The 140,802-nt window shown below is 51.0% G+C and overlaps 3 protein-coding genes across 12 annotated transcripts; 1 reads left to right on the top strand and 2 right to left on the bottom strand.

Moving 5' to 3' along the window:
* The first annotated feature begins 20,648 nt into the window (after window positions 1-20,648).
* Window positions 20,649-33,406, top strand: GPAT2 (glycerol-3-phosphate acyltransferase 2, mitochondrial). Of its 3 annotated transcripts, none has more exons than XM_055539318.1 (22): window positions 20,649-20,711; window positions 23,184-23,312; window positions 23,441-23,554; window positions 24,242-24,315; window positions 24,721-24,825; window positions 25,071-25,199; window positions 27,522-27,621; window positions 28,019-28,152; window positions 28,466-28,565; window positions 28,667-28,879; window positions 29,223-29,342; window positions 29,510-29,592; window positions 29,934-30,052; window positions 30,739-30,809; window positions 30,882-31,140; window positions 31,227-31,375; window positions 31,490-31,567; window positions 32,013-32,144; window positions 32,276-32,340; window positions 32,441-32,506; window positions 32,732-32,787; window positions 33,115-33,406. In XM_055539318.1, the coding sequence occupies exons 2-22, from the start codon at window positions 23,250-23,252 to the stop codon at window positions 33,183-33,185; spliced, it is 2,301 nt and encodes a 766-aa protein (XP_055395293.1). In that variant the 5' UTR covers window positions 20,649-20,711; window positions 23,184-23,249; the 3' UTR covers window positions 33,186-33,406. The 3 variants fall into 3 exon arrangements, with proteins under 3 accessions (XP_055395293.1, XP_055395291.1, XP_055395292.1); XM_055539316.1 differs by having other exon boundaries at window positions 32,220-32,340; XM_055539317.1 differs by lacking the exon at window positions 20,649-20,711 and adding an exon at window positions 20,844-21,044 and having other exon boundaries at window positions 32,220-32,340.
* Window positions 33,394-44,197, bottom strand: LOC129622739 (fumarylacetoacetate hydrolase domain-containing protein 2). Of its 7 annotated transcripts, none has more exons than XM_055539321.1 (9): window positions 44,016-44,196; window positions 43,181-43,269; window positions 40,681-40,931; window positions 39,156-39,372; window positions 35,517-35,576; window positions 35,150-35,312; window positions 34,010-34,118; window positions 33,812-33,899; window positions 33,394-33,707 (listed from the first exon to the last, which is right to left on the bottom strand). In XM_055539321.1, the coding sequence occupies exons 3-9, from the start codon at window positions 40,923-40,925 to the stop codon at window positions 33,645-33,647; spliced, it is 945 nt and encodes a 314-aa protein (XP_055395296.1). In that variant the 5' UTR covers window positions 40,926-40,931; window positions 43,181-43,269; window positions 44,016-44,196; the 3' UTR covers window positions 33,394-33,644. The 7 variants fall into 7 exon arrangements, with proteins under 7 accessions (XP_055395296.1, XP_055395298.1, XP_055395294.1 ...); XM_055539323.1 differs by having other exon boundaries at window positions 43,195-43,269; XM_055539319.1 differs by having other exon boundaries at window positions 43,181-43,224.
* Window positions 44,198-61,721: 17,524 nt separating this feature from the next.
* On the bottom strand, window positions 61,722-139,776 carry KCNIP3 (potassium voltage-gated channel interacting protein 3). 2 transcript variants are annotated; one of them, XM_055539055.1, is made up of 9 exons: window positions 139,762-139,776; window positions 138,060-138,225; window positions 72,700-72,824; window positions 72,192-72,261; window positions 71,858-71,928; window positions 63,916-64,023; window positions 63,128-63,232; window positions 62,434-62,496; window positions 61,722-61,854 (listed from the first exon to the last, which is right to left on the bottom strand). In XM_055539055.1, exons 1-9 carry the CDS (start codon window positions 139,774-139,776, stop codon window positions 61,807-61,809), a joined length of 771 nt encoding a protein of 256 aa, XP_055395030.1. In that variant the 3' UTR covers window positions 61,722-61,806. The 2 variants fall into 2 exon arrangements, with proteins under 2 accessions (XP_055395030.1, XP_055395031.1); XM_055539056.1 differs by lacking the exons at window positions 138,060-138,225; window positions 139,762-139,776 and adding an exon at window positions 88,586-88,688.
* Between the last annotated feature and the right edge of the window lie 1,026 nt (window positions 139,777-140,802).

Genomic DNA, 140,802 nt, shown 5'->3' with positions numbered 1-140,802 from the left:
CTCTGGGTCCTCAAGTTCCTGTTTGCTTGGTGCCTCCTCCTAAAATGACCACATGGAGATGATGTTTCTGAAGATGAAGCAGGGGAGGGACCATCGGAGTGAACAGCAGCTACCTTTATGTTTTGAATCCTCAGGCAAGATTTACCAAACGCTGTGCCCACTCCCTGCACCCCCCACTTTCCTCCACCTTCAGACGTGTGTCTTTCCTTCTGGAGGAGGGGAAAGATTGGATTGGGAAGAAGGCTGTCATACTGGTCAGCAGTCGGGTGTGGTCGCACAGGAGAATTGGGCCCATTCTGTTGACCAGTGTCGGCTGCAGGCACCGCAGTTTTCCAGTGCATCTCATTGATTTGCTGAGCATACTTCTCAGATGCAGCGGTTTTTCCGGGATGCAGAAAGCTGTAGTGGATCAGACCGGCAACACACTACCAAACAGTGACCACGACCTTTTTTGCTGCAAGTTTGGCTTTGGGAAGTGCTCTGGAGCTTCTTCCCGGTCCAACCACAGAGCTGGTTGTCATATAAAATCCACTTTTCATCGCACATCACAATCCAATCGAGAAATGGTTCGCTATTGTTGAGTAGACTAAGAGAAGACAACGCTAAAATGACGATTTTTTTGATATGCGGTCATCTCATGAGGTATGCACTTATTGAGCTTTCTCACTATTCCAATTTGTTTCAAATGCCGAACGACCATAGAATGGTCGATGTTGAGTTCTTCGGCAACTTCTTGTGTTGTTGTAAGAGGATCAGCTTTGATGACTGCTCACAATTAGTCGTTATCAACTTCCAGTGGCCAGCCACTGCCCTCTTCATCTTTAAGTCTCTCCTTTGCAAAACTTCTTGAACCACCACTGCACTCTATGTTCCTTAGCAGTTTATGGGCCAAATACACTGTTGATGTTGCAAGTTGTCTCTGCTGCTTTACAACCCATTTTGAACTCGAATAAGAAAATCACTCATATCTGCTTTTTGTCTAACACCATTTCCTTAGTCTAAAATCAATATAAAATAAACAGCAAGCAATGTCATTAGCAAAAAGCCCCATAAAGTGGGAAATGTGCATTAGAATGATGTATAGTATAACCACATTTGTTTAAGAATGTAGTCCAATATCAAATGGCACAGTTCAACAATGCAAAACCGCAATTACTTTTGCACCAACCTAGTATCTTTACCTGTCCCAACTGGTGTTATGCAGGGAGAGAGGTGGTGAATGAGATCAGGGGCCTTAAAGAAATCAGGTCAGAAAATCCTGGGGGTGGGGGGTGTGGGTACTCACTTCAGCAGCACATATGCTAACATTGGAACAATACGAAGATCATGGCATCTGGTCCCATGACTTCATGGTAAATAGATGGGGGGGAAATGGAAACAGTGAGAGATTTTTAATTTTGGGGGCTCCAAAATCACTGCAGATGGTGACTGTAGCCATGAAATTAAAAGACACTTGCTCCTTGTAAGAAAAGCTATGACCAACGTAAACAGCATATTAAAAGCCAAAGACATTACTTTGCCGACAAAGGTGCATCTAGTCAAAGCTATGGTTTTTCCAGTGGTCATGTATGGATGTGAAAGTTGGGCCAAAAGAAAGCTAGGAGCTAAGGAATTGATGCTTTTGAACTGTGGTGTTGGAGAAGACTCTTGAGAATACCTTGGACTGCAAGGAGATCCAACCAGTCAATCTTAAAGGAAATCAGTCCTGAATATTCATTCAGGAAGGGCTGATGCTGAAACTGCAACTGCAATACTTTGGCCACCTGATGCAAAGAACTGACTCACTGGAAAAGACCCTGATGCTGGGATAGATTGAGGGCAGGAGGAGAAGCGGATGACAGAAGATGAGATGGTTGGATGGAATCACCGACTTGATGGACTTGAGTCTGAGTAAGCTCCAGGAGTTGGCGATAGAAAGGAAGCCTGGCGTGCTGCAGTCCATGGGGTTGCAAAGAGTCGCATCTGACTGAGCGACTGAACTGAAGTGGGGGGCGTGGGGAGAGTTAGGGCAGAGCCTGATTCAGCCCCTTTCAGGACTGCTAACAGCCAGAGAAGACTCTTGAGAGTCCCTTGGACTGCAAGGAGATCCAACCAGTCCATTCTAAAGGAGATCAGTCCTGGGTGTTCATTGGAAGGACTGATGCTAAAGCTGAAACTCCAATACTTTGGCCACCTCATGCAAAGAGTTGACTCATTGGAAAAGACTCTGATGCTGGGAGGGATTGGGGACAGGAGGAGAAGGGGACAACTACCGGGAGCCGGCGTGAGGAGCTCTGCCCTTGGCAAAGGTCATGAGGATGGAGGCTGGACATATGCAAAGGCGGGATCGAGCCTCAGGAGTCCCCCTGGAAATTTTTGAACATCTACCCCCAAAACCAGAGTCTGCCTACTTTCTACTTTGTACTCTCACCTACACCTCTGACTTTACGGGGGGCTGTCCCCCACTACCTCTCTCTGAAAAAAGAGTTAACTTACAGCTCCAGTTAATAATTTCTGGGTGTGATAGTGTTTCAACCTACAAACTCCTTTGGAAGTCCTCTAGCCTGCCTGAATAGGTTTTTCTGGCCACATGTGATTGTTCAGAGCCTCCCAACTGTGAGAGGCATGAGATGTTCTAAACTGTCTAAATACAGATTCTTTTGAGCAGTTAAAAGATTGAGTAAAAATTGTGTTGGTGAAGGGTTTTTCACTTGTTGGGCCAATGTTTGCTGCTAAGTCTCCATATCCCTTATCTACTGTGTCCATGGCAGTGTATTGATTAATATAATTGGTGTAAGTAGTAGCTTTAATGTTTGTAACCTTGGACCCTTGAGTTAATTCTTTTTCTTCTTATAGCCCACCACAGATGACAGAGGATGAGATGGCTGGAAGGCATGACCGACTCGATGGACGTGAGTTTGAGTAAACTCCGGGAGTTGGTGATGGACATGGAGGCCTGGCGTGCTGCTATTCATGAGGTCGCAAAGAGTCAGATACTGAGCGACTGAACTAACTAACTAATAGCCCTCCAGGCAGCAGCTCCTCCAGGCAGCTCTGTACCAGAGGAGTCTGGCCTTTTGTTTAAGTTGAAATCTGCTCCCCTATTGAGTCCTCCCCCTCAGATCAGATCAGATCAGTCCCTTAGTCGTGTCCGACTCTTTGCAACCCCATGAATCGCAGCACGCCAGGCCTCCCTGTCCATCACCAACTCCCAGGGTTCACTCACACTCACGTCCAAAGAGTCAGTGATGCCATCCAGCCATCTCATCCTCTGTCATCCCCTTCTCCTCCTGCCCCCAATCCCTCCCAGCATCAGGGTCTTTTCCAATGAGTCAACTCTTCGAATCAGGTGGTCAAAGTACTGGAGTTTCAGCTTCAGCATCATTCCTTCCAAAGAAATCCCAGGGCTGATCTCCTTCAGAATGGACTGGTTGGATCTCCTTGCAGTCCAAGTGACTCTCAAGAGTCTTCTCCAACACCACAGTTCAAAAGCATCGATTTTTCGGCGCTCAGCCTTCTTCACAGTACAACTCTCACATCCATACATGACCACAGGAAAAACCATAGCCTTGGCCCTCCATTAATTCCTCAGGCACATTGCTTTAACCGCTCTGGCCTCCCACAAAAGACCAGGCGGGGGTGTGATGTCTCCTGCCAGCTGAGGGTGTACCTCCTGCATCCCAGACTTGAGAAGCCTTACTGACTGAGCTCTGCAGGAGGCCAGTGTTGACCAGGAAGAAATCAGGAGCCCGAAGACTGAGAAGCAAGGGCCCCAGGGGGCATGGAAATGACCCAGAAGAAACCCAGACAAAACGGAGACACAGGAGGCAGGCAAACAATTAAAGGAGGGGGCTGAGTTTTCAATTAACAGGCACCTCTGCTAGCAGTAGATAATTAACAGATTAGCAAGGCTGTTAGTGAGGCTGCTGCCAGGGAGGAGGAGTGGGCAGGTGCCTGGGCCTGGCCGGGGAGGGGGGCTGGAGGTGGGGCTGCAGGTTTCACCAGAATGAAAATGTGACTTAAGCTTCAGGAGCCCGAGGGCAGCTGGAGGGTGGGAGGGCAGAACCGGGAGGGCAGAACCGGAAGGACAGGGGAGGGGCCATCCAACTGTCCCCCAGCCTGCAAGGGCCCTAGGTTTGCAGAAATGTCTGCCTGGGGATGGGCTAAGGAGGGGGTGGATGAGAATGTCTGGGGGTCACGGTGTTAACACCCCCTTGAATTTGCACGTGGCCATGCGGCTCACAACAAGCTTGCACAGTCATCCAGGGCTTCATGATGTGGGGGTGAGAGCACAGACTAACATTAGACTCTCCTGGGTTCATCTTGCTCCCGCTTCCTAACTGGGGTGGCTCATCCGACATCCCAGCTGCTCTCCCGGACTCCTCAGCTCCTTTCTAGTTAGACAGTGTCGCACCAAAGCATCAAAGAACCCATGTGTGAGCCCTCTGGCTGTGTCTTCCCTTGCTGGAGAGTTTGAGAAGGATACTTCTCCAGAGGAGGCTTCCCCCATGGCTCAGTGGTAAAGAATCTGCCTGCCAAGCAGGAGACACAAGTTCAATCCCTGGGTTGGGAAGATCCCCTAGAGAAGGGAATGGCAACCCACTCCAGTACCCTTGCCTGGGGAACCCCCTGGACAGAGGAGCCTGGCAGGCTACAGTCCATAGGGTCCCAAAAGAGTCGGACACAATTTAGCGTCTAAGCACACATGCACGGGCTGCTCCGGAGAATAGAGCCTTTATCAGCCTGAATCCCTAAGTGGCCTGCGTGGAGCAGATCCCTTGCCAGCCTCCAGGATACATCTAGTGGGAATGAGAAGCATTCTGTTACAGTATGAGATTTTACAGTTGTTCGTTACAGCAGCATGACCAAGCCTATCTTGGCTATTACACAGGGGGACCCTTACCTCCATGAGCCTCTGGTTCCTAATCCATAAAGTGAGTAAGAATGATGCTCACCATGAATGATTGTTGGGAAGTTAAGGGAAATGATATACAAGTTGGCTGAAGGATCTTCTCCATTCCTGGGTCCCTGCTGCTGCCATTTAGTCAGTAAGTCATGTCTGACTCATCTGCAATCCTATGGACTGTAGCCTGCCAGGCTCCTCTGTCCATGGGGTTCCCCAGGCAAGAATACTGGAGCAGGTTGCCATTTCCTTTTCCAGGGGATCTTCCCGACCCAGGGATCAAACCTATGTCTCCCGCTTGGCAGGTGGATTTTTACCACTGAGCCGTGAGGGAAGGCCCTACACCTCCTCTGAAAAAGAGGAACATTGCCATGCACCAAGGTCAAAGGCCAGGGGCATTTGCTTGCTGCTGCTGCTGCTACTAAGTCGCTTCAGTCGTGTCCGACTCTGTGCGACCCCATAGACGGCGGCCCACCAGACTCCCCCGTCCCTGGGATTCTCCAGGCAAGAACACTGGAGTGGGTTGCCATTTCCTTCTCCAATGCATGAAAGGGAAAAGTGAAAGTGAAGTCGCTCAGTCGTGTCCGACTCTTCGGGACCCCATGGTCTGCAGCCTACCAGGCTCCTCCATCCATGGGATTTTCCAGGCAAGAGTACTGGAGTGGGGTGCCATTGCCTTCTCCAAGGGGCATTTGCTTGGCCCTTGCTAATGGTTGGAACTTTTCTAGTGCTGAGCAAAGAGTTTAAAGGTTGAGCCCCAGGGTGATGGGCAAGGTCCATGGGATGCAGGAGGCCTGGGGGGACCCTCCCAGCGGGGATCCAAGCCAGCTCCCTCCCTCTCCGCCTTCTCCAGCTCTCTTTTTTCGACAATGTGGGGAGAGACACTGAGGGCTGCTGCCCTTGTCCATGCCTTGGGAGGGCTGGCTGGACCAGTAAGTGCTCCTCCCTGAGAGTCTAGGACCCAGAGAGGCTTCCCTTGGTTCTTGAGGTCCTCAAGCCACACGTGACGCTAGTGGCCTGTCAGCAGCACAGGCTTGCCCTTTGACTCCTCTCCCACGACATCTGCAGCTTTGCTTCCTCTCCCAGCCACCCCCTTACTCTACCACTGCTCCAACAACCCCTTCAGCCTGTTTGTGAACCGGCCCCACTGTCCTCCATAGAAGAGGAGCAGGGTTGCAGTCATGGAAGCGGCTGACTGTTCACTCCGTTTATTGGCCTGTTCGCCACTGTTCCTTTTTGATCTACAAGATCAAACCCTTTTTTTTTTTTTTTTTTCCAGTTGATCTCATTCCTCCCGGGGTTTCTGATGCTTTGTGTCCAAAACCTGAGCAACCATTTCTTCCAAATATGAAGGCTTCTCGCCCTCTCTCTGTAGTTGGCTCCATGCTCTGAGTTCATCTGATTTTTTTAAAGGCAGCTTTCCAGGCACAGGCCCTTTTAAAGTTTCCTTCCTAACCTGTGCGTGTTCCATTGGGACTCCTCCCCCTGCCCTTAACCCAAGGAACTGTCATCCACCCCAATAAGCAGTCACAGTCCCTCTTCTCTAGGGACTTCCTGCTCACATGACTGAGCCCACAGCTCTGGACTCTGAGATGCATAAACATAATCAGGGGGACTTTATGTTCATGAAACATCCCCCATCAGGAGAGAACTCGCCTCTCAGTTGTCTTTCTCACAGCCATAGATCAGCAGGGGCTGGCAGTTTCCCTCTTGTCTCTCTAACAAATGAATCCCTGTGATTTGAGAGAATAGCACTGAAACATGTGGATTATCATATGTGAAGTGAACTGCCAGTCCAGGTTCAATGCATGAGACAGGGTGCTCAAGGCTGGTGCACTGGGATGACCCTGAGGGATGGGATGGGGAGGGAGGTGGGAGGGGGTTCAGGATGGGGACACATGTACACCCATGGCTTATTCATGTCAATGTATGGCAAATCCACTACAGTATTGTAAAGTAATTAGCCTCCAATTAAAATAAATTAATTAATTAAAAAAAATGAATCCCTGTTCTGGTTAACGCCCACCACTGCCAGCCTAACAACCAGAGGAAGAGCCACCAGGCCTGTGTTGTCCACCACAGTAGCCACTGACCACATGTGGCTTTGGGCACTTGAAATGTGGCCCCCTTCCTCTGTGTCAGGCAGGTGAGACTGCTGAGGCTAAAGTATTAACTGAGCACCAGGGCCAGAGGGTGACAAGAAGCAGTGCTGGCCTGAGTTCCAGGTCTTCTGACCCCAAACCTCGCGGCTCCGTGGCTAGCTGTCTGCCTACCAGCCACTCTCCCCTTCCTCTCCCTCAAAGCAGAGGACATCTGCACAACTCAGGAAGCCTGATGACAGGCGCTTCTTCTCAGCGGGGTTTCCAGGGTGGATGCTGCTCTCCTGTCAGACCCAGTGGCTCTTCAACTTGTCCTTCACCCACCGCTTAACCTTCTATATACACATATATATTTGCTGTTGTTCAGTTGCCGAATTGTGTCCAACTCTTTGCAACCCCATGGACTGCAACACACCAGGTTTCGCTGTCCATCACCATCTCCTGCAGTTTGCTCAAATTCATGTCCATTGAGTCAGTGATGCCACCCAACCATCTCATCCTCTGCCACCCCCTTTTCCTTTTGCTTTCAACTTATTTATTTATTTGGTCTTAGTTGTGGCAGGCGGATCATTCCTTGGGGTGTGTGGGCTTCTCTCTAGTTGAGGCAACTGAGCTCAATAGTTGAGGTGTCTGGGCTTAGTTGCCCTGAGGAATGTGGGATCTTTTAACTGGCATTCCCTGCATTGGAAAGCAGATTCTTAAACACTGGACCATCAGGGAAGTCCCGCTACTTATTCCTCTCTAAGGCATAAGCCATCTTGTGACCATGAGGACGAGGCCTGCTGCAAATGGCAGAGCCGAAAGGACCTTCATATCCACCCTTGGAGGTGACCACCTGTGGCCTCCTGGCCTCTGGATCTCTTATTACTGCAGGAGAGAGCCCCCGAGCCCTCTTTGCTTCAGACACTGCCGTCAGGTTTCTGTGTTTTTCTTATGTGCAGTTTGAACTGATCCTCACCCTTGTCCTCTGGGAATTTGGGTGATGGGTGGAGATTCCTGGTAGGAAAGGATAGGGTTCAGGGACTCTCCAATCTCATCATTTTGTCCTCTCAAGTTCACAAGAGCAGATGGAGAGTTAAGAGGAACCTGGTTTTACTCAGTGCCCTGGTAGGTGAGCTCTAAGATGATCCCCTCATCACAGAACATGAGAGCCCAAAGGAGGGTGGCCACCCTTAGAACCATCCACTTCACTTTACTGATGAAGAAACTGAGCTCTATGTCAGTTCGGATATGCCTGGCTATAAGTAAATAAAGCTCAAGTAATGTGGGCTTAACTAAACAGGAGTCTATTTTACTCACATAACAAATTGATGTGGTTGCAGGACTGTCCCACAGCCCCCAAAAGCCGAAGCATGAGGATGGCAAGTCTGAGATTTTCTTAGTATTTTCCTCATGGCTGCAAGATGGCTGCCAAAGTGCCAATCATCACATTCTCATTTAATGGCAAACAAAACTGGAAAGAAGGGAGGATAGAGGAGATAAAAATTAACAAGGCTTTTCTTACAGAAAAAAATCTCCCAGAAAGACTCTAGCAGAGTCTTCCTTCTCTCTCTTTGCCTGGGAGTTGGTCATGTGGTTACCCCTAGTTTCAATGGAGGCTGTCCAGGCAAGTAGTTAACAAAGTTCAGAAACTGTGAAAATGAGTGTTAGTCGCTCAGTTGTATTTGACTTTTTGTGACCCCATGGACTGTAGCCGACCCAGGCTCCTCTGTTTACAGAATTCTCTAGGCAAGAATACTGGAGTGAGTTGCCATTCACTTCTCCAGGAGATCTTCCTGACCCAGGGATCGAACCCAGGTCTCCTGCATTGCAAGCAGATTCTTTACCATCCGAGCCCCCAGGGAAGCCCCATAAGAGGCAGAGGTGCTCCACAACTGTTTCCACAGTCACGAGCCATCCCCTGGCTGGACACTTTGCCACCAAGTCATATCAGAGTAGTGTCGACAAGGTGTGAGGAGAGGATGCCTGTGGATGGAGGACCAATGGGGGGGCCTGATGTATCCAGGGTCACAGTGACTGGTGTAGAAAACAAGACTGGAATTCCAATCTCCTTTCTACTGCTCTCTGAGTGGGAAGAACCTCTGTGTCCTGGTGCAGCAGATGCTGCTGGTGCATTAGAATTCTGTGCTACTGGGGGGAGTCCATGTAAGCCAGTTGTGGTTTTCCTGTGCCCTCTGCTGGAGACCGACCAAGAATGGGTGTGTAATGTAATTCTGTTCACTTAAGCTATAACAGAAAAGCTGCTTAGGGGATTCTGGGGAAAGTTCCCTCACTCTTAAAAAAGACATATCCAGAAAGAGGTGATCTCCTCTCCTGAATGCCATCCCCTGCTGGATGTGATGGCTGGAACTGAGGCAGCCACCTTGGGATCATGAGGGAAGCTGGTTTGAGGAGAGAGGCAGGAAGCACGAAAGGTGGGCTTGGGTCTCTGTTGCTGCCACTGCAGCACTGAGTTAAACAGCCCCAGGCTGTCCTACCTTGGGGCTTCTTTGCACAGAAGGCCCATCTCCCTTATTGTTTAAGCCCCTTTAAGGTGGGCCTTCTGTTCCTTGCAGGTGAAATCCTTCTAAAGAACCCACATGTTTCCTTCTGCTCTGTGTCCTGCTCTGGAGGAAGGTGCAGACTGGCACCAACCAGCCCCACTGGGAAAAAGCAACGCTACCCTTTATGGGCCCACATGGCTGGAGCTTAGCCTCTTGCATTTAGTTGCTCACCACAGCCAGAAAGAGGCTGAGAACTGTATTCAAAACCCCAGGCAGTGGGAAGGAGTGGTTTTGAAAGGGATGTTGTGGGGGCTGCATAAAAGAAGGCTGTTCCTGCCCCTCAGAACCCCCATGCTGCCCCCGACCATGCCCTGCCCAACCCAGTGTGGCCCCCAGTGACCCTGGAGACAATGCCATCAGCCACCCTCCCAGCTGCTCGTAGGCTAGGTGGGGTAGAAGGGCTGTTGGTTAAGTGCTGGAGAATTCCCAGAGTTTGGGGCTGGCCCAGAATGGGCTTTTGTAGCTAGAGTGTGACCATTCTGTCCTCACAGCTTGCCTGGTGCAGAATGAATACAGGCCAGTTAAGTATTTTTTGGGTGACTGATTATAAAGATTTGCTTCCATGTGGACTCTCTTGCAATGATCCAGGACCCCATGAGGGCCACTTGTGTTGAAGCATTGAACAGGCTAGCCTCTTTGGTAGAAAGAAGGGCCTAGAGGAAGGTCTCTTTCCTTCTTCCCCTCACTGTGTTGGGTCATAGTTGCAGGACGCAGGACCTTTATCGTGTCACGTCGGACCTTCATTGCAGGATGCACGGACTCTCTAGTTGTGGCTCACCATCTTAGTTGCTCCGTAGCATATGGGATCTTATTTCCCCAGCCAAGGATTGAATCTGCATCCCCTGCACCGCAAGGCGGAGTCTTTATTTTTGGCTGCCCTGGGTCTTGGTGCGCAGGCTTTTCTCTAGTTTGGCAAGTGGGGGCTACTCTAGGTGTGGCGCACTGGCTTCTCATTGCTGCGGCTTCTCTTGTTGCAGAGCATGGGCTGTAGAGCACATGGGCTTCGGTAGTTATGGCTCCTGAGCTCTAGAGCACAGGCTCAATAGTTGCGGTGAAAGAGCTTAGCTGCTCCACGGCATGTGGGATCTTTCCAAATTAGGGATCGAACCCGTGTCTCCTGCATTGACAGGCGGATTCTTTACCACCGACCTACCATGGAAGCCTGCAAGGTGGATTCTTAACCACTAGACCACCATAAAAGTCCCTAGAGGAAGGTATTTCTTTCATTTATTTATTTTTTTTGGAAGGTTATTTCTTGAGGCACTTTCTTTCTTGGGGGAAATGCTAGAGGGCCTGAATGTCTCTGCACCTCTAGGACACCCACCACCAGCTGCAAATTGCAGATATGATCAGACCTTCCCATGCCCAGAAACTCTGATGGTGCCCGCTGCCCTGATGGTACCCACTGCCCTGGAATTGCTGAGGAGTAGGGAACTTCATGTTTTGCTGGTCCAGCTTCATGATGCTGGGCTTTTTGCTTATGCCATTCCCCATGCCAGAATCCCCTTACTGATCCTAGACAGTTGTGCCTCTCCAGTGTGGCCATCAGAATTGTATGAATTGGTTCAGGCTTGGGCATGTGATTCCTTCTGGGCCCAAGAGCATCAGCCTTGGGGATTCTGTGGGAACCTCTAGGAAAGGGACACCCACACTGCTGGGTTTGTTAGCTGGAGAATATATAGCTGGTACTGCCAGGGACCATCTTTGTCCCCCAAGGGGCTCAGCCCAAGAATGAAACCAACCCAGAGGGAAGCAGATTGGAAAGGCATTAGGGGACATCCTGATGACATGATTATGGCACCTGAATCCATCTATGCCTGAAAGCTATCTCTGAACTTCTCAGTTATTTGAGTCAAGAAATTCCCTTTGTTCAAAGAAAACAAACAAGCAAACCCTGAAAATAAAAAGACAATTCGAGCAGGACTTTCAGGCATTCACATTGACAGTCATTCACTGCAAATAGAAAGCCAGTACTCCCTATCAGGCAGGATTACTTCTCCTTTATCACTCTCCATATGCTGCTCGCACAGCACTTACCCACTTGGGTAGCATTGGCTGTTTCTTTCTCTGCCTGCCCAACAGAACCATCCCTTTTGAAGGAGTGGACGTTGCTGCTGCCTCAGCTGCCACTGGACCTCAGGGGCAGCTCATTATGCTCTCAAGTTGAGTTGAATTCCTTGGCACAACTTCATCTTTGGTCCCATAAAGCCCCTCTCTTGTTTTATTCATTCTCTTGTATCTATCGCTCTCTCATTCCCTTCCTCTGCACAGGCAGCATGCTAATGGACCTTTTTCCCCCTACTGGATCAGATCAGTCGCTCAGTCGTGTCCGACTCTTTGCGACCCCATGAATCGCAGCACGCCAGGCCTCCCTGTCCATCACCAACCCCCGGAGTTCACTCACACTCACGTCCATCGAGTCAGTGATGCCATCCAGCCATCTCATCCTCTGTCATCCCCTTCTCCTCTCACCCCCAATCCCTCCCAGCATCAGAGTCTTTTCCAATGAGTCAACTCTTAGCATGAAGTGGCCAAAGTACTGGAGTTTCAGCTTTAGCATCATTCCTTCCAAAGAAATCCCAGGGCTGATCTCCTTCAGAATGGACTGGTTGGATCTCCTTGCAGTCCAAGGGACTCTCAAGAGTCTTCTCCAACATCACAGTTCAAAAGCGTCAATTCTTCGGCGCTCAGCCTTCTTCATAGTCCAACTCTCACATCCATACATGACCACAGGAAAAACCATAGCCTTGACTAGACGAACCTTTGTTGGCAAAGTAATGTCTCTGCTTTTGAATATGCCATCTAGGTTGGTCATAACTTTCCTTCCAAGGAGTAAGTGTCTTTTAATTTCATGGCTGCAGTCATCATCTGCAGTGATTTTAGAGCCCAGAAAAATAAAAATCTGACACTGTTTCCACTGTTTCCCTATCAATTTCCCATGAAGTGATGGGACCGGATGCCATGATCTTCGTTTTCTGAATGTTGAGCTTTAAGCCAACTTTTTCACTCTCCTCTTTCACTTTCATCAAGAGGCTTTTGAGTTCCTCTTCACTTTCTGCCATAAGGGTAGTGTCATCTGCATATCTGAGGTTATTGATATTTCTCCTGGCAATCTTGATTTCAGTTTGTGTTTCTTCCAGTCCAGTGTTTCTCATGATGTACTCTGCATATAAGTTAAATAAACAGAGTGACAATATACAGCCTTGACGTACTCCTTTTCCTATTTGGAACCACTCTGTTGTTTCTTTTTTTATTTTTTTTTTAAACTTTACATAATTGTATTAGTTTTGCCAAATATCAAAATGAATCTGCCACAGGTATACATGTGTTCCCCATCCTGAACCCTCCTCCCTCCTCCCTCCCCATTCCATCCCTCTGGGTCATCCCAGTGCACCAGCCCCAAGCATCCAGTATCGTGCATCGAACCTGGACTGGCAACTCGTTTCATACATGATATTTTACATGTTTCAATGCCATTCTCCCAAATCTTCCCACCCTCTCCCTCTCTCTCAGAGTCCATAAGACTGTTCTATACATCAGTGTCTCTTTTGCTGTCTCGTACACAGGGTTATTGTTACCATCTTTCTAAATTCCATATATATGCGTTAGTATACTGTATTGGTGTTTTTCTTTCTGGCTTACTTCACTCTGTATAATAGGCTCCAGTCACTCTGTTGTTTCATGTCCAGTTCTAACTGTTGCTTCCTGACCTGCATAAAGATTTCTCAAGAGGCAGGTCAGGTGGTCTGGTATTCCCATCTCTTTCAGAATTTTCCACAGTTTATTGTGATCCACACAGTCAAAGGCTTTGGCATAGTCAATAAAGCAGAAATAGATGCATTTCTGGAACTCTCTTGCTTTTTCCATGATCCAGAGGATGTTGGCAATTTGATCTCTGGTTCCTCTGCCTTTTCTAAAACCAGCTTGAACATCTGGAAGTTCATGGTTCACGTATTGCTGAAGCCTGGCTTGGAGAATTTTGAGCATTACTTTACTAGCGTGTGAGATGAGTGCAATTGTGCGGTAGTTTGAGCATTCTTTGGCATTGCCTTTCTTTGGGATTGCAATGAAAACTAACCTTTTCCAGTCCTGTGGCCACTGCTGAGTTTTCCAAATTTGCTGGCATATTGAGTGCAGCACTTTCACAGCATCATCTTTCAGGATTTGAAAGAGCTCAACTGGAATTCCATCACCTCCACTAGCTTTGTTCGTAGTGATGCTTTCTAAGGCCCACTTGACTTCACATTCCAGGATGTCTGGCTCTAGGTCAGTGATCACATCGTCGTGATTATCTGGGTCATGAAGATCTTTTTTGTACAGTTCTTCTGTGTATTCTTGCCACCTCTTCTTAATATCTTCTGCTTCTGTTAGGTCCATACCATTTCTGTCCTTTATCGAGCCCATCTTTGCATGAAATGTTCCTTTGGTATCTCTGATTTTCTTGAAGAGATCTCTAGTCTTTCCCATTCTGTTGTTTTCCTCTATTTCTTTGCTTTGATCGCTGAAGAAGGCTTTCTTATCTCTTCTTGCTATTCTTTGGAACTCTGCATTCAGATGTTTATATCTTTCCTTTTCTCCTTTGCTTTTCGCTTCTCTTCTTTCCACAGCTATTTGTAAGGCCTCCCCAGACAGCCATTCTGCTTTTCTGCATTTCTTTTCCATGGGGATGGTCTTGATCCCTGTCTCCTGTACAATGTCACAAACCTCAGTCCATAGTTCATCAGGCACTCTATCTATCAGATCTAGGCCCTTAAATCTATTTCTCACTTCCACTGTATAATCATAAGGGATTTGATTTAGGTCATACCTGAATGGTCTAGTGGTTTTCCCTACTTTCTTCAATTTCAGTCTGAATTTGGCAATAAGGAGTTCATGGTCTGAGCCACAGTCAGCTCCTGGTCTTTTTTTTGCTGACTGTATAGAGCCTCTCCATCTTTGGCTGCAAAGAATATAATCAATCTGATTTCGGTGTTGACCATCTGGTGGTGTCCATGTGTAGAGTCTTCTCTTGTGTTGTTGGAAGAGGGTGTTTGTTATGACCAGTGCATTTTCTTGGCAAAACTCTATTAGTCTTTCCCCTGCTTCATTCCGTATTCCAAGGCCAAATTTGCCTGTTACTCCAGGTGTTTCTTGACTTCCTACTTTTGCATTCCAGTCCCCTATAATGAAAAGGACATCTTTTTTGGGTGTTAGTTCTAAAAGGTCTTGTAGGTCTTCATAGAACTGTTCAACTTCAGCTTCTTCAGCGTTACTGGTTGGGGCATAGACTTGGATTACTGTGATATTGAATGGTTTGCCTTGGAAACGAACAGAGATCATTCTGTTGTTTTTGAGAGTGCATCCAAGTACTGTATTTCAGACTCTTTTGTTGACCATGATGGCTACTCCATTTCTTCTGAGGGATTCCTGCCCGCAGTAGTAGATATAATGGTCACCTGAGTTAAATTAACCCATTCCAGTCCATTTTAGTTCGCTGATTCCTAGAATGTTGACATTCACTCTTGCCATCTCTTGTTTGACCACTTCCAATTTGCCTTGATTCATGGACCTAACATTCCAGGTTCCTATGCAATATTGCTCTTTACAGCATCGGACCTTGCTTCTATCACCAGTCACATCCACAGCTGGGTATTCTTTTTGCTTTGGCTCCATCCCTTCATTCTTTCTGGAATTATTTCTCCACTGATCTCCGGTCACATATTGGGCACCTACTGACCTGGGGAGTTCCTCTTTCAGTATCCTATCATTTTGCCTTTTCATACTGTTCATGGGGTTCTCAAGGCAAGAATACTGAAGTGGTTTGCCATTCCCTTCTCCGGTGGTATATGTTCGTGCAAAATGACTATTGTCTTTATGTGTTTTTAAATTTATGGCAATGGCAGTGTTTTGATTCTCATGTTGCTTCTTACTTTACAAACTCAGCGTTGTTTTAAGGCCCATCCATGCTGCTCTGTGTGCATCTACTCTCTTCTAGCCGCCGCAGAGTTCTCCATGCTGTGAACCACGCTCACTTTTCTTCCCATTCTCCCTGAGGTGGACACCTAGTTTGCCTCCAAAGACCCTTGCCCACCCACTCCTGATCCCTGCCAAAGAACTCTGCAGTGAACATCATGACATGCATGTGTTCTGGACCCGTGTCCATTTCTTCTGCATCTATACCTGGAAATGAAATTGCATGTTATAGGAGAGACGTACTGGGCTTCCCTGGTAGCTCAGCTTGTAAAGAATCCGCCTGCAATGCAGGAGACCCTGGTTTGGCTCCTGGGTTGGAAAGATCCCCTGGAGAAGGGATAGGCTACTTACTCCAGTATTCTTGGGCTTCCCTAGGGGCTCAGATGGTAAATAATCTGCCTGCAATGCAGGTGACCTCGGTTCGATTCCTGGGTTGGGAAGATTCCCTGTAGGAGGGCATGACAACCCTCCTACAGTACTCTTGCTGGAGAATTCCTGTGGACAGAGGAGCCAAATGGGCTACAGTCCATGGTGTCACAAAGAGTTGGACACGACAGAGCGACTAAGCACAGCACAGGGGAGATGTGCTATTAACCAAAATACTTCCACAGTAGCTTCTCTCTCCTACCCTGATGAACATCCCCACATGCCCACCCAACACCACCAGTAGACTTTATCCAGCTGTGTTTGACCTGGTGTAACAGATTGCATCAGTTCTCTGCTGCCATGTAACATGTTACCACAAACTTAGTGGTTTAAAATAACATACATTTTTAATCTTGCATTTTCTGTGGGCCAGGAGCCTGGGCATGACCTTGCTGGGTCTTCTGCTCGAGCTGCAATCAAGATAATAGCCAGGCTGCGTTCTCATCAGAGGCTTAACTAGAGAAAGACCTGCTTCCAGGCTGCCTCAGGTAGTGAGCAGAAACCATCAACTTGTGGTCACAGAAATCAAGGAAACTTGCTTCTTCAAGGTCAGCAGGAGAGAGAGTCTTTGACCTTTATTTCCCTCTTAAAAGAGCTTACCAGACTAGGTTCTATCCACCTAGGATAATCTCCCTGTTGATGAACTGAAAATCAACTTATTAGGGACTTTAATTACATCAGCAAATTCCCTTCACTTTTTTCTTCCAGAGTAACCTAATCAGGGGTTGACAGTCCATCACCTTCTTTGCTATATTCTATTAGTTAGAAGCAAGTTATGGGCCCTGACCATGCTCAAGGGAAGAGGCTCATAAAAGGGCTTGGCCACTGGGGCTCATCTTAGAATTCTGCCTGCTACACAGGTATGGTGTGAGATATATATTTTAAAAAATATTTATTTGGTTGCATCAGCTCTTAGTCAAGGCCTGCAGGATCTTTTTTTTATACAGAGATACTCTTTATTTTTAAAATTTAACTAATTAATTTATGGTTGCACTGGGTCTTTGTTGCTGCATGCAGGCTTTCCCAAGCTGTAGTGAGCAGGGGCTACTCTTTGTTGTGGTCCACGGGCTTCCCGTTTCGGTGGCCTCTCTTGTTGCGGAGCACAGGCTCTCGGGTGTGAGGGCTTCAGTAGTTGTGGTGCTTGGGCTTGTTAGTTGTGGTGCACGGGCTTAGTTGCGCCTTGGCATACGGGATCTTAGTTCCTGGATCAGGGATCAAACCCGTGCCCCCTGCATTAGTAGGCAAATTCTTAACCACTGGACCATCAAGGAAGAACCTTCTCTCATGGCTGAGATGATAAAGAATCTGCCTGCAATGCAGGAGGCCCAGGTTTGATCCCTAGGTCAGGAAGATTCCCTGGAGAAGGGTATGGCAACCCACGCCAGTATTCTTACCTGGAAAATCCCATAGACAGGGGAGCCCCGTGGGCTATACAGTCCAGGGATAGAAAAGAGTAGGACTCCACTTAGAGACTAAAACAACAACAAATCCTTTGTCCATTTATTTTTCTTGTTAATTTGCAGGAGTTCCTTGAATATTGAGCCTCCTCCAACAGGAAAAATAAATGGACAAAGGATTTGTTGTTCTTTTAGACTTAGCGCATATCTTCTCTCATTGTGTAACATATCATTTGGAACAGATATTTTTAATTGTGACACAATATATTTCTCCCTTTATTTTTCTTTACGGATTGTGCTTTGAAGTTTTGTCTAATAAATCCTTTCTTCCCTCTGGGTCTCAAAGATTTTCCATTCATGTATTTTTTATCAATGCTATAATTTGTCTGTTCACATTGATTCTTTAATCCACCATCTTGTACGAGATAACATCATTTTTCTCTATAAAGTGAGTCAGCATTTTCCCAATAAGAACAACTCTTTCTCCACTGGCTTGAGGTGCACCTCTTACCACATACAAAGCTCCCCAGTAACCAGGGATCCAACTCTGAGCTCTCCATGGTGTTCCAGTGAGTTATCCATTCTTTCACTGAAACCATATTGGTTTTTCGTTTGTTTTTAAAACGATGTCACTGTCATACGTCTGAATATCTGTGTAAGGCAGTTTCCTGCCCATCCCTGTTTCACTTAGACGTTTAATCTCTCCTCACAGATTTCAGAGCACGTTTACACAGCTGGAATTTTCATTGCGATTATAGTGGAGTTAGAAATTAATTTAGGGAGAACTGACACAGTCGTATATTGGGCCACCCCTCCCAAGAGCATGAGCTGACTACTTGAGGGGGTGTCTTCACCCTGACTTTGTGCTCACCCAGCAATGAGCAGGCACTCAGTCCTTTGATAAGTAAATGCTAGGGAGGAAATCCAAGGGGAGATGAGGAGTGGGCCTGGAATGTTCCTCAGCACCATGCCCTCCGGTGCTCGCCAAGTTTGACAACAGAGAGGACACGCCTGTTGACCCCACAGAGAGGCCGAGAGCCCTCCTGCCCAGATGAGTGCCAGCCTAAGTCCTCTTCTACAGATGACGTGCAGCAGGGAAGCCCGTCTAATTCAGGGGACACTGGCCCCCAACCACAGGGAGGCTCTTCATCCCTCTGGGTCCAGAGGCTCAGCTACATGCATCAGGATGTTCTGGGCGATGCTATCTGGCCTGAGCCTGGGGTGGGGCTCCTGAAGTCCAGTTCAGGTTGGGTGGAGCCAAGAAGACCCAAGGAGTTTCTCTGTTTCTCCCAAGGTCCCAGTCAGCCAGTCAGTCTGCACAGCAGCTGGCCCACAGGTCTCATGGCATGGGAGTTCCACGTCTTCTGTGCACTGCTTGATGAGTACACTGAATGCTCGGTATCCCAGCTAAAATCCAGGCCTGAGAAGTATGCTTCTTTTAAAATGTCCAAATTGCAGCAAACAACGTGAGCAAAAAACACTTCTTCCAAAGAAGCAAAATGACTGAGGAGAGAAACTCTGCTGGATGACAGACCTGGTCTCTACCATCATAATTCATGCAACTTTTGGGTGTGAAGTATCTGTTCTGGGCTACTTCTGAGCATTAAATCTCCCTAAGAAGGAAGGCCGGGGGCCTACTGACAACTGTGAAATTCAACTGCATAGACAGATGGTGTTCCCAGAACAAAGGGATGTTAGGGTGGAGACAGGAGCTGGATATTTACCAAACAACCACACCAATAAGCATACCAGTCACAGGGCTAGCTGACACTCAGGCACCCGGTGACTGCAGTATATTCCTAATTGTGGTCTAGCATTCTAACCAACAAAGGAAAGGACACCAAGGAGGCCTGACTTGCTTTTCATGATCCAAAACTGGCTTCTGGGGATTTCTTTTCCAAGTGTCCCTAATCTGGGATTTTGCTAGAGCCTTCACGTCGATTTGGCAGCATGTGTACCCTGGGAAGGGCTTCCCAGGTGGCCCAGTAATAACCTGCCTGTCAATGCTGGAGCAGCAGGAAACACAGGTTCGATCCCTGTGTTGGGAAGATCCCTTGGAGTAGGAAAAGGCAATCAGCTCCAGTATTCTTGCTGGGATAATCCCATGGACAGAGGACCCTCAGTCCATTGGCTCTCAAAGAGTCGCACACGACTCACCACGCACTCACAAACCCTGGGAACAGCTTTCATTAGAACTTGGCAGCCCACGCATCCCCATTCTTCAAGTACCCTGGGTCTCACGGACATCTCATGCACCCATGGAGCTCGCCTGGGAAAGTGAGCAGCACATGACCAGTACTTATTTAACTTATATGCAGAGTACATTATGAGAAATGCTGGGCTGGCAGAAGCACAAGCTGGAATCAAGATTGCTGGGAGAAATATCAATAACCTCAGATATGCAGATGACACCACCCTTATGGCAGAAAGTGAAGAGGAACTCAAAAGCCTCTTGATGAAAGTGAAAGAGGAGAGTGAAAAAGTTGGCTTAAAGCTCAACATTCAGAAAACGAAGATCATGGCATCCAGTCCCATCACTTCATGGGAAATTGATAGGGAAACAGTGGAAACAGCGTCAGACTTTATTTTTGGGGGCTCCAAAATCACTGCAGATGGTGACTGCAGCCATGAAATTAAAAGACGCTTACTCCTTGGAAGGAAAGTTATGACCAACCTAGATAGCATGTTGAAAAGCAGAGAAATTACTTTGCCAACAAAGGTTCGTTTAGTCAAGGCTATGGTTTTTTCGGTAGTCATGTATGGATGTGAGAGTTGGACTGTGAAGAAAGCTGAGCGCCAAAGAATTGATGCTTTTGAACTGTGGTGTTGAAGACTCTTGAGAGTCCCTTGGACTGCAAGGAGATCCAACCAGTCCATTCTAAAGGAGATCAGCCCTGGGATTTCTTTGGAAGGAATGATGCTAAAGCTGAAACTCCAGTACTTTGCCCACTTGATGCGAAGAGTTGACTCATTGGAAAAGACCCTGATGCTGGGAGGGATTGGGGGCAGGAGGAAAAGGGGACGACAGAGGATGAGATGGCTGGATGGCATCACCGACTCGATGGACGTGAGTCTGAGTGAACTCCGGGAGTTGGTGATGGACAGGGAGGCCTGGCGTGCTGCGATTCATGGGGTCGCAAAGAGTCGGACACGACTGAGCGACTGAACTGAACTAAACTGAACACTCCACAGCCAGACGACCCCACACGCCAACCCACACAAGCAGCCCCGCCCACCCATATTCAGGGCCGCGAGGCCACGCAGCGTGCGTCGCGGCAGGGCGCCAGGGGCGGGGCTTCGGCCCCTGCGCGCTTTCCAATTGGCTCTCAGAGATGCCTTTCAGACGGCGCGCAAAGGCTGTCGGCGTGCACTTCCGGCTGCTACTTTGGCGGGAGTTGGCGCCGGGTGTGAGGTAGGATTCGAGGGAGTTGCTCCCGGGCTGGGCTGGGTCGGGCCAGGCTCAGGACCGCTCAGGGGCCTTCCCGCTTTGGGTGCCAACCCGGAAGGCCTTTCTGGGGATTGGTGAGGGTTGGACAGGGGGCCGGCCCTGTGCGCCCACTGTGGGGTCCTTGGTCTGAAGGGCAGCCCCTCAGGGAGCCTAGCTAAGTGTGGTCCTCGGCTTCTCGTCAGCCTGGACGCAGAACCAGTGTGGCAGGACCCCTTCCTTCCGTCTAGGGGCAGCTCGGGGGACGCTCGCTGTGGGTCTGTGAGGGGCTGAGTTGAGTCCCCTCTCCCCCAACTCCAGGTGCGGGCTGCAAGGTGAAGGGGTCATGTTCAGCATGTTCTTTGTAGGGAACAGGCATACCAGGCAGGGGAGCGGGTTTGGATGCGATGTTTTGATCAGGGATGCGAACTCGGATGCACACAGGGGCCGGGCGTCAGGTGTGCCTGAGGTGGTGGTGGCCGGGAGGGCGCGTGCGGCCGGGCGAGGGGCATGGGGACAGTGGCGCTGGGCTCTGGCCAGCCGAGGCCCTGTGGGGTGCGTGCCAGAGACGCCAGGTCGCTGGTTTGTGTTTGTTTTTTAACAACAGCCGCTGGAGACGCGGGTTTTTTTTTTTTTTTTTCCTTTCTTTCTTTGTTTTGTTGTTTTTGTTTTAAAGTAACAAGCTCTCTGGCTTTTAAAAAGTGTTTGTTTATTTTTAGTTGATTTATGATTGACAAGCTCTCTAGTTTTAAATGTTGAGGTTAATCCGCCAAGTTGTAGAAGATTGCAGGGCCGAAGAAAGTACATCTGTGAACTGCATTTGGTCCTCTAGTGGCCAGTTTGCCGCCTCTGCTGTTGGGGTCCTGCGGGGAGGGGTGTCCTGGCAGGAGTTGCAGACTGACAGAGAAGTCCCCATTTGGGGGCCTGGGGTGCTAGAAAGATCTATCCCCAAACTGAGCCCTGGATTGTGTGAGCTGAGTAGCTGACTTGGTTGGTGACTGGGAGTTATCCCTTGCCTTGTCTTAACATATCCTTCCCTTCCTCTGTCCCTGTAGCATTAGCCCAGATCTAGGGGGTTTAGGTTGGAGAGTGGGGGTGTTCTGAAGCTGGGGAGCAGACACCCTCCTTGCCAAGCAGGCAGGATTCCACAGACTGGAGCCTGGTCTTGGGGACTTCCTGTGCCAAGTGTCAGTGAATTGGGCTGGGAGAACATTTTCAAAGGAGGAGGTGCGTTCCAGATAAGTCTAGCAGAGCTGTTCACTGGGGAATTGTGATCCTGGTACCGCTTGGTCTTGTGGTTCTAAACTGCTAACTGAGAAGAGGAGAGATGCAGAGGAATTCTGGGAGGCGAAGTTACAGTCAGTTAACTAGCGTCTCCTGGGTCCCTCCTCTGGGCAGGGCAGAAGGCTGGGCATACGAAGATGAGTGCATTGTAGCTCTTGCCCTCAGGATACTTTCAGATGATATGGGCTAACCCTGGAGGAGGCTTCTTTCCTGTCAGGCTTGGGCTGGGGGAACCAAGGAAGGGAGGAAAAACCTGGAAGGTGATGCAGAAGCATCATGGACTTAGAGCCGTGGACTTAGAATTTGGGGAGGTGATGGGAAGGGAGAAGGCATTCCCAGGTAGGAGTAGGAACTGTGTAGTGAGGGTAGAGATGATAGCAATAATTGGATCAGCCTATCCATCAGGGACATGGAGGGAGATCAGGGGAGAAGGGTTTTTAGGGCCCAGTTTCTGGACTAGGAGGGGTTTGGTGCTGTCTTATGGAAGATGGATGTTATAATGTGGTAGAAAGGAGGAGGCCGAGGCGATACCAAGTGGGATCTTCTGTAGAGAGTGCTGTGTGAGAGGATACCAGTTGTGGAAAAGTGTCTTATCCCCAACCAGAAGACCATTCCTTGGGGACAGGTCTGTGTGGCATTTCTTTGAGTTCTGACCCAGAGAACGGTCACCCATCCAGTACCCTCGGCCCTCATTCTTGTAATGATTGAGAGGAAAGGGGCTGTCTTCTGGTGCTGAGCAGGCCCTGGTGGCCTCGGGACAGTGGTCCTGTTCCTATTTGGCAGCCTAATGCCTCCTTCCTGCCAGTCCAGGCTTGTTCCTTCCTAGTGCACAGAAAGTGTCAGAGTCTCTAATACAGCCCCATCTGTGCTGTGAGAAGGCAGAGTGGATATCGATGATGAGACAACCCATTTTCTGAGTGCTAGCCTGAGGTAGCCCTGATCTGGACACTGTGAGATCTTTTGAGGATAGTTGGCTCCTTGGTGGGATTGGTTGGGTATTGAGGGGAAAGGCTTTGATCTGAGCCAGCCCCCAGATTCCAGCCCTGGATCAAACGACTGCTGGCTTGCATGTTATGTTGTCTGTCTGTTTTGGGGTGGGGGCGTGGGGGTCACTCCAGTAACCTCTGGTTTTGGCCCAGATTCCAGTACCTCCTCCATCCTGTTTCCTCTTCCCAGGTCAGGTTCTTCTGGAGAGAGAGGAGGGGCGCAGAGGTGGCTGGTTCCCAGATGCTGTAGACCCCCATGAACACCATGGCGGAAGCCAGACTCCAAACCCAGCAGAAAAGCAGCCAGGATGGTCAGGAGGTAGCATTCCCATTCCCAGAACACCCTTTACCCTCCTGCCTCCCGTCCTGTGCCCCTCACTCCTGGAGCCCGCCTCCCTCTGTCAAGGACTTTGAGTCCTCTCATCTCTCCCTGTGGCCCTTTTCCAGACCAGCCTGTGGTCCTCAGGCTTTGGGATGAAGCTGGAGGCTGTCACCCCATTCTTGGGGAAATACCGCCCCTTTGTGGGTCGCTGCTGCCAGACCTGTACCCCTAAGAGCTGGGTGAGTGACGGTCAAGCCAGGCCCTACCTTGGGAAGCTTGGTTCTGGGAGCCACAGCTGCCGCAGCCCTGGGAAGCAGTTTCCTTCATGTCTTCCAAGCCCAGCCCTTCCCCAGCCCGTTGTCTTTCAGGGGAATGGGTGCTCTAGTGTTTGTTGGTTGGTGGTTTGGGCCTGCTCCTGGCTTCTGGCTCCCAGGCCTGGGAGAGTTGGGTGGGGAGGTACAGAGGGATCTGAGAGGCCAGAGGGCTGGGGTCTGAGCATGCCTGCACTCAGAGTGGAGGGCCTGGAGACACTGTCCACTCAGAGTCGGCGAGCACTCGGCACATGCCTGGGGCCTCTGTAGGTCCGTGCTGTGTGCTGGTGCTGGTGGGACTCAGGGTTCTTGTGGAGATCCAGGCTACGTGTTCCCTGCTGTTGGTGAGAGAACTTCTCAGAGATGATACGCTACTCTCCAAGAGGGTGATTCTGTAGAGGTTGCAGCCCTTTCCTTTTGACCATGGAGCCCTCTCTCCTAAGTGAACTTCAGGATCTGAGGTCAGACATCTTTTGGGAACTGCAGTGCTATAATCCATCTCTCGGTAGACTGTAGAGCCCATCAGGGAAAGACTGCAGAAGACAGAGCAGGAGCTTTCCTTTGCCGGTTTGCAAAGGACCCCCCAAGGACATGCTCTCTGCCCCTTTCCGGCAGGAGTCCCTCTTCCACAGAAGCATAATGGACCTTGGCTTCTGCAATGTGATCCTGGTGAAGGAGGAGAACACCAGGTAGTCAGAGCTGGGGGTGGTGCCGGGTGGTGGGCAGGGCCTTTGGGTACAGGGCTGCTGGGGCCCTGCTTTGTGGTATCATTTTCTTCTTTTGATGGGACAAGAATGGACTGTGCCCTCTGCTCCAAACCCACGGGTGGGGACAGGCAGGCTTGGAGTTTCCCTCAGCTCCTTTTGTGAGCTTTCAAGCCCCGAACCTGTACCCTGTTCCCTGGGGAGAGGGGATAGGAATGGGCCACAGGTGGGCAGGTGCTTCCTCTTCCTGCTCCATAAGCCAAGCTCAGGTGTTCCCAGTCCACAGGACTAGGATGTGATCCCTTCCTGATGGAATACCCTCTGTGGGCCCTAGTTGAGGGGAGGGGTGGCTCTGAGACATCTACCCCCTGTTCTGGGGGCTGTGCCCAGGTTTCGGGGCTGGCTGGTTCGGAGGCTCTGCTATTTCTTGTGGTCACTGGAGCAGCACATACCACCCTGCCAGGATGCCTCACAGAAGATCATGGAAAGCACTGGGTGAGGAGGCAGGGACTGGGATCTGGTTGGTACTTCTGGGATCCTTAAAGGCATGACAAAGGCTCTAGGCGGGGCTGGTTGAAAGGACTGGTTTCAAGAGTGTTAGCTTGGTCAGGGACCATTTTTTAAAGATGGAGGGTGAAGGCTGGAGGCTGTGCCCTGGGGACTACAGGGCTGAGGGAAGTGACCTTAGGCCTGCTTCAGCCCTGTACTGCAACCACCACCTCCCCCGCCCTCCACCACAGGGTGCGGAATGTCATCTCAGGGAGGGCCCCGGGAGGGGCTGGGGAAGGCCAGGTGCCCAGCCACGTGAGGAAAGAGGTACAGCGCATCTTGGGCCACATCCAGGCCCCGCCCCGCCCCTTCCTGCTCAGGTAACTCTGCCGAAGGGCCCTGGGCTGGGGCCTCTGCCCTTAGGGAGGGAGCATTGGCTGGGCTTGGGGAAAGACTAGACTCCTCTCCTGGGGGAGCTGGGTGGTGTATTTACCAGACAGCCTGGAAGAGCCCTGATCTGGACACTGAGAATTTTGAAAACAGCTGGCTCCTTCAGGGGACCAGTTGGGGAAGGGGGAGGGGCTTTGATCTGAGCCAGCTCCCAGATTCCAGTCCGTGTTCTCACCACTGCTGGCCTGTGTGTATCTGTCCTGAGAGGGTGGGGGCTTAGGGGGATCATCTCAGGAACGCCTGGTTGTGACCTAGACTTCAGTGCCTCCTCTGCCCCTCCACCTTTCCCCAGGTCAGGCTCCGGTGGAGAGAGGAGACCGGGGTCCCCATCTGTAGGCCTGCCCACTCACTCACACATACCCGGCACTGTCACCACCTGCTTCCTCCCACATGTGTCCTGCACAGGGTGCAGCTCCTCTTAGATGCAGAGCAAGCCTCTGGGGAAGTGGAGGTGGCACATGCTTGCAAGAAGGACAGAACAAGGGCTAGGACTGAGAAAACCTGAAGGCGGGGAAGAGACCTGTAAGCCAGGGACAGAAGGGGGAACTGAGCCAGCTTCGGGGAAGTGAGGATGTCAGGGAGCAGTTCTCCCAGAGGGAACAGCATGAGCTGTGGCTGCAGGAAAAGGCCAGGTTTGCTCAAGAAGCTGATGTGGTTGGAAGCTGGCAAGTGAGGGAGTGAGTTGTTGGAAACAAAATCGAGAAGTAGAAGGGAGCAGATATGCAGAGCGGTATACAAGATGTTTGGATTTGATTTCTAAGTGCAATGAAAACCAATGGAAAGGTTTTAGACAGAGAATGACAGCAAGGTTAATTGAGGTCAAGAATAGAGAACAGGTCCTCTGGGGAGGCTGGTTTGTTAGTCTAGGTGAGATGATGGGGGGTGGGGATGGCAGTAGAACTTGGGAAAATGGATGGAGAAACCAAAGTGAAATTAACAGGACTCACTGATGTACAGGAGGGTTGGAATGGGGCCAGTGGAGGGAAAGGGGGCGCTGCAGGTGGGCTGGGCGTCTGGTTGAGCGCCTGGCGGTGTGGTCGGAAGGGAGGAGGCAGGCTTGGGGAGGAGTGAATTTGGCCCACAAAAGGTGTTTTGGACATAAAAGTTTTCTGACACCTGACATACTGGTGGAGACACTGAGGCAGCTGCTTATATATTAATATATGAATTTGGAGCACAGAAAACAGGTTGAGACCAGGAATGTGTATTTGCAGATCTTTGGCACATAGGCGATACTTAGAGCCAGGGAGGAGTGAGTCACTGAGGGAAAGGGTACAGGGCAGCACATGTGAGGCTCAGCTGTCCTGAAAGTGCTGAAGGGTCAAGTGAACAGGGACAGGAAGTAGAGGTTGTTGGTGACCTGTGACCAGCTTTCCATGTGACCATTCTTTGGCTTTGTCATGACTTCCAGTCCCTTGACCTGAGCACCTTACACCAGCCATCAGCCCACCTCCTGTCTTTCCTGCCCTCCAGGCCTAGCTTAGATTCCAGGGCCCCGGGTGACAGAAGTGTCCTTGGGAGGGAGTCACTGGGCACAACCCAGTTGTGTTTCAACCTAGCCACCTGCCTTATCTGCATCGAAGCAGCCGAATGTCACTGGAGAGACGCACAGTGGGTAGACCTGCTTCCTTTTTAAGTGTGATTCTCAGAGGAGCACAGCGCGCTCTCCAAGGCCCTGACCTGGACTGCTGCTTCTCTGACTCACGCGCTGTGTCCTGATCACGCCTCATGGAGAAACAGGAGCCATCTGATGAGGACATGCCACGTGTCCTCCGTGTCTCCATGCTGCCTGCATCTATGCCTCTCTCCCGCTGAAAGCCAGTCCTCTCATTAGGCTCTGGACATCCCCTCCCCAGACTTTGCCCCTTCATTGTCCCCTTTCCTTCTTACATCACTAACCCCTCCCTTTTAGTCCACTTGCCCCAGCAGTTTGCAAAGACAAGGCTGGTTATGCCTGGAGAGAGTCTTGGTTCTCTGATCTCCTTTGGGATGCATGGGGGCACAGACGTGCTCTGAGGCAGTGGCCCATGACGTCTTCCTAGGGGAGTATCAGCACCTTGCAGGTGTGGGCTCTGCTGTCAGGCCCACCTTCCAGTCCCAGCACCCCCACTTCTTAGCTTTCTCTCCTACCCAGCAGCTTCTACAACCACTCTGAACCTCACTTTCCTTTTCTGTAAAATGAGGACAGTAGTAGTGCCTGCTTTAGAGGAGTTCTGGGCGGCCCATACCTCAGACTGGGCACTGCTCTGCAGGCTGTTTAGCTGGGCACTGCTGCGGTTCCTGAACTGCCTCTTCCTGAACGTGCAGCTGTACAGGGGCCAGATGAAGATGGTCCAGAAGGCCGCCCAGGCAGTAAGGCCCGCCCTCACTGGGATGGGGATGGGGTGGGATGGCGGGGACAGGAGCAGAGGCTAGGCCAAGCCCTAAGTTGGGACCAGCCCCGTCAGCTGGGTGGGAAAAATGCACTGCTCTTTGACGACCTTGTCTTCGTGTCTCACGGTCCTGCTCCCTAGAGGCTTCCTCTAACGGCTTTTCATCATGTCTTAACAACCATTACGTCAATGCATTACCTTAAAAGTTGTTGACAGAGCTCCTCCGCTTTTGGGAAATGTGCTCAGAGAAAGCCTGCTGAGCCGAACCCTCCCTCCCTCTGGGACTGCCCTGGGTCTGGAGGCGCTAGGTTTCGGCTGCCTGCATCTTCAGGGCGGGGGTGTGGCTTGGCACTTCCCTCTGGCTCTCCCTGGAGCAGGGCTCGCCGCTCGTCTTCCTCTCTACCCACAAGTCAGTCCTGGATGGCATCCTGCTGCCCTTTGTGCTGCTCTCCCAGGGCGTGGGCGTGCTCCGTGTGGCTTGGGACCCCCGCACCTGTTCCCCCCTCCTCAGGTAAAAGGCTTATGCCCTTGGATGTACAGTGGCGAGGTCCCCAGACTGGGATAGAGGTGTGGGGGAGGGAAGGTGGTGTTGCTAGCATCAGCTCCCCAGAGGGTCTCTTCCTGGCCCCTCTGCTCTCAGCATACTGTGCAGCCCAGCCTGTGGGGCTCAGATGGAGGGTCAGCTGTGGGCTCTAGGGCCATGCCTGGTCTCAGGGTATTGAGGCAGGACCCAGGCTGGCCCTGAGGGGGCCACGGCTCTCACTAGCCTCCTGCTTGGTCCCATCTCCTGAGCACCTTACCTCCTCTTCCCTGTGCCCCCACAGAGCTCTGCTGAAGAAACTTGGGGGGCTTTTTCTGCCCCCAGAGGCCAACCTCTCCCCAGACAGCCCTGAGGGGGTTCTTGCAAGGGCTGTGGTCCATGCGGTGAGTGCTGTGCCCCCAGTGGTGGTTTATGGGGCCAGGCCAGGGAACAGGGGCCTTAGCTGTTCTGGTTTTGATACCTGCCTCCCTCCACCCACTTCCAGACTGTGGAGCAGCTGCTGGCCAGCAGGCAGCCCCTGCTCATCTTCCTGGAGGAGCCCCCTGGAGTTCGGGGGCCTCGGCTGTCAGCCCTGGGCCTGTCCTGGCTGGGCCTGGTGGTGCAGGGGGTCCAGGCAGCCATCGTCCCAGACACTCTGCTTGTGCCGGTGGCTGTCACCTACGACCTGGTTCCAGAGGCACCCCATGATACATGCCACGTAAGACCTTCCTGCCCTGGGTCCCCACGTGGATACCATCTCCAGAGAGGAGGCACAGTGTTGTATCCTGTGATAGAGGCCCCTCGGGGCTGGGGTTAAGGAGGGAGTGCAAAGCAATTCCACCCCTATGGTCATTATCCTGTGGCACCCACCAAGGCTGTAACAGTCATCTTCTCATTTCATTCCCAAAGACCTTGCTAGGAAAGGATTTCTCCTGTTTCACAGACAAGAAAATGAGCCTGGAGAGGTCATAGTCATGTGCCAGGTTGAGCCTAAGATGAAGTGGAGCAGAAAGCATGCCCCAGGCAAGCCGGCTCCCTCAGCGCCTTCCTCCTCCCTGCAGGCCTTGGCCCCGCTGGGGCTGTGGACAGGCGCTCTGGCTGTTCTGCGGACCCTGCGACGCTGGGGCTGTGGCCGCCGAGTCTGTGTCCGTGTGCATCTGGCCCAGCCCTTCTCCCTGCAGGTGTGGGCCCTGTTGGGCAAGGCTGGGCATACCTGTGGTCTGTCCTAGGGCTTCTGGCAGCCTGGCCCTCAGGCCACTGCAAGGACGGCCTGGCATAATTCAGATGGGCTGTATGTAGGCTTCCAGGTGGGCCAGGGCAGACCACCTGACAGCCTTGTCCTGGGCAGGAATACATCATCAATGCCAGAAGCTGCTGGGGCAGCAGGCAGACCCTGGAGCAGCTGCTGCAGCCCATCGTGCTGGGCCAGTGGTAAGGGCAGAGGAGTATGAGGGTTTTGGGCAAGGGAGGGAGCTCTCAGACCCCGGCTTGTGAGCTGGCACCCCCTCCTCTCCTGACCACAGACACATCACCAGCCCCAGCCTCCCCTCACCAGCTAATCTTTGTCATCTCAAACCATCCAGGTGCCCCCCACCCCGCCTGTAAGTTGGGTGTGGGTTATGGCACACCAGCCTGGAAAGCACTAAGGGTACACGGGCCCGCTCTTGCAGGGACAGGAAACACCCTCACCTTTGTATTTGGAAAGTTCTGGGTGCCCCGTGGTTGTCTGTACACTTGGTCCCCTCATCCTGTGGCCTGTGTCTCTATTCTAGTACGGCTGTCCCCGACACTGAGAAGGAGCAGGAGTGGACACCTGTGACCGGACCCCTTCTGTCCCTCAGGGAGAAGGACCAGCTGTTGGTCAGGAGGCTGAGCTGGCACGTCCTGAATGGTGAGGGGCCCTCAGTCTGGCCTCTGGGGGAGGCTCCTGAGCACTGTGTTCTCCGAGTTGGCCAGTGGGTCAGGGCCCTCCGTTCCAGGTGGGTTTCTGCACCTGCCCCCTCCTGCGGGCCCACTTGGGGCACATGAAGAGTGGAGCCTGTCCCTGTCTTTGCCCCTGAGGAGGGGGCAGCCAGGGGGAACATGAGCCACTAAGTCAGAGCACACAAGCAAGCAGCTGCCCGGCCCACTGCACTTTGAGGTGACATTGGCTGAACTGAATAATGTATGTCAGGGGCTTAACAGGTACCTGGAACAGAGGGGGCTCTTAACAGCATAGTTACCATCTTCTCAAGTGTCTCTGCCATGGCAGAGACTGTGGGTTGGTGGGTAGCACCATGGGGTTGCAAAGAGACAGGACTGAGCGACTAAGCACAGCACAGGCCTACAGGAGGCAGGGAGGGTCTCTGAGCTCCCAGCCTGGGTTGCAGCATATATTTGATAGATGTCAATTCTCCACCAGGGAGAGTGGCATGCAGGGACCAGGCCTGCTGTGCCCTTCCCAGGGTGGAGTTGTGTGGGAGTGTGTATGTGGCTGCTGGCAGGGAGGTGTGTTCTTGGCTGGGAAGACTTGCCCAGTGACAGGGACGGGGCTGCTGGGCCTCGGCCCTGACCAGCATCCCTGACCTCTGGCTCCAGCCAGCGTGGCGAGCTCCGCGGTGATGAGCACGGCCATCATGGCGACGCTGCTGCTGTTCAAGCACCAGAAGGTAGGGCCCGGGGTGCTAAGGGCCCAGGGGAGGAGCCACGGCCCTTGGCTCAGTCCCCCTCTGCCCACCCAGGGCGTGTTCCTGTCGCAGCTCCTGGGGGAGTTCTCCTGGCTGACAGAGGAGACGCTGCTGCGTGGCTTTGACGTGGGCTTCTCGGGGCAGCTGCGGTGCCTGGTGCAGCACACGCTGAGCCTGCTGCGGCCACATGTGGCCCTGCTGCGCATCCAGCAGGGGGACTTGCTGGTGGTTCCGCGCCCTGGCCCAGGCCTCACGTCCCTGGCACGCCTGAGTGCCGAGCTGCTGCCCACTTTCCTGAGCGAGGCTGTGGGTGGTGAGTCCCCAGGGCTTGCGGTGGGTGGAACACGTAGGGGTGAGGGGCATGACACGCCTCCTCATGTCCGCCGCCTCCTCCCCCAGCCTGTGCTGTGCGAGGGCTGCTGGCAGGCAGGGTGCGGCCCGAGGGCCCCTGGGAACTGCAGGGCATCGAGCTGCTGAGCCAGAAGGAGCTGTACTGCCAGATCCTGCTGCTGCTACACTTGCTGCCACAGGACCTGCTGCTGCTGCAGGTCAGGCCTCCTCCGCAGCCCACTCAGTCCTGCGCCTCCCCGTCTGCCCCAGCCCTGTGGCGGCAGGTCTGGTCGGGCTTGCCTGAGCTCACACTGGTGCCTGTCGCCCCTCAGCCCTGCCAGTCTTCCTACTGCTACTGTCAGGAGGTGCTGGACCGTCTCATCCAGTGTGGGCTCCTCGTGGCTGAGGAGGTAGGAAGGGGGCTGCAGACAGAAGCCCCTGCCTGGGCCCCGGCTCCTCTGCCCTGTGTGTGGGGGGGGGAGGGCAGCCCCGGCCCCAGCTGAATAGACGCCTGGGTGCTGCCGCCACCACACTCCACCTCGGGGTGTCACCACGCCTGCACTGGGCCCGTGCGTGCCTGTACTGGCAGGACCTGACAGGCGCACCTCTGGGGGCTTCTGCAGACCCCCTGCCCTCCACATCTCTTGTCCACAGGGGCTGTGGCCCCTGTGGTAGGTGCTCATGTCCTCTCAGCAGCTGTCACCGTCTGGCGTGGCCTGGGGCATCCTCCTCGGCCCCCCAGGTCTGCGTCTGGTTTCACCTCCCGGCGTCTGGATGGCCATGTACCCCGTTGGGGGGCCTCGAGACTGGCCCTTGGCCAGCCTGACAGGGCCCCGTGGCTCCCCCGGCCCTCAGACCCCGGGCTCCCAGCCAGCCTGTGACACAGGGAGGAAGCGTTTGAGTGCGAGACTGCTGTGGAGACTGAGCGGGGACTTCAGCGACAGCGACAGCGAGGACTTCGAGGAGGCGGAGGGCCGCTACTTCAGGGTGCGTGGGGCGCCGCTGGGGAGGGGGCGGGGGAGGCGGTGGGAGCCGCCCTCACCCTGGCCTGTCCCCTTCCAGCTCAGCCAGCAGTCCCGCTGCCCCGACTTCTTTCTCTTCCTCTGCCGCCTGCTCAGCCCAGTGCTGAAGGCTTTTGCGCAGGCTGCCGCCTTCCTCCACCGAGGACGGCTCCCGGATACGGGTGAGGCCCGCGCGCCGTGCCATCCTAAGGAGAGGCCGAACACGGTGCGGGGTGAGCTCTGCCTACGTGGGGCCCAGGTCTCAGACTCTCTCCCTCACAGAGTCCGGCTACACGGAGCAGCTGTTCCAGTTCTTACAGGCCACAGCCCAGGAGGAAGGGCTCTTCGGTGAGGCCCAGCAGCCAGCCCAGGCCCAGGGAGGCAGGGGGAGGTCGGCTGCTGGCTGCTGCCCCCTAGTGGGCAGTGAAAGCCTGAGGTCAGGAGTACTGGCTGCAGCGTAGAGGCCTTTGGGTCCAGCTTGAGTCCTCTCCTTGGGTTGTTCCCTCTTTAAAGAGAAGAGAAGCTGTGCCAGGGACCGTCCCCACTTACAGCCTTCACTTCTCTTTCATCCAGAGTGTGCGGACCCAAATCTTGCCGTCAGTGCCATCTGGACCTTCAGAGACTTGGGGGTGAGAGGGGCCGGTCTCTCCATCCTCCTGTCCCCCTGCCTCCCACCCCCATACCCTGACAGAGCTGCTGAGGGGAGCTGGCTGTACCCACTCGGGGACTTACCCAGGGTTTCCCAAGAGCAGGCGTGCAGACAGTAGCTGGGGAAGGTAGGACGGTTTTCCTGCTCCTCTGTCTCCCTGACCACTGGCTCATCCTGCTCCCAGGTGGGGCATCAGGATGTTTGAGAGGCAGCATTTGACCTCAGACACTAAGGCTTAGGGGGTCAGTTTTCCAGGGGAGGGGCCCAGCGCCCATGTGAGCACTCAGAGCCCTTCTCTGCGGCTCAGGTGCTGCAGCAGATGCCCGGCCCCACAGGCCCCGTGCTCCACCTGTCCCCTGCCTTTGCCAGCCGGGATAGCCAGGAAAAGCTGGAACAGTTCATCCGGCAGTTCATCTGTAGCTAAAACTGTGGGGAGGAGCCCATGTCGAGACTTTTCAGCCCTGGACCGCAGCCCTGCCCTGAAGCAGAAGACTTATTAGCTGGACTGTCAAATCTTTGTGGTTTGACTATGCCTTGCTTTCTGCATCCTTTGCTGCAATAAACTAGAGGACTGGATGAGTCCCCTGTGCCCAGGCTCAGCACTGTTTCTCTGGTGTGATCATGTGTATGTATCTGCTCTCCTTCCCCACTGGGTGGGAATGCCCTCTCACTCCTGGAAACACATCCTAAAGGAAGATAGAGAGAAGTTTATTGAGGAGGTGAGCACCATCTCCTCCCCCTCTACATGAAGAGAAGCCTCGAGGGGGCTGGCACCGGGCCTCTCGCCATGTTGGGCTCCATGGGAACAAATGCCCCTTCTGCCTGCAGCAGAAGGCATCACACCACCTTGTTGATGATGACACCCAGTTCTTCAATCTCACACTGGACTTCATCGCCTTTCTGCAACAGAGTGGGCCATGAGGCTGTCAGGCCTGAGGTGTGGTGCGCACATAGTCTGAGCCAACGCCACCAGGCCTCTGCCTTTCCTCGCTCAGCCAACCTACCTTGAGGAAGACAGGAGGCTTCCTGAACACACCCACACCAGGGGGCGTCCCGGTCAGGATGATGTCCCCTGGGTAAAGAGTAACGAACCTACGGGCAGAAGGGCCAGGTGAGGTCAGGGGCTGGGGTGCCACAGCCTGGCATGGGGGGCCCAGTAAAGCCCACAGGTGGTGTTTGGGGCCAGGATCCGCCCCACTTACTGGGAGACCCAGGCTATCAGCTCTTCTGTCTTAAACACCATCTGGTTGGTGTTGCTGCTCTGCATCACTTCCCCATTCACTCGGCAGCAGATCTTTAGGTTGTGTGGGTCTGAAACCAAAAACGACACATTTGGGATTCTCCCTTCCGCCCCCCAACCCCCTCCTGACAACCAGGAAACGAAAGCACAGGGTGGCCTTGTAACTTGCCAGGGAGAGGCTTGTCTGCTGGGCTCCCCACCCTGGAGTCTGTGTGGACTCCGGCCTGCCCAGGCCTCCCTGTGCCCACCACCCAGCAGAGCGCCCACCAGTGGTCACTGGGTGGGTTAATGAGGGGGTGTTCCAGACTCCAGGGCCAGAGAACAGTGGCTGGGTTTTGCCTTAAAAAACAGATTCTATCTGCAGCAGAGGCTGACTGGGTGTTACAAAGCCACAGGGTAGCAGCCTGAGAAGCAGTGAAGACCTGCACCTGGCGGCTGACCTGTAAATGTGTCCTGGGTAACCTGCACTTTCATCCTAACTCCCTGGTGTTTCACACAGTCACAAGCACGCCCCCAGGAGCACAGTGTAACTTCACTGATGACTGACTGCCCAGGGCGCCGTGAGGCTGAATTACACAGACATCTCCCGCCCGGGGCTGTGCTGTCCTCCTCACCCCTGTCTTTTCTCCAGGCTCTCACTGTGCCCTTGCTGCTTGCAGCTGCTGCCACCAGGCTACACAGTGGCCGGGTGAGGCCCTGGGGGTTAGCTCCCATCTCCTTCACTAAAGAAAGGGCCGGGGGCTCGGGAACAGCTGTTCTCTGTGATGCTCCAAGGCCGTCTCTGCTTCCTTCCAACGTAAGGACTCTCCCAGATGGTGGCAGCCAGAGGAAGCCTGACCCAGCCGTCAGGAGAGAGCCCTCCCCTGTAATTCACGTCCTGAGTGCAGAGTCACGCCTCTGCTGCTGTAGGCCTCTACAGTGAGGGGGACGGGGAGGGAGGCTGGTGGAGAGATCTGCTCTAATCCAACAGTCAACGAAAGGGCAGCTGGGGACGGGCCCTCGGCGGGCCACGCCCCTCACTCCCCTTCTGGAAAGCGGATTCGCTGACGTATCTATGCAGGAGGAAGGAGAGGAGCTGCCAAGCGGGCCGTCAGAGACCTACCTGCCACGCTGTCCTTGGTCACCAAGGCAGGGCCCAGAGGGCAGAAGGTGTCAAAGGTTTTCCCCAGCAGCCACTGCTTTCCATTGCGTCCCATCTGCCAGTCACGGGCACTCACGTCGTGTGCCACAGTGAAGCCAGCCACATGGGCCATGGCATCTGTAGCCTGTGGGGGGCAGGGGATTTGGCCAGATTGGAGGTTAGCTCTTGGTGACACCAAGCCCTGTCACAAAGGGTCTCAAAGCCTTGATCCCATGTTAGTGGCTGGAGGTAGCCAGAGGTGGTGGTGGGTGAGGGGCAAGGCAGTGTCAGGAGCGGGTAGATGCCAACCACTTTGCAGTGCCAGGATAGCTGGCCCTCTCTCCCTCACCTTGATGTACTTGCCTCTCTTTCCAATGACCACGGCCAACTCCACCTCCCAGTCCACCTCCTGTAGGGCGGGAAAGGGGCAGTAAGCTGCCTGGCTCTGGGCTCCGTTATTTTGCTGAGGGGCTCCTGCCACGGGGCCAGGCCTCTGAACGGTGGGGCGGCTGCCAGCCCGTGTGTGGAAGACCACAGCTCTAGGGGAGGCCCGCAGGGGAGGTGTCGTGTGTGGACTGTGGCCTTGGGCGGTGGAGGCAGCACCGCTGGAGGCAGGCAGAGTGACCCCAGTGACTGCAGAAGAGCAATCTGGTGGGGGTGGGCGGAGTTGTACCGAAATCACTCTTGATACTTCCAAAAAAGGATAAATACCGAATAACAATAGCAAACCCTACTTGTTTGCCAGGCACTATTCTAAGTGCTTTAATGCACTAACTCACTTAAATAATAAGATCAACGTGCCAAAATAAACGTGGGCCAAAGGCTTGAATAAGCAGTTTACAAAAATAAATACACAGGGCCACAAAAAGGAAAACATGCTCAGCCCGTTCCATAATCAGCAAAGCGCAAATATAAAGTAGATACAAGTTAGCCATGCAAACTGACTTTTCTAATAGTAACAACTGTGAACACAAAAAAGAACTGGATTACTCAGGGAAACGGCCAAGTCCAAGTCGGTGACGCGAGTACGAGACAAGCCTGGAACTGCGTCGTCGTAGGAAGGAGTGCTCAGAAAATGATGTGGGTGGGGGCCATCCGAAAGCCGCCCCCTGACCAAACAGATCCTCTGAGTATCAGAGAGAATGTCCATGATGGACTATGGACTATGACATATTGGATAAAAGTAAGAGTCAGGAATTTACAGTGATAACGGGACAGGGGTAAAACAAAAAGCCAAGCAGTGCTTCTCCACAGAATACCAGCTAATAAAAGTAGAAGGCATGACAGAAGGAAACAGTCACCTTTTTCTAACCCTTACTGCAGTAATGGATTCAGGGAAGGGTGACCAGATGATCCCTGGAAGAGAACTTGTGGGGCAAATAAGATAGTCACGTGGCTTCAGTGACTCCTCTGCAGACTGTTTACCAGTTACCACAGTGAAAGGCCCCTTACCATGGAGAGGTCACGTGAGCATCACGGAAACGAGGCGATCAAACTTCAGGACCACCTGACACTGGACGGGATGCAAGCACGCGCCTGCTGCCTCAGCAACGTCAGTGTCCCACCCCACCCCCCGCTCACAGACTGAAACCTAAACCCCAGTGTGAGGGCATGAGGTGTGAGGGCACGAGAGGTGATTAGGTGACGAGGGCAGAGCCCCCATGAGGAAAGCGATGTTAGAGCGCTCACTTCCATAACCCAAGGACACGGTGAAGAGACAGTCACCTGTGGACCAGGAAGGGTTCCTCACCAGGCACATAATCTGTTGGTGCCCTGATCTTGGACTTCCCAGCCTCTGGAATGTCAAGAACTCAAGTGTTGTTTTATAAGTCACCCATTCTACAGTATTTTGTTACAGCAGCCTGAACAGATTAAGCTGTGTAGAACTCTACAAAAATGTTTAACCTGAATCTAATCATGATGAACTGACCAGACAAATCCAGAGTGTGAGACACGCTATGAGACAATGTGCCTGATTTCTTCAAAGTCTGTCATGAAAGATAAAAAAGGGTAGGGAGAAAAACTGCTGAGATCAGGGGTCAGCAAGCTGAGGCCCACAGGCCAAATCCTTGCTTGTCTGCTGTCTCTGCTCCTGTAAATGAAGTTTTCCTGGACCCAGCCATGTTCCTCCATGGACCAGCCAGGCTGCTTCCACACAACAGCGGCAAAGCTGAGCCGTTACTACAGACGCTGATGGGCGCTCAGAGCCGAACACTTACTATTAACTGGCCCTTTGAGAAAAAGTCTGTGAATCCCTGTTCTAGACAAAAGGCACTAAGAGATACAACCAAAAACAATGTGTGACCCTGACTGATCCTGGACCAACTCCAAAAATCAAAATGGGACCCAAGTTAATAGTCACCCTTGGAGGCAACGGGTAATATTCCCAGTTGGACTATGTATTAGATATGGTTAATATTAACTTTCTTAGCTGTGGTAATGGTATTGTGGTCATGTAGGACACTGTCCTTATTCTCAGGAGACGTATGCTGAAGTTTCTACGAGTGAACTTTTTTTTTTTTTTTGCTGACAAAGCAACAGACTTTACTGGGAAGGGGCGCCTGGGTGGAGAGCAGGAGGGTAAGGAAACCAGGGGCAGGACTGCTCTGCTACATGACTTGCAATTATGAGTGAACTGGCTCAACGTCTACAATTTACTTTGTAAAGTTCTTTCTACTAACCCCCCTTTAAACAGTGTGCGTGTGCCTGTGGGGCAGGAGGGAAGGAAAGCAGCAGAGAAGCGGGAAGGCAGGGCGGGGAGGCAGGGAGAGAAAAGCAAAGGCGGCACAATGCACGTGGTGACTCCAGGTCCACACTCTGGGCAGTCGCTGCGTGTTTCCCCAACTTTTCTATAATTTTCAAAGTACTTCTAAACTAAAAATTTAAAAGTACTAGTACGGGTACATACACCGCTGGTGGCTATGTAAACTGCTTTTGCAGCCAAAGGTCACTCTGGCTAATTTTTGAAATCCTGCCTATACTCTGACAAAGACATTCACATTCTAAGAGTTAATTTAAAGGAAATAATCACACATTCATGGATATGCAAAGTCTCTTCTATAAGGATATTCACTGCAACATTACAAAAGCTAAAAACTGGGAACAACCTATTTAGCAATATGAGGACTACTGAATGAAGTATCGCCACTGACACAAGAGAAAACTAAGCAGTGACCTAAAAACCGTCGGGGAGAATATCTAATGGCATGAAAAATGTCCTTGATGGGGAACTTAAGTAAATGGTAGGCATATGCACAGTATAAACAGAGACAGAAACAGAAAAACCCTGGGGTTTATGTGTGGAATAATAAAGGGAAGTGATACAAATGAACTTAATTACAAAACAGAGACTCACTGGCTAGAATGAATTGACGGTTGCTGGGACGGGGGGAAGGGATGGTTAGGGAGTTTGGGATGAACATGTACACACTGCTGTATTTAAAATGGATAACCACCAAGGTCAGACCTTTTGTACAGCACAGGGAACTCTGCCCAATGTCATGTGGCAGCCTGGATGGGAGGGGCGTTTGCAGGAGAATGGACACGTGTATGTGTATGGCTGAGTCCCTCTGCTGCTCACCTGAAACCATCACAACATGGTTAATTGGCTATTCCCCCAAAACACAAGTTCAAAAGGAAAAAGAAATTCTGGGAAGATATACAGTAAAACATAAATGTTGCAAGCCCTGCACAGTGGGGACATGTGTAGCTTTTCATTTCTTTATGTATTTATGTAATTTTGAAAATTATGAAACATAATTTCTTTACATATTTTATTTTCTATAAAGCAAGTATATTACTTTTATAATCAAACAGGAAAACAATTAATGTCTTTTTTCCCCCCATGAGCTGTCTTATCACTGTATAATACCCTGGAGTTTCTGTTTAATGCGCTACTGAGCAACAGGTGTTTCCCTTAGGCTGGACGCTGAGCACCTGTGATGGGCCCCAGGGACACGGGGTGGGGGAATGGCGGGCAGGCACCCACCTGGCTCTCGGGCGGAAGGATGATGTTGTCATAGGGCCCCACAATGGCGCTGGCGAACTTGCTGAAGATGATGGGCTCCTTGGGCACAGGCACGTTCTGTTCTCTGCAGTGGTCCGCATAGTTCATGCCCACGCACACCACCTTGTCTGGCCGAGTGACTGGGGCCAGGAACGTCACCTCTGACCGTGGGAGGACTGGCAACTGGGTGGCCAGTGCTCTGCAAAGACCAGAACAGGAGAGAGGGGTTTGCTGGGGAGATCCTGCAGCTGCTACCAAGCTTTGCTTTTTAAAACATACTTTCTAGATCAACCATCAGAGTCAGCATTGAAAATCAAGCCCAGCTATTGCCCCTTGATATGAGAGCACTGTTTATGCTCATCTAGTGTTGATTCCCGATCCCCCATTAGGTAATATGGGCTTTCGCAGGTGGCTCAGTGGTAAAGAATCCACCTGTCAATGCAGAAGACGAGGGTTCAATCCCTGGGTTGGGAAGATACCCTGGAGAAGGAAATGGCAACCCACTCTGGTATTCTTGCCTAGAAAATCCCATGGACAGAGAGGCCTGGTGAGCTACAGTCTGTGGGGTCGCAAAGAGTCTGATACTACTTAGCGACTAAACAACAACATAATACGGAATTACATAATACAGAAATACATAATAATTTCCATGTAAGTGAATTCGAAGGGTGCAAATGGGGGTAAGGGAAAGCTCTGTCTTCCACCCATTCTCCTAGTCACCCCACTCCCTCCCCATAGACAAGTGCTGTGTCCTGTATGGATCTTCACAGTCACTCTGTGTATACTCTTCTCCCATCTTTTTTATGCCAATGACAGCATGTTATATACATCTTTTAAAAAATATGTATTTTAGAGATCTTACCATATAAAGTCTATTACCTTCCTTTTTTTGTATGGTTGTATATTACTGCACAGTAGATACACCCAATTCTCTAATAAAGGACAGGGAAGGAGTTTCTGATCTTGCAAGAATATGAAAGTAGGGGGAAAATACTGTTACCAACACTGTGTGCTGTCAAACATCTGTATTCATATCAGCTTAACAGGTGAAAATGACATCTCAGAGTGTTTTTAGCTTTTTAACTTAGTTTTTAATTTCCTGTGTCTCAGCATCTTTAGACCAGATCCCATAGGGCTCCTGGGTTCAGGGAGGCACCTACCTAATCCAACTCAAACCCAAGAACTGTCTTTAAGAACATCTTTTCAGTCGTCTTAGGGCCCCAGGCCTTAGCCCCCTCGGGAAGGCAGTGGGGCAGAGCAGAATCCTGCCCCCTCACCAAGTATGTGGCCTTGGGAAGGCCAGTCATCCTCCCTGGGTCCCCCTGTAAACTGAGGCTATTGACACACAAGACTCCTAAGGCTCTTTGCTAAGAGAGAGGAAGCCTGCATTACCCTGATCCTTTGCAAAAGAACTACTCTGGTTCTGTTTCCCAAGGCGGGGATGGGGTGGTGAGGAGCGAGGGAGAACGGGGCAGCTAAGACAGGGTCGTGCTGCCTGCTGACTTACCTTCTCACCACTGACAGAGTGGCCTCTCCCTGCTCCAGGAACTCCACCATCGTCTTGGGCAGTGTGGGCTCAAAGGCGTTGAGGTCGATGACACCCCCGCCATTCCCTGACTCCAGGCCCAGGTGGGGTCCCGCTAGGTGGGGTGCCTGGAACTGCACCAATCTCATGTCTCTGGAGGGCTGAAAGGGCCACCTCTGCGCCTGCAGCACAGTCGTGAGCAACCTCCTGCCACTGGACCCCAGCATCAGCTCCTATGGGGAGAAAGTGGGTCCCGAGGACAGAGGGCCTGAGACCATCGCTGGGGCTCCCAAAGCTCCTTGAGCTGCAGCCCAAGGCTTTTTGCCCCATCAGCTTTTCCCGGCACACGGCATGGGAAGTGGTCCAGATTTTAAGTTATTTCACCGTGTATTGCTCACCATGTATTGGTCATGTTTTGCTCAATTCTGGGCCTGTAACGAAATGCTGAGACAGTGAAGGACCAGGAAGCCTGGCGTGCTGCAGTTCATGGGGTCTCAGAGTCAGGCACGACTTAGCAACTGATCAACAGCAATGAAACACTTCTACAGAAGCAACTACTTCATGCCAGCCACTAAGCCAGGTCCCCAGGATTCCAGTCTTCCTTCACCCAGTGCCTCCTCACAGCTTAGGCTGTACCTGGCACCGCTGAGGCAAACAATGCAGGTCAGACACGCTCAGCCCTGCCATCCTGCCTGCAGGGAAGACTGATGTTAACAACTGATGTAGTTAAGTAGGATTCAGCAATTGAGACCACTTCTGGGAAGATTGCAAAAAAGGCAATGGCACCCCACTCCAGTACTTTTGCCTGGAAAATCCCATGGACAGAGAAGCCTGGTAGGCTGCAGTCCATGGGGTTGTGAAGAGTCCAACACGACTGAGCGACTTTACTTTCATGTATTGGAGAAGGAAATGGCAACCCACTCCAGTGTTCTTGCCTGGAGAATCCCAGGGACGGGGGAGCCTGGTGGGCTGCCGTCTATGGGGTTGCACAGAGTCAGACACGACTGAAGTGACTTAGCAGCAGCAGCAGCTGGGAAGATTGAGGGCCCTGCCTTTGTCGAGTTTCTTGAGGAAGTGTGGGCTAGGCTAAAATGAATAGGTCTAGGAATTCATTAAAGGGGGGCCCACCACGAGCAAGAGACCGCAGGTCAAACAGGCTCCACTCAAAGACAAGCTGACAGAAGCAATTTTTTTTTAATGTCAATTTGATCCTGTTACCCTCCTATTTGGGCTTCCCAGATGGTGCTATGGTAAAGAATCCGCCTGCCAATGCAGGAGATGCAAGAGACACAGGTTTGATTCCTGAGTCAGGAAAATCCGCTAGAGTAGGAAATGGCAACCCACTTCAGTATTCTTGCCTGGGAAATCCCATGGCCAGAGGAGCCTGGCAGGCTACAGTCCATGGGGTCACAATGAGTTGGATATGACTGAGCAAATAAGCACCCATGCATGGGGGAGAGTACAGGCTGCCTGGGGAGAGGCTGCAGGCAGAGTTCAGGGGCCAAGCCTGACGGGGGACCTCTCCTCTCTGGGTCCCTGGGCCATGACTGTCTCTTTCACTACTGGGTGCGTGGTGCCTAGTACTGTGCCTGCCATGCAGCAGGCTCTCAGCTAGTCTCAGCTGAAAGAAGGAATGTCGGAGCAGGGGCTTGACTTTTCACTACTTGGGAAAGCTTGGTGATTATCCATCTCAGGAGGAGGTGCCATCCCTCATCAAATCACTGAGAAAGTATCAACAAGGCTCAGGTCCCATCTTGAGTTCTAGGCTCCACTCAAAGACAAAATCCATTCTCTTCTTTTTTTGTTTCTAAGTCTGGCCTCTGTTCCAAAAGTCCCTCCTCTTCATGGTTCCTTGCTTTCAAAAGTAGCCCTTTATGCTTGGGCTTCCCAGGTGGTGCCCGAGTAAAGAACCTGCCTGCCAATGCAGGGAATGTAAGAGACATGGGTTCAATCCCTGGGTCAGGAAAATACCCTGGAGGAGGGCATGGCATGGTGGTGACCCGGTAAAGAACCTGTCTGCAAATGCAGGGGAAGAAAGAGACATGGGTTCAATACCTGAGTCAGCAAGATCTCCTGGAGGAAGGCATGGCAACCCACTCCAGTATTCTTGCCTGGAGAATCCTATGGACAGAGGAGCCTGGTGGGCTACAGCCCATGGGGTCACAAAGAGTCAGATACAACTGAAGAGACTTAGCATGCATTATGCTCAGGCACTTGGAGGTAATCCCAGACTCCTGGTTCTCTGATGATTCGGTCTGCCTTGATAAGTTAGAGACTGATTAGATCCAAGTCACTTGTTCTGATTGCTCACTGTGCTGGCTGATGAGTTTAGCCAGAAAACCAGGAGTTTAAAACCTCCTACCCTCCTACCTTACACAAGCACCAACCATGCCACGGGCAAGGGCTGTTCAAGCTACAGTGTTAGCACTCCGATACTTCACACACTAAGATTAAACCGATCCCACTGAATGCCAGGTCTTACCTTAAGTGCTTTACCTGCAATGTCTGATTTAATTCTCCTGACAACTGTGGAAGGCAGGGTCTGTTGGTCTCATTTCACAGATAAAAAATCTACAGTAAAGTGCTGGGACTTGAATCCAGGTCCAGGTGACACTGGAGTTCTTGATTTGGGTTAACGTGTCCTCGTGTCCTCGGGGTGTTAAGCACGGGACACTTTAGCCCAAGGGTATTGATGAGAAATAGGAACCTCCAATAGGAGATAGGGAGGCTCAGGGACGCCCTGCAATCCTTCAGCCATGCTCAGGGAAATTTGATCTGCTGGCTACTGCCTCCGGGATAGGGCTTGTCACCTGCTCTCCCAGATACCCACAGGCTGACCTTCCCACGCGACAGACCCTTGCAGGTTCTCATTTCGTCCTATAGCAATCCCTCCAGGCAGAGAGCCTCATTTCACAGAAGGGGCGTTGAGGCTTAGGGTGAAGTCACCAGCCAAGGTACCAGAAAGTGGCCCCGCTGCTTCTGTGGGAATCAGTGAGCCACAGTGCCTGAGCTCAATCCAGCTCCGGAAAAGGGTCCTTAAGCAAAAAGGCTGGGACCTGGGGCGTCGCAGGCGTCATAAGCCTGCGAGACAAAGGTTTGCGCCCGGGATCGCGTGCTACTGTTCACTCGTCTGGGCCCCTGCGTGGGTCTCCCAGTTTCCCTGTATGCCTAGCTCAGTGGGCGCTCAGAAAGGCCCGCCCACCCCACCAGAGTGCTCGGAGAGGCGGGGCAGCAGCGTTCAGTCCTGCCCATCCCGGGAGGCCGGGAGGGAGGCTGAGGCCCAGCGTGCCCCGCCATCCGGCCCAGATCTAACCTACCTGGAGCCCTGCGCTGTCGGGAATAGGACTCGCGGGCCCGAGACCACGACCACCCGGCGCCTGAGCGCAGGTACTGAGCTCGTGAGACAGCTACCAGCCTAGGGTTCTAACAAGGGGGTGAGCCGAGGGGCTCCCCTAAATAAGACGTCAGCGGAGGCGGGCGCGCTCTCGTGGCGTCACGGGGACAACGGCCAATCGCAGGGCGTCTAGTTCGATGCCGGAAGCACGTTGCGGAGGGGGCGGGCCCAGCGCTGAAGGGTAGGTGGTCTCTTACTTGATTCTGCAGGCCTGCTGGCGCAGACTCCATACGCCGGGCGCTACGTTCCCGGAGGCACTCGCTCTCGGGACGCCCTGCGCTTGCAGGAACCTGAAAGTGGGTGCTTCCTGAAATTTTGCGCCCTGGGCCCGCCTGAGGCCCTGCATCTGGACCAGCCCTGCTCTGATCTTTGAGGAAAACGCGGTGGAGACCAAATTATGGCGCGCTGGTTGACAAAGACAAGCCTTCCGATTGTGCAAGATCGGTGAAGAGAGGAGGGATGTTTGTACCCATTTTACATCTGGGCAACCTGAGGCCGGAAGTGTTTTACTCAAGATGTCATATTGACCCCAAGTGCAGCCTTTTACATCTTTTTACAGCCCTGTCTTCATATGGGCTGCACACAGGGTAGTGGGAGGCATAACCTCCATTATTAGAAAACAGGTATTCTAGTGGAGAGGTGGTTTAATTAAACAAACAATCTTACTTTCCAGGCCTCTGGCATATGGAGACATAGGAGGGGTCTGGGCTAGAGTCCCAACACTTAATCAAGGAGCCATCACGGGCTTTATTTGCCCTAGGAAGGAGTTTGACCCTTATCTAATCTCACAGGAGGCCACTGGAATGTCCTCAGAGGGAGTGGGTTGCATTTGAGAAGTTTTGTTCAGGCCACTCCAGAATAAGGAAAGGTGTCTGGGTAAGAGGGATGCAGCCGAGAGCAGTGGTGGCTTGGTGTGCGGCAGAGATGGTGAAAGTTCTGAGATGTTGAGAAGGCAGAACTGACAGCCCTCAATGATGACAGGAGGTGGGATTAAGGGGGAAAGAGGTGTAAGGCTGACTCCTAGGTCTCTGGCCTGGTAGATGGCAGTGCCATTCACCAAGACACGGGTTCCAGGGAAGCAGTGTGTCTGGGGAGAGGACGGTGAGCTCAGTTTTGGGTGGGTTGTATTTAATGTGTCTGTCTATGGGGTCGCACAGACTCGGACACGACTGAAGCGACTTAGCAGCAGCAGCAGCAGGTTATTAAAGGGGGTCTGGAGCTTCAGCTTTTGTCTGGTTTGAAGATGCAGGTCAGCATGCATGCATGCTAAGTCACTTCAGTCGTGTCCGACTCTGTGCGACCCCATGGACAGCAGCCCATATAAATGGAACATGGTGAGTGAGTGTCATGGGTGGGGGGTGGGGGTGGGGGGATGTGCTAAAGAGAGCCTAGCATAACCCCCAGTCAGGAGACCCACCATGTAAGGATGAGCCAGAGAGATGGAACAGAAACAGTGAGACATGGGAACTCGTAACTTCAAGTTAAGTAGAGAAAGGGAAGATTAAAAAAAAAGACTCAAACCAAACTTCTACTTGTAAACTGCAATGTCTGAGAGGACAAATACCCTACAAGGCAGAGTCAACGTTGTAGAAAAGAAGATTGGTGAATTTGAAAACAGCAGTAGCTTTTGGGCTGGTGCCTCCATCTTCTGGTAATTTGCCAAAATGACCAAGACAAAGGGGGAGGAGGAGAAACTAACGTTCTAGGCCTTTTAGAAAACATGGCCACATGTGTGTGAATCTACAAGAAAGGAAAGGGCACTGCTCAAAAAGCGAAGCCCCGACTGTGCCCACAGCAGAACTGAGTCTGCAGTGTATCCCCACGTGCTGCCAGCATTGTTGGAAACAAAGGCAAGATTCTTGCCAAGAAAATTAACGTACATATTGAGGATGTTCAGCACTCTAAGAGCTGAGATAGCTTCCTGAAAAACGTGTGAAGGAAAAAATAGAGGCACAAAGTCAGTGGGACTTCCCTGGCAGTTCACTATTTAAAAACTCCACTCTTCTACTGCAGAGGGTTTGATTCTTGGTTGAGTAATGAAAATCCTGCATGCTGCCTGATGCAACCAAAAAATATTAAAATTATTTTTTTAAATATGCCAGCAGATCTTAGGTCTAGTGAGGTGTTTTTTTTTTTTTTTTTTTTTAAGACCATTAGAAAAGACCATTTCTCTGGGAGAAATCCAAACAGCTTAACATATGTATAATTGGACCCAAAGTAGAGGAGAGGGAAGGGGGAACAGAAAGAAAATATTTGAAGACGTAATGACCAAGACTTTTCTAAACGTGATGAAAACTGTAAACCCACTATACAAGAACTCCACAGCCCTCAAACACAAGACACACGAGGAAAATGACGTCACGGCAGCACAGTGACGAACAGAGAAACTGAAAAGCAGCAGAGGCCTTCTATGTCCAGAAAAACGGAGAAGCATTTGTCTTTATTCCTCCTGCTGCTGCTGCTGCTAAGTCGCTTCAGTCGTGTCCAACTCTGTGCGACCCCATAGACGGCGGCCCACCAGGCTCCCCCGTCCCTGGGATTCTCCAGGCAAGAACACGCGTGGGTTGCCATTTCCTTCTCCAATGCATGAAAGGGAAAAGTGAAAGGGAAGTCGCTCAGTCGTGTCCAACTCTTCGCGACCCCATGGTCTTCAGCCTACCAGGCTCCTCTGTCCATGGGATTTTCCAGGCAAGAGTACTGGAGTGGGGTGCCATCGCCTTCTCCAAAGTACAACTAAAAACCTACACAAAGCAATCATAAGACTCTGAAAAAAGATGAGCAGGCAGGCTGGCATGGGGTCTGCATAGCCAGGAGGTGACACAGCAGTGAATTCTCTGGGCTCTTTTTTCTCATATATCCATACTTGGTGCTGAAAAAGCTGGCAACTGGAAATGCCAACGGGTGCAGACACAAAAAGCCCCAAGAAAATCCTGCTCTCTTTAGTCAAAGGACCCGGAAAGGGACAGTCTTGCAAAACAGAAAGTTTAGACAATAGCTGTTGTGGCCCCATGGGCCTCCGCCTACTCAAAGGCGGAGTAGGAAGCCTGGATTTTCACTCTCGCGAGCCTGATGAAGTCCCTCAGCCCTTCCCCCATGTCAGAGTGGTGAGCAGGGTGGGTCAGAGAAGGGCAGGTGGGGAGCCTGAACTGTCCTCCCTGCTGGGTGGTAACAACGTCACCCTCCACAGTGGAGGCCATGTGAGGAGCTGGAGTTCCCACTATAACAACGATCCTTGGGTGTCATGGAGGCTGACTTAATGAAAATGAAAAATAACATATCAAAATTTGTGGGACTCGGCTAAGACAGTACTCGGAAGGAAATATATAACTCTAAATTCTTATTTTAGAAAAGAAAATTCTCCAATCAGTAAGCTTAGCTCCTCCTGGGGAGGGGGGCGGTGTTAAGCCTCTTTAGCCATGTCTGACTCTTTGTGACCCTGTGGACTGTAGCCCACCAGACTTCTCTGTCCTTGGAATTCTCCAGGCAAGAATACTGGGCTGGGTTGCCACGTCCTTCTCCAGGGAATCTTCCAAACCCAGGGATCGAACCTAGGTCTCCCACATTGCAGGTGGATTCTTTACTATCTGAGCCACAAGGGAAGCCCATTTGCCATGACTAAATGGGCCTTATCCAAGAATGCAAGGCTAATTCAATAACCTTGGTAAAAGTTTCATAGACATTCCACCAAATGCATAATAAAAGAAAAGAAAAAGATCAGTGAAATGGGCTTAAAAGCTTCTGCTCTGCAAAAGGATGCTACAAGTATGAAAGAACAAGCAACAAATTGGGAAAAAAGATATGCAAACTACATATCTGACAAAGAACTCAGACCTAGGATATACAAAGAATGCTCAAAAGTCAACAGAGAGAGGCTTCCCTAGTGGTCCAGTCGTTAAGAATCAACTTGGCAATATAAAGGACACAGGTTTGATCCCTGGTTCAGGAAGCACCCACATGCCATGGCATGTGCCACAGCTACTGAGGCTGAGCTCTAGAGCTTGTGAGCCTCAACTGTTGAGCCCGTGTGCTGCAACCACTGAAGCCCATGGGCCTAGAGCCTGTGGTTGGCAGCAAGAGAAGTCACTGCAGGGACTTGGACGCTGCAAGGAAGGGTAGCCCCTGCTTGCTGCAGCGAGAGAGTCCATGTGCAGTGATGGAGACCCAGCCCAGCTAAAAAGTAAACTGCATGTATTAAAAAAAAGATCTAAAAAGAAATCAACAGAGAAGAAGGCCGATATAATTAGAACATGGGTAAATGACATGAAGAGATGTCTCACTGAAGCAGCTATCCAATGGCACGTGATCACGTGAAACATGTCCGGCATCACTGGAGGTTCTGGGATTCACACAGACCAGAACGCAACGTTACTGCAAAATTATTAGAGCTGCTAAAATAAAAAATAGTGACGATCTCACAAGCTGGAGAGGATGTAGATAACTGGATCTCTTATACATTGTTGGTGGGAATGTAAAATGTCAGAGCCAGTCTAGAAAATTGTTTGACTATTTCTTAAAAAACTAGAGAGGCACTTATGGTGTAGCCCAGCAACTGGACTGTGGGCCTTATGCCTGTACCTGGTTATTCATGGAAGTGGTATTTGTAGCAGCTGAAAACATGGAAACAAACAAAATGCTCCACAATGGGTCAGACACAATGTGGTACATCCATGTGGAATCCCATGTCTCAATAAAAAGGAAGTCTTTATTAGTCAATATATGTGCATTGTTTTTATAGGGCTTCCCAGGTGGCTCAGTGGTAAAAAGAATCTGCCCGCCAGTGCAGGAGACCCAGGAGACCTGAGTTTGATCCCTGGATTGGGAAGATCCTCTGGAGAAGGAAATGGCAACCCACTCCAGGATTCTTGCCTGGAGAATCCCATGAACAGAGGAGCTGGGTGGACTACCATCCATGAAGTCACAAAAGAGTCAGACACGACTGAGCAACTGAGTAAGCATATTGTTTTTTAGACATAATGCTACTGCACACTTTCTAGACTACAGTACAATGTAGCGACTTTTACATGCACTGGGAAAACAAAAAATTTATGTGACATGGCCCATGATTCTAGGCTCTGGCTGCATCAACCTGGCCCCTAATTCTGGGCAGGAGTGTCTCCCACCCCACAGCCCTTTACCTGACTCACTCCTACTCATCTATCAAAGAAAAAATAATCAGTCTATCTAAGAAAGAGATGGAAATTTTTATTTGAGCTAAACTGAGGATTATTACCTGGGATCAGCATCTCAGGAGAAAATGCCTTTCCATTCCTTACACCCTCCTTCCACTGAAAATGCACTTCCCATTTTCCTTGCATATTGAAATATTTCCCTGATTATTTTAGTAATTTTAGTTACATACATTATAATTCTTAACCTTTAATCTCTAGTAAGAAACCAAGAAGTAATGGTGAACTAGATGTCATAATAGGATTTCCTGATTGGTGCCTATGAATATGTTTCATAAGCTCTGGAAACATACCCCTTCTCATAGAATTTCTTTCCTCACTGTGATGCAATGAGTGGTGGGCTTTGCATTATTTCTAGAGCTACACCTCTTGTTCTATAAAGACTAGACTTGTAAAACAAGGACAGTTGTTTTTATTTCTTTTTTTAATTATGAAATGGTATTTCTTTTTGGCCATGCCATGCAGCATGTGGGATCTTAGTTCCCTGGCAAGGGATCAAACCCGTGGCCCCTGCAGTGGAAGCTGCCTCAGTTCAGTTCAGTCAGTTGCGACTCTCTGCGACCCCATGGACTGCAGCATGCCAGGCCTCCCTGTTCATCGCCAACTCCTGGAGTTTATGGCCTCCTCGATGACAGCAAATTCACCTGTGTTGGGATGTTTTACTTCCCCTCATTTAGCCTAAGGGAAAAGCCTCCCCTGCTCCCCCCAAAATTCCTATCAGGCTCCAAACATCACATGTGGTTAGTTTATTCAGATCAGTGGCCTCTCGTTTGGGTAATCCATTTACAAACACTTTTGAGGATCCTCCCTGAGTTAAGAATTTCTTTAACTGTGGTCCTCAGTTGGCCTTTATCTGAAGAGCCTTGCCTACAGCCTCAGGCAGTTCCATTTCTGAAGGTAATCATTTAATAGTGTCTTCTGAGTGGAAAGGCAATTCAGATTGAAGATGACTGGAGCGAGTGCTCTAATAAAGGAAGACAGAGGGAAGCAGTAGAGAGTTTTGTTGTTCCTGTTTAGTTGCTAAGTCCTGTCTGACTTCTTGCGGCCCCGTGGACGGTAGCCCACCAGGCTCCTCTGTCCGTGTGATTTCCCAGGCAAGAATACTGGAGTGAATTGCCATTTCCTTCTCCAGGGGATCTTCCTGACCCAGGAATCAAACCCACGTCTCCTGCACTGCGGGCAGATTCTTTACCGCTGAGCCATCAGGGAAGCCCCAGATAACGTTGTAAGTACCTTTTAGATCATTGCTCTTTCATTAGCCTCCTACAGAAACCTTTCAATGAGACTATTTGGAAGGTTTTTCGGGCTTCTGAATACCAATTTTAAAAGGTGCCAAAAGAAAAGGTACAATAGTTTAAGATGAGAGCTCTCTAAAAAACTGTACCAGTTTAGATATTTCTCCACTTCAAAGGATCCAAGAAGCTAGCCCTAAAATATTTGTCCTTGCAACCTGCTCCAGTATTCTTGCCTAGGAAATCCCACGGACAGAGGAGTCTGGTGGGCCGCTGTCCATGGGGTCGCAGAGTTGGACACACATAAAACCTAATTTTAGAAAAATGAAAAACACTTACCACTGCTGTTTCCAGTAGACCCTGCAGGCACAGATCCAGAAGACTGCTGGCTTTAACTGTGAACTCAAAATTGTTTTGGGGTGCCCGAAACAATTGGCAATTTTAGGGCCCAGATTCCTGTAGTTTCCAATTAAGTACTTGCAAGCATATATAAACCCAGCGGCCATCCCAGAGACCGTGGTTTACACAGGAGCTGTCTGCCCTTTGAGGCACAATTTCCCAGTATGAATTCTGTGGCCTAATTCGGATGAGAGTTATGATCCGAACAACTTTCCGAGGGCAGTTCGCATGCTGCTCCTGAGCCTAGCTCCCCAGGGAGTTACCCTTCAGCGCGACTCTTTCCCACGGCGTGCCATGGTCTATTGTTGCCAGAGCTGCTCCAGGTCTTTGCTCAGACCCGCCAACCCCTGCCTTTAGCAGGAGTTCATGTAAATATTTGGAAAAATATTTATTTATTTGGCCACGGCGGGTCTTGGTTGCGGCATGTAGGATCTCGTTTCCTGACCAGATATTAAACCCAGGCCCCCTGCATTGGAGGCTCAGAGCCTTAGCCACCAGACCACCAGAGAAGTCCCTAAAGTAAAGCTTTAAAGGGTCCAGAGAGAAGAAAGGAAGATACATACAAACAAACAAAAACCCAGATGGAACCAGCTGCAACCAAAATGGTGACGGATCCGACCTCCAGCAGATCTCGAGTCTCATTATATCTGATTTTGTGCTGTGCTGTGCTGTGCTTAGTCGCTCAGTCTTGTCCGAATCTTTGGGACTGCATGGACTGTAGCCCACCAGGCCCCTCTGTCCATGGGATGGATTCTCTAGGCAAGAATACTGGAGTGGATTGCCATGCTCTCCTCCAGGGGATCCTCCCAACCCAGGGATTGAACCCAGGTCTCCCACATTGCAGGCAGATTCTTCACCATCTGAGCCACCAGGGAAGCCCAAGAATACTGGAGTGGGTAGCCTATCCCTTCCCCAGGGGATCTTCCCGACCCAGGAATTGAACCAAGGTCTCCTGCATTGCAGGCAGATTCTTTACCAGCTGAGCTACCAAGTAAGCCCATGTGTTGATTTTACTACATGTTAAGTGACATACCTGCTGGTGGCCGAGACCTGACATTAAGGACCAAAAAAGGATAAAACGTGTTTCCCACTCCCTCGGAAAAACCGCCTCTTCCTGGTGTAGACTAATGCATACACCTCCCCATTGTACGCCTCATTCCTCCTCCCTTTGTTTTTACTTTTTAAAATCAAATCCCGAGAAGTTATCAGTGAGCCTCGTTCCCGTTTCTGCAGTCACTGGCCATCGCGTGCAGCTTGTGCTGTGTAAATCTCCACTTATGTGTATGTGCTCGGTTGTATCGGACTCTTTTCGACCCCACGGACTGTAGCTGCCAGGCTCCATGGAATTTTCCAGGCAAGAATACTGGAGTGGGTTGCCATTTCCTATTCCAGGGGATCTTCCCAACCCAGGGATCAAAACTGTGTCTCCTGTATTGCATGTGGATTCTTTACCACTGAGCCACTTGGGAAGCCCAGATCTCAGCTTAGATTTCGTTATTCATCTACTTAAACCCTAAGGGGAAAAGAACCCTCCCCCACAGCTCCTTGCAGAAGCAGAGAGCCTTGGCTGGGCTAGGATGTGGGCAGAGCCCCTGTGGCTTACTTCAATGACACCGTGACAGCCTAAAACCATCGTGGCTGCTCAGAACGCTAGGTTACCAGCCCTTCTCTCCTCCCTGGATGAGCAGCATTTACTTAACGATTGTACTGCTGCTGTGTCTGACTCTGTGCGACCCCACAGACGGCAGCCCACCAGGCTCCCCTGTCCCTGGGATCCTCCTGGCAAGAACACTGGAGTGGGTCGCCATTTCCTTCTCCAATGCATAAAAGTCAAAAGTGAAAGTGAAGTTGCTCAGTTGTGTCTGACTCTTAGCGACCCCATGGACTGCAGCCCACCAGGCTCCTCCGTCCATAGGATTTTCCAGGCAAGAGTACTGGAGTGGGATGCCATTGCCTTCTCTGAACGATTGTACTGGGTCTCCCTCATTCTTCAGAGTTGAATAATTCAGCTTCTCGTTTCACTAGCAAAAGTTTTGTTCAGACGTTTTATCAACTCTTTTTTGTGATTTAAGTCAGTTTTAACAAAAATCCAGCCACCCGTGTTTCCCTGGGCATCTTACCCAAACACCTTAGGTCCTGCCGAAGAAATGTACTGGGGTCCCTTGAGACTCCAAGTCTTGAGTGAGGCAGCTCAAAATGTTCAGGATTCTCACTCAAACACTGAAATCCATATATCAGGAGAACTCTCGGGAACACCTGAAGAGTACCGAGAAGCTGGTGGGGATCTCTGGGCTGTGCTGGTTCCCTTCTGGGTGGACTCCAGGGGGCCCTCTGGATGGCCAATATCCTGCTGGTTATATCACGCATGTCAATGAAAACATTCCTCAGCCCAGCCAAGAAAGAAAATGGAAAGTTTTATTCAGGCCAAATGGAGAATTATAACCTGGGAACAGCTCCTCAGAAAGTTCTGAGAACCATTCCACTCATTACAAGGCAAGGCACAGTTATGCAAGTTTTTTGAGTCAGAGGGCTGGACATTAAATAATATATTATTGACAGTTTACACCGTCCAGACCTAAGTGCCACTGTGGCCCCTTACAAGACCAAAATTCATGCTTTCAAACTGTGGTGTTGGAGAAGACTCTTGAGAGGCCCTTGGACTGCAAGGAGATCCAACCAGTCCATCCTAAAGGAAATCAGTCCTGAATATTCACTGGAAAAACTGATGCTTTGGCCGCCTGATGCGAACTGACTCATTGGAAGGGCCCCTGATGCTGGGAAAGATTGAGGGCAGGAAAAGAAGGGGGCAATGGAGGATGAGATGGGATGGCATCACCGACTCAAGTGACATGAGTCTGAGCAAGATCTGGGAGATGGTGAAGAACATGGAAGCCTGGTATGCTGCAGTCCATGGGGTCACAAAGAGTGGGGACATGAGTTAGCAGCTAAACAACAGCAAGATCAGGAAGGAATGTTATCTTTTGAGAAGTTGTCTTGGGGTTAGGAAAGTGTGGCTCAGCCCGGCTGAGATGCCCTAGGCTGCCGGCCAGCAGAAGCGTTTGAAAGAGACTTTGACCCTGGTGCTGGGAGACCTGGCCCCTGACCCTGCAGGCCCGGGGCCTGAGACCTGCCACCCGCCCACCCCGGGCTTTCTGCATGGCCTCCTTCCCTGTGCCGCTGGGTGCAGCGGTTTTACTGGCTGATCCCCACCCCCTGTGCCTCCCGCAGTGCCAGGGCCAGGCAGGGCTCCAGGCTAAACGCTTGCAAGGTGGCCTGCAGCCTGGCAGGGCTGGGCATGTTGGCTCCAGGGCCTACTGGAGTTTTGGAAGCACCTTCACCACCCGCAGCTGAGCCTGACATGAAGGGCTGTAGCAGTGGAGAACTTTTCAGCTGAAGGTGCCTGTCAACCCACTTTTTTTTTTTTAACTGGCTTTGTGGGGACGCTGGAGCTCTTACGAGTGAAGGGTCTAGAGACTGAGGGGGGCACTTGCTTAAGGTGCAGTTTGCTTTTGAGCTCAAGGGCTGACCCATCCCCGTAACCCTGCAATCTTCTCCTCTTCACCCCTCCCTTCCGCGCGCCTCCATTCCCGCAGCTCCTAACAGTGGCAAAACGGCCGCCACAGCCCCGGGGCTCACCTCCCGGCTTCGGGGAGGGAACAGTGTCTTTCCCAAGCATTCCCAGCAGCAGAGGTCTCCCTGGGGCCTTGTCAGCTTTCCCTGGGAAGGGGTGCCCCCCACTCCTGCCCCAGAGTTGTGGGGGTAGGTAATGCACCAGCCGGCTTGGGCTGGCCTTGGAGGTCAGGTGAACTCCAAAACTGCACAGATAGAGAGCGGAGGAGAGGTCCCCAGGCAAGACTGAGGGGCGTGGCCAGGAGAAGAGGGAGTGTCTGCAGAGGCTGAAGACTGAGGTCCAATCGGCTGGTCTTCACTGCCCCCAGACACCCACGTCAGCAGGAGAGAAGTTCCCAAAGGCCTTTTCTTGCCAGGGGAACAGAGGGGTCATGTCGGGGAGGGATGGATGGGCAGACAAAGATCATGCATCCACAGGGGTTCAAGAGAGGTGAACCCTGTGCCTAGGACGAGGTGTAAGAGCAAAGGCAGGTAGGGCAGTGGCAGGTGAGTTAGAGGGAAGCTGGGCTTTCCTGCTGGAGGAACAGACAGAATAAAGAGGCGTACAGTGAGACTTCCCGGGTGGTCCAGTGGCCAAGACGTCATGCTCCCAATGCTGGGGACATGGGTTTGATCTCTGGTCAGGGAATTAAGATCCTACATGCCACACGGCTAGGCCAAAAAAAAAAAAAAAAATGGCACATAGCAGTTCGCAAGGAGCCCAGTTCTAAGACTGGCAGCCTTTCCTAGTCAGGGCAGCTGTCAAGGGGACAGTTTTAGGTTGGATGGAGCCCTGACTGGTGCCATCACCACCCAAGAGAGGGCTGTGCTTGAGAGGCCCTGAATATCTTCTAGGGCCACACTGGGCCTTCCTGCCCAGCCCACTCCCCTTACACTGTCCCTCCTCTGGGACCTCTCAGCTCTGGTTTACCACTAAGTCATGTCCAGCTCTTGTAACCCGATGTGGACTGTAGCCCGTGAGGCTGCTCTGTCCATGGGATTTCCCAGGCAAGAATACTGGAGTGGGTAGCCATTCCCTTCTGCAGGGATCTTCCAGACCCAGGGATCATACCCTTGTCTCCTGCATTGCAGGCAGATTTTTTACCCACTGAGCCACTCGGGAAGCACGGGCTAAGCTCTGGCCACGAGCTAAGTGGTTTCTCCCAGGCCCCCTCATCTTGGCCAGGATGGCTTCCGTTCTGGCCACAAGCACCACTCCTGATGCATTGGGCCCCACCTATACCCCACTCTCCTCTCCAGTTTCTGAACCCCGAAAAGCTCATCCTGCAGGCAGCTCGAGCCTGTACTTTCTCTGTGCACCCAGCGGCTTCAGACAAAGTCCTGCGCTCTGAGATGACCACGTGACATCAGAGCTGACTGGGCCTGCTGCTCCCTTCACCCAAAGGGCCAGGGCCCCTGTGAGTCGGCCGGAGGGCTGGCAGCTGTGTCCATGGCCTTGGGGGCTTGCCTAAGGTAGAAATTTGATGGGGGCAGTGAAAAGAACAGGGACCATGTTAGGATGATGAAATCTGGCTCAGGGAGGGCCTGTATGAAGTCTCAGAGTCCTCCTGACTCAGTGGCATCGCTCTGGTCTGGACTGTGTTCATGAGGGAAGATGGACAGATAAGGGAATAAAGGCTTCCAAGCACTGTGAGCAGACGGCCCGAATACTGCACTGATGAGTGCATGCTCAGTTGCTCAGTCATGTCCAACTCTTTGCAACCCACCAGGCTCCTCTGTCCATGGGATTCTCTAGGCAAGAATACTGGAGTGAGTTGCCATTTCCTCCTCCAGAGGATCTTCCCGACCCAGGGATTGAACCTGTGTCTCCTGCACTGCAGGTGTTTTTTCTTACTGCTGAGCCATCGGGGAGGCCCCATTACTCTGTGGCAGGCTCCTCAACTTCTCGCCTGGAATCTGTTTCCTCTTGTTTTATTCGCAGCTCTATGGGAGACCCCAGCGCCCTTCAGTCCTCTGCGGCAAGCTTGGTCCCCGGCCTATAGCTTCCCTCATGGCCCGAATCACTGCCTTGGGCGTTTCTGCCTTTGGTGACCCCACAGACTCGAGTTTCCTGAAGGCAGAGCCTGTGGCTTGTCCACTGTGGTCTCCTCACAACACGGCTCACACCCGGTGTGTGGATGGCGTTGACTAGAGGGAGGATAATGCCTCCTTTTGTGTGGACCTGGGAACTTGGAACTTGGAAGGAGCAGGGAAGAAGGTCACAGGGACGTCCCTTCCTGGTGGGCAGGAATCCCACCTGAACAGACACTTGGGGTCTCAGACAGCCCAGTGTTTCTCCTGCGGTGCTGTCTCCTGTTCAGCCTTCTAGACTTCCCCTGGGAAGGGGGTGAGTGCGCTCTTCAAGCTTCTTTTCAGGATTTTCAAAAGCCTTGGGACTTCCTTGGCTGGCCCAGTGGTTAAGACCCTGAATTTCCGTTGCAGGGGGCATGGGTTTGATCCCTGTTGGAGAACCAAGATCCTTCATGCCGGGCAGCCAAAAAAAAAAAAAAAAAAAAAAGAGAGAGAGAGAGAGAGAGAAGGAGAGAAAAGGGGAGGGGGGGGGAGCCTAATAGGTTAAGTCTAGCCTGACTAATCCAAATATACACTGTACTTTGGGTTGGAATGAAGTCAGCTCTGTGTGGTAACAGTTATGCAGTCTCATGAGAGTTATGTGTCCTAGTTAATAAAATAGGGCCGATAGTATGTCTTGCTCCCAGCACCCAGTGAAGAAAGGCTGGCATATGAAACTGTCTTCAGGATCTTAAAAGAAATGACAAGTAGCTTCCCTTCCAAGAAGCTTCCCAGGGGACCTGAGAGCAGGAAATCAGTGGAGGCAGGTGTGTGGTGCTATCGCCCCCTGGTGGTAGATTGAAAGCATAGCACTTGGAACCAGAGGTGATGGACAGAAGCAGGGGAAAGGGACGACAGAGGATGAGATGGTTGGATGGCATCACCAACTCAAAGGACATGAGTTTGAGCGAGCTCCGGGAGATGGTAAGAGACAGGGAATCCTGGCATGCTGCAGTCCATGGGGTCGCAAAGAGTCAAACTCGACAGCAACTGAACAAATGGACAGAGAAGGACTTGGCTCAGTGGTAAAGAATCTGCCTGCCAATGCAGGAGACTTGGTTTCAATCCCTGGGTTGGGAAGATCACCAGGAGAAGAAAATGGCAACTCCCTCCAGTATTCTTGCCTGGAGAATCCCATGGACAAAGGAGCCTGGAGGGCTGCAATCCATGGGGTCGCAAAGAGTCGGACACGACCGAGCAAATAAACGCATTCACACACAAAACCACAGATGGAAGAGGAAAGGAACCACAGATCTTCTAAATCACAGACTGGTCATTGCCCTGGAAAGTTGTGCTGCAGAGCTGGGTGGAGGAAGGGTATGGGTGCCTTACTCAATGCCTGTGGCCCTTTTCCCCTCCCATTCTATAAAGGTTTGTGTCAAGCAGGGACATGGGATGCTAAGTGCTGGCTCAGGACCCTGGGCAGGTCAGCATGGCCATGCAGTGAGTGGTGGCAGGAGGGTGGGGCACTCTGATGGCTCTGTCTGCCTGCCCTTAGCTGGCTGACTCCTAAATGGGCCTTGGGGTTACCAGGGAAACTGGGGACCATCACAGATTCATTTGCAGCCCCTGGAAACTTCTGAAATGTCTGTACTTCCTCTGGTGGTTTATTGGTATGAGTCACTCTCTGATAGAAAGGGGAAAAAATGCATGAAAACTTCGTTTTCATGAAAACTTTTTCGGTAGGACAAGAAGGAAGGATGCTCGTGTTTATGACTGTGTGTGTGCTCAGTTGTGTATGATTCTCTGCCACCCCAGGCTCCTCTGTCCATGGGATTCTCCAGGCATGAAGACTGGAGCACGTTGCCATTTCCTTCTCCAGGGGATCTTCCCGACCCAGGGATTGAACCCGAGTCTCCTGTGGCTCCTGCACTGGAAGGCAAAGTCTTAACCGCTGGGCCACCAGGGAAGTTCCAGAGGATTGTTTTTCTGCTCATTTTACAGATAAGGCAACCGAGGCTCAGCCAGGTAAACTGACAGGCTTAAGAGAGAATAGAAAGCCCCAGAATCAAAGCATGGGCCCCGTGCTTTAGAGACGTGGGCCTTAGAGACATGGCATAGCTCGCTGAGCTCTGTAGGCGATCATGAAGTGGGCACCTCAGTGCTTACACCTGGCCTGGAGCCCCCTGCCTGGGTCCAAGCCCAGGCTCCACTCTTCAATGGCTGAGGGTTGTCTTAACAGCTTCCTCATCTGTGCCCAAAAGGCTGTGGCCAGGGCAGGTGCACTCAGTGCAGAGACCAGCCTGTGGAACTGCAAGACAGCCCATCCTAGGCAGCAAGGTCAGGGCTCCCCTGCCTGGATGGTGTCCAGACCCTGGGAGTCTGGTAGCCTGCAGCCTTTGGTGTGTCTGGTGGTAGGACAGGGCTCCTGCTGTCAGTCCTGGTTACTGATGAGATTCCCATCAGCCAGATCGGGTGACTCATGGAGGATGAGGTCTGTGTTCACAGTGGAGGTGACGTCACATGGCTTGGGGTCTGGCCCTTGAAGCGTTGCCAGATGCTCAGAACCTCCATCCCTGAGTTGGGGCTTCCCTGGTGGCTCAGACAGTAAAGAATCTGCCTCCAATGCAGGAGACCTGGCTTTGATCCCTGGAGAAGGGCATGGCAACCCACTCCAGTATTCTTGCCTGGAGAATCCCATGGACAGAGGAGTCTGGTGGGCTATAGTCCATGGGGTTGCAGAGAGTTGGATACAACTGAGCGACTCACACTTGCATTTTTGACTTCTTTCACTTCTCCTCCCCGAAGCTTCTCATTGCCCTTCTCCTGGCATAATCCGCACTGAGTTTAGATTTTTGAAACTAAAACCAAGAAAGGGAGATGTCTTCAGGCAAATTCTGGTTCTGCCCTGTGACCTGCACCCTCTAGCCAAGGGGATATGCAGAAATGACTTCTTGGAGCTGGAAGAAAAAAACCTGTGAACGAAACACAATGGCACCTCAAGAAGTTACGCTGCCCCACGGCTCTGTATACAGGCTGGAGGGCTGGAGCGTCTCACAGAGGCTTCCGAACCGTGGGCCTTTCTTCCTGACTCCGCTTTCAGTGACCATACGCTGGGATCTTGGACAATTCAGGGAATGTTAAACATTTAGCAGCTCATCTCTGGGCAGCAGCCTTGGCTAACAGCAGCAGGGATGGCAGAGGCTGGACGAAGAGTCAGGATAAAGCCACCAAGAATCGCTCTCCTTTGTCAAGTTTATTTTATTAAAATATACAGGACTGAATACTGGTGGGCGCTGAGAACAGGCACCACCCTCCTCGGCCGCGCCCAAGGGAGACACTTCTGCCATGCAGACATGCGGCCAGCCTGCGTCCCAGCATGGGAGGCAGACCCCTCCGGGGGCGCGTGCAGCCCAAGGCCAAGGTGGGGAGGGCAGAGCGTGGTGGCGGTGACCCTCTGCTTTGGCCTCAGGCCCTCAGAAGCAAAGCCTCGCCAGCGGGGAGGGCTGGGCTGAGGGCCGGGGGTGAGGGCTGAGAGAAGATCCCTGAGCCAGGGAGCGCTGATGCCCTCCTCCCTGGGGAGGGGGAGGGGCCCCAGTCAGACTGGAGGTGGGGTATCAGTGCAACTCCAAGGGGGCCGCCCATGTGTGGTGCCCAGGGGTCCCCGCGGCCGAGCCAGCCCATCTCCACGGCCTTGGCCGCCCGGTCCCCGCTCATCTTCAGGCCAGGTCTGGGCAGAGACTGGGGGCGGCAGCCGATGGAATGTATGACCGGGAAAGTTCCTGGGACTGGCCGTGCTGCTTGAGGCTGCGCCCCTCCCGGGCGGCCTGGGCCGGAGGGAGCAGCCCCGCTCCCGCTCCCGCCGGCTTCTGGTGACCTGCCCCTCGGCCCCGCGCCCCTTAGCGGCGCTGGGCTCCAGCGGACATCCGCCTCTGTCCTCAGGGCAGTACCCGGCCAAGCAGAATCCCTGGGGTTTGTGCTTTTGAATGTTGGTGAGCTGGGCTGGGCTCGGGGAGTTGGGGGTGGGGTGGGGGGCCTCAAGCCACCCCCCACACACACACACTGCTCAGAGGCACAGAACCAACTCCCCACAGAACCCCGGGGGCCTCCTGATGCGGGCTGGTGGGGCCCAAGCCTCAGCCCACCAGGAGGGCCTTGCCTTGGAAAGCAGACAGTCTCCGGCTCTCCTCATGGGCTGCAGCCTGAGCTTCTGGGGGCACTTGTGCTTTGCGCATGGGGTTGGGTGAGCCTGTGTGTGGAGGGGCGGCCACATGGCTCCAGGACCCTAACCACGAAGAGGGGAGCTCATCCAAGCTGGGGGCGGGGAGGCAAGGGAGATGGGGGCCAACAGGAGAGAGAAGCCCCTTCCCAGGCCTGCTTGGCCCCCCTGGGCTCCCTGGCTGCTAGGTCCTGAGCCCTGGGACCTCTTCTCAGGACCCCTGAATGATGACCTGGGTGGCTGAGGGCTGTGGGCAGCTCCTCCTGTTGTGCCCTCACTGAGCCAGCTGGAGCGAGGGAGGCGGCCTTGGCAGAGAGGTCCCGTCAGATTCCCACCAAGAACCCCAGTCCCCAGACTGGAAGCCCCCTTACTGGGTGGAGAACAGTGCCCGCTGGTGCGTCCCCACTGGGGCTCACACCAGCTCAGTGGACGGCGGGTGTCCTGACACCCGGGGAAGCGTTTTCAGGAAGCAGCAGGCTCTAAGTGCCACCTCTTTCCTGGTCCGAATTCCCTTGACCCTGCGCTGCCCCTCTGGGGTCCTGAGCTGAGGGCCATTCTGGAAGGGTCATCAGTGGGCAGGGAGTGGCTGGGGGACAAGCAGGTCAGCACAGCCCCCGGGGCCTGACATGTGAGTGTAGTGGGAAAGAAGGGTGGCAGAAGGGAGGGGCGGGCAAGTGGGCTCACAGGGCTGGGGCCTTAGCTTTGCAGGCTGGACCCTCATCTGTAGATGACCCAGCCTGAAGATGCCTCTCTTTCAGCTGTCCACCCAAGAGGCCTGGGAGGGGGGTGCTGGGAGCTGTGTGGCTCGTGTTCCCTGGACTCAGCTCCCAGCCAGACCCAGCCCCTCTCTCATCTCTGTCCCCCCACCTGCCAGCCCAGATGAAGGGTGTGTGTGGGAGGGGGGTGTTTGTGTATGTGTGGAGCAAACTATTCACTTTGTGCAAATATATTAGAAAAAAGTTTCTCATGGAGGTTGCTCCCGGCAGGACTGAGGTTTCTTTGGGGGCAGAGGTGGCAACAGCCACTCAGGGATCCCCCCACCTTCCCCACGCACAAGTCCTAGATGACGTTCTCAAACAGCTGCATGGAGCTCATGATGTTCTCGTCCTGCGTGGAGAGAGAGGACCAGAGGCCTGGTCAGCCCTGGGCGGGGCCCATCTCCAGCCTCACCGTGCTCAAAGTCTCATTGGGGACCTGCGACCCTCCGAGGACTCTGCCCGTCTCATTGGACGAAGGAGGAGCCGGTGACGTAGAGCCTGTGTCCAGCTCCAGGGTCTGATGGCCAGTCCGTCTAGAAGCTGTTAACCCACTGATAGACAACTGCCACCCACCCAGATGCAGCCAGGGCAGCTGAGGGGAGGGAGGCAGGTGGAGGCCCAGCGTCCTGCCCCTGAAAGCGCTTTGCAGAGGATGGTTAGCCACAATGCCGGGGGCGGGGGGCGGGGGGGGGACTCCAGGCTCCTTCCCACAGCGTGACCCGGTCCTCAGGGCCCCGTGTCTGTCCCCTCTGATGGGGGCCACTGAGGGGAGCTGCGGGACGTGGCCTGGCTAGGCTGTGGGCTGGCAGGAGCGGGCAGGGCAGGAGTGAGCACTGGTGAAACAGTGCAAGTGGATGTCGGAAATCTGCACTGAGGAGGGGACTGGCTGGGCCGGGACGCAGGGGTTCCGAGCCTTGATGCTGCCTACCTTCTGACAGGTCTCCAGGAACTCGTCGATGGTCACCACCCCATCCTGATTCCGGTCCATTTTCTGCAACTCAAGCCATGCCCTCAGTGAGGCTGTGTCCCGCTGGGGCTGCCCCCTGCCCTAGGCCTGAGGAATGGCAGTGGGCGGGCGTGCGCCCTCCACCCCAACCCGTCCCCTTGGCCCCCTCCCTGGGATGCAAGCCACATAAAGTGCCCTTTCCAGCCGCCTCCACCACACCACCAACCACTCTGGTATCTCCCCAGCCCGCCCCCAACCTCGGCCACCTCCCGGCAGGCACCCCCATGCTCATGGACCCCCCTCATCTCCCTGACAAACAGCTGGGAAGGTGGAGTGGCTGAGGGTCCTCAGGAGCGGGAGATGGAGCCTTGGTCCCCCTAGGCCCCATGGACACAGAGCGGTGACCTCAACACCCTCCCCTCGGAGAGAAGCCCCTGGTGGAGATGGGGCGGCAGGAGGTGGGAGAAGCTCTGGCCGGGGGGTGTCAGCTGACTCAGAATCCATGAGCCTGTCTGCTCTGAGATGAGGTTCAGCAGATGGGGGGCAAAGGGATGGTTTTAATTCATTCAGCCAGCCAGATGCAGGAGGGAAGTTGCACCTCCCATGGGGAGCAGTGGGCCCTGAGAGCAGAAGCCCCTTCCTTCCTCTTCTGGCGGCCTCTTCCCCAGGCGCTCACCTGGAAGAACCTCTCCACGTGCTCCAGGGGCGCGTCCTCTCGCAGAATAGGGTAGGTATGGCGGCCCATCATGTCATAGATGGACTTCATGATGGCCAGCATCTCCTGCGGGGGGAGTGAGGGGAGGGCGGAGGGGCTGGCATGAGCCTGGCTGCCAGGTGGGTGAGCGGGCGAGGCTGTACGGGCCAAAGAGAGATAGGCTCAGCCCCATCCAGTCCACCCAGCGCAAGCTTCTGACTCTCCAGGGCATCTGGAAATAGGTTTTTATGTGCAAACTCTAGAATTTGTTCCAGCCACTCTTTTTTGTATATGAAATATTTCTTTTTTTTGTATATGAACTATTTCTTACACACCAGAAAGAGTGTTTGGGCCAAACAAAACTGGACTGTGGGCCCGTTGACACCCTACCTTAAGGGACCACACTGCCCTCCCTTGATTGCTGGGAACCAAGGCCAGCTCTCCCACCCCTGCCTCCAGCTTTTCCACTCGGGTCTCCCACATGACCTCGCAGTAAGAAACAGCGATCGGGGACCTTGTTGACGGGGATGGAGATGTGTGGTGAGGGGTACACAAGCTCCATGCCCTGCACACCCAGGTGTCCAGGCCGAGAGCCTGGCAGGGGAGTTCCTGGCCACTGTCCCCTCCGAGGGCGGGCTGGGCGCTCTGTCTTTGGACAGGGAGGGGAAACGGGAAACGAGGGCAGCAAGAGAGAGGAGGAAAGAGGTTGGGGGTGTGGAGCAGCGGAGCGGGCAGCCAGGCTACGCTCAGCTCCCCAGGCAGCCCCGTACCTCTTTGGTGATGTAGCCATCCTTGTTGATGTCGTAGAGGTTAAAGGCCCACTTGAGTTTCTCATGGACTGTCCCTCGCAGCAGGATGGAGAGACCAACCACAAAGTCCTGTGGGGAAAAGGCGGGGGTGACAGCCTAGGCCCCAGATTCTATTTCCAGTTTGCCGTGAGGCTTCCACTAAAGTGCCCATCTGTATAGGTGAGGCGCCTCCGTCACAGACCGGGTGGACGGTGCCCCTCAGGTGAATACAATGTGAGTGTGTGTGTGTGTGTGTGCACGCACGCGTGCATGTGTGTGGTGGGGATGGCATGGTGGCTGGTGTTGATCGTCTCAGAGAAAAGACATTCAAATGTATGACTTTTTTTTTTTTTGCGAAGCTTTGTGATCTCAGTTTCCTGACCAGGTATGAAGCTCAGGCCCGCGGCACTGAAGGCGTGCAGTTCTAACCACTGGGGCACCAGGGAATTCGACCCATCTGATGCATTGCCGCTGACAGAGAAGGCCTGAGGGCGCTCCTTCCGTGAAGAGGGCGCACTAGTCACGTTATCAAGTGTCTGCGTGCCAAAGTGCTTAAAAAGCTACACCTTAAAGACTAAACCAACAGCTCCGGGGCCCTGCTGCACCTGTGCGCAGTCACGTCTGAGATGGGACAGATTATTACTAGTGTGACAAGACACGAACGTTCAAATGGCTTCAACTGTTTTGTTGGAACATTTGGTGGAAAGCAATTCTTTCCTGTCACTTCCAGAAGGTTCCAAGTTAAAGCCCTTCCTGCCCCACAGGGTCTCCCAGGCTGCTCTGAAAGAAGGGGAGCTGAGAGGGGCTGTCTTGAAGATGGGAAGTGGGGGACAGTGGACTGTGAAGTGACAGGGCCCTGCTCCAAGGGGCTTGGTCCCCACTCAAATTTTAAAGTTTATTTTTGACTGCACCACACGCCTTGTGGGACCTTAGTTTCCCCAGCCAGGGCTCAGATCTGGGCCCTACCAGTGGAAGTGTCAAGCCCTAAGCACTGGACCAACAGGACCTCATTCAAATTTTTGATTTTCTGGATCAGAGGAAGCCTGTATCATGAAAAAGAAAGACTAAGGAAAACTGAGAAAAGCAGTTTTGAAGAAACAAAAATTATTCCAGGACCAAAAAAAAAAAAAATTCACAGAAACCATTAGATTCAGGGATTAGAAATCTGGCATCCTTACAATAAGAATGGCTTCCCTGGTGGCTCAGTGGGAAAGAATCCACCTGCAACACAAGAGATGTGGGTTTGATCCCTGTGTCGGGAAGACCCCCTGTAGGACGAAATGGCAACCCACTCCAGTAGAGGAGCCTGGTGGGCTACAATCCATGGGGTCTCAAAAGAGTTGGACATGACTTAGGGACTAAATAACAACAATAAGAATAGGGTGCTATTAAAAAGGAATTCTTGATGTCAACTACAAATTGGCACTTGCCATCCATCTCTCCAAGGATTAAATCATATGCTGCCGCAGCTGCTCATTTTCAACACCCCCTGAAAGGAGTTCAGGGTGGAGAGCAGGAATGAGGCACTCTGTGCTCAGGGGAAAAACTGGCGGGACAGGTCTTCAGATAGTAAGGTGTATTTTCAGGAGCCAGTTTTATGAGTCTGACTCTTGTCTCTCCTTATGTCTAGAAAAGCACTAAAATCCTTCATGGTGACTGCTCCTTGTGACTAGCAGAAACTGAAAGTGTTAATCACTCAGTCGTGTCCGATTCTTTGCAGCCGCAAGGACTGTAGCCTGCCAGGCTCCTCTGTCCATGGGATTTCCCAGGCAAGAATACTGGAGTGGGTAGCCATTCGCTTCTCCAGGGATATTTCCAAACCAGGGATAGAACCTGGGTCTCCTGCATTGCAGGCAGATTCTTTACCATCTGAGCCACCAGGGAAGCCAGTGACTATCAGAAACCTCCTGCAAAAAATATGTGCTTGACTGCGTGTACTCCCCCTGCACCAAAATCACATATATGCTGACCCACATCAGAAACATCAACAACCTCAGATATGCGGATTATACCACTCTAATGGCAGAAAGCGAAGAGAAACTAAAGAGCCTCTGGATAAGGGTGAGGCAGGAGAGTGAAAGAGCCACCTTAAGACTGAATAATTTTTAAAAATTAAGATCATGGCATCCGGTCCCATTACCGCATGGCAAATAGAGGGGGAAAAGGTGGATGTAGCGACAGATTTCCTCTTCTTGGGTTCCATAATCACCGTGGACGGTGACTGCAGCCATGAAATCAGAAGACGATTGTTTCTTGGCAGGAAAACGATGACAAGCAGTGTGCAGAAAAGCAGAGACATTACTCTGCCGATAAAGGTCAGTATAGTCAAGGCTATGGTCTTCCCAGTGGTCACGTACAGTTGTGAGAGCTAGACCGTAAAGAAAGCAGAATGCCAAAGAACTAATGCTTTTTGAACTGTGGTGCTGGAGAAGACTCCTGAAAGTCCCCTGGACAGCAAGGACATCAAACCAGTCAATCTTAAGGGAGATCAACCCTGAATGTTCATTGGAAGGACTGATGCTGAGGCTGAAACGCCAGTGTTTTAGCCATCCGATTCCAACAGACAACTCTTTGGAAAAGTCTCTGATGCTGGAAAAGATCGAGGGCAGAAGGAGAAGAGGGCGTCAGAGGATGAGATGGCTGGACAGCATCACTGATGTAATGAACACGAACTTGGGCAAATTCTGGGAGATGGTGAAGGACAGGGAGGCCTGGTGTGCTGCAGTCCATGGGGTCACAAAGAGCCACTGGGCGACTGAACAACACCACCACCACCTCCTACCTTTTTGGAGCAGTTTTTCAGAGTTATCTGAAGTGCTGCTTCCTTGGCTATAGTCCTCATTTTTGTCCCCAAATGAAACTTAACTCACAACTCTCAGGTTGTAGTTTTTTTTTTTTTTTTTTTTTCTATGAGAAGCCCATGACTCAGTGTCTGCCAATGCAGATGTGTGTTTGAGCCCTGGGTTGGGAAGATACCCAGGTGAAGGAAATGACAACCCACTCCAGTATTCTTGCCTGGAGAATTCCATGGACAGGGAAGCCTGGCAGGCTATAGTCCATGGGGTTGCCAAGAGTCGGATATGACTTGGCGATTTAGCAACAACTCAGGTTGTGCGTTTATTTATTTTTTTTTAAGTCGGCACTGGGAACAAGAAAGAGCTCTTGGGAATTAAAAATGAGAAAAGAAAATGACAGACTCAGAAGAAGGGTTAGAAAAGCACGTGGAATCTTCCATAAAGCAGCCTGAAAAGGCCAAACTGGAAAAGAGAAGAGAAAAGCAGATAACGAGCGGTCCACTCCAGAGGGACTGAAACTCGACCAGCAGGAGTTCCAGGAAGAGGCCGAGGAAATGGAGGGGCGTGTCCACAGGGGATGAAGGGGAGGCTGTGATTGTCCAGGTCCTGCCAAGGACCTAACGATGAGGCAAACAGCCCGAGGTGTGGCTGGGCCACCACAAGCCATTTCAGAAAACGGGCGCAGTGACAGGATCCTACCAGCTTCCAGAGAGAACAAAACCAAACCCAAACTACAACCATCACCAAATCAGGTCCTGTCCACAGGGCCAGGAATCAGTAGGAAACAGCTTCTGCCGGAGCTCTGGTTCCACACAACAGGTCAAACAAGAGTGAGAACGGAATGACTCCCCTGGTGGTCCAGAGGTTAAGTCTCCGCCCTGCAATGCTGGGGTCACAGATTCGATCCATGGTCAGGGAACTAGGATCCTATATGTAGCAGAGCAACTAAGCCCGCGTGCCACAGCTGAGACGGGCCAAATAAATAAAATTTAAAAAACAAACAGAAAGACGGAGGACAGAACAAAGGTACTCGCAGGTGTCTAAAGCTCAGAAATGACCTCCCAGGCAGCCTTTTGCAGGAAATTCCTGGAAGATATGCTTTTGAAAGGAGCTTCCCTGGTGGCTCAGCGGTAAAGAATCTGCTTGCAATCCAGGAGACGAGGGTTTGATCAGGAAAATTCTCTGGAGGAAGGTATGGCAACTCACTCCAGTATTCTGGCCTGGGAAATCCCACAGACAGAGGAGCCTGGTGGGCTACAGTCCATGGGGTCACAGTCGTGCTTCAGACACGACCGAAGCAAATGAGCACAGCACCTCCCATGCTTTTGCAGAAAAAGTAAAGCAGGGAAGAAGATGAAGGAGTCCAGAACCAGGAGACCCAATCCAGGAGAGAGGAGAACAGGTCCACAGAGGACAATCAGCACCACGATGATGGAGCTGGTCAGAGGCTAGGGGGATGTTGGGGATGTTCATTGAGACGACAGGAAAAGAGTCAAGGGTGAATTACTGGTAAGGTCACAGTTCAGTTCAGTTCAGTTCAGTCGCTCAGTCGTGTCTGAATCTTTTCGACCCCACAGACACCAGTCGGCGATGCCAGACACCAGCCAAATGACTGTTAACTGTAGGCAAAAGAAAAATCTGTGCAGGCAAGGGAAACGTAATCACAGTTCACTGACAGGCTCAGCTGGGGAACAAATTCCCGTCAGGAGAAAACAAAGAGTGCTTATCCAATCTGAATTCCATAGTTCTGGAAAGCCAGGGGATGGGCAAGGTGTGTGTGTGTGCGCGGGAGACCCAACTCCTCACTCATGCAGAGCCAAGGGATGGCGTCTAAACTGGGCAGTTGAGAAGCAGCAATAAAAGGATATCATCAGGGAACAAGGAGACAAACAGGGACAGTCAGCCAAAACAAAGGAGGCGTGTCTGCGGGTGGCAATGCTGTTTTTCAAAGCACACCCTGTAAGTCTACTGGAGCCTGAAAGTCTCGTGTGTGTACTGAAGAAAGCGAAGGTACAGGAAAGGAGAAAAGGTGTTGTATTTCTTTCACTTTTTTGAGATTTAGATATATATATATTTAAGTAACATATACATACTTTGATATTATTTTGGTCCACTGAGTATACATATTTTAACAAAAGATAAGAAATCTGGGCTTCCTTGGTAGCTCAGTGATAAAGAATCCACCTGCCAGGGCGGGAGACGCGGGTTCAACCCCTGGTCCAGGAAGATCCCACAGGCCAATGAGCAGCTAAGCCCGTGCCCTACAACTCCTGAGCCCGCGCTCTAGATCCCAGGAACCGGAACTCCTGATCCCGCGCTCTAGAGCCCAGGAACCGCAACTCCTGAGCCCGCGATCTAGAGCCCAGGAACCGCAACTCCTGAGCCCGCGATCTAGAGCCCAGGAACCGCAACTCCTGAACCTGCGCTAGAGCAGGAACCGCAACTACTGAGCCCATTTGCAACCACTACTGAAGCCCAGGAGCCTAGAGCCCGTGCTCTGAAACAAGTGAAGCCTCTGCGATAAGAAACCTAAGGACTGCAGTTACAGAGTAGCCCCTGCTTGCCACAACTAGAGAGAAGTCTGCGCAGCAGTGAAGACCCAGCACAGCCAAAAAAATCCATATAATCCCACTAAGCACACATAAGATTGAGGTATACTTGCTACATCAAAAGTTGGTGTTTATAAGTTACAGGTATTTAGTACTTTCCAGAGTGTTCTTTTAATTAAAAAAATTTTTAAAACCATTTCAAACATCAGTTCATTTTCCCAGTGCAAAAGAAGTCAACTCTGTTGTTCAGTCTCTAAGTCATGTTCGACTCTTTTCAATCCCAAGAGCTGCAACACGCCAGGCTTTCCCGTCCTTCACTACCTCCTGGATATTGCTCAAACCCATGTCCATTGAGTTGGTGATGCCATCCAACCATCTAATCCTCTGTCGCCCCCTTTTCCTCGTGCCCTCAATTTTTCTCAGCATCAGGGTCTTTTCCAATGAGTCAGCTCTTTGCATCAGGTGGCCGAAGGATTGGAGCTTCAGCTTCAGCATCAGTCCTTCCAATGAATATTTGGGGTTGATTTCCTTTAGGATTGACTGGTTTGATCTCCTTGCAGTCCAAGGGACTCTCAAGAGTCTTCTCCAGCACCACAGTTCCAAAGCATCAATTCTTCAGCGCTCAGTCTTCTTTATGGTCCAACTCTCACATCTGCACATGACTACCGGAAAAACCATAGCTTTGACTATACAGACCTTTGTCCACAAAGTGATGTCTCTGCTTTTTGAGATGCTGTCTAGGTTTGCCATAGCTACCATATCAATAAATTCTAGTTAACATGTGTCTTATCTCAAGAATATATAAAAGGATTTGAATCGTTGTAAATATTAATTAGCAGATCTGACTTTCTGGTTTCTTTGTTTTGTTTTAAAATATTCATATATTTATTTTTATTTTTGGCTGCATTGGGTCTTAGTTGCCCCACAGCAAGTGAGATCTTAGTTTCTTGACCAGGGATCGAACCCACGTCTCCTGCATTGGAAACTGGAGTCTTAACCACTGGACCACCAAGGAAGCCCCCTGACTTTCGGTTTTAAGGGCACGTTGAGAGGTTTGGTCTGAGGCAGCGAGGTGGGCTGAGTGTCCCCCCACCCCACCCCCTCCAGATTCTTCCTGACCACAGGGGTCCCCACTGTGGTGCACCCAGGATTAGGCCCTGCCCAGTGGAAGGTCCCTGAGAGGTAGACCCCAAAAAGGCTTCCTAGAGCAGAGCTATGATATCAAGGTCCTGCAGGTGAACAAGGAAGACGGTCCTCAAGGTAAACAAACTTCCCTGGAAGGAACCTGAGGAATTAATTTCATGCCAGAGATGCACAACCTTCTGAGACGGTGCCTAGCAGAAAGGGATCAGCACCGGCACCCCCAACAAAGATACACCATCGACCACATCCAAGGGACCACAGCGAGAGCAGGGACCACAGGAGCTTGACAGAGGCCTTCCTGACAGCTGGTACTGTGCCAGGGCCTCGCTAAGCGGTCTGGTCATCCGACTCCTGAACAAGAGACACCCTCATCAAAGCCCTGCTTGGGTGGGCCACACAGCTGCTTCTGGCACTTCACTCCCAGGAGCCTCAGGTGCCTCTCACAGGACACGCAAGAACCTGGTCATGGTGGAGGCTGGGGTGGGACCAGGGAGAACAGTGAACGCTCCCTGTTGACTCCTTTGGACCGACTATAATTTTACCATGTGCAGGCAGAACTGAAAACAGAAAAGCCGAAAACACTGTGAGCTCACAGGCACACTACAGGCGTGGTCCAGGGAGGGTGGGGCCCCTGTGGGCACAGAGCTGGCGATGCCCTTGGGCCGCCCCGCCCGGGCCTGATGTCAGTGAGCCGGGCTGGATGCGAGCATAAAGGGAAGCTGAGCGGAATCTCGGGTTATTACCCCGGCTGGTCCAGGGGCTTTCTCTCTCACTTTCCAGTCAGCTGCCCTTGGCCTTGGAAGCCGAGCTGGGTGGTTATTGATTAAGCCTGGCTCTCAGCAAGGTTTTCCTCTCCAAAGAGGTTTCAGCTTTTTGCCTGCAGCTATTTTTAGGGGCCTGGGCTCCGCGGTTGGGGCCTCTCTCAACTGATGCTGTGTGGCCGGGTGTCAGTGGGGCCCACGTGCTGCCTGCTCAGAGCCCAGGCAGGGCCCTCCTGGGGGCAGGCGGCTGCTTTTCCAGTGGTGGGGAGCACGAGGCTGGCTCGCACTGTGACTGGGATGACCCCCAAGCCTGTTCAGGAGGGGATGCTCTGCCTGTTTGGGGGCAAAAGGGTAAATTCTGGGCACAGACCTCTAGTTAAACCTTGCTCCCTTTTTCAAATACTAATTTCCATTGGATCATTACCACCTCAGTGCACCTTGGCTTGGCAGGGCTTGAAGGAAAGGCTGGGAATAGGATGGCCAGACAGCAAACTCGAATTACCCTGACTTCAATCAGGCCCAGGGCCAGCCCCACGGAGTCCATGTGTTCCCTGGGTGACACGCTGGGCCGCTGACACCAGGGTCACGTCTGAGCCTCTGGATGGCCCCGAGGGGGTGGTACCGCGTCTGGGAGATGCAGGAGCCAGGGATGCGGGAGCGGTTGACAGGGACCTACCTCAAAGCGGATGGCCCCATTCCCATCGGCGTCGAAGGCGTTGAAGAGGAAGTGTGCGTAGGTGGTGGCATCTAGGGAGACCAAGGGCAAGGCTGGGAGTGTCCAGGCCGCCCGGCCGCCCAGGTCCCAACCCCATGCTGCTCCACTGGGCATGCCCACCGCGTCCCAGGCTGGAGTCCGCCCTTCCTACTGGGTGGAGGCAGCACCAGGCAAGGAATGGTGGGGAGGATGTGGGGGGCTGAGGGGCCTCTCCTTATAAAAGGGAAGCCCACACTCGGGAGGGCGGCCACAGGGAAGTGGGGACTTCGGGAGGAATCGTGGACCTTGGACTCACCTCCCTGAGGGAAGAACTGTGAGTAAATGAGTTTGAACGTGTCTTCGTCCACCAGGCCTGTGGGGCACTCCTGCAGTAGGAAGGGACTCCTCTCAGTGACCCCAGCCACCCTGCCCTGCACCCCGACTCCAGGGGGCCTGGCCTCTCTCTTCCCTCTGGCCAATGCCTGCTGCACAAGGCACTGCTGGGCTCCCCCAGCCCCAGGCAGGGGAAAGCCCAGTGTAGTGGGCAGCATGGGAGGGGTAGGCGGGAGGGGGTGGCAGGACCCTAGTGCTAGGTTGGTCTGTCCCCATGGTCCTCCACTGCACCAGTGCTGAGACACTCATAAGGGAAGGGCCCTGGCCCTCCCCCCAGACAGCTGTCCCACAGAACATGAGCCCCATAAAGACCCTGGGGTACGCACTGTGCCATGGGGAATTTCCAGAAGTTGTGCCAGCACCCTGGAGCCAGCAAAGGAGAGCCGGGGGGTCAGGGCCAAGCCTGGGGGTGGGGGATGGGGGGCACTCACGTTCTTGAAGCCCCTGTAGAGGCTCTGCAGCTCCTTCTTGGTGAACTTGGTCTGTGCCTGCAGCTGGTCCAGCCCCTCTGGCTGGTGGCGCGCTGCGGACAGCTCCAGCTCACTGTCACTGCCGTCTGGGGGGAAACAGACCCAGGAGGTGGGACATGTGGCCCCGGCCCCTCTTTCCAGCGCGGGTGCCCGGCTCTGGGTGGACATAAGGAGTGGGGAGACTCTCCTTGTGTGACTACCAGTGCTGTGCACTGCACAAATGGACCGGTTGCCACTCAACAGCACTCTCAGTTGTGCCTCCTGGTCTCTCTGCTGCCCTCCTCCTCACACACAATGGGCCCTCCCTGCTGGGCTCACCTGGAGCATGCCCACCCTCTCAGCCATATGGTGGGATGGGGGTGAGTCTTGTACTGGAAACACACTAAACAAGGGGAGGTGGAAAGGAAACAGAGACAAGTTACAGGGCACCTTGACCTTTAAGACCCAATTCCTGGACCACCTCCTCCATGCAGCCCTCCCAGATTTCCCCCAGGAATGGGAAGGGCACCCCTCTTGGCTCATCACACTGCTGCTTGGCTGCATTTCGTGTATGGGCTTAATTCACATTTGAGTAGAAAGTAAAATTTCAAGTTCTCTGTCTGTAGGGTAGGGACCAGATCTTTTATTTAATCACAACACATCAAAATGGACAGCAGGGTCACATAGACACGGATTAGAAAGAAGAAACCCAAACTATCTCTATTACAGATGGCATAATTCTCCATGTAGATAGTTTCAAAGAACATACAAAAAATCCTCTAATAAAGGAGCTTAGCAAGGTCACAGGATACCAAGTCAATACAAAAATCAATCACCGTTCTATAGAGAACCTGTATGCAGCAACAGAGACCCAGTGTAGCCAAAAACAAATAAACACATAATTTCAAAAAATGGTCCATATTAAAAAAAATCAGTTACATTTCTATTGATCAACAATGTACCATTGGAAACCAAAATTCTAAAAAACTTGCTATATTAATTACAATCACCCATCTCATAAGTGAAGTAGGGAAAATAGATTAAAATATTAGAAAATACAAATAATGAAATATAAAATGATAATAAACAATAAAAATAATATAAAATGTAAAAATAAATAGGTGAAACAATCTAACAAAACATGCACATAATCTGTATATTGAAAACTACAAAATGCGGATAAAAGAAATCACAGAAGATTTAAACAGGTAATGAGACACACTAAAGACATCAATTATCTTCAAAATGATTTACAGATTTAACATAATTCCAGTAAAAATCCCAGGACAATTTTTTTTGTAGATATAGACACACTGATTCTAAAACTTATGTGGAAAAGCAAAACAAATAGATTAGATAAAAGAAAAAAGTGGTAGAAATCAGTCCATCTGATTTCAAGACATTATACAACTATAATCAAGAATGTGTGGTGTTGGAGAAAAGACAGACACAGATCAGTGGAGCAAAACAGAGAACCCAGAAACACATCCACATAAATATGACTGAGAGGATTTTCCACAAATGTGCAAAAGCAATTCAATGGAAAAAGTTTAATTTTTTTCAACGAATGGTGCTAGAAAAATTTGGACATCCATGTACTCAAAAAATGAACTTTGATCTAAACCTTATTTCTTATACAAAAATTAACTCAAAATGGAGCACAGATTTAAAAGTCAGATGTAAAACTATAAAACTTTTAGAAAAAAATAGGAGAAAGTCTTTATGGCCTGGATTTAGGTGAAGAGTTCTTAGGCATGGCACCAACAGAATGACTTAGAAAACACTGAAAAACTGAACTTCTTAATAAGAAAAGTTTTGCTCTGTAAGAGACATTGTTAAATAGAAAGGGAAACTACAGATCTGCACATTGAACTTCTAACAAAGGATGTTCAGAATATATAAAGAACTCTCAAAATTTATCAGTAAGAAAAAGTACAACTCAAATTAATATTAATAAATGGGTAAAAAAAAAAAACCTGATCAAACACTTCACCATAGAGGATATACAGATGGCAAATAAGCATGAGAAAGATGTTTAACACCGTATTTAATTAAAGAAATACAAATTAGAGCCATGATGAAACACCACTGCACGCCAGTAAGAATCATGTGCTAAGTGACTTCAGTCGTGTGACTACAGCCCACCAGGCTCCTCTGTCCATGGGATTCCCCAGTCAAGAATACTGGAGTGGTTGCCTTGCCCTCCTCCAGGGGGTCTTCCCAACCCAGGGACTGAGCCCGTGTCTCTTATGTCTCCTGCACTGGCAGGCGGGTTCTTTCACTGAAAATACAGAAAACAAAACTCCCCTGACCCTACTTTCCTCTCAAGCTGTTGCTCTTTTCTCTCCTTTAACTCACCGTCTTCACTTCCTCTCCTCTTAGTCTCCCTTGATCTTACTCCTCTGGGGCCTGTGCCCCGCCACTCCAAGCAGACTTCTTTTCTTAGATCACCAGTGATCTCCATATCGCTAATCCAGGGATCAGTACAGTCATCTTGACTCCTCAGTCGTACAAGGACAACACGAGAATGGAAAGCATAGTGACTACACGGATGAACTTTGAGGACATTACGCTAAGCGAAGACGTCTAGAAAGACGAATACTGTACGATCTCAGTTATATGTGGAACCTAAAAAAGCCATACTCACAGGAACTGAGAGTAGGCTGGTGGTTGCCAGGAAACAGAGGGTAGGGGGTGGTGAGATGTTGGTCAAAGGGTACCAGCTTCCAAGTATAAGACGAATAAGTTCTGGGGGATCTAAGCTACAGTACGGTGACTACAGGCAGCAATACTGTACCCTTGAAAACTGCTAAGGGGTAGATCTTTTAAAATTATTTTTAAAATTAAGTAATTAATTAATTATTGGCGGCATTCAGTCTTAGTTTTGGTGTGGGCTCCAGAGCTCGTGGGCTTCAGTAGTTGCAATGCATAGATTCAGTTGTTCCGAAAGGCATGTGGGATCTCAGTTCCCTGACCAGGGATCAAACCTGTGTCCCCTGCATTGCAAGGTGGATTCTTAACCACTGGGAAGCAGATCTCCAATGTTCTCACCACCACAATAACAAAAAAATGGTAATTATCTGAGGTGATGGATGCATCAGTTAACTTTATTGTGGGTGATCTTTACATAAGCTTACACAATGTTAGGTGTTAATTATAGTTTAATACAGCTGGAAAAACAAACAAATGAACAAAAAGAAAATTATGTGCCCATTTCACTTTTGAACATAGATGCAAAATCTTAAAGCACATTAGGTAACTTAATCCAACTGAATTAAAAAAAGAAAAAAGTACGCCAGGATTAAAAAGGTTTTATCTATAAGAGTGTAAGGAGAGAAAATCATATGAAAATCCTAATACAGAAAAAGCATTTGATAAACATCCACATCTATTTATAATTAAAATAAACAAGCAAAAACTCTTAGCAAACTAGGAACTTTATAAGGGAACTTTGTAAACTTGATGTGGCTTATATTTGTAAAACAAATATTTCTTTACAGAAAATATTAGGTTTAATGGCAAAGGCTCACAAACATTCTCTTTAAGATTTAGGACAAGCCAACGTTGGCCACAGTTACCACTAATTGATGTCTGGCCAATACTCTAAGGAAATTTTGAAAAAGGAAACAAACAAACAAACAAACAAACCCCCAAACAGTGTAAGAGTTGGGAATTATAAGATAAAATTAACACTATTTATAGATGACATGGTCCCTACAGGGACCAAAAGAATCAATATACATGAGAGTTCAGTATATGCTGCCAGATGTGAGATTAATTTATGAAAATCAATAGCAATCTTCTACACCAGTAATAACCACCTAGAAAATACAATAAAAATAACATTCATAATAGAAATAAAAACTAAAATGTATCTAAGTATTAACCAAAACTCAAAGAACCTCTATAAAGAAAGATAATCTGAATAAATAAGACATTCCATCTTAGATATGATTATAATAACATTATAAAGATGTTATTTCTCCTGCGATAAATTATAAATTCAACACCATCTCAATAAAAATCCAGTTGGATTTTTGAGGACTTTGATAAATTTACTCTGAAATGTATAATATAGAATTTAAAAATCCATAAGCCTGGTGGGCTGCCGTCTATGGGGTCGCACAGAGTCGGACACGACTGAAGCAACTTAGCAGCAGCAGCAAGAATCTAGAAAGGAAGAGTAAAGAGAGAGTTTTCCCTATTATATACTAAAACATTTATAATCACGTAATAAAAATTGTGTGCTTGGTACAAGAATAGACAGACACACTAAAAACAGACCAGAGAGCTCAGAAAGAGCTGAGGTGTAGCGGGACCTTCCCAGAAGCTTTGGGGAAAGGCCAGTTGTTTAGTAAAATAGACGGTGTCAGGAAAACTGACTCATCATATAAAGAAAATAAATCATAAAGAAAATAAATACCATGTGCAAAAGCGAGCTCCAGATTAACTAAAGATAACACGTGAACAGTGAGCTCTAGAGTTCAAATAAAATGTAGGGCTTTCCTGGTGACCCAGTGGTTAAGAATCTGCCTGCCAACGCAGGGGACATGTGTCTGATCCCTGGTCTGGGAAGATCCCACATACCACATGCCCCGGAGCAACTAAGCTTGTGTGCCACAACTCTGGAGCCAAAGTTCTAGAGCCCGCAAGTTGCAACTAGAGAGTGGCCCTTGCTTGCTGCAACTAGAGAAGCCCGCTTCCAGCAAGAAAGTAGCTGCAGCAGCCTTCTAGTGCAGCCAAACATAAATAAAACTTTACAATAAATAAAAATAAAATGTAAAACAGTATCTTGCCAACCTAAAGGTGGGGGAAGATTTCTTAAAACTTCAAACCAGAAAGGACGAAAATTGATGAACTCCATGACATCAAAGGACTTCTGCTCAACAAAGGGCACCATGACGGCGAGGGATGCTCGACACAGTGGGAGGAGACAGCAGGCAATATTTACAGCTGATGGAATAAGAAGGTCTAGAATTGATAAACGTTGGAAAAGGAGACCAGAGACATGAATAAGGACAGGAAGACAGCACAACCTCCTCAACAAACAGGAAATGCGAATTACGATGAGAAGTCCACACCTTCTGACTGACAAGAAACAAGAATAATGAAATGAGGGTCACAGGAGAGGACATAGATCAATGGTCATTTTTAAACATGCTGGTGACTGTGTACATTGGTACAACCACTGTGGAAAACCACTTGGATTTTCACATCTGCATACCTTAGAAAAGGCAACCCACTCCAGTATTCTTGCCTGGAGAATCCCCTGGGCAGATGAGCCAGGCGGGCTACAGTTCATGGGATCGCAGAGTCGGACATGGCTGAGCACACACAGCAAACCTTAGGGCACAGTAATCCTCCCTGGGGTACACATGCCAGAGAAAACCATTGCCCAGGGGTCCCTGGAGCACTCCACAGTAACGACAGCCTGAATCAACCAAATGTCCATGGACAACAGAGCAGATAAATAGATTGTGCCCCCACCGGAGGAAAGGTTACACTGCAGTGAAAAATGAATGACCTATAACACAGAGCAGTGTGGGTAAGTCTTAGAAACAGTGTAGCTGAAAAAACAGTCCTAGGAGACCATGATTCTATTTTGTTTTTTGGTATAAAATTCAAAACCAAGGGGAATTCCCTCCTGGTCCAGTAGTTAGGACTCCACGTTTATATATATATATCCATCCTTACATATGCGTTTAATGTGTTATGTTAACGTTCTTGGTAGCTCAGTTGTGCTCAACTCTTTGTGACTCCATGGACTGTAGCCCACCAGGTTCCTCTGTCCATGGGATTTTACAGGCAAGAATACTGGAGGGGGTTGCCGTGCCCTCCTCTGGGGAGTATTCCTGACTGAAGGATTGAACCTGAGTCTCCTGGGTCTTCTGCATTGCAGATGGATTCTTTACCCGCCAAGTCATTGGGGAAGCCCATAATGCATTTAGTACAGGTTAATTAAAATATTTAAAAGTAATTAGAGTCCCCAGAGCAAGAGAGGGGAGAGAGAGAGAGCAAACACCTTTGGTCGGGATGAACTGTTGGTGACTTGGAAAATAAGCACAGCAATCCCAGGAGAAATGGTTAAAGGATATACACAGGAAATCGACAGATAAGGAAACAGGAAAAGCTAATAAACATGCACATTGGTGTTCAGAATCATGAGTATGAAAAACACATCTGAGAACGATTAGAAAGAAAAAGTTACACCCAATGAACCTGCAAAATCAGCAGGTTCCTTACAGAGTCAAGCCTCAGTCAGGAAATGTGGGCTAACTTCTTCCTGAGCTCTGGACTCACCTGCCTGCTTACCACCTGCAAGTGGAAATCCAGGAGGTCCTTAGATGGACCAAACCCAAACTGAGCTCCTAATCTCCCCCTGCAAACCCACTCCACCCACAGCCTTCCCCAGCTCAGTTGATGGCAACTCCACCCTGTGGCTGCTCTCACCAAAAGCCTGGGCACAGACCTTCCTCCCAGCCCTCAGCTCCCATGTAAACCCTGCCAGCGCTCCCCTCAACCTGCACCCGCCTCTGAGCCCCCCTCCCACCTCCACTGGTCCTCCCCCGTAAATCATCTCTTCTGCCTTGCCTTCCGGCTTCTGCCCTGCATCCTGCTGGTCTATTTTACAAATAGGGCTGGAGGAAGCTGCTGAAAACATTATCCTCAGGTCCCTCTCTGTGCAACAGCCTCCCCCAGGCTCTGAGTATAAACACAGAAGTCCGTAAATGGCCAATAACTGTGCTCCCTGCCCCCCAACTCTGACCTCATCTTCTGGGTCCCTCCCTTCACCACTCCCTGGATTCAGCCATGCTGCCCCTCTAGCCGCTCAAACCCACCAGGCGCACTCTGTTGCTGTCCTCTGGCTTGAATGCTCTTCCTCAGAATCCACACTTCCTGCTTTCCTCTGCTTGACTGTTACCTCCTCCAGGGTGTCATGCGCCCCGCCATTCCTGTCTTCCCTCGTCTCTGTTTTCCTTTCTTCATTTGGCCATGACTTTCTGGCATATACATATTTCTCTGTTTACTGGTGTGATGGACAGAATTTTGTCTCTTTCCACAACTCATATGTTTTGGTTTTGTTTCAATTGCACTATTATTGCATGCATGCGTGTCTGACCCTTTGCAACCCCATGGACTGCAGCCCTGCAGGCTCCCTTGTCCATTAGATTTTCCAGGCAAGAACACTGTGGGCTGCTATTTCTACTTCAGGGGATCTTCCCAACCCAGGATCAAATCCCAGTCTCCCATGTTCCCTGCGTTGGCAGGCAGATTCTTTACTGCTAAGCCATTGTGGAAGCCCAATTTAAAAAAAATCTTTTTAATTTTTGGCTGTGCTGGGTCTTCTATGCTGTTCCTCTCAGCAGCAATGAAGCTGGGGCAAGGGGGGCTACTCTCCAGTTGGGGTGTGCAGGCTTCAGCAGTCACAGCCCACGGGTTCAATAGTTGCAGTTCCTGGGCTTTAAGGCACAGGCTCAGTGGTTGTGGTGCATGAACTTCGTTGCTCCTAGGCCTGTGGGATCCTCCCCTGACCAGGGATTGAACCGGCATCTCCTGCACTGGCAGGTGGATTCTTTATCAATGAGCCACCAGGAAAGCACTTCCCCCTCCACCTACAACTCACATGTTGAAGCCCTAATCCCCAGTGTGATACGGTCTTTAGGAAGTAATTAAGGTTAAATGCCAAAAAAAAAAAAAAAAAAAGAAAAGAAATGCAAAAAAGCAAAATGGCTGTCAGAGGAGGCCTTATAAATAGCTATGAAAAGAAGAGAAGTGAAAAGCCAAGGAGAAAAGGAAAGATACACCCATTTGAATGCAGAGTTCCAAAGAATAGCAAGGAGACATAAGAAAGCCTTCCTCAGTGATGAATGCAAAGAAATAGAGGAAAAGAACAGAATGGGAAACACTATCGATCTCTTAAAGAAAATTAGAGATACCAAGGGAACATTTCATGCAAAGATGGGCACAATAAAGGACAGAAATGGTATGGACCTAACAGAAGCAGAAGATATTAAGAAGTGGCAAGAATACACAGAAGAACTGTACAAAAAAGATCTTCACAACCCAGATAATCACGATGGTGTGATCACTGACCCTCACCTAGAGCCAGACATCCTGGAATGTGAGGTCAAGTGGGCCTTAGAAAGCATCACTACGAACAAAGCTAGTGGATGCGATGGAATTCCAGTTGAGCTATTTCAAATCCTAAAAGATGATGCTGTGAAAGTATTGCACTCAATATGCCAGCAAATTTGGAAAACTCAGCAGTGGCCACAGGACTGGAAAAGGTCAGTTTTCATTCCAATCCCAAAGAAAGGCAATGACAAAGAATGTTCAAACTACCGCACAGCTGCACTCATCTCACAGGCTAGTAAAGTAATGCTCAAAATTCTCCAAGCCAGGCTTCAGCAATATGTGAAACGTGAACTTCCAGATGTTCAAGCTGGTTTTAGAAAAGGCAGAGGAACCAGAGATCAAATTGCCAACATTCACTGGATCATTGAAAACGCAAGAGAGTTCCAGAAAAACATCCATTTCTGCTTTACTGACTATGCCAAAGCCTTTGACTGTGTGGATCACAATAAACTCTGGAAAATTCTGAAGGAGGTGGGTATACCAGATCACCTGATCTGCCTCTTGAGAAACCTGTATGCAGGTCAGGAAGCAACAGTTAGAACTGGACATGGAACAACAGACTGGTTCCAAATAGGAAAAGGAGTACTTCAAGGCTGTATATTGTCACCCTGCTTATTTAACTTATATGCAGAGTACATCATGAGAAACGCTGGACTGGATGAAGCACAAGATGGAATCAAGATTGCGGGGAGAAATATCAATAACCTCAGATATGCAGATGACACCACCCTTATGGCAGAAAAAGCCTCTTGATGAACATGAAAGAGGAGAGTGAAAAAGTTGGCTTAAAGCTCAACATTCAGAAAACTAAGATCATGGCATTCAGTCCCATCACTTCATGGCAAATAGATGGGGAAACAGTGGAAACAGTGGGCTTCAAAATCACTGCAGATGGTGACTGCAGCCATGAAATTAAAAGACGCTTACTCCTTGGAAGAAAATTTATGACCAACCTAGACAGCATATTAAAAAGCAGAGACATTATTTTGTCAACAAAGGTCCGTTTAGTCAAGGCTATGGTTTTTCCAGTGGTCATGTATGGATGGGCGAGTCAGACTATAAAGAAAGCTGAGCGCCGAAGAATTGATGCTTTTGAACTGTGGTGTTGGAGAAGACTCTTGAGAGTCCCTTGGACTGCAAGGAGATCCAACCAGTTCATCCTAAAGGAGATAAATTCTGGGTGTTCACTGGAAGGACTGATGTTGAAGCTGAAACTCCAATACTTTGGCCACCTGATGCGAACAGCTGACTCCTTTGAAAAGACCCTGATGCTGGGAAAGATTGAGGACAGGAGAAGAAGGGGACAACAGAGGATGAGATGGTTGGATGGCATCACCGACTCGATGGACATGGGTTTGGGTGGACTGTGGGAGTTGGTGGTGGACAGAGAGCCTTGGTGTGCTGCAGTTCATGGGGTTGCAAAGAGTCAGACATGACTGAGCGACTGAACTGAACTGAAGGTTAAATGAAATCCTAATAAAGGTGGGGTCCTAATCCAAAGGATTTGGTGACCTTATAAGAGGACGAGAGTGATTTCCTTTCCAAAAGGAAGGGAAGGAAAAGCCATGTGAGGACACAGCAAGAAGGTGAACGTCTACGTGAGAAGAGAGGCCTCATCAGCAACCGACTCTGCTGGCACCTTGCTGGGGACTTCCAGCCTCCAGAATTGTGGGAAAATACATTTCTGTTGTTTAAAAGCCTGGTCTGTGATTTTCTAATAGGGCTTCCCTGGTGGCTCAGATGGTAAAGAATGCACCTGCAATGCAAGAGACGCAGAACTGATCCCTGGGTCAGGAAGATCCCCTGGAGGAGGACATGGCAACTCACTCCGGTGTTCTTGCCTGGAGAATCCCATGGACAGAGGAGCCTGAAGGGCTACAGTCTACGTTATGGCAGCTCAAGGAGAACAAGCCAGGTGGCCCTCCTGTCTGCTCACAGCTCACCCAGTCTGGAACAGGGCCCCCACGCAGTGTGGGAGGTGCCCTGTAACACATGCTGGGTCGGATCCCTCACAGCTGTTTTCTTGGGTGGGTCCATGACAACCCATGACTGGGATGTCAACTTTTTTTTAATTTGGCTGCGCTAGGTCTTAGCTGCAGCGTGTGGGATGCTCTAGTCGTGACACGTGGGATCTAGCTCCCCGACCAGGGGTCAAACCTGGGCCCCTGCATTGGGAAGCAAGACGTCTTAGCCACTGGACCACCAGGGAAGTCCCTTGGGTGTCAGTTCTAATGTCTCCAGGCTGGGCCTATCTCTTGAAGCAACGTTCCCTGTTGCTTACACCTGTTGGGCAGGGATGGGTGAGGAATCAGAGAGAAGCGATAATCCAAGAGTCAGGTGCAATGACAGCAGGGTCAAAGGGTACCCCCGGCAGGGGCCAGGGTATGCCAAGAGGTATGTGGGCATGAGAACCACCTAAGAGCCAAAGAGTGGGAAGGGCTTGTCTGATCTCCATTCCAGAATGGCCTCTCTGGTCTCGGGTGTCCAACAAAGTGACACAGAGAGGAAGGACTGGCGAGAGGTGTCACGAAGGAAGAAGCCACTGGCCCTGGCTTCCAAGTGGACCAGGGCAAGGCGGTCCTGGGCCCAAACAGCCACCTGCACCGCTTTCCTCACCACACCGAGTAGCCTTGTTCGGCAAAACCATGAAGCTAACTTGCCTCTACAGTCTCCCTTGTGCTCAGCCCTCCCCTTCCCTCTCCAAGGGCTAGTCTGGGATCATCCCCTCTCCATCAGGTATTCGTGATAACCAGGGCATCAGCAATACGGATTTCACCTCTTTATCAAACAAGCATTTTGTCAAAGGCATAAGGCTTTAAGAGAAAATTGTTTTATGGTTGAATATTCCATGGTTGTTTGTGCTAGTGCTAAAGAACCTGGCTGACAATGCAGGAGATGTAAGAGATGTGGGTTCGATCCGTGGGTGAGGAAGATCTCCTGGAGGAGGGCGTGGCAACCCACTCTAGTTTCTTCCCTGGAGACTCCCATGGACACAGGAGTCTGGCAGGCTATAATCCATAGGGTTGCAAAAAGTCAGATACGACTGAAGCAACACAGTACGCACGCAAAGTCGTACCATGGTCTGACAGGTTACAGACCAGGCTTTCTTCCCACCGAGTAAAAGCCTTAGTCCCTGTCCCGAGTCCCCAACTCAACACAGCCCTCTCTGCGCCAAACCTGCCTGCAGGGGCGAGGGAAGGGTAGCTCCGAGTTTTCAGTCTTTTGAGCTAAGGTCACAAGGTACTGGGTGAGGGGCAGCCCTGTGCATGACTCCCCCCACCTGGCTGCCCTTACACCCCCTTGAGGCTCTGCACTATGATGCTTCCCCTGCCAGCCAGTATGTGGCTTCACTGCCCTTTGCAGCTAAGCTCCAAGCTGCTCTGTCCACACTTGATGGTTCCAATCCCTCTTGAACCCAGAGGTTGATCAGCCTGCCCTTGGCGCTGCAGCGCATTCCTGCAGTGAATGAATATAACCAGCCCAAGTCTCGGAACACGTCGGAAGCACCATGGAGACACTGGCTCTCCCAACAGGCAGACCAAACCCTGGAGGAGGCTGTCTCCACGTGGGCACTCCCCATCCTTCCTCTCCACTCTGTTCTCCTTACCTGTCTGTACTCAGGCCCCCACAAGCCACCGGCTCTGCCCCCACCCCAACCAGAGGGACCTCCCCTCCGAGGGTGTCTCCCAGGGCCACCCTACAGGGAGGGCCAAGACCCTGCATATCTTGTGTTCCAGGTCTGGTATACAATGGGTGCCCCATAAGTATGGCTGAAAATGGCCTATGATTTACCCAGACTCCACACCTGCTGTTTGGCAGGCAGTGCTGGGCACACCCTGGGGCCACAAGTGTATGGACACAGTGCTGGCAGCCTTTGGAGAGGTCACCGTAAGTGGGGACAGGGATCTAGAAAATTCTAATACAACCCCAGGGGCAGGGATCCAGAAGGGCCAGGGGGAGTTCCCAGGGGGCAGATGGTGCTTCTAATCCCATTCCCCACTTACAGACGAGGAAGTGGGGCTCAGACAGGAATGGTGATTTCCCCAAGTTAATGTCAGCAGGTCAGGAGCCACATCAGAGCTAAAGGCAGCTCTCCTAGCCCCTGGCCAGTGCTCTTTCTAGAACAAGCTTTCTCAACTTTACCACTGACATTTGGGTCTGAGCATTCTTTTTAAAAAAACATTTTTTTTTTTTTTAACTTTGTGGCCACACTTCTTGCTATGTGGGATCTCAGCTCCCTGAGCAGGGTCTGAACCCGCACCCCCTGCACTGGGAGCATGGAGTCTTGGCCACTGGACCTCCGGGGAAGTCCCTGGGCCTGAGCATTCTTTGTGGTGAGGGGCTGCCTGGGCCTGCGTGATGTTTAGCGGCATCCCTGGCCTCTACCCACTTGATGCCACTGGTACCCTTCCCATCAATTGTGGCAATCCAGAACACCTCGAGACATCACCAGACACCCACTGAGGAGCAAAACTGCTCTCAGTGGAGAGCTACTAGTTAGAGCTTGGAAAATGTGGGCTGAGATAAGAGAGGCAGCAGCCCAAGTCAAGCCCTGGGCCACAGATGTGGACGACAGTCTGGTGTCAGGGCCAGGCCAGCCTTACCAATGAGCAACCAGCTTACCGGTCCAGGCTCACTTTTCACCAGGGTGTCCACACTTATGAGATTGCTTAGATTTGTGTCCGGTCGGGAACTTTTTCAGAGTGCCTCAGCTCACCACACCCCTGGGAGGTGTACAGGGGGAGATATTCTATTAGTATCCTCATTTTCTTGTGTTTGCTTAGTTGCTAAGCCATGTCAGACTCTTTGCGACCCCATGGACTGTAGCCTGCCAGGCTCCTCTGTCCATGGGATTTCCCAGGCAAGAATACTGAAGTGCGTTTTCCTTCTCCAGGGGATCTTCCCGACCCAAGGATCAAAGCCGCATCTCCTGCCCTGCAGGCAGGTTCTTTACCACTGAGCAACCTGGGAATCCGGGAGACTGAGGCTTGAGAAGGTTTGATGCACCAAAGTCACCCAGTAAGCTAGTGGCCAAGCCAGGCTGGAACTCCCTGCCAATGGAGTTGCCTAGAGACAGAGACTGGTAGGATAGAGAGGAAGGTCTTTCAACTTCTGCATCTTCTTCTAGAAGCCCGTGTCCCCAGAACTCAAATCCATTAGTTCCTAACAATCCCCAGGGGCACCATAACTCTGATCTCTTACAGATGACAACTACGGAGGCTCAAAGAGGACAAGAGACAACATCCAATCAAATGCACGTCTTCTTGGAGGGGTGCCCTCTTCTCTCAGTGCCAGCTCACATCCAGGCTGGGGCCCAAGTGCCTGGGCTCCTCACAGCCCATGACAGTCCCTTAGACACTGTCTGGCCAATGGGCCCTTCCAGGCACTTAGCTGGCATCATTGCCATCAACATGGACCATCTGGTACTCAGAATTCCCTTCCTCTGATGCAGGAAGAGGCGGCTGATCTTAGTGAGAGAATGTTTTCAACCGTGACTCAATTCTGCTATTAAGAGTAATCATCCTCTAATTACTGGTGATAACCATGGTTCACAAAGTTTGTGCATTTACAACACACCAAGAATGATCCTGAGGGCATCAAAGCCTTTACTCAACTAGTTCAAAGTCTGCTGCAGTCCTATGGGGCAGGCATTATTATTGGCCCCACTTTATAGATAGTCAGGCCAAGGCTCAACCAGGTTAAGCCAGTATGTGTGGGTGATAGGAGATCCAAGCTCAGGGATCTCTGGCTGACTCTGAGGCTCCATGCGCCTCCCACTGCATCAAGACCCCAGAAGTCAGAGGGCATGAATGGACAGGTATACCAGAAAAGACAAACTTATTAGAGCCGGAAGTGGGCTTCTCAGCAAGTCGAATAAACCACCTGTGCTCCTGCACGTCCGATCCACCTTGTAAACAAATCCCTTCTTAGAAATCGCAAAAGTAAACTTCAAGCTCCCAGAACCACAAGCGTGATGGGCTCCCTAAGAAGAGTGTGTAGTGTCAATAACAAGTAGAGTGAGGCTGGCTGGTGGTCCCAGGAGGGCCCAGGAAATGGGGGAAGAGTAAGGTAGGGGCCTCAGATTCCCGAGTACCAAATCCTCCCGCCTACGATGGACTCCAGGTGGGGAAAGGATGGGGGGTGGGGGTGCAGTAGTGCACACAGGAGGCATGGGCTCTGAGGGCACCTCTGGGTGAGATGCCCCCTACACCTGCCTGTATTTCCCATGGAGGTGGCTGTCACAGACTCTCCTTGCCAGGGCCAGTATCCATCCAGCCAAGTGCAGGCCCAGTTTGGGCAATTATCTTCCCAGGGAAAGTCGCTCAGTCGCTCCAACTCTTTCTGACTCCATGGATTGTAGCCCACCAGGCTCCTCTGTCCATGGGATTCTCCAGGCAAGAATACTGGAGTGGGTTGCCATTCCCTTCTCCAGGGGGTCTTCCTGGCCCAGAGACTGAACCTGGGTCCCCTGCATTGCAGGCAGATTCTTTACCATCTGAGCCACCAGGGAAGCCTATCTTCCCCAGCTACAATGTAAAGTTCAAGATGGCGCCTCTGAGAACCCCCTTCAGCAAGCCCCTTCTCTCGGGGTCTCCTGAACTCACCTTGAAAGGTGTGATGCGGCTCAGTGCCTTCTGAACGGCACACGGCCACGGGCTTCAGGCAACAAGTCAGACCTGGGCCTGGCCTCCTGGCCCCGGGGCCCCGTCCTGCCCTCAGCAGCCCTTTGCAGGGGATTGGGGGGCACATCCCTAGGCCAAACGGTGTGCTGGACAGTTCAGAGGCAAGGGCAGTTTCTCGCTCCTCCCCTCCCTGAGCCTCTGGGTTTTAGTCCCAGGAGCTGGAGCCTGGCAAGGTCAGCAGAGTGCTGAGGCAGGCAGGATGCCCATCCTCCCCTGAGGACCGCAGGGGCGCACAGGTGACGGAAAGAAGACCGGCCAGCCCCTTCCCCACAGTCCAGAGGGACAGGACACAGACGATAAGTTACAGCCCCGGTGGGTCAAGGTCCCCCTTCACAATGGATGTGCCCTGGAGGGGCTTCCTCTCTTAACCTGCCCAGAGGTGGGTGGGAGGTACTGCGTCCGGAAGCAACTCTTAAGGGTACCTACGTGTCAGGGGTCTCAGGGACACCTTCAGTGTTTGATTTAAGAGTTTGTCTGTCTCCTCGGTTAATATTTATTGGGACAAAAACAGTGGCGCCTGAGGGTTGGTTACCCATTCCTGAGTCTTGCGTGGGGAAAGGGGACTGGATGTGGGCTACCGGTGAAGGGCCGGCCTCATCACGAGACAGAGGTTTTGTGTTACTCGTTGCTGCAGTCAGACGCCCTGGGCTGAGGGTCGTCCCTGCTATCTTCACCCTCTGCCACCTCCCACCGCCGGGCGCCAAGCTCACCGGGGGCGGCTCGGACCAGCGGGCCTAGGACAGCCGGGGATGCCAGCTCAAGGCTTCTCCCGGGATCTCGCTTACACCCATCTCGAACACCGCGGATGCACCCGCTCTGGGGCTTTTCAGTCTGAGCCCTCTATGCGCCCTTAGATCCAGACCAGCTCTCGGGAGCCAGGAGGGGGCGGTGGCCGAGACGGGCAGGGCCGCGGAGCACAGCGTCCCCGAGGACCGCTCCTCGCCGGGTGGACCTGGGTACCCGCACCCCGGAGCGCAAGTGCTGCTCTCTCCCCTCTGACCGCCGGCCCCCGGCGCAGGGCCGCCAAGGGGCGGGTGGCCACGCGTTACCTTCCATGGACATGGGCTCCAGGATGCCGAACTGCTTGAGGACGGCGATGAACAGCAGTACCACCACGGCCATGGCGCACAGCTCCATGCCCTGGATGCCCATGGCGGCCAGTGCTGCCTGGGGCCGGGGCGTGCCCCTCGCCCTCACGCTGCCTCCGGAGGCACCGGGGCCGGTGCTGCCCGCCCGGCCTCTAGGGGAGACCGCGGCTCACATGCCCCCGGCAGGCGGGGCTGCAGTCGTCGGCGGGGCCCGGGCCCCGCGGAGGGCGGCGGCGAGCTGGGGCCGGCCGGGAGGTCGGATGCGGAGCTGCGACAGAGCCAGAGCGCAACTTTCCGAGTCAGCCGGCAAACTTCGAGGCGCGGCGGCGGCGCGGAGCGCAGCTCGCGTGGCGGGCTCTGGCCAGAGGCGCCTCCATGCCCGGAGCGGGCGCCGCGCCTCTTTCGGCCCCTCTCCAGCCCCAAGGGCTCCAGGGCACGGGGGCGCGGCGGCGGCGGCGGCGGCGGGGGTCCCCAGCGCTCCGGGTCGCCCCAGCCTCCATCGCGGCTCCCCGCGCGCTCATTGGCCTAGGCGCGGCGACCACCAGGGGAGGAGTCCCCTGCGGGCTCCCCTCCCACCACCCCCACACACACCGAGCGCGCCAGCCCGGGAAGGGGCGGAGGGAGATGGCCCCGCCCCGCACGGGCCAGCCCGCAGACGGTGCCTGGCGCAGAGCCAGCGCTACCCAGCCAGCCCCCGCGTGACCGAGCGGTCCGCGGTTTTACAGAATCGCTCGTGCAGGGTGGGGCCGTGTGGCTGGGGAGGGGGCCGGGGCCGGAAGGGAGCACCAGCGCCACTCCCCGGGGGAAGTCGGGGCTCCACTCTCCCGATGGAGGGGCGCGGAGACTGGCCACCGCAGCTCTTCGCCCGGCGGGCCAGGACACAGCTGGCCTTCGGAGGATCCGGGAAGCCCTCTCTCCCCAGGGTATTTCCCACAACCATCAATCCACGGCCGGAGATTGAACTTGGCCCTGGTCTGGCTTCCCTGCAGAAATGGAAAAGTTGGTACTCAAAGTTCTCGAGTTCATGCGCTCGAGGCTTTTTAGGAGGGAGTTGGGCTTTGGCATTAGAGTCTACTAAGCTGAGTTCAAGTCTTGACTTTGCTGCGTGACCTTGGTCGAGTCAAGGACTTGCAGCCTACTCCTCCTCGTCCACAAAGAGGGGCTGGTGCCTGCCTTTCCGGCTGTGGGAAAGAGCCGAGCGGATGTCAAGTGCTACGCGCGGGCAGTTCGAGGGAGTGCTAAGTCGTTTGTGGATCGCTTTCTTCCTGCCCGGGGACACAGAGTAGGAAAGGAAAGCCGCTCAAAGGAAGGTGAAAGAAAGGGGAGAGGTGGTGGCGTGGCAGGGCGGAGCCCGGAATCCTCCTAGCCCCCAAACTCCGGGACTTGGGGGCCGAAGCCGTGACTCTCTGCTGCCCTCCGGCGGGCGCTGCGCGCGCGGTGCACTCACCGGCCCAGAGCTCCGAGCGCGGCCACGGTGGGCTGCTGTGAACACTAAGTTCTCCTGTTCTCTGGTTTCTTAGTGGAGGGGGAAATCCAGCCCCGGACCACGCCCGTGAAAGTGAGCCCTGTTTGGACCTAGGGCTTGAACAATAGCGGCTCCCATTTATGGAGCCTCTGCTACCCGCTCTTTCATTCAACAAATACTGAGCGTGTACTGCGCCCTAGGTGCAGAGGGGTGTGGCGTGGCGGAAAACCGCAGCGTGCACAGCGAAGGGCCGTGCTGCAACTGCAGGCGAGCCGAGCCTTTAGGTTTACTTGTAATCCTTAAAGGCTCCCCCAGTGGGTATTCCTCTTCTCCCACTTCACAGGTGAGAAAACTGAGACCTAGAGGGTGGATTATGGAAGGGGATACAAGTGCCCCCCAGGCCTGCTGAATTCCAGAGCAGATGTTGTCCTAGGACAGGGCACTGCTTCTGGTGGAAACTGAAGCAGAGAAAGGCCTGGCGTCTCTCTCTGTCTGTGCAGTTCAACGTCACTGTTTAACACAGGTGGGTAAAAGTCTGAGTTATTGGAGATATTTTTAAAGAACTGTAAATCCGCAGCGTTCAATTCCACTTAAGTGGGCATGTGGTGAGTCTCCGCTGACCAAAGGCAAGAGGTCTAAGTGGTTCTGTTGGAACCCACGAATTGCTTGTGAGTAGTCTAGAAAGGTTAAAAAGCCTCCTGCCATCTAATTTACACACTTCAGTGCTGAGCAAAGTGTAGCCTTTTTCCCAGCTAGTTCGCCAGTCCTCACTCAATAGCCTGGTTAAGAGCCCAGTGGCATGAAACCTCCCTAAGCCTATTCCTCATCCATAAAAGGGGTTTCCGTGGTAGCTCAGAGAATACAGAAAACGCTTGCAAGGTAGGAGATGTGGGTTCAGTCCCTGGGTGGGCAAGGTCTCCTGGAGAAGGAAATGGCAACCCACTCCAATATTCTTGCCTGGAGAATTCCATGGACAGAGGAGCCTGGCGGGCTACAGTCCATGGGGTCGCAAAGAGTTGACTGAGTGACTAAGCACTCTCACATGCATTCATAAAAGGGGTGGTGGTGGTGATGGTCCAGACCCTACAGGGGCCTGTAAAGAATTGGATAATACAAGGCCTGGCATCTGTCGCAGGCTCTGATGGCCCATGTTCTCCGAGCAGGGTGCTAGACCTAAGATAGACGGAGGGCAGGGGTCAGAGAAGAGAGCAAGCAAAGGAAGCCGTCTCGGGGTGAGGGGGGTTCCTCCTGAGCTGCCCCTACTCTGCTTCCTGCCTCAGTTTCCCCTGGTGCTCCCAAACACCTCCCCCATGAAAGTTTCAGTGACTACCCATAAACACCGAGCTAGAAACCAGACATCGATCCCTGGCTATGCAGCGTAAAATATTAACGACGCCTAAGTGGGTACCAGGGCTGAGAGGAGAATGTCCGCTTGCTTGGCATTAGCAGCCCAGGCCAGGGGCCTAATGGATGGGAAGCTGACTGCCCTGCTCGCTCACTAGCCTGGGGCCTGCCAGCTTGGGGGCCTACCCAGGCCCACTGAGGCTGTGCCAGCAGCACTCTCAGAGCCCACTTGCCCAGGACCTGGAGCAGGGAGCTGGCAGACAACCCTCCAAGTCCCATACATCCTCGCCACACCCATGAAGGGCCAGGCTAAGCCTGGCCGTTTCCAGCTGTCTCTGGCTCCCCTCCCAGGGGGGCATTTGCCCTGGCACTCATTCACCCCTCCTCACCCCCTAAAGGCCTCAGGGGGCAGGAAGCAAGTTGGGTGTTGGCTGTGCTCCCTGATACCCGCTCTCTGCCTTAGGGGAGGGGCAGGCTCAGGGGAGGAGTGCAAACAGAGAAATCTCTGCAGGGCAGGCCCGCAGAGGTAGGGACTCCAGGGACTGCTGGCTCTTCCTCAGGAGACAGGGGAAGGCGGGCGAGGGGTGGGGGTGGCTGAACCCTCACTGGAGACCTCACAGGTGGTATAGGAGGCCCCAGAGGGACTGGTCTAATTTAGAATGTTTCAGAGACCCAGCTGCTTTGGGGCTGGGTGGGGTACCCTTTAAACCTAGGCTTGCACCTCACACCTGAGGTCATAGTCTTCCTTTGGCCTGGAATATTTTTTTTAACTTTTAATTTGGAGCGTAGCCAATTGACAATGTTGTGAAAGTTTCCGCCGGACAGCAAAGGGACTCAGCCACACATACACACGCATGCCTTCGCCCTCAAACTCCCCTCCCATCCAGGCTGCCACATGACATTAAGCAGAGTTCCTTGTGCTGCACAGCAGGTGCCTGGAATATCTTTGATGCCGGTCCAGTTCTACCACCAGGAAGCCACCCTGGAACCCTGCACTAACCCCCTGCATGAACCCTGTGTTCTTCAAACCCCCAAGGCCTCTGCTGCCTGGGCAACACCTTCCGTGCTGCGTGCTGGCCATCAGCCCCGACACTTCCCACGTCATCCATGGTCCTCTTTCCTCACCAGCTGCCCCGCCCACCCCTGTGAGCTCAGACCCTGTCAGCTTGGCCAGTGTTCACTGGGAGCTGCCTGCTTACTGTTCCTGACCACCTAGCTGCCCAAGGATTTCAAGAGGCCTTTCAACTCTTAAGGGAGAGATTGGGATGGACACATGCTATTCAAGAGACCCATTTCCTGCAGACAGCCCAGCAAGTTGTTCCTGTCCCAATTCTCTGGCGAGCAGGCCTTCCTTGGTTCTAGTGCATTCTATTGGGCAGAATGGGCATCATGCAATTTAGTCATCCTTCTCATATTTCATAACAGCCGGATGAGAATGCCCAGGAATGGAATTCCACAGCCAAAGAGATGCCTCTAAGATTCCTCCCTGTGATGTCCCAGGGCTCCTGCAATGCAGTGCAGCCAAAGCTGATCACACAAACCAGTCCCCCCTCAAGCTCCCTGTCACAGCTGCTCAGGCCCAAACCCTGGCTCTTAGACTGGGCTCTGCCTGTCCCCACTCCGGCCCAGTCTGTCACTCAGCCCTGGCACCGTGCCTCTTTCTCCTCCATCTCTGCTCCTGGTTGCCACCAGCCTGGCCACACCATCGTCCCTTTCTCCTGGACTCCTGACTCTGCCCTCCAAGCAGGGCTACACCTCCTCCACTCTATCCTCCTGCCTCTGTTCAGCAGCCAGAGTGATCATCTCAAGGTGAACATCAGGTCCTTCTCTTGCTTGAAACCTCCAGTGGCTCTCTGACTCAACCCTGGTTGTGTCTGCCTGCTCTGTATTCCTCCCTCTGATTTGGTAGCAGCACCCTGATTTCTGGCAGGCAATTTCAGAGGTTTGGGGACGTGACTGGTCCATCAACAATGATTCTTCTCCAACTCCAGAATGCCGCTGCACCACCATGCGACTGGCTCGGGGACGGGCGCCACATGGGGGCCAGGGTGATGACAGGCCTCCGTGGGCCTGGCCCTGGGACGGGAGGGACGCTCTCTCTCGTACGATGACAGAGAGTTGGCCGTCCTGCCGCCATCTGAGGACAGCAAGTCTGAGGATGTAGTCACTTCATGAGCAAACAGAGCAAAGGGCGGAGAGAAAGAGACTGAGTCCCGCTGACAGTGTTGTGTGCCTGGATCCAGCTGTCCCTGATGGCACATCCAAACCTATTTCTTCCAGTTAGAGGAGCCAATAAATCTCCCTATTGTTGCTTAAGCTGATGTGAGCTGGGTTGCTGTCCCTCGCGACCAAGATGTTCCTGATGAATGAATTCTCGAAGACTCACAGACCAAAGATCAAAGTCCCTAATAAGCCCCATGAAAGCTGCTGGCATCTCTGAGCACTTACTACTACCAGGAACTTCAGTATAACTCGTCTCCCTCATTCCTCACAGATTCCGATCTCTTGACAAGAGGAAGACATTAAAGCAGAGAGTGGTTGATGCTTTGTTGAAGGGCACACAGCAGATAAACCACAGTGTTAGGATTTGAACCCAAGCAGTCAGCTCCACAGCCTGTGATTTTTAAAAAAGTATTTATTTATTTGGCTGCACAGGGTCCTAGCCACAGTGTACAGCCTTCTGGGGATCTTAGTGCCCCAGCCAGGGATCAAACTTGCATGCGAAGGCAGATTCTTAACCACTGAACCACCAGGGAAGTTCTCAGAGCCTGCGATTGTAATTCAGCACCACCTTATCCCTCTAGACCCATAAGGTCAGGCTCCTCCACCTCTCCTTGGCTCACATGACCCCACCCACGCCCGCAGCTGCCAGGACTCTCCCATCCCCAGGTCTTTGTGCAGGCTCTTCCCTGAGCCGCAGTGCCCTCCCTCCTCCTCCTCTTCTTCACCCACCCTAGTCATTCTTTGAGTCTCAGCTTCATGTCTTGTCTACAGAGGGGACTCTCCTGGCCTCCTCCCCCTTGTTAGTCTCTACATTAAGCTGAGGCTGGTCATGTGAACCAGGGCCAAGTCCCTATTTGCAACCCTGACCTGTTGGCAGACTTGGCCAAGGCGTTACACCTCTCCGAGCCTTCCTTTCCTTCTTGCAAAATGGGGTCACTTGATGACATTTACCTGCCTGTCACACTGAGCTGTGATCATCTGACAAGCTGACGGATGTGAAAGCATCCTGAGACACACGTGAAGGGCCTGAAGGAGCTTCTTTAGGCCCACGGAGGGAGCGACGGAGAGAGGTCCAGTGCCCTGTGCCTTACTCCAGTGCCCAAGCCCTCCAATCGAACAGACCCATGGGACTGCACAGAACCGATTCACATAATCTCTGTCCCAGCCCAACTGCAGATTAAATGGGAGAGATTCATGGCCACAGGTAATAGAAAACCTTCATTCATTAGCTTAAACCACAAGGAACTGTATCATGTCACACACAGGAAGTCCAGTAGGAGGCTGGCTCCAGGGACAGGCAGCTCAGATTCAGCAATACCTTTAAAGGTACTGGTTTCTTGTATCTATCTACACTGCAAGCCACAGAGTGTCTATCTTATCCACAGCAGACTGACCTCATGATCACAAGATGGATGCCTAGTTCCAGACATCACACCCTGACATATCCTGGAAAATATTAAGGGACCATCTCTTCCTATGTCTCTTACTTATAGCAGGGAAGACTTTTCTGTTAAACTTCTCATGAACAATCCCTCATGTTTGATCGGCTGGAATTGTTTCATATGCCATCCCTAAACCAGTTGCTAGCAAGAAGAGTGAGAACACCAGTGCAGCAGAGACTGCTGCAGAAGCCTTAAGACAGTGAGTGGCCCTCTCTAAACAGGGAGAAGGTAAGGAGTGTATTGAGACAAACAAGCAACACTGCACAAAAACCTTCTGTTTACAGTACCTAGGCCCAAGGTCCAAGGTCTTACCCATCTGCCTGCTGAGTAAAGAGACATTAAATAAAGAGAATCAATTTCCTCCAATGCAGAGTTTTAAAAAGGTTTCAGATTGTGTCTCATCGGCCCCTACTGATAGGCCTCTCCGTGGGTGGGGCTTAGATAAGTCAATGATGTAAGTATTTCTTGAGCCCTCACCCTGTGGATGGTCCCGATGAGTGTTTTGCAGAGGAATTGGCTTCTTTTTTAAAAAAATATTTTATTTGTTTATTTGCTTATTTATTTGACTGGGTCTTAGTTGCAACATCAGGTGGCCAAAGTACTGGAGCTTCAGCTTCAGCATCAGTCCTTCCAATGAATGTTCAGGGTTGATTTCTTTTAGGATTGACTGGTTTGATCTCCTTGCTGTCCAACAGACTTTAAGAGTCATCTTCAGCAACATAATTCAAAGTCAGGTTGCATGGGTTCAAATCGTGGCTTCTCCACTTATTAGCCATGTGATCTTAGGCAAGTAACTTAGCCTCAATTTGATTCAGTTTCTGCAACCATTAGTGGGAATGGTGATATCTATATCAAGTGAGTATGAGGGTAAAAGAAGTACATGTAAAACACTTAGAACAGTGTCCTTTGCCCATTTGAGGGCTGTAGCTTTTGTTGTTATTACAGAAAAAGGATTTATTGCACATCCTTGGCTCAGAGGCCAAGGAGGAAAATGGGTGAGCTTGAATACGTCTGTGTTTTTAACTATACAAATGCCACTATCTCTCTCAACTCCCTTGAGAGCAGAAAAGGAAGTTCCAATCATAATGGAATAGCTGGCATCAGACCTCTCTTACCACGGAAAACAACTGGAAAAAAAAATGTAAAACAACTCTAAGCGGGCATTGGACAGCAATTAACACAGGATAATGGTCCTTGAGAGACAGAATCACATTAAATGATTCCCACATTAATTTCATCTTTATCCCCGAGCATATTTTCCAAAATGCAGTAAAACCTCCCAGTACTGGTGGTCACACTGGGTAGAGGAAAAGGAAATCAGAGTTCAGAACTGCTTAAGTGGCTGTGATTTAAGGAGGGCAGGGATCTGGAAAGAAGGAAGCCACAGTGCAGGATCAGCCCCCCAAATCTATATGAAACTCTCCCCTGGCCCTCAGTTCAGGTTGTACATGAACGGGGAATGTCAAGAGGACTTGCTGAAAATAGCTGCTGGGAAGACTGATTGCTGAACAGAGATTTCAGAGGTCACACAGCTCCAGGGAAATACTGAGGTTCATGCCCAGCCAAAACGGAGGACACTGGTGAACGCCTGTGCTCTCCTTTGAGATCACGAAAGCCACACTTCGGAATTAAGGCCAAGCCTTAAGAAAACAGCTACACTCTATAAATAAGGGGAAAAGCTGAAACAGACCTGCCTTAACAAAGCCAAAAAGTAAGCTTTGACAGAATTAGTGTGATTTGCCAGGAATTTAACTGCCTGCCAAAACAAAGCTTAACACTCTCTACAGGAAGAGAAACTAATCCAGAGGGTCCACAGCATCTCATTTACAGCATTTGCCTCGCAATGAAAGACTGTTGAACATAAGAAGGAAAAGGTGGCCGATCATGGAGTCAACAGAAACAGAAGCCAGAGGTGCCCCAGATGCTGGGGTTAGCAGATGTGCGTGAGTGCTCAGTCGCTTCAGTCATGTCTGACTGTTTGTGACCCCAGGGACTGTAGCCCACCAGGCTCCTCTGTTCATGAGGATTCTCCAGGCAAGAATACCGGAGTGGGTTGCTATGCCCTCTCCAGGGGATCCTCCTGACCCAGTGATCGAACCCACACCTCCTACATCTCCTTCGTTGGCAGGTGAGTTTTTTTTTTTTTTACCACTCGTGCCACCTGGGAGGCCCAGGGTTAGCAGATAAGAACTTCAAAATAACTATACTTAATATTTTTATACATGGAAAAAGAAATGGATGAGATGAATGAAAAGATGAAGTTTAAATTTTAACAGAGAATTGGGATCTTGTGTCAGGGCTTGGTAAGGGAAGCAGAACCACCATCATGATATGGAATAAGGGCTTAATTATAAGAACGAGTCCTTACACAACTGTGGCAGCTGGGGAAGAAGTCTATAGAAGGTGGTCCATCTGCCTGTCCTTGAAGTTGCTGTAGGTCAGCAGCTCCAGAAGACAGGAAAAAAAAAACCTGGACATGAAGTGAAGGTGAGAACAAATTGGAATCCACATCTGCCTCTCACTGCCTCCAACCCTGACAACACAGGGGACCCATAGGAGCTGATCCCATCTGCCAAACAGCTGCACATGGCTCAGTATTCAACAGAAAGTGAAAAGTCGTACCAAGAAATAAGAAAATACAGCTCATATTCAGGGGGGAAGAAAACAAAACAGTCAAAAGAAACTGTCTCTGGGCTTCGCTGGTGGCTCAGTGGTAAATAATCCATCTGCCAATCCAGGAGACATGGGTTTGATCCCTGATCTAGGAGGATCCCACGGAGCACATGCCATGGAGCAGCTAAGCCCGTGCGCCACAGCTCTTGAGCTTGGCATCCGCAACTACTGAACGCAGATGTTGCAATTACTGACGAGCAAGTGCCCTGGAGCCCATGCTCTGCAACGAGAGAAGCCTGCACAGCAACTAGAGAGCAGCCCCCGCTCGCCTCAGTAGAGAAAAGCCCCTGCAGTAACAAAGACCCAGCACGGTCAAAAATAAATAAATAAAAACATTATCAAAAAGAGGAAGAAACTGTCTTTGAGTATCATAGGATGCCAGATTCAGCAGACAAAGACGTCAAAGTATATTCAAAGAACTTATGGAAACCCTATTTTAAAAATTGAAGGAAAATATGACTGATGACTTAGTAGATGGAGATTCTCAATAAAGTGAAAGAAAATATAAAAGAACCAGATGGAAATTCCGGAGATTAAAAGTCAAGTAACTGAAATTTAAAATTCATTAGAGGGGTTCGCTAGCAGATTTGAATTGGCAGAAGAATCAGTAACACTGAAGACAGATTGATAGGAATTACGAAAACAAAAGAACAGAGAGAAAAATGAAGAGTCTCAGATACTTGTGGACAAATATTAAACACACCAATATATATGTGATAAGAGTCCCAAAAGAACTGGAAAAAGGAGCAGAAAAAATATTTGGAGAAATAATAGCCCGAAGTTCCCCAGTTTAACAGAAAACATAAATCTACATAACCAAGAAGCTCAAATAATCCAAAATATACTCATGAAGATATTCACACCTGTACACATCATTGTTGAATGGAATACAAAGAAAAAAATCTCAGAAGCAGCAAGAGAAAATGGACATATCATATACAGATGACAATATGAATTTAAGCTGATCTCCCATCAAAATTATAGAGGCTGGGAGAAAGGGATAGTTAGGGAGTTTGGGAAGAACAGGTACACACTGCTATATTTCAAATGAATAACCAACAATGACCTACCATATAGCACAGGGAACTCTGTTCAACGTTGCGTACCTGGACGGGACAGGAGTTTGGGGGAGAATGGATACATGTGTATGTATGGCTGAATCTATCATTGTTCACCTGAAACTCACCACATTGTTAATCGGCTATTGTTGTTCAGTTGCTAAGTTGTGTCTACTACCCTGATACAAAATGAGATTTTTTAAAATGGGGGCTGGAAAGCAGTGGAATGACATAATTAAGGTGCAGAAAGAAAACATAAATTATCATCCAAGAACTCTTTATTCAGAAAAAACTATCCTTCACAAGGGCTTCCCTGGTGGGTCAGATGGGAAGGAATCTGCCTGCAATGCAGGAGACTGGGATTTGATCCCTGGGTGGGGAAGATCCCCTAGAGAAGGGAATGGCTACCCATTCCAGTATTCTTGCCTGGAGAATTCCATGGACAGAGGAGCCTGGCGGGCTACAGTCCATGGGGTTGCAAAGAGTTGACTGAGCAACTTTCACTTTTCATCTTTCAAAAATGAAGATAAAGACATTCTCAGATAAATATAAAGGATTCATTACTACGAAAACTGCCTAATGAGAAATACATAAGAAAATCCTTCAGGTTGAAAGAAAATAATTCAAATCCACAGAAGGAAATAAAGGGTGCCAGAAATAGTAATTATGTGGATAAATTTAAAATATTGTATACATATATTTTTAAAAATTTCTACTCTTAAGTTCTTTAAAAGATATAAGTTTGCATAAACCAATAATAACACTGTATGTTTTGGCTTATAACAATATATGGATATAACATGTGATGATTAAAAAAAGAAGAGAGAAAAAGAAAACATATTGGAGGAAAGTTTTTATATTTTATTGAAACTGATTTAATATTACTCTAAGGTAAACTGTGATAAGTTAAAATGTATACTGTAATCCCTAGAAGATCCACTAAGCAAGTAACTCAAAATAATAGTTTTGAAAATCAACAGGGGAATTTAAATGGTACACTAAAAAACATTTGTTTTACACACGAGGTGGCAGTAAAGGAGGAAGAGAACAAAAAAGTGACACTTAGAAAACAAGTAGTAAAATCACAGATTAAATACAGCTGTAACAATAATTATAGTAAATGTGAATGAACTAAAAACGAATGGGAAAAAAAACTGGAAAGAATATAAGGAAGATGTGGGCAAAGGACAAAATTGAAAAAGACTAACAAATGTGTAAACAGAGTCCCAAAATAAGAGGAGAGAGAAAAAGGGACAGAATTAAAATCTGAAGAAATAACGGCAGAAAATTTCCCCAAACTGATGAAAGATACCACACCACAGTTTCAACAAGCTCAACAAAATCCAGGCAGAATAAATACAAAGAATACCACAGTTAGGCATGTCATGGTCAAACAGCTGAAAACCAGCAGTAAAGAGAACACTTTAAAGGCATCCAGATGAAAAAAAGACATCCAGTGGGTGGGAAGGAATGAGTACAAATGACGGAAGATTTTGCAACAAAAACCACAGAAGCCAGAATACAGTGGGATAACATTATTTTCCAAAGTACTCTAGGAGGAATAACGGGCCAATCTATAATTATATACCCCCCAAAAAATAATGTCCTTCAAAATGAAGGATTAAGACAGATTTAGACATTCAGAGCTTAAACCCGAGGGAGTGTTTCATTTAGACATGTTACAGGAGTACTGAAGAGATGAAGCTCCCCATCGCAGGACCAGCTGCTAGGAGCAAGTCTTTGCCCACCACAGGAGTCTCTGGGATCTCTCAGCACCTTGGCCAGAATCAAGGCCAGTGGTCTTCGGAAGGAAGAACTTCATGCGGCTTAGTTAAGTGATTCTAGGTCCCATGGTTCTCATGGCCTGGAAAGACTTGGAAAGCATGGGAGAACTGAGAAACCCGACCAAGTGCACACATCTCCAATGTCACCATGCTGGGGGAACCCTCACTGCCTATTTGAGGGGAAAACGGTCTTTTGATTGCCCATTGACCTGCTTGATTCCCCCTTGGTCAGAAGGAGAGGATCTCTCTTCATGCTTCCATCCCTGTGCAAGGCTTATCCAAATTCCCATCTATTGCCCCAGGGGTTTCAGAGTCTAGTAATACTGAATGGATGGGATACTGAAAGAAGAACTCCCCAGGTCAGTAAGTGCCCAATATGCTACTGGATATCAGTGGAGAAATAACTCCAGAAAAATGGAGGATGGAGCCAAAGCAAAAATAGTACCCAGTTGTGGATGTGACTGGTGATAGAAGCAAGGTCCGATGATGTAAAGAGCAGTAATGCATAGGGACCTAGAATGTTAGGTCCATGAATCAAGGCAAATTGATAGGTCAAACAGGAGATGGCAATAGTCAACGTCGACATTCTAGGAATCAGCGAACTAAAATGGATCAGAATGGTTGAATTTAACTCAGATGACCATTATATCTACTACTGCGGGCAGGAATCCCTCATAAGAAATGGAGTAGCCATCATGGTCAACAAAAGAGTCCAAAATGCAGTACTTGGATGCAATCTCAAAAATGACAGAATGATCTCTGTTCGTTTCCAAGGCAAACCATTCAATACCATGGTAATCCAAGTCTATGCCCCAACCAGTAACACTGAAGAAGCTGAATGATTCTATGAAGACCTACAAGACCTTTTAGAACTAACACCCAAAAAAGATGTCCTTTTCATTGTAGGGGACTGGAATGCAAAAGTAGGAAGTCAAGAAACACCTGGAGTAGCGGACAAATTTGGCCTTGGAGTACAGAATGAAGCAGGGCAAAGGCTAATAGAGTTTTGCCAAGAGAATGCACTGGTCATAGCAAACACCCGCTTCCAACAACACAAGACTCTATACATGGACGTCACCAGATGGTCAACACCAAAATCAGATTGATTATATTCTTTGCAGCCAAAAATGGAGAAGCTCTATACAGTCAGCAAAAACAAGACTGGGAGCTGACTGTGGCTCAGATCATGAACTCCTTATTGCCAAATTCAGACTTAAATTGAAGAAAGTAGGGAAAATCACATCACCATTCAGGTATAACCTACATCAAATCCCTTATGATTATAAAGTGGAAGTGAGAAATAGATTTAAAGGAATAGATCTGATAGACAGAGCGCCTGATGAACTATGGATGGAGGTTCATGACACTGTACAGGAGACAGGGATCAAGACCATCCCCAAGAAAAAGAAATGCAAAAAAGCAAAATGGCTATCTGAGGAGGCCTCACAAATAGCTGTGAAAAGAAGAGAAGCCAAAAGCAAAGGAGAAAAGGAAAGATATAAGCATCTGAATGCAGAGTTCCAAAGAATAGCAAGGAGAGATAAGAAAGCCTTCCTCAGTGATCAGTGTAAAGAAATAGAGGAAAACAACAGAATGGGAAAGACTAGAGAACCCTTCAAGAAAATGAGAGATGCCAAGGGAACATTTCATGCAAAAATGGGCTCGATAAAGGACAGAAATGGTATGGACCTAACAGAAGCAGAAGATATTAAGAAGAGGTGGCAAGAATACACAGAAGAACTGTACAAAAAAGATCTCCAAGACCGAGAACATCACGATGGTGTGATCACTGACCTAGAACCAGACATCCTGGAATGTGAAGTCAAGCGGGCCTTAGAAAGCATCACTTTGAACAAAGCTAGTGGATGTGATGGAATTCCAGTTGAGCTATTTCAAATCCTGAAAGATGATGCTGTGAAAGTGCTGCACTCAATATGTCAGCAAATTTGGAAAACTCAGCAGTGGCCACAGGACTGGAAAAGGTCAGTTTTCATTGCAATCCCAAAGAAAGGCAATGCCAAAGAATGCTCACACTACCACACAATTGCACTCATCTCACACACTAGTAAAGTAATGCTCAAAATTCTCCAAGCCAGGCTTCAGCAATACATGAACCGTGAACTTCCAGATGTTCAAGCTGGTTTTAGAAAAGGCAGAGGAACCAGAGATCAAATTGCCAACATCCACTGGATCATGGAAAAAGCAAGAGAGTTCCAAAAAAACATCTATTTCTGCTTTATTGACTATGCCAAAGCCTTTGACTGTGTGGATCACAATAAACTGTGGAAAATTCTGAAAGAGATGGGAATACCAGACCACCTGACCTGCCTCTTGAGAAACCTGTTTGCAGGTCAGGAAGCAACAGTTAGAACCAGACATGGAAAAACAGACTGGTTCCAAATAGTAAAAGGAGTACATCAGGCTGTATATTGTCACTGTGCTTATTTAACTTATATGCAGAGTACATCATGAGAAACACTGGGCTGGAAGAAGCACAAGCTGGAATCAAGATTGCTGGGAGAAATGTCAATAACCTCAGATATGCAGATGACACCACTCTTATGGCAGAAAGTGAAGAGGAACTCAAAAGCCTCTTGATGAAAGTGAAAGAGGAAAGTGAAAAAGTTGGCTTAAAGCTCAACATTCAGAAAACTAAAATCGTGGCATCTGGTCCCATCATTTCATGGGAAATAGATGGGGAAACAGAGGAAACAGTGGCTGACTTTATTTTTTTGGGCTCCAAAATCACTGCTGATGGTGATTGCAGCCATGAAATTAAAAGATGTTTACTCCTTGGAAGAAAAGTTATGACCAACCTAGATAGCATATTAAAAAGCAGAGACATCACTTTGTCAACAAGGGTCTGTCTAGTCAAGGCTTTGGTTTTTTCCAGTGGTCATGTATGGATGTGAGAGTTGGATTATAAAGAAAGCTGAGTGCTGAAGAATTGATGCTTTTGAACTGTGGTGTTGGAGAAGACTCTTGAGAGTCCCTTAGGCTGCAAGGAGATCCAACCAGTCCATTATAAAGGAGATCAGTCCTGGGTGTTCAATGGAAGGACTGATGTTGAAGCTGAAACTCCAATACTTTGGCCACCTGATGCAAAGACTCATTGGAAAAGACTCTGATGCTGGGAGGGGTTGGGGACAGGAGGAGAAGGGGACGACAGAGGATCAGATGGCTGGATGGCATCACCGACTCAATGGACATGAGTTTGAGTGAACTCTGGGAGTTGGTGATGGACAGGGAGCCCTGGCATGCTGCAGTTCATGGGGTTGCAAAGAGTCAGACATGACTGAGAGACTGAACTGAATTGAATACTGAATGAGTGATGGAATGCTTAAGGGCATCATGCTCTCAGGGCCCCTCATCCTACTCACTGGTCCACTGTGATGGACAGTTCTTGTTCTCTCCCTCAGTTGGAGGACTTCTCACCTCTTCTTGTATCTTTTCTTAACCTTACCCAGCTCCATCCCAGGGGAACCAAACAGCTCCAAAATGACAGGACCAGATAAGGAGAGCCGTAGTTCTCAGCAATGTCACTTCAGACCCTTAAAGGTTTTGTTTTGTTTTGCTTTGCTTGTTTGTTTGTTTCTGGCTTTTAAAAACTCAATATCTTAAAAAAAAAAAAAAAAGAATGAATTGACTTGGCTGCCTCTGGTCTAAGTTGTGGCATGTGGGATCTAGTTCCCTGACCAGGGACTGAACCCAGGCCACCTGCATTGGGAGCGTGGAGGCTTAGCCACTGGATACCCAGGGAAGACTTGAAACGCTTGGAGTTTATATAACGTCCACCATGTTGACTTGTGAGTTTCTTTGGGTCCATTTCTATTTCTCGGCTGACCTTGGCTTTCCCACCTCTCTCAGTTGGCAAGAGGAGAGCGTGATGGTGAGTCAGGAGTTCTAGGGTTGTGCAGCCTACGTCACGTTGCTTTCCACCTCTTTGGGCCTCAGTTGTTCATCTCCAAAGTGGGGAAAGCATTCTTTAATCCCAGGGACACCCCCCTTATATGTTGTCATGAGACTCAGGTGCATCCATGCATGTGAGAGCGCTCCGAGCAATGAGGGGCTCTATGGACATACTGGCCAGTGCCGCGGTATTTTAATGCAGGGCTGAATCAAGGCTGAGTCTCCGCACACAAAAGGTGCCCAGGAAGAATCGCTGGCCAACTTGGAGTCTGCTTGCTCCCCCTGGCATTCGCCCCAGTCACAGGGGGTCATCAATCCTCATGTTTTATGACAACGCAGCTAAGTGCTCTCAAATCACATCGTTGTTGCTGATCTGTAAAGATGTCTGGACGTAAGTATTTCTTTGTTTGAACTCGAGCCAGGGGCCCAAGGATGTCCTGGGGAATTTCCACCCGGCACGCTGTTTACTTGGCCTCCGGGGTGGCCTCTGGCAGCTCGGGGAGGTATGCTATTACAAATGCCCTGGTCAGCTGGATACAGATGAATGACTTGGGAATCAAGACCTTGGGATGGAAAACAGCAGGGGAGAAGCCAGAGCTCCAGACAGGGTTCCGGGGCTGGAAGTCCAGGATCTGAGTCCCATCTTTGTCTCCAGCCTATGGCCTCAAGCTGTCCATCCTCCTCCCTGAGTTCAATGGAGGGAGGGAATTGGGTAATAATTATAATAGCAGCATCTTCATCTATTGAGTGCATCTATTGAGCGCCGGTCTCCTAGGCACTGACATGTGTGTGCTGAGTCGCTCAGTCGTGTCCGATTCTCTGCAGACCCACGGACGGCAGCCCGCCAGGCTGCTCTGTCCATGGGATTCTCCAGGTAAGAATACTGGAGTGGGTTATCATGCCCTCCTCCAGGGCTTCTTCCCGACCCAGGGATCGAACCGACGTCCTTGTGTCTCCTACATCAGGTTCTTTACCACTAGTGCTACCTGGGAAGCCCCAGGCACGGGCATTCACAATAGCACGTCATCCTCCACATCCCTATTAGCATCCCCAGTCACAACTGCAAAATGGGCTGCAGACTGCCCCTACCCACTGCTCTCCAAGAGCATCAAGAGTCTAACCTGAACAGGCGCTCTGAGAAGGCCCCTGGAAACATCCAACTCTCTGTCTCAGAGTGCTGGACTGGTTGAGGGCGGCTACTTGTTTCTACTTTATTTATTAATTAATTTTTTTTTGGACCACACTGCACAGCATTCGAGATCTTAGTTCCCTGACCAGGGATCGAACATGTGCCCCCTGCACTGGAAGCGCAGAGTCTTAACCACTGGACCACCAGGCAAGTCCCTGAGGATGAGTACCTGTGAGGCCCTCACAGAGGAGAGGTCAGGGACCAGAGGAGGAAAATGGTTTTGATTCTTCCTTCAGTCTGGAGAGTCATAAGAGTTCAGAATAGAAGAGGCCTAGGTTCATTCACACATTACGCACTCAACATGTATTTTATTTTATACTTTGTGTCTGGAAGATACAGCGGTAAATGCGGCAGACACGGCCACTGGTCTCAAGGAGCTGACATTCTCGAGGGGAGACACACAGTGAAACAGTTATGACAGAGAAGTAAGGACTGTGATGGGAGAAATATGTCAGAGGAGCTCCTGGCTTGGACGCGAGGTCCAGACAGCTTTCCCAGAGGGAGCCTGGATGGGAAAGGTCTAAAGGCAGGAAGTGTGTGTGGAAGATTCGGGGCGATGGCCCAGTCTATGAAGCTTGGGGCAGAAGGGTGGGCGGTGTGTGGGACTGAAGGTGAGCTGGTATCATGATCAGAGGGAGCATGGCCCAGGGAGGCAGGGCCACAGGGGCCCGAGGCCAAGCCTGAATTGGGACAGGGCTTCATTTCTAGGGCAATGGAGCGTTTGGTGTGTTTTGGTTTATTTCCTTTATAGTAACCACTGCAGCACATGCTATACTCCTAAAATGAAAGTGTCAGCCACTCAATCGTGTCCGACTCTTTGCGACCCCATGGACTGTAGCTCCTCTGTCTGTGCGATTTTCCAGGAAAGTATACGGGAGTGAATTGCCATTTCCTCCTCCAGGGGATCTTCCTGACCCAGGGGTTGAACCCACATCTCTTATGTCTCCTGTGCTGGCAGGCAGGTTCTTTACCACTAGCACCACCTGGGAAGCCCAAATGAAGTATAATCTTTAAAAGTTGTGAATCTCTGTATTATACACCTGTAACTTATATAAAAAGCTGCACGGTGCAGGAGTGTCTGAGAGGAGCTACCCCAGGTCAAAGGTCAGGAGCAGGGCCATGAGGAGATAATCCACATCCAAGGTAAGGAGCAGCAGCTGCGCTTTGCTGGAGCAGCCGTGAAGAGATACTCCATGTCCAAGGTAAGAGAAACCCCAGTAAGACAGTAGGTGCTGAGAGAGGGCATCAGAGGACAGATACACTGAAACCATAATCACAGAAAACTAGTCAATCCAATCAGACAGATCACAGCCTGTCTAACTCAGTGAAACTAAGCCATGCCGTGTGGGGCCACCTAAGATGGATGGGTCATGGTGGAGAGGTCTGACAGAATGTGGTCCACTGGAGAAGGGAATGGCAAACCACTTCAGTATTCTTGCCTTGAGAACCCCATGAACAGTATGAAAAGGCAAAATGATAGGACACTGAAAGATGAACTCCCCAGGTGGGTAGGTGCCCAATATGCTCCTGGAGATCAGTGGAGAAATAACTCCAGAAAGAATGAAGAGACGGAGCCAAAGCAAAAACAACACCCAGTTGTAGATGTGACTGGTGATAGAACCAAGGTCCGATGCTGTAAAGAGCAATATTGCATAAGAACCTGGAATGTTAGGTCCATGAATCAAGGCAAATTGGAAGTGGTCAAACAGGAGATGGCAAGAGTGAATGTCGACATTCTAGGAATCAGCGAACTAAAATGGACCAGAATGGGTGAATTTAACTCAGATGACCATTATATCTACTACTGTGGGCAGGAATCCCTTAGAAGAAATGGAATAGCCATCATAGTCAACAAAAGAGTCCAAAATGCAGTACTTGGATGCAATCTCAAAAATGACAGAATGATCTTTGTTCATTTCCAAGGCAAACCATTCAATATCATGGTAATCCAAGTCTACGCCCCGACCAGTAATGCTGAAGAAGCTGAACGGTTCTATGAAGACCTACAAGACCTTTTAGAAATAATACTCAAAAAAGATGTCCTTTTCATTATAGGGGACTGGAATGCAAAAGTAGGAAGTCAAGAAACACCTGGAGTAGCGGACAAATTTGGCCTTGGAGTACAGAATGAAGCAGGGCAAAGGCTAATAGAGTTTTGCCAAGAGAATGCAGTGGTCAGCAAACACCCTCTTCCAACACAAGAGAAGAGTCTACACATGGACATCACCAGATGGTCAACACCAAAATCAGATTGATTATATTCTTTGCAGCCAAAAATGGAGAAGCTCTATACAGTCAGCAAAAACAAGACTGGGAGCTGACTGTGGCTCAGATCATGAACTCCTTATTGCCAAATTCAGACTTAAATTGAAGAAAGTAGGGAAAACCACTAGACCAATCATGTATGACCTAAATCAAATCCCTTATGATTATACAGTAGAAGTGAGAAATAGGTTTAAGGGACTAGATCCGATATAGTGCCTGATGAACTATGGATGGAGGTTTGTGACATTGTACAGGAGATAGGGATCAAGACCATCCCCAAGAAAAAGAAATGCAAAAAAGCAAAATGGCTATCTGAGGAGGCCTCACAAATAGCTGTGAAAAGAAGAGAAGCCAAAAGCAAAGGAGAAAAGGAAAGATATAAGCATCTGAATGCAGAGTTCCAAAGAATAGCAAGGAGAGATAAGAAAGCCTTCCTCAGTGATCAGTGCAAAGAAATAGAGGAAAACAACAGAATGGGAAAGACTAGAGATCTCTTCAAGAAAATGAGAGATACCAAGGGAACATTTCATGCAAAGATAGGCTCGATAAAGGACAGAAATAGTATGGACCTAACAAAAGCAGACAATATTAAGAAGAGGTGGCAAAAATACACAGAAGAACTGTACAAAAAAGATCTCCATGACCAAGATAATCACGATGGTGTGATCACTCACCTAGAGCCAGACATCCTGGAATGTGAAGTCAAGTGGGCCTTAGGAAGCATCACTATGAACAAAGTTAATGGATGTGATGGAATTCCAGTTGAGCTATTTCAAATCCTAAAAGATGATGCTGTGAAAGTGCTGCACTCAGTATACCAGCAAATTTGGAAAACTCAGCAGTGGCCACAGGACTGGAAAAGATCAGTTTTCATTGCAATCCCAAAGAAAGGCAATGCCAAAGAATGCTCACACTTCTGCACAATTGCACTCATCTCACACACTAGTAAAGTAATGCTCAAAATTCTCCAAGCCAGGCTTTAGCAATACATGAACCATGAACTTCCAGATGTTCAAGCTGGTTTTAGAAAAGGCAGAAGAACCAGAGATCAAATTGCCAACATCTTCTGGATCATCAAAAAAGCAAGAGAGTTCCAGAAAAACATCTATTTCTGCTTTATTGACTATGCCAAAGCCTTTGACTGTGTGGATCACAATAAACTGTGGAAAATTCTTCAAGGGTTGGGAATACCAGACCACCTGACCTGCCTCTTGAGAAACCTGTTTGCAGGTCAGGAAGCTGTAGTTAGAACTGGACATGGAAAAACAGACTGGTTCCAAATAGGAGAAGGAGTATGTCAAGGCTGTATATTGTCACCCTGCTTATTTAACTTATATGCAGAGTACATCATGAGAAACACTGGGCTGAAAGAAGCACAAGATGGAATCAAGATTTCCAGGAGAAATATCAATAACCACAGATATACAGATGACACCACTCTTATGGCAGAAAGTGAAGAAGAACTAAAGAGTCTCTTGATGAAAGTGAAAGAGGAGAGTGAAAAAGTTGGCTTAAAGCTCAACATTCAGAAAACTAAGATCATGGCATCCAGTCCCATCACTTCATGGGAAATAGGTGAGGAAACAGAGGAAACAGTGGCTGACTTTATTTTGGAGGGCACCAAAATCACTGCTGATGGTGATTGCAGCCATGAAATTAAAAGATGCTTACTCCTTGGAAGGAAAGCTGTGACCAACATAGATAGCATATTAAAAAAGCAGAGACATTACTTTGCCAACAAAGGTCTGTCTAGTCCAGGCTATGGTTTTTCCAGTGGTCATGTATGGATGTGAGAGTTGGACTATAAAGAAAGCTGAGCACTGAACAATTGATGCTTTTGAACTGTGGTGTTGGAGAAGACTCTTGAGAGTCCCTTGGACTGCAAGGAGATCCAACCAGTCCATCTTAAAGGAGATCAGTCCTGGGTGTTCATTGGAAGGACTGATGTTGAAGCTGAAACTCCAATACTTTGGCCACCTCATGCAAAGAGCTGACTCATTTGAAAAGACCCTGATGCTGGGAAAGATTGAGGGCAGGAGGAGAAGGGGACGACAGAGGATGAGATGGTTGGATGGCATCACCGACTTAATGGACATGAGCTTTTGGTAGACTCCGGGAGCTGGTGATGGACAGGGAGGCCTAGCATGCTGAGATCATGGGGTTGCAAAGAGTCGGACACGACTGAGCGACTGAACTGAACTGAACTTATATAATACAGTAAGTGAACTAACTTCAATTAAACAATGCTATTTGGCAGAAGCTTGATGGGGCGCAGGGAGCACACACAGTCCTCTGCCCCCACAGCAGCAGGATGGATGGTCTCTGGGTGTCTCCTGCTGTACCCCAATGTCCAGGGCTCAAGAATGGGGTGCAGAGCTGCCCAAGGTTTCACTGAAGCCAGCATCCTGGCCTCTTCTCATCTCTCATGTGTTTACCAAAAGAACAGACACTGGAGTCCAAATTGCTAAACTGTGTAAGACATTGAGTCTGTACAGCTGCCCATCATACGCTGAAGCAGCAAGTGGAGGGAGGATTTAGTGACAGAATTCATGGGAGAAAGGGTGTGTCATATTTGTACAACCTTACACCTTAGGAGCAGTTCCACAGCTATCATTTCCTGTGGCCCCTAAACCCTGGAAGACATCCAGGGATATCAAGGATGTAATTATGATTCCCATTTAACAGATAGGAAAGCAAGGCCTGGTGGGTTGGGAGGGTAGGGTAGTGGCACAAAATGTCTTCCCAACTGTCACAAAAAAAAAAAAAAAAAAAGAGGCAGAGAGGTGTTGAGAACCCAAGTCTGACTGATTCCAAGGTCAGCCAGGGCTCTTAGCCACCACACTGCTTTCAAAATATAAAGAGTGCATCACTTTGTTAAACCGCCTCCACCTAGCGCTTCTCAAATGCGTTTGCAACAGAACCCTTTTTCATGGAACACATATTAATATCCCGTGGTCCATACTTGGAGGAACTGTTCTCCCATATAAGCTTCTAGGAAGTAACCAGCGTGTCTGAGTGTGGGCCCAAGTCTGAAGTCAGGCAGACCCAGAGCAAATTCTAGTTCCAGCTATGGGGCTCTGGAAAAGTCCCTTTCCCATCTCCTCTGGGGCCCTCACTGCATTGTTGAAAAGATTAAATGAAATGACACTCAGAATTTTTCTGTTAATATTTCCTCCTCTCTGTTCTGCCAATACCTGCTTTCTGGAACTCCTTTTAGGTGAAAGTTGAAACTACTGGAAATTGAACTCTCACCTGGAGAATTGAACTCTCTTCCATGATCTTACTTTGTTTCATATTTTCATGATCTTATGTTTCATATTTTCATCTCTTCGCTTTTTAGTATATATCACTTGAAAAAAATTCTAGGCTATATTGCCTTGCTTTTCAGGGTAATCATTCTGCTATTCAACCCATCTATAATATTTTCTGCTGCTGCTAAGTCACTTCAGTCATGTCTGACTCTGTGCGACCCCATAGACGGCAGCCACCAGGCTCCCCCGACCCTGGGATTCTCCAGGCAAGAACACTGGAGTGGGTTGCCATTTCCTTCTCCAATGCATGAAAGTGAAAAGTGAAAGTGAAGTCGCTCAGTTGTGTCCGACTCTAGCGACCCCATGGACTGCAGCCTACCAGGCTCCTCCATCCATGGGATTTTCCAGGCAAGAGTACTGGAGTGGGGTGCCCTTGCGTTTCAGCAATTATAGTTTCACGTCCAAGACTGTTGATTCTTTTGTATGCAGATAATGTCTTCTTGGGTCTCTGAGAATATTCATTATACTCATTCTGTTGTATACTTTTCTTTTGTCTTAGTAACTGCTGATTTGGGAGTCTTTATTTCATTGAGCTTGAGAACCTCTCAGGTGGCTCAGGGGTAAAGAACCCGCCTGCCAATGCAGGAGACATAAGTGATGCGGGTTCAATCCCTGGGTTGGGAAGATCCCCTGGAGGAGGGCATGGCAACCTATTCCAGTATTCTTGCCTGGAGAATCCCAAGGACAGAGGAGCCTGGTGGGCTATAGTCCATAGGGTCACAAAGAGTCGGACACGACTGAATGACTGAGCATGCATGCATTTCATTGAGCTTAATGCCTCCCTTCAATGTCGTTGGTTTTTCTCACATGCTGAGCCTGTGACCAAATCTGCTTGTCAAGTACATGTGGACCTGGCCCTGCGGGGGCAGGGATGGGGGTGGGCAGGGCATGGGGTTTACCCATGACCTGTTTTCTGGGACCAGGATCTTTGTGCTTCTTGGGTATTGCCCGTCGCCCCAGGCACTGCTCTCAGGACCTCATGCCTGCACTTCACTCTGGTCTGCTGTGGCCACCTCTGCACACAGATGGGAGGGGCGAGGGGGGTTGCTAGAAGCCCCCAGGCCTGTAAGTTAGTTTCTCTGTTCCAGACCTGGGGCCACTCATTGTCAGAAGATCTGGGAAGGGCTCTCATTGCCCCAGTCTGGGCCTGGTGCTTGCCCTGCCCTGGGGAGTTTTCCCTCCATGACTGGCTGCTGGATCATGGGTCCACCTCTAGACCCACAAGCCTGTAAACAGCTGGGGGCCTCATCTTGATCAGTGGGTAGAACAAAATGAAGGTCTGGAACATAGATAAGTGCTTTTCAGGACAGAATAAACAGTTGATCCCTTCTGCAGATGCCAGGGGCCAGGCTCAGGGGGTGGGCACAGGAGCCAGAGACCCTTAAATCTTGGTGTTCATGCTTGGCTTGCCCTGGACAACTTCTGTCCAGCCTTTAGATTTTAAAACCCCATCTTTGTGGGGCTTCCCTGGTGACTCGGTAAAGAATCTGCCCACAATGCAGGAAATGAGGGTTTGATCCCTGGGTTGGGAAGATCCCCTGGAGATGGAAATGGCGGTGCACTCCAGTATTCTTGCCTGGGGGTAATCCCATGGACATAGGAGCCTGGCAGGCTACAGTCCATGGGGTCACAAAGAGTCAGACACATCCAAGTACATATACACAAACTCTAGTCGGGGGACTTCCTTGGTGGTCCAGTGGCGAAGACTCCACATTCCCAACGCAGGGGACATGAGTTCGATCCCTGGTCAAGGAACTAAGATCCCACATATTGCAGCTAAGAGTTCACATGACACAACTAAAGATCTTGAATGCCTCAACTAAGACCCTGCACAGCAAAATTAATTAAAAGACAAAAAAATCTCTAGAGGAATTTGACTTGTCCAGTTCCCTTTTGTGTATTGTGTCTCCAGAGCTCAGGACAGCACCTGGTGGACAAACCCAACGACTTGCAGAGTGAAAATACAACTGGGTGCTCGCAGCCTGGCCTGGGACTGGAGGGCAGGGTGTCCTGGAAGTTTACACAGGACCAACCCAGAGACCTCACGGGGATGGGGAACCCTGGCCTGTGGTTCCCTGGCAGCAGTGGGTGCTGACCTAGGACAGACCATCATCCCTGGGTCCCTCGTTGCTCCCCCCGCCGTGGTGTTCACCCCAGTCAGGCCTGGCTCGGTAAGACGCTCTGCTTGAGGGGGTGGGCAACTCTTTCCTAGCACTCCTGTGTCAACCTGGCTGGACCTCGAGGAAGACGGGAAGTGGGGCTCAGAGTGGTGGGGGAGATTTTTGGCTGCATTGCACAGCATGTGGGATCTTAGTTTCCCGACCAGGGATCAAACCTGTGCCCCCTGCATTGCAAGCGCAGAGTCTTAACCACTGGACCCCCAGGAAAGCCCAGAATGGGGCTTTTAGTATCCGCTGGTCACCCAGATAGGCAGTGCTGGGACCCAGTCCACACAGGCCACATGAGACCTTTGCAGCACCCCTGCCCGGCTCCCCTTATGGAGATGGCCCCCAGAGGGCGCCAGAGAGCACCGCCAGCCAAGGAGCCCAGGGATGCCTGGCACCCAGGAGGCGCCGTAGCACTGATCAGGCTCCACCCGCGCCCCCCAGTCCAAGCCAGAGGCCCATCCAGGGACCCAGGCAGGGTGGCCTCCCCCGTCACCCCAAGATGCCCGTGTCCTCCCCTCTCCCTCCCGTTCCTCGGAGACTGCGGGGCGTTGGCCACACCTTCCGGTTCCTGCCTCCTCTCAGCCGGGCATCTCGGCTGCTCCAGGTGCCCCTCCCTGTGGGACAGCAGTCGGAGCTGGGGAGCACAGAACCCACCGGGCCCGGGTCCCTCCTGAAGTGATCACAGGCCAAGCAGGGGGCCGGGGCTGCAGCAGAAACGGAGTGAGCCCCCTTCCCCCCCCCCCCCACCCCCCGCTCCCGGGCAGGGAGGGCCATAGGAGGACCAGAGAGGGGAGGAAGGCCCTGAGTTGGCGTTTTCGGGTTTGCGTTTGGAGACAATTAGGAGCTGAATTATTAAAGATGTGTGAGAGGAGAGGCTGGTTTTAAGAAAGCATGAGTAAGCAGGACTCTCTCACAGCAGAGCACAGGATCTAAGGCAATCAATCGTCATAATGGCTGTAAATATTTACTTGGCTTGTGAATGTGTGTGCCAACCCTGTGCTTAACGCAGGGGTCCCTGCTCGACAGACCCCCATCAGGCTGCCCAGAGAAAAGCAGCTTCAGCCCCACCCCTCAGAGCCTGGCCAGCCCTGTGTGAGGGGCCCCCATGCCACAGGCTCCCCAGGGGCACGGGCTCTGAAGTGTCCTCCTAGCTTGCTCACATATCATGCGCTGCTCAGCCTCTGGACCTCTGACTCATCTGTGAAATGGGTTGATGAGGTCCACCTCAGGGCACACAAGCCCTCCCAGTGCAGTGTCCGGAGTTGGCGGGCGGCGAGGTCTGGCTTTTAATAAGTGCAAGTCCCGTTGGCCTTGGGGCCCAGTGGTCTGGAGGTGGAGGCCTGTATGGGATGCTTAGGGCTCTGGTCTAACAAGATGCTTGCTTAGTTAAAATATAGGATCAGCTTAAGTCTCAGAAGTGGGATGCTCTCAACAGGAGTCCCATAAATGCGAGATGGGGCTGCTGTGGGGCTGCCCTGCAGCCTTGATCTGGGAGCCAGCATGTTAATGACGCACTCTGTGTACTGGGCACTCTGGGCTGAGTGCTGCTTCTTATTTAATCTTCATGGCAGCCCAGAAAGGAGAGTTTGTCTATCTTTACCCACCCCCCCCATTTTACAGGTGAGGAAACTGAGGCTCAGAGAGGTGGAATGACTTGCCCAAGGTCACAAAGCTGGTAAGTGGCAGAGCCAGAACTAGAGTCTAGGTCCCTCTCACCCTTTCTAGGAACCCCGGGGCTGTGCTGAGACCTACTCATTCTCTGTGCTCTTCTCCTCTACCATGGCGCCCCCTTGTCCTTCCACCAGACACTAAGAGGTGCCCGGCCCCAGCCAGCTGCCCACATGCCTGAGGGCATATCTAGAGGTCACAGTTGACAGGGGGCCCGGATTCTGTCTGCTCCTCTGCCAGGCACATTCTGTCCAGCAGCCCCTGCACTCAGATCCATGCTAGAAGGGGGATGCATGGGCCAGGCTGTCCCATGGGGCACTCACTGATCTCTAAGGACCCCCTAGGGGCTTCTCTGGAGGCCCAGTGGCTAAGACTCCCCGCTTCCACTGCAGGGGGCCTGGGTTCCATCCCTGGTCGTGGAACTCAGATCCCTCATGCTACACAGTGCGGCAAAAAATTAAAATAAAATAAGGACCCTCTCATCACAGGCTGAGGCTGTTGCTGCAAGACAGGGCCTGGTCTCTTCTCCGGAAACACAGGTGTGTTGAAGCCCACAAGGGCTATGGAAGACATGTAGATGGTGAGCACGCACACACAGGCTCACACACACACACTTTCACACACATACACATGCACACACACAGGTTCAAACACACATACACATACTCTTACACACATACATGTTCACACACACAGGTTCATGCACACACACACTCTTACACACAAACACTTGCACACACATGCAGCTGAGACAGCACGTGGTGGTTCCCAGCCTCCCTGCAGACTCATCTCCACCACCTCCGAGTCCTGTGTTTGGAAAGAGCTGAGCCCACACCGCACCCAATGCCCTCCTCGGAGACAGGACGCTAGCATCCCCGAGTCCCTGTATTTCCTGAGAGGGACACTGAGGCTGAGACAGCCTCATGGAGTAGAGAACAGAGCACAGTCCTGGGAGCTCCCAGACCTAGACCTCGGGCAGCTCACCTTCTCTTTCCAGACTGTTTCCATTTGTGCCGCAGGTCTGGGGGAGGGGTGGGGCTGCTCTTGGATTCCCTTTCCAGGCCCAGGGAAGATGGGGGAGGGAGGATTCTGAGATCCTCGTGGAGGGCGAGGATAAACTGCACCCAGACCCTTGCCTCTGACCCCACGGCCACCCAGACGGTGCAGGGACCCCGGAGCTCCAGGCTTGCCCAGCACAGGGGATATGCTCACATCTCCACGGCTCATGCCTGGTCCTGAAGGCCCAACCATGGCAGGTTTCCAGGTGTGTTTGTGGGGGGAGGTCAGGGGGCCCTGTGCGGTGGGGGGAGGGCAGAAGGAAAGTCTTCTCCAGCTCCTCTCCCCTCCCATGGCCTCAAACCCTGCTCAATACTGTGCCAGGCGCAGCAGGTGCTTCGCGGATGTGATACAGACAGAGTAAGGAGACAAAGTGGGCGGTTAGTCAAGCCCACCAGGGCATGGTGAGTAGAAAGAAACACTGGACTCCCTGTAAGCTAATGATTACTCAAGAAAGTAGAAAAATGGGACACGCCTGTTAAGTTAATGATTGCTCAAGAAAGCAGGCTTGCTTAGCACGAAACCATGCAACCAAAGCAGGAGACGTGCCCCAAACAATGAAACAATGGTGGTTAAGACCCACATCTGCCCAGTGAGCTCAGTAAGTCAGTGACCCCTGGGACGTGCTCTCTGCACACACACAAAACAATAATTTGCGGACCTAGCTTGACCACACAGGGACAAGAAAACTCTTCCGCACCAGTGACTCAGGGGTAAAGAACCTGCCTGCAAAGCAGACTTGCTGGACACGCAGGTTCAATGCCTGGGCCAGGAAGATCTCCAGGAGAAGGAAATGGCAATCCACTCTAGTGTTCTTGCCTGGAGAATCCCATGGACAGAGGAGCCTGGTGGGCTACAGTCCCATAGGGTCACAAAGAGTCGAACACAACTCAGGGACTAAACAACTCAAGAAAGACAAAGAAGTTCTTCTCCCTCTTCCTGACTTTCCCTTTGATTATAAAACTGTAGTCAGGTAAGGTCTCAGGGCATGGCACTCCCTCGCCCGCCCATCTGTAAGCCTCACAAGCGTCCTATTCTGATAAATCGCTTCTCATCTTTCACTTTACCTCTTGCTGAATTTTTTCTGGCCTGAGACATAAAGGACTATGGTACCAGAGCTCTTTGGAGCCCCCAAAATGACACCTAATGATTTCACTTAGAGGTTTCCCCACCCCACCTCTGGGCTTCCCAGATGGCGCAGTGGTAAAGAACCTGCCTGCCAATGCAGGAGACACAAAAGACACAGGTTTGATCATCATCGTTCGGGAATGTGACCACAACAGGGAAGATCCCCTGGAGGAGCAAACAGCAGCCCACTCCAGTATTCTTGTCTGGGAGAATCCCATGGACAGAGGAGACTGGAGGGCTACAGTCCGTGGGGTTGCACAGAGTCAGCTGAGCATGCACGCAAGGCAAGGCGCCCTCCGCCCAGCACAAAAGCATGGCTCCTGTCTGATCCTCGTCCCTTATCCACAGGGGAGGACAGCTCACGAAGGCCTGCGCTCACAGGGACATTCACCCTGCTTTTCTGGGGCCTCCGGAGGTGACCTGAGAGGGCAGCGCCTCCACCAGGCACACGGAACCCTAGGGACTGGGGCAGCGTGTCACAGGTGACAGCAGGGGAGGGGAGGGCCGTTGGTGAGAGGACCCCAGCCTGTCCTGGGCTTAGCTCAGAGCATCAGCAGACAGGAGGTGTCCTGGAAGAGAGGTGTCAGCCCAGGGAGCCGCAGATCCCCTGTCTCTAACCCCCAAAGGTGCGAAACGCTGGGTGGGCAGGGAGAGTTATGTCAGAAAATGCAGACTGTGCTCAGACTCTCCGTCATGTCCGACTCTCTGCGACCCCATGGACTGTAGCCCGCCGGGCTCCTCTATCCTTGAGATTTCCCAGGCAAGAATACTAGAGTGGGTTGCCATTTCCTCCTCCAGGGGATCTTCCTGACCCAGGGATCGAACCTGGGTCTCCTGCACTGCAGGCAGATTCTTTACCATCTCAGCCACCAGAAAACGCAGAGCTGGTGATTTCAGATTAAAACAGTCCTGCTTGAATCTAGAAAGATGGTACTTGGTGAGTCTATTTGCAGGGCAGCAGTGGAGAGGCAAGCGTGGAGAACAAACTGAGGACACAGTGGGGGAAGCAGAGGGGGACGGGTGGAGAGAGGAGCATGAAGCATACACGCTACCACACGTAAAACAGAGAACCCGTGGGAGTTTGCCGTGTGACTCAGGGAGCTCACACTGGGGCTCTGTGACAACCTAGCGGGTGGGCTGGGGTGGGAGGAGGGAGGCAGGTTCAAGGGGAGGGGACATATGTATACCTATGGCTGATTCATATTGATGTATGGCAGAAACCAAGAGAATACTGTAAAGCAATTATCCTCCAATTAACAAAAAAAGGTCCAGCTTGGTGGACAGCTTGGTCACTGCTGCCCTCTGGTGGGAAGACGGGGGAATGCCTGTCAACAGAGCCGCAGGCAACGAGCAGGGAGGCCTTGGCGGGTGCGTGGTCAGGCCCACAGGCGCTGGTGGCTTGCCTGCGCGTGTCTGTCCGGGAGCCCCAGGCACAGTCACCAGGGTCTGCCTTTCTCCTGAACCACCCCAGGTGCAGCAAAAGCATTTCCTCCCATCCTGGCGCATCTGGAAGCTATTCTTCCACCCCCCCGCCCCATCCCAAATCACCCCCCATCCTCCTCCGCCCCAGAGGGCAGGGAATTGGGTCCCACAGCAGCAGAGACGCCCCGCTACACACACACACCCCATGCTGGGGTAGGTGTCTGGCACAGGACCCCTGGGGCCCCTGTGTCTGGGCAGGTGGCTCCCCAACGCCTTCCTGGGGGTCCCCCCAGAGCACCTTTCCAGTTAGTGCCCAGGGAGCCCTTCCTCTGCATCCCACCCAGCCTCTCCTTCCTATTCTGAAGTGGCTGTTTGGAGGCAGGAAGTGGGGGAGGCCAGGCGGGTAGAGCCTTGAGCAGAGGTGGGGTCCAGCAGCGGCCTATTATATCAGTTGGGAGAATCCCAACCTCTTGGCAAATGCTAAGGAAGAGTGAGGTGCTCAAGGTTGACTTTTAATGAACTTTAACTCATTAGCAAGGCCCTGGGGAGAGGCTTGGCAGATGCTCTGAATGGTGGAAGGACCCAGAGCCTTTCAGGGCCCAGAAAGAGCATCTAAGGAGAAACCAGGAAGGAGTGGGCAGTGGCTTTAAAGGCAGGAGTCTTAGATACATCCCACGCTCCCAGGCCTCTCTACCTGGGTAAAGGGGATGGGGAGAAATCACAGATTTTAGAGCTGGTACTTGGCCTCGAAAATTGCCTTCTCCAGCTCTAATTTCACAGATAAGGACACCTAGGCCCAGAAAGAAGGAAACTCCAGCTCAGAGTCATGCAGGACATCCCCAACGTCACCAGCCGTGCCCTTAAAATCACAGGGGACAGCATGACCCTCACTGACCCTTTACAGACTCTGGTAGAACCCTCAAAACTACCCTTTGTTGTACCCACTCAATGGGCGAGGAGATTAAGGCTCAGAGAGGCCAAGCAACTTCCCCAAGGCCACGCACCAATGTAAGGTAAGCCAGTTCAGGAGGCCACCCTGGTGTCAGGTGGAGAAGGTAAACCGTCACACCACTGCTGCAGAGACTTCCGCATGCACGTGACAACAACCTTCTCCTTTCATCTTTTTACTTTTCACACTCTAATTATGGTATGTGTGGTATGAACGTCTATTAATTTGAGCTAGGAGCACTCCACCAACAGGGGCTGGGGGCCGGGTTTTATAAAGAAGAGGCCGAAGCAGGACAAGGAAGTTATTTGATTGGCTGAAGTGGTCATCTTATTTGGGAACGCCTAATCAGCTGTTTGTGATTGGTTGTTCTCAAGTTCGATTTTCTCGAGTTCAAGTACATTGACTCTGACTAAGGTTTTGGCTTGCTTCCGTAGGCTAGCAAGGCATTAGAGGCACCTCGGTGCGATGGCCTCTCGTTTAAATATCGCACGCAGCTCATGCTGGTGGGCTGGCGTGGCGCTGCCTGCTTGCCTGTGCCTGTGTTTGCCTTTTCACAGCTCCGGTGTCAGAGGTGCAGTTCGAATGAGACACCGCGGCCCCCGCCTACAGCCCCGGGAGCAACAAGCAACCAGGCACAGCCACCACGTGCTGACCCCTTTACACTTGCTGTTCCCTCACTACCCTTGAAGGTCACGGGCAAGTCCTTGCATAACTGAGCTCCACGGTTTTTGCGTTACAAGCTCTCTGACTCTCTCTGAGCATTTCCTTTACCAGACTGGGTCCCGAGGTGCACTGGGGCCAAACAAAACATTATGAATTCCTCTGACTTCCACTGGAATGCGTCAGACCTAAGCTGGACCTGAGGTGGGCTTCCCTGGTAAAGGTTGGTAAAGGATCCACCTGCAATGCAGGAGACCCAGGTTGGATCCCTGGATCAGGAAGAGCCTCTGGAGAAGGGAATGGCTACCCACGAGGCCTGAGGTGAGTAAAATTTTGTTTGAAGGGAAGGAGAGGAAGGAGAAAATGGGTTCCTCCGAGTCTAAAGAGTCTGGGCCTCCTCCATCTGGACTAACTAACTGTTATACAATGACAGGCCCAGAATCCGCATTTGTCTGGACAAGCGCATGAACCTAACCAAAGATAATCTTGAATTACAGTGGCCACAGTGGAGAACTTTTAACCTAGATGAACTTGTCCACTTACAAAATGCCCTAGGGAAAAATCGATCCCAAACTTCTCCAAAACAATGAGATGCATTTTTTTTTAATTGATGTGCAGAAGTTTCTAAGACAAAATGAATCAAAATCGTCTCTTTTAAAGAGTTCAGTACTGCCAAGAGTATTTCCTGTGTGTCCCAGCTAAAACCTGAAGATAAGATATTGGAAATGACTTTTTCTTTAAGAGGAGCCCTAGACTTCCCTGGTGGATAAGGATCCCCTTGCCAACACATGGGATACAGGTGTGGTCCCTGGTCTGGGAAGACTGCACATGCCGCGGAGCAACTAAGCCCACACGCCACAGTTACTGAGCCCGTGTGCTGTGCTACTGAGTCTCGTGCCCTAGAGCCTGTGCTCCACCAGCAATAGAAGTCACCGCGACGAGAAGGCCATGCCCTGCGATGAAGCGTGGTCCCTGCTCACAGCAACTAATTAATTAACTTTTATTTTTGGCTGGCCTGGGTCTTCATTGCTGCAAGAGAAAGCCCCCAGGGCAGCCAAAAATAAAAATTAATTTATTAATTTTTAAAAATTGTTGTTTAAAAAAGAGAAAAGAAGAGCTGTATAGTCAGAAGTTGGCTGGATTAGAGACTGATATTCAGGGCCGATGGGAACTTTTTGAGGCCTTCCTACCCAAGCTAAAATAGAACTATACATACAGAGGGAAAGACAGCATTCTGAAGCCTTTGTGGAACAATGCATTGAAATATTCCAAAGATACAAGCAGCTCTAAATCTAAAATATAGAAAATTTTAAATTTCCATCTTAGTGGGAAATCTTCTCCCTGATATAAAGAAGCAAATTGGATGGGTGGGTTCAGCCCTTGACATTATTATTCAGGCAGCAATGCAATTCTTTGAGGAACTGAAAACAACGGCTCTGGCCTTTCAAGTTGCGTCTTTACAAGAACAGAAAAGCAGCTTCAGAAGCAGTTCAAAGCTCACCCGGTCTTTTTACCAATCCCCAGGGAGAAGAACACCGAGCACCAGGAACCAGCTCCAGGGAGGGACTGAAAACACTTCTGCCGATTCCATCTCCTTCTGTTGGCGTCTCCAGGGGAAACAGCCCTGGATGGGATGCTTTACTTACATGGAGAAGAGACCAAGCAAGATGCATTCTGATGGTGGAGACTGGCCCCCACGGCCTGCAGGCCCTCCTGGCACCTGGCACAGGGCAGCTGACCTGTGAGCACCCCTCTCATGCCGCAGTGGAAGAACTCTGCCCCCTCCCCGCAGAGGACGGGTGAAACAGCGAGTGGCCAGCTGCCGTCGAATGCATATGCCTTAAAAAAATAGTTGCTCAGTCGTGTCTGACTCTACGACCCCATGGACTGTAGCCCACCAGGCTCCTCTGTCCATGGAATTCTCAAGGCAAGAATACTGGAGTGGGTTGCCATTTCTGTCCCGAACCAGGGATTGAAACCAGGTTTCCTGTACTGCAGGCAGATTCTTTAAGCAGAGACAAAGGAACACTCAAAAAATTAGACAAGGAGGGATATTCCCAAACAAGGTGAAAAGCCCAGCACAAACTGTGAGACCTTTTTTTTAAAAAAAAATATTACTTATGTGACTGCACCGGGTCTCAGATGCGGCCTGCGGGCTCTAGTTGCCCGCGCAGGGATCAGACTTGGGCCCCCTGCGTTGGGTGCTCGGAGTTTCAGGCAGTGGACCACCAGGGAAGTCCCTGTGTGCGCTTTATATCTCCTGGTAAAAAAGTGTTCCAGGCCCAAGGCCTGTTCTCACGCGGCTGAGTGAGAGCATCAAAAGACGGCATATGAGGCTGCCCTCCCACCAACGAAGGTAAAATACTGAAACATTTATTACTGAACACGGGTTTACATATTTTTGGCTTCTTATTACAGAAGGACGAAAGATATTTGGGTCTGTTAATAAACAAGTTTTGTGCCACACTGGAAACTTCACTGTGGACAATATGCTTCTAGAAATTATGAAATGTATTAATAAGTTTGCCAATCTACAGAATGCTGGCATTAGTAGTCCATAATTGCTAATTTCTTAGTTTCACTAGAAACTAAGGTTTCTAAGGGTTAAGAAATCTAATCAATATATGTAAACAAAACTATGAGAAATGATAAGAGAAATGACTGTATACAATAAAAGTAGGATGTGTTTTGGGTAAGAGAAGGTACAAAAGGGGGAAATGCATTTTTAAGGGAAAAAAGTTATTTTGTTTTCAAGTAGGATAACTGGTTGTTTTAGAATGAGAAATTGTGTAAGATTTCTAGAGATCTGATATGACCTGGCATAATATAATCATAATTCTAGTTATGATCTTAAAATGTTGTATGTCACAGACATAATACAAATTCCTTGTCAACTGCATTAGAAAGAAATCTCATCAGCTATTTAGCCATGGTCACTTTTAAGTCTTTTGACGTTTACAGACAGTGATGGTTTTACTCTGATGCTTTTGCAAAAGTGCTTCCTCTTCAAAGAGATATATGGAAAGAATTCTTACAAGTACAGATTTCTGATAACTTGAAGATCATAATAGCACTGCACTAAATCAGAATGTTCAGAACGCGGCTGGAGAAAACGGACGAACTCACAAAACTACTGACCGAAGGTCAGGCATTAATCAGGAATTAATTGCATGGTATTAGGGGAATGTAAATTGGTACAGACACTTTGGAAAACAATATGGAGATTCCTCAAAAAACTAAAAATAGATTTGCCATTCAGTTTAGTTCAGTAACTCAGTCATGTCTGACTCTTTGCGACCCCATGGATTGCAGCACGCCAGGCCTCCCTGTCTATCACCAACTCCCAGAGTTTACTCAAATTCATGTCCATTGAGTCGGTAATGCCATCCAACCATCTCATCCTCTGTTGTCCCCTTTTCTTTCTGCCTTCAATCTTTCCCAGCATCAGGGTCTTTTCAAATGAGTCAGCTCTTCACATCAGGTGGCCAAAGTATTAGAGTTTCAGCTTCAACACCAGTCCTTCCAATGAACACCCAGGACCCATCTCCTTTAGGATGGACTGGTTGGGTCTCCTTGCAGTCCAAGGGACTCTCAAGAGTCTTCTCCAACACCACAGTTCAAAAGCATCAATTCTTCGGTGCTCAGCTTTCTTTATAGTCCAACTCTCACATCCATACATGACCACTGGAAAAACCATAGCCTTGACTAGATGGACCTTCGTTGGCAAAGTAATGTCTCTGCTTTTTAATATGCTGTCTAGGTTGGTCATAACTTTTCTTCCAAGGAGAAAGCATCTTTTAATTTCATGGCAACAGTCACTATTTGTAGTGATTTTGTAACCCCCCAAAATAAAGTCTGTCACTATTTCCACTGTTTCTCCACCTATTTGCCATGAAGTGATGAGACTGGATGCCATAATCTTAATTTTCTGAATGTTGAGCTTTAAGCCAACTTTTTCACTCTCGTCTTTTACTTTCATCAAGAGGCTCTTTAGTTCTTCTTCACTTTCTGCTGTTCTTCTGACAGTTTCTAAGGGTGGTTCTTCTGACAGTTTCTAAGGGTGGTGTCAACTGCATATCTGAGGTTATTGATATTTCTCCCAGCAATCTTGATTCCAACTTGTACTTCCTCCAGCCCAGTGTTTCTCATGATGTACTCTGCATAGAAGTTAAATAAGCAGGGTGACAATATACAGCCAGTCTGTTGTTCCATGTCCAGTTCTAACTGTTGCTTCTTGACCTGCATACAGATTTCTCAAGAGGCAGGTCAGGTGGTCTGGTATTCCCATCTCTTTCAGAATTTCCCACCGTTTATTGTGATCCACACAGTCAAAGGCTTTGGCACAGTCAATAAAGCAGAAATAGTTGTTTTTCTGGAACTCTCTTGCCTTTTCAATGATCCAGCAGATGTTGGCAATTTGATCTCTGCCATATGTTCCAGAGTTGCCATATGATCCAGCAATCCCACTCATAGGCATATATCCAAAGAAAACTCTAATTTTGAAAAGATGCATGCACCTCAGTGTTCACAGCAGGAGTATTTACAATAGCCAAGCATGGAAACAACTTACATGTCCATCAACAGGTGAATGGATAAAGAAGACTGAGATATATATACACACACACAATGGAATAATACTCAGCTTTATAGCTGAAAGAATAAAATAATGCCATTTGCACCAACATAGATGGCCCTAGAGATCATCATATTAAGTGAAGTAAGTCAGAAAGAGAAAGACAAATGCCGTATGATATCACCAATATGTGGAATCTAAAATATGACACAAATGAGCTTATCTATGAAAAAGAAACAGACTCAGAGACATAGAGAACAGACTTAAGGTTGCCAAAGGGGAGGTAGGGTAAGGGTGGATGGACTGGGAGTTTGGAGTTAGCATATGCAAATTATTATATATAGGGTGCATAAACAACAAGATCCTAGTCTATAGCACAGGGAACTGCATTCAGTATGCCATAATAAACCATAATGGAGGAGGAAAGGTATTAGTTACATGAGGATGAAAGTGCTGATGGGAGTAATTATAATTTTATGACTTTGTTTGAGAAACTGCTGATTTTTTTAATAATTTGTTTTCCAGATTAAAAGAACCCCGTTTCTCCTTTCTTTTAAGTAATGTATATCACAGAAATTTGGTAAAGTATACTTTTGTAAACAAAAATGGCATATATTTATCTTTTTCTCTCTACCTGATCTCTTCAGAATTTAGAAACTTATTCAATATTCTTAATTAATATATATATATATATACACACAAGGGAATAATACTCAGCCATAAAAAATAATGAAATAATGCCATTTGTACCAACATAGATGGCCCTAGAGATGATCATACTAAGTGAAGTAAGTCAGAAAGAGAAAGACAAATACCGTATGATATCATCTATATGTTGAATCTAAAATATGACACAAATGAGTTCATCTATGAAAAATAAATAGACTCACACACATAGAGAACAGATTTATGGTTGCCAAAGGGGCAACTGTTTAACTGAACTCACCTCTTCTCAGGACTAAGAGACTGGTTCAGTGAGATGCAATCAACTACCAACTCACAGTCTAGACTGTGAGACTTCTTGGATAAATTTAAAAGGTGACGAATGAGGGGTAGGAAACTATGCCACTTCCAAATATGCCTCTGTGACTTAGGGGTTATTTTGAGCCAATAAAGTGGTTTCGGGTAATAGAAGTGCTTTACATTACCTGCTGGCTGAACAAGGAGGGATCTGTGCCACACCAATGGCCTCCTGGTGCACTTGGGTCAACAACTCTGGTATAAAAGAAACTCAAATACAAGAATTGCAAAAATAAGCCACTTGGCTGAAAAAAAGGCTGATGCCTTTTCGGGTACATTATTTGATTTACTTGATACCAACTGACTTGGCCCTAAATAAGAAGTATACTCAGACTTTTGGTATTGACCTCTCGACAGTCACCACTGGAGTCTCCCTGGTGGGCTGTGTGCTCTCAGGGGTCTTAAATACGAGTCTGAGCTCCTGAGCAGTACATCAGATGGCCTCACTGAGCTTGGAGTGACAGAAACACAGCGGACAATGAGATGAAGAGCGAAAACAACTCTCCGTGGCCAACGGCAAAACCTATGAGGTGCACGATGAGGCGCATCACCTGAGGGCCACTGAGAATGACAGGAATTACAAACTGAAAATTTTTTATTTACTTTTTTTCTGGCCACACATGGCTTGTGGGATTTTGGTTCCTCGACCAGGGATCAAATCTAGGCCTTCAGCAGTGAAAGCACCCAGTCCTGACCACTGGACCATCAAGGAATTCCCAGTAATACCAAGTTGTTGGTCAATCTCTTATGCAGGAGAGGATGACCCAAAGGGAGGAATTGTTAAAGCAACTGAACAAGAGGCCAGGGACTTCCCTGGTGGGCCAGTGGTTAAGAATTTGCCTTGCAATGTAGGGGATGCTGGTTCGGTCTCTAGCTGGGGATCTAAGATCCCACAGGCTTCGGAGCAACGAGGCCCGTGTGCCGCAACTAGAGAGTTCGTGCACCCTGGTGAAAGATTCCGTGTGCTGCAACAAAGACTCGGGGCAACCAAATACATAAATGAGTTAATTAAACAAACAAACAAACAAGAGGCCATTGGACTGAGGTAGCTTTGATGCCTTGATAGCTCATGCAAGCAAACCAAAACCTAAAAAGCCAGAGTGAATGCACTTGAATCCAAGAAAAGGCAGCTTACAAGCAACCAATCACAGACAGACAACTAAGACAATAGCTTAAGCTGCAGCCAATCAGCTTCTTTGCTTTGCTTCTGGCTCTTTATAAAAAACCTCCCCACCGGCTCCTTTCAGGGCTATGCTCCCAACAACCTGGCTTCCCAGGGGGCTCAGTGGTAAAGAGTCTGTCTGCAATGAGACATGGTTTCCATCCCTCGGTCAGGAAGATCCCCTGGAGAAGGAAATGGCAGCCCACTCCAGTATTCTTGCTTGGAAAATTCCATGGACAGAGGAATCTGGTGGGCTACAGTCCAGGGGGTCTCAAAGGGCTGGACACGACTGAGCGACTAAGCACAGCACAGCAACACGTTTGGTTTGGGGCTGCTGCACTCAAATAAATGTGTGAAATGTTGACTGTCCTTTCACCTTGTAACAGCCACAAGTGGCAGAGCTAAGGTTCTTGGTTGTTTAAACGTTGTTTTCAAAATATAGAAATAAAACCCAAGAGCATGGCTGATCTTCTGGGCCCTGCTGGGGCACGTCCAATGCCTGCAGGGCACCTGACTGGCCAGGGGAGCAGAACTAAGTGGTGAAGGTCCCAGACGTTTCACAAGCCTGTAAAGCTGAGAAGACGCGATGGCGTCCTCTCCTCTCTGGGGGAGAAGATAACCGCACAGGTGGTGGCTTCCGCCCTGAATCTTTCTTAGTTTCATGCCTGAGCAGTAACATGTCCACGTTTCTTTTATTTCCAGCCCCTCTAAAAATCTCTGTTTCTTTTTTGCTTTGTCACTCTGCTGGTTGCCTCATTAAGGACTTCAGTAGGACCTGACACATGCTGTCTATTTGTAGAATGATATTTTTAACACATTGAGAAGGATGCTTTGACAATTCAAGCCAGCAGTACCCACCTTTGTCTGTAACCTGGGGCCTCTGCTGCCTCATTCTGGAGCCCAAGCCCTCTCTCCTGGCCCCTCCTGGCCTCTGCCCCATCCCTGCCTTGTCCCTGGGAGCCCTGGGCCTGGGCACCAGCTGCAAGGTGTGATAAAAGGCCCAGAAGTTGAGGCCCTCCCCATCTTGGTGTGGATTCCACGTTTGACATCCAGGTATTAAGTGTGACTTTTCCTGTTGGGTTTGGGCAGAGGTCAGCAAGGCCAAGACCAGTTCTGCAGGTCACATGAGGGGACTGAGAAACTGACTCTGTGACTCATCCTCTTGGCCCCACCAGAGGGCAGAGAAGAAAAAGGCTGGCGAGGCGAAGGGAGGGAAGGTCCTGGAAAGGCCGGCTGGTGTGCTGGGGCGTCTTCCCTCCACCCCTCTCCCGTCCAGGGGGCCTTTGGCCTCTGTCCAACTGAAGGGCTTCTGGGAAGCCTGTAGGCATCTGGGCATGTGTCCGCGGAGTCTGGGGGGTGCAGGGCCAGGCGGGTGTGACTCACGCCTGGAGGAGGTCAGGTGATGGTCCTGGCTACACTGGCCAGAGGCAGGCAGGGAGATGGCAGGGACCTGGACACCTGTGCAGCGACAGTCACGGAGGCAGAGGCCACGTTTCTGCAGGGCCCCTCAGACCCTGTGGAAGAGAACTAGGGGTCTGTCCTCCTCCAAGAAACACTGCCTGGAGGGGGGAAGTCTCAAAAGTTGGGAGTCGAGGCTAAGCTGCTGGGTGGTGGCACTGACCTGGCCAGCGCTCTGAGCCGGAGCATTGCAGAGGAGGAGCAAAGATGCTCAGAGGTGCCCGTGCCCTGCCCTCCGGCTCCAACCTGAAGCCTGAGACGAGTCAGAAGAAGGGATTCTGGGTGAATGACAGTCTGGAGCTACAAGGCTTTCCTGAGCACCCACTAACACCTGAAAGATGACCACTGGAGGAGCACAAACTTTTATGCAAAGGGCTGGAAAGAGCAACTGCACAGAGCAATTGAAAGAGTCAGAGGTGACAAAGAATCAGCTTCCTTCAGATTGTTTTGCAAGTTGAAGTCAAGTACTTGTGCTTTAGCGGTAGCCCCTGGCTTAACTCCCCGCTCCCTGTCCCCAGGCAGCCCCTCCCACCCCAGCCAGGCTGTGAATCCCAGAACCAGCAGCCTCCAGAGTTGGAAGGGGCTCAGACGGAGACCAGCAAACCCAGCCTCTGATTGTTGTCAGATGAGGGACCTGAGGCCCGGAGGCAGACTGCAATCTTCGGTGACAGAGGCCCGCAGTATCCTCCTCCCCTTTCTAGAAAGACTGAGAGAGAGGGAGTACGAGAAAGCAGCCCTGAACCTGCTGAGGTATCAGGCAGGTAAAAAGATTTAGAAAAGATGCCTGAAGCCACCAGCAATGAAGACGCCCATGGACTGAAGCTCCACTGAGCAAGGGTGCCCCCCGGCCCTCGCGGCTGCCCTGTGGAGCAGGTGCTGTTCCGGCCACTCTGGTTAGTGAGGAGGGGGCGCAGGGTGGCCAGGAGAGACGCTCCAGGTCACCAACCAGCAGCGGTGAGTGGGAGCAGCTAGCGGTTTAGTTGCTAAGTCGTGTCTGACTCTTGCGACCCCATAGACTGTAGCCCGCCAGGCTTCTCTGACCATGGCATTCTCCAGGCAAGACTACTGGAGTGGGGTGCCATTTTCTTCTCCAGAGAATCTTCCAGACCCAGGAATCAAAACTGGGTCTCCACCGCCAAAGGCTTGGTGACTCCAGGCACCTCCTTCTGCCCCTGGGTCCACACCCCAGATGTCTGTCTTCAAGGACCAACATCTTCAAAGTTTTGTCCTCCCCGAAAATAACAACAGCCTAGAGAGGGGAAGTCTAGCAACTGGGAGGCAGGGATTAGCGGCATCATGAACAGAGATGGGGTGGGACGTGGCGGGGGGGCGGGGCAAAATTCCCCTTCTTTTGAAAAGCTGGGGAGTGACCCTGGGCTCCCATTCCTGACAACTGCATGGCCCGAATGCTCCCTGGGAACCCCTAAGGTTGCAACCGGCCCCCTCCTCAAACGCATACTCCCATCTGAGCTCCCTCTACAAACCTTCACTGTATCAAAAGCCTGCCTTGATGCATTTATTTGGCTGTGCCAGTCTTCCATCTTTGTTGTGGCATGCAGAATCTTTAGTCACAGCTTGTGAGCTCTAGTTCCCTGACCAGGGATCGAACTCGGGCTCCCTGCTTTGGGAGGGGAGAGTCTTAGCCAATGGACCACCAGGGTAGTCCCAGAATCATCTCTTCTATTCCAAGAGTTTCATTACTGCTTTTGAAGGTTTTAAACCATTATTATTTGACTGATTTTTGAGATGATGGATTATATATTCAATTTTCAATTTCTATCCTTCTTAAAACATCATTCGTGAGTTTGACAAGTACTTGGTGCAGCAGGCTCTGTGCCCCTTGAGCACTTTCCATACACAGGCCTTTACACAGGCTGCTCGTGTTCTCTCATCTATGCTGCAGATGTCATATCAGTTTTTGATGCAGGAGCAGAGGAGTCTCCAGAAAGGGAGGGACGAGAGGAGAAGACCCCAGCAATGAGGTCGGTATGTACAGGGCAGGTAGGCCGGCCGGAGAGCGCCGGCTCCCTCCCGCCTGGGATGTACCTGAGTCCATGAGCCCTGCAGAGGAAGCCCCCTCCCACCCGCTTTTCTCCCCAGGCTGACGGGTGGGGAAACCCCGGCTTGGTACTCACTGCCCACCTGTCACAGGACAGGACTCTAAGGCTGGGGTGCCTTCCTGTCCTGCTTTCAGGACCACCTCCACCCCCCATCATCCCCGCCCCATTCCTGGAGGGCACGGTTTTAAGCCCCAAGCCTGCCCCTTCCTGCACCCTGGTCCCCAGTCCAGCCCAGGCAGTCCTCACCTCGAGCCAGGTTCCCCGAGATGAAGCGGAAGAAGACGCTGATGATGTCACCCAGGTGCATTTTGCAGCCATGTTGGCACTCCTGCAGCCTCAGGGCAGGGTGCCGAGCTGGGCCAGGGGTCTTCCCGCGCCCCGCCATCCCGGGACCTGGTCCAGGGACCCCTTGTTCTGCCCAGCCCGCCAGCCTCTCTGTCCCCTCTCTGCCCGCCTCTCCCCAGCCTGAAGGCGCTCAGAGCGCGCTCTCTCTCCTCTGTCTCCCGATCTCAGTGCCCAATCTGTGGGTCTCAGTCGCCCCTCCGAGTCTCAGCCTCTCCGCCCTGTCCTGTCCTCCTCGTGCTCTGTCTTCCGCTCCCCGCTCTCGGCCTTTCCCAGGACCGCCTGCCCCCCAGCCAGCCCTTCACCTTGCACCTGACCCTGGCTCCTCAGGACCTGGGGGCTCCCTCTCCCAGGAGACAGAAGGGCTCCTGCAGCTTCCTGGGCTGGGAGGGTGTGAGGGCGGGGTGGGCCCTGTTCCTGAGTTCCGCCACCACTGGGGGAGGTGCCCTTGTGTGATTTTCAACTGAGGGTGTGATCACGCTGCAAAGGGGCCCTATCCAGGTCGCGGGGCTTCTAGACAGCCAGAAAGGGAATTTCCCTGTCCCCGCCCGAGTCCCCACCTGGGAGGCTCAGGGGCCAGGGACCCTGGGCAGAGCTGGGGGAAGGGTGGGAACCTGACCTTTGGCTAGCTCTTCCCCTCTGACTTGTGCTCACTGACCCCAGCCCCAAGCCCTGCTGGCACCTCTGCAGAATACAGAAAGGGGAGGTGGGAAGGGATTCTTGTTGCTGAAGACCCCGGCCTGCATCCTGGAGCACGCAGTGCACTCAGGCAGCTTGCTAAGGCCCATCTGGGCATCCAAACAACCCCATGCGGTGCGTGTGGCAGAGAACATCACGTCAGCATTCTCTGCTTTCTAACCTACAGAATTCAGGTCGCCTTGGGGGTGCAAATGTGCTCAGGTTTGTTTTTTTTTAAGGCAATCCTCACCCCTTCCCTGCAGTCAGGGTGGCTCAGTTCTGCCCAGCAAAATATAAGCATAAATCTTCCAGAGAGTTCTGTGAAAGTGCTGCTTTCCTGAGGTAGGCACTCCCACTTCCTCCTTTCCCCTGATTTTTCCTTTCTCTTGTCAGGAGCAAAGCCATGATGGCTGGAGCCAGAGCAACAACTGAGGGAAAACGCACACAGACACACACACAAAACTGCAAGACCTTGACTCCGATATCCTCAAGCTGCTAAACCAGTGCCAGCCACTGCCTAGCCCGGGTTTCTCAGACAGGAGATATTAATACAGACTCCTGTCTAAATGAAGCCACTGTTGTTTGGGGTTTCTGTTGCATGCGAGGGCAGGCAAGTCGAAATATTCCAAGTGAAAGGCAAACTGTCACGCCTTGCACTCTCAGCCAGCGAAAGAATGTGCGGCGTTTGACGGGGCTTCTCGCGTACCACCGGGAAGGGCGCGGCTCCGGCACAGCAAAGGCTGTGCAGCAGGTCCAGCCTCCGGACAAGCAGCTCTCCCCTTGGGTTGATGACCCAGCACATTCGATGGCACACAGTGTGTCTAAGAAAAGTTAGGATGCTCTGCTGGGGCCAGGGCAGGCCCCAATAGAAGCTATGGTTTTGAGCAAAACCAGGCTTGCTTTTTTTTTTTTTTTTTTGGCAAAAATCTCTTCTTGTGACACTATTTTTGGCTCACTCCTGGGCCCTCAGGGAGATGGAATCTCTGACTGACACCAGGTAGCCCTGAGACCTCAGCTGCCTGTCAGGAGCTGAGCATTTGGGACTTCCCTGGTGGTGTAGTGGTTTAAGAATCCACCTGCCAATGCAGGGGACACAGGTTCGACCCCTGGTCTGGGAAGATCCCACATGCTGCAACCAACATGCTTCCTGTGTGCTCTGCAACAAGAAAAGCCTCCACAATGAGAAGCCTGCAGACTGCAATGGAGTAGCCCCTGCCCCGCAACTAGAGAAAGCCGGAGCACAGCAACAAAGGCTGAGCACAGCCAAAAATAAACAAACATACCAATAAGTAAATAAAACCTTAAAAAAAAATAGAACCAAATGCCCATCTCTCCCCCAGCTCTAAAGACACAGGCGTGTACAGCACTCCACGATCACACAGGTGCTGAGTATGAGCTCAGGGTCGGGGGTCCAGAAGTCTCGGGTAGGTTCATGTTCCACACACGGGGCTCAGACAGGCAGAGCTTCACTACTGGACCACTGGGGAAGTCCCGGCATCTCACTCTGAAACGTGACGTCGAGTATATCTTGGTCTTTCAAATGCATCAAAATTCTGTTAGCCTGTATTTATATATGCTTATGTATTACAGACAAGCTAATTTACCTTTCTGTCCCTATTCAGTTCAGTTCAGTTCAGTCGCTCAGTCATGTCTGACTCTTTGTGACCCCATGGACCGCAGTATGCCAGGCCTCCTGTCCATCACCATCTCCCGGAATTCACCCAAACCCATGTCCATTGAGTCAGTGATGCCATCCAGCCATCTCGTGCTCTGTCGTTCCCTTCTGCTCCTGCCCCCAATCCCTCCCTGCATCAGAGTCTTTTCAAATGAGTCAGCTCTTTGTGCCTATACCTTTCCTTTTTTGTAAGGTGTTATTATTATTATAATTATTATTAGTATTGATGTGGACCATTTTTAAAGTCTTTGTTGAATGTGTTACGATCTTGCTTCTGTTTTTACGTTTTGGTTTTCTTGGCCAGGGAGGCATGTGGGATCTTAATCCCTCAGGCAGGGGTCGAACCTGCACCCCCTGCTTTGGAAGGCGAATTCTTAACCATTGCAGTCTGCTGCGCTGCCAGGGAAGTCCCCCCACACACGCCTTTCTATTACCACTTTTTAAACCAGGGGTGCTGGTGCTGGCAGTGACTTTGTGATCTTCCACGGGGTCGACAAAACCCCAGAAGAAATGAGTACCTCCCAGAGATGGAAGCAGTGGCTGAGAGGCTGGGTCTCCATCTGGGGGAGGGCGCAGGACTGTGTCCCTTTGTGTGGGGATGGCCACACTGTCATGCAGGAGCGGCTGCAGCTCCAGGGTCCCTGCCAGAATGGGTAGGGACGGGGGGCGTCCCCCATAGCGGCAGGCAGGACCCTGGCCTTGTCCCACCCAGACCTCTGCCTCTGGTCCTCTAGAGTTTCTGCAAAGTTCCCAACAGCCTAGAGCAAGTGCCTCTCTGCTTACACTAGCCCGGCTGGACCCAGGTTACTTTGTGGATGGTGTTACTATTCCAGGCTTATAGTTAAAAACACCCAGTCTCACAGGCCTCATGGGAGCCAGACTTGAGAAACAGGTCGGTCTGATTGGTGGCTCAGCTGCGTCCCTGGCGAGGCTGCCTCGCGTCCTAATAGGAAGGACTTTAAGATGCTGGGGAGATAAGCAGAGCAGCTTAGAGTCCCAGCCTCTGGGTCACTGAGGATGGCCCCCGGTGTTGGGGAGGGACATACTTCTGGGCCAAGGACGGGGCGTTCCTCCTGAGTGGGGTGGGGCCCATGCCCCTCTCTGTGCTGCCGGGACCTGGGTCTACCCATCTTAGAGACCGCCCCTGCTGACCTGCTGCCAACCCCATACTGAGGCTCTTCTCAGCCAGGGCTGATCCCCCGGGCCGCAGCAGCCGCGAGCCTGGCCCCTGTCTTCGTGCACTCCAGCCTCTGAGTCCCGCACACTCCTGCCGTGTCGCAGAGGCTCAGGACACCTGTGTGTTCCACTGAGCCAGACCCCTGCTCCAGGGTGTCCCAGAAATCGGTGTCTCAGGCACCACTTCTGCTGATGGAAACCACGCCCACCCGCCATGAGGGCACAGTGCCCCGGCTGCCTGCCCGCCTTCGGGAGGCCCTGGCCCAGGACACCCAGCCAGGCCAGGCTGAGCACAGGGACAGAGCAGTGCTGAACAGCACAGCTGGCCTTTGCACCCAGGGCCCGGGAGGCTCCCAAAGGAGCAGAGAGGCACCTTGCCTGGGCACAGCTGAGCGTTCCACGAGAGCCCTCGGAGTGACCACGCCAACAGTGCATCCAGAGGGACACGCAAGGGAGCTGTTCAGACTGTGGCGCAAGGCCTGGGAGCAATGCCCAGTGGCTAGGGGAGCAGGCTGGGGGTCTCTGCTTCTTTGCTGCCAATGGGAGCAATGCCCAGTGGATAGGGGCAGGCTGGGGGTCTCTGCTCCTCTGCTGCCAAGAGTGGCTGCTGCCTCCATAGACCCTGAGCCTCAACCCCCATTTCCCACAGCTCCTGAGAGAAAAGGCAGGTAGAGTGCGTCTGGGCGGGCACCCTGCCCGCAGCGCATGGAAGATGCCCCAGGTCAGAGCCCTCACTCAGCCCTGGCCCGTGTGACCCATGGACTCATGTGACCTTCCTGAACACTTGCTCTCTAGGTTTAGTAAAACAGTGCGGCCCTCCACGCCTGCCCCACACAGCTAAGGGCATGTTTTCCGTGCCCCGCATGCCCCCTCAAGGCCTGGTAGGGTGTCTGGTGAACAGGTCGCCAGGGGAATGGCAGGGCTGGGCAAAGCCCTTGGTGGTGTCCTAGGCTGCGCACCCCTTCCCCACCCCCACTGCCTCCTGGCCGAGACCAGTCACTCAGCAGACACTTCCACACGGCTCTAGAAGGAGCTGCGGGGAACAGACCCTGCCATCTAGGAACCCAGCTGAGCTAAAGGTGGGGCCTGTGGGTGTGGTCCCCTCTTGTGACCCTGGACACGCAGCCTGTTCCCTGGCTTGCTCTTCTGCGTGTCCACCCACAAGTAGGTGTGCAAGAGGCCTCAGTGCAGGATACTCCAGCACTGTCCTGAAGACCACAGCATGCCAGATGTTCCTCCTGGAAGGTGGAAGCCGGGGCTCAGCAGGAGAGAGTCCTGGGGGCAGGGAGAGGGCTGCTGGGTGGAGAGGACCCAGGAGGGAGCAAACCAGACACGGGTCACCGAGGGGCTGTGAGGTCACAGGAGGAGAAGGAGCCTGTGCTGCTGCCAAGGAGACCTGGAGAATGTGAGCCCTGAATAAATGGATAAAGAAGGTGTGGAAAATATATGTGTTCACTGGAAGGACTGATGCTGAAGCTGAAGCTCCAATATTTTGGCCACTTGATGCGAAGAACTGACTTACTGTAAAAGACCCTGATGCTGGGATAGATTGAGGCAGGAGGAGAAGGCAGCAACAGAGGATGGGAACGTTGGATGGCATCACCGACTCAGTGGACATGAGTTTGAGCAAACTCCAGGAGACAGTGAAGGACAGGGAAGCCTGCCCTGCTGCAGTCCACGGGGTCACAAAGAGTCAGAGATGACTTCACAACGACACAATGGAATATTACTCAGCCGTTAAAGAGAATGACATCCTACCATCTGTGGCAACCTGGATGGACCTAGAGACTGTCATACTCAATGAAGTAAGTCAGAAATAGACAAATACCGTATGATATCACTTATATGTGGACTCTAAAATACAAGGCATATGCGCTTATCTGCAAAACGGGAACAGACTCACAGAGAGAACGGACTTGTGGTGGCCGCGGCTCAGGGGCGCGACGGAGAGAGAGTCTGGGATTAGCAGATGCAAACTGTTGCTTATAGGATGGATAAACAACGGAGCTCCTACTGTGCAGCACCGGGAACTGTTCAATATCCTGCGATAAACCACAATGGGAGAGAATATGGAAAGGAATGGGGAAGGCAATGGCGACCCACTGCAGTGTTCTTGCCTGGAGAATCCCAGGGACAGAGGAGCCTAGTGGGCTGCCGTCTATGGGGTCGCACACAGTCGGACACGACTGAAGCAACGTAGTAGTAGTGGTATGGAAAGGAATATATATGTATGTATGTACGACTGAATCACTCTGCTGTGCAGCGGAAATTAACACGACATTATAAATCAACTACATTTCAATCAAATTAAAAATTTGTGCCTCCAGTGAGGTCACGTGGGGTCTGTCAGCGCGGACTCAAGTCCGCTAGGCGCATAGGACTGGCCACACGAGGGCGCCACTGCTCACGTCCGCTCCTTGTTCCTACCCTGGTGGAAAACTAATTGCTTTTACTCTGCTGCAGAAAAAACAGTCTGTGAAGATGTGAGCTTCCCAGCTAAGCTGTTTGCATGAACTTTTAGTGACTTCATGTTTCTGCTCCATCGCGAGAAGTGGAGAACCCCCATGGACCTCACACGTGTTCACAGGCTTCAGAGCCTCCACGGAGGCTGCTGTGGAGAAGAAAAGGGCCAGAGGAGGGTGGCAAAGCACCGCAGATGGCAGGGGCTCCGGGAAGCAGATGAAGGGGCTGGAGTCGTGCTGGGAGTGTGCCGTGGAGTAGGGGTGCAGGTCAAGGACAGGGGCCTGGCCTGCACACATGGCTGACCCCCCACCGCATCGAGCCTGGGATGCTGGGGGTCATGAATGTCCCCATTTTCCAGTCAAGGAGACTGAGTCTCTCTGGAAATCACAGAGAGTGTCTGAGACAATGAACAAGACACAGCACTCAGGGATCCAAGTCCGCACCTTTTCCTTAAAGTCAAAGAGGCAGACTCTCAAGCATGCCTTGTGTGTGTGGTCACGGGAAGTGTGCGTGATACATGTGCCTGTGTGTGGTGTGCATGCCTGTGTGTGCCCACAAGTTTTAGTGGGTGTGTTTAGGTGTGAGTGTGTGGTATGTGCACATGTGTGTGAGAGTACGGGGCTGCACGAAGTCCCTTCTGCATCATTTACTGCACCACGGACACCAAGTGCCCCAGCAAGAGCCAGGCTGCCGTTTGTGCTGCCAACGCCCGGAGTGCAGCCTGCCGTACACGGCCAGCCCTCGGGCTGTGCGGGCAGGACTGAGGAGGCCGAAGGCCTGGCCACCTCCTCACCAGGGCCCTGTAGGGGGGCATCAGCCCCTCTTTTCACCGAGGACTCAGGAAGAGTGTGATGCTAAAGGTCACCCAGCCGGCAAGGCTCTGAAACCCCTTTCCATCCTCCTGGCTGGGAGAACCCCAGTGAGGGCCCAACACTCCCCGCCTCCCTGGGCCCTGCCTTGAGCTCTGTGCCCTGTGGGGCACGGACACCAATGCACAGGGACAGGCATGAGTGAATAGAAGCCCCTCACTGCAGCGGTCCAGGCTGGGGTCCTCAGGTAGGTCTCTGAGCTCAGGACAGACACCCACCCTCTCCCCAGGGGGCCCAGCCCCTACCTGAGCCCTGCGGGGCCGCGCTGGACAGGATCCACTTGACTAGGCAGCACCGCATCAGGGCCTGCCGGGTGAGCCTCGGCCGCTGCCACTTCACACCCTCCTTCTTGCTCAGCGGAGTGCGCCCGGGCTCCCCCAGGAGGCTGCCGTCGGACACCTTCATCACCTCCTGCAACAGGAACAGGCAGAGAGACCGTGAGCCCTGGCTCACCAAGGGCACCTGCAGATCGTCCCCTCCAGATCCTCCTCCTCGAGGAGGTCCTTCACTCCACACAGGCCCTTACCTTCCGGGGGCGTATGAGAGGAGCCCCCTGGCCCACTGGACGATTCCCGGGGCACCACTGCCCCCGGCATGGGTCACCTCCTGCCCCATCTCTCAACCCTCCCCCTCTCTCTCCAAGAAGCCTCTGTCCCTGCATGGCGAGGCCACCTTGCAAGCACAGTGTCTGCTGGTGATCCAAGCTGGAGGAGTGGGCTGAGAAGGATGTTCAAGGCCACTGTGGGGCTGGGCACCCTCTGCTCGCAGGCACGCTCCCTGCCAGCCTCGCTAGGCTGCTCTGTGAACACACACTCCCTCCACACAAGCCCTGCTCATGCTTTATGATCCAGCTAACAGGGATTCCCCAGATGGTCCAGTGGTCAAGAATCTGCCTTACAACTCAGGGGACATGGGTTGAGTCCCTGGTGGGGAAACTAAGAACCCACGTTCTGCAGGGCAACTAAGCCCTCGGGCAGCAACTACTGAAGCCCGTCCGTGCCCTGGAGCGTGTCCTCTGCAACAAGAAGCCACCACAATGAGAACCCTACACGATGAGAGCACCACAGTTAGCGAGTATTCCCCACGTGCCACAACTAGAGAAAGCCCGCACGTAGCAATGAAGAGCTTGTGCAGCCCCCAATAATCATAAATAGATTAAATAAAAATGTGAATGTGTTAGTCGCTCATTCGTGTACTCTTTTCGACCCCATGGACTGCAGTCCACCAGGCTCCTCTGTCCATGAGATTCTCCAGACAAGCATACTGGAGTGGAGAGCCATTCCCTGCTCCAGGGGATCTTCCCCATACAGAGATTGAACCCAGGTCTCCTGCATCGCAGGCAGATTCTTTACAGACTGATCCACTAGGAAAGCCCAAGATAAAAATAAGTAAAACTTAAAAAAAAAGATCCAACCAGAAAGCCATCTCCTGCATGAAGCACCCTGGCCTCTAAAGCTGCGGGCGTTGGGACTGCCCTTGCATCTGCATCTCCACCACAGCATGGACTGTGCAGTGGTGACTTGCTGGAGGAACTCCCAGCTGAGGGCAGTGTCTGTGGGCTTCTCCACTGGACACCTGCTCTGGCACATGATGGGGCCCTTGGAAGGAGGGAGGTGAGGGTCCAGACTGGCTTATCAACCTCCCCAGGACCCCGACACAAGTCTGGATGTCAGTCAGAGATCCCAGTCCAAATCCCTCACTGACTAAGCCCGGAGAGGAGGGTAGATCCACACAGGGCCACACAGCAAAGTCAGGCCTCCTTGCTTCACTCCAGAGCCCTCAATATTTTTTGCGTTCATGCTCAGTTGCTCCGTCGTGTCCATCTCTTTACGACACAAAAGACTGTAGCCCGCCAGTCTCCTCTGTCCATGGGACTCTCCAGGCAAGCATACTGGAGTGGGTTGCCGTTTCCTGCTCCAGGGGATCTTTCTGACCCAGGGATCAAACCTGGGTCTCCTGCATTGGCAGGCAGATTCTTTACCACTGAGCTACCTGGGAAGCCCCTGATGATGATGATTATTATTATTATTACCTTGAGGCAAATAGAGGCTGCAGAAGGGCCTGACGACTTCCCCAGGAGGGGGCACGTGGATGGAACCCACTACTCTACACTGTGTAACCATCTGCAGAAACAACTCAGACAATTGGCGGATGGAGTCTTGGAGCAGGGAGCTGTGGGTGAGTTGTTAAGATGCTGGGCTGTGAGCTCCACTGAGTGTGGGTCGGGAAAGGACAGCCAGCGGGCACAGTGGACCCCGGAGCTGCAAGACTTGTTTTCCTGCATTGATAAGTGGAGCACTCTCACCTGGCCTGCCCTCCCGTAGCCCGTCATTGGCCCAGCATCCTCAGTGCCCAGGCAGGCAGCAGGGTGGCCCCTCTGGGCATCTGCTGAGTCTGACTCGTTGCCTTTGCGTCATGCCCCCTGCTCAGGATGGCTGTGCCCCAGTTGTGCCTGTTGGGTCACGGCCCCAGGTCGCCCCCAGGTTCACTGTACCCAGTACCCGCGACCTGAGTTCCTCCTCCAGCGGGAGGAAGCAGCGCCCCCACGTGGGCCCTGGTTCTGAGTGGGTGGGCGGACTGGCCAGGATGATGGTGATGATATCCTTCCAGGGTCATGGGGTTTCACTACATTTACACGTGCTCAGTCACTCCAGTCGTGTCCATCTCTTTGCAACCCCAAGGACTGTAGCCTGCCGGGTTCCTCTGTCCATGGGACTCCCCAGGCAAGAATACTGTAGTGGGTTGCCATTTCCTCCTCCAGGGGATCTTCCAGACCCAGCGATCCCACCCATGTCTCCTGTGACTCCCACATCGCAGGCAGACATTTATATGGTCCTGAAAAGTATATGAGTGTCTGAAACACATCACAAACAGATGTACATTTGGGCAAGTTCTGCAGACGCAGAGACTCCAGCACGGCCCCTGAGATGGGTGGGTTCTCGGGTACAAGGACCAGAAAAATGCACCCAGGTGGATGGTAACTGGAGA

Source organism: Bubalus kerabau, chromosome 11, assembly GCF_029407905.1.
Source record: "Bubalus kerabau isolate K-KA32 ecotype Philippines breed swamp buffalo chromosome 11, PCC_UOA_SB_1v2, whole genome shotgun sequence".
Taxonomy (NCBI): domain Eukaryota; kingdom Metazoa; phylum Chordata; class Mammalia; order Artiodactyla; family Bovidae; genus Bubalus; species Bubalus kerabau.
The sequence above is the reverse complement of the archived record's forward strand: the minus strand, read 5'-3'. Positions and strand labels throughout refer to the sequence as shown.

What these genes read in the sequence shown, in the direction of transcription:
- LOC129622739 (XM_055539321.1), bottom strand. Translation starts at nt 40,925, where the DNA reads ATGCTGGGGTCCAGTGGCAGGAGGTTGCTCACGACTGTGCTGCAGGCG. An exon ending in ACTCTGTCAGTGGTGAGAAG is followed by an intron (nt 39,373 to 40,680) that starts GTAAGTCAGCAG and finishes TGGTCTTTGCAG; the next exon opens with AGCACTGGCCACCCAGTTGC. An exon ending in TCCTTCCGCCCGAGAGCCAG is followed by an intron (nt 35,577 to 39,155) that starts GTGGGTGCCTGC and finishes CCCGCCCTACAG; the next exon opens with GAGGTGGACTGGGAGGTGGA.
- KCNIP3 (XM_055539055.1), bottom strand. An exon ending in ATGGCTACATCACCAAAGAG is followed by an intron (nt 63,233 to 63,915) that starts GTACGGGGCTGC and finishes CTCCCCCCGCAG; the next exon opens with GAGATGCTGGCCATCATGAA. An exon ending in TCCTGGAGACCTGTCAGAAG is followed by an intron (nt 61,855 to 62,433) that starts GTAGGCAGCATC and finishes CTCTCCACGCAG; the next exon opens with GACGAGAACATCATGAGCTC.
- GPAT2 (XM_055539316.1), top strand. Translation starts at nt 23,250, where the DNA reads ATGAACACCATGGCGGAAGCCAGACTCCAAACCCAGCAGAAAAGCAGC. An exon ending in CCCCGCCCCTTCCTGCTCAG is followed by an intron (nt 25,200 to 27,521) that starts GTAACTCTGCCG and finishes ACTGCTCTGCAG; the next exon opens with GCTGTTTAGCTGGGCACTGC. An exon ending in AGGACCTGCTGCTGCTGCAG is followed by an intron (nt 31,376 to 31,489) that starts GTCAGGCCTCCT and finishes GTCGCCCCTCAG; the next exon opens with CCCTGCCAGTCTTCCTACTG.